This window comes from Ylistrum balloti, unplaced genomic scaffold (genome assembly GCF_031769215.1).
Source record: "Ylistrum balloti isolate Yb309-2 unplaced genomic scaffold, AGI_CSIRO_Ybal_v1 Utg369772, whole genome shotgun sequence".
NCBI classification, from domain to species: Eukaryota; Metazoa; Mollusca; class Bivalvia; order Pectinida; family Pectinidae; genus Ylistrum; species Ylistrum balloti.
Genome location: NW_026781965.1, coordinates 3,123,100 through 3,229,787, shown reverse-complemented (window position 1 = coordinate 3,229,787; position 106,688 = coordinate 3,123,100). Strand labels below are relative to the sequence as shown.

Here is a 106,688-nt window from a genome sequence, read left to right as displayed (position 1 = left end):
TATCTATAACAATGTTCTATGTATAGCATTGTTCAGAAATGCAGTGGTTTATACTTCTCTTGATGCAAACTTGTACCAGCAAAGCAAAATGGCTTCAGCGCAATAAAAAAATCTGAAGAAGTCTTACATTCTATTTTATAGACATATTTTTGATAAACAGTAGCTCTTTGGGTCAATATTTACTAAAACTAGGATTCTCCTGAAAAGATTCATAAAGATGTGTATTAAACAACATTAGATTCATGGGACCATATTTTTCTGGTAACTAGAATTTAAGTGTAATGTAAACAAACTGATATTTTTGTCTTCTTTTTTTAGCAGGATCAACTTTCCTTATAACCATATGATTAACAACAAAAGATGCACATGTAGAGTTAAATGGGTTTTTTTTCTAAATATAATTGGTGATGACTTGTAGACTTGTCAGTGTAGATTCACAAGTGTACCTTTGTAGATATCCCTGTTCTTTGGTGCTGTTAAGATTACTTATTTACACATTATCCAGACATTAAAGTGTCTAGATATATTAGTGTGACATTTTCTGTTACTTCTTTGCATCAGGATCAGAAATCGTATATATTGAGATGGGTAAGAAAACCATTATGTAGATTATGTTAAAGAGTCTAGTCAGTTTATGATTATTTTTGTTATGGGTAAAATATCCAATGTGCTTCTGGAGCTATTTTATTTCAAACATTTTCATGTAATGCCACCAAAAAACCTTTGTAATTTGGTGTCTGTTTTATATTTTACTGAGGTTTCTTATATTAACCTATCAAATCATGAACATTTCAGTCACCTGTGGTAGATCCATCTTTGTCCAAGTGTTGATGAGCACATGGTAGGCTTACTTCAAGCCTAGTACATGTATGTGTAAATAGTTATTGTGAATGCTGTTTTGAAAGTAGTGCACAGATCTTTTCCAGCTTTTGTAAACTGGTTACTTATGGATCTTTTTCTTTTACAGCACCTAATCTGTTTGTGGATAAAAAAAACAATATGGATACCATACAGCTCTTTCAGGATTTAGTCAAATTGTAGTATCACCATTTCTGAATGTGTGTAGATTTTTGTCAAAAGTCTAAAATTGTGCCAATTATAGCAGTCAATCCAAAAAACCACATGTAGTGCCATATTAAAATTTGTTTTGAATGTGTTCTATGGTATGTTAAAGGAAACTTTGGGAAAACAAGGTCAGAAATGTCCTAATTTTGTCTAAAATTATGCTGGCATAATATTCATGTTCAATATTTTATTTATGGTCAACAATACATGCTATCATTAAGCAATATTAATGTCCTGGTCAACCTCTGTATTATTCATCATGATAAAAGATCACAATTTAAAGTCTTAAATAGAATTTTTAGCTTTAAAAAAGCAGGTGATCTTTCTCTTCTATTGTTTATTCATATGCCGCCGATAGTGAGTACCAAGGCGTCGTCAAAACTTTTTCAATTTATACTCAAAATTACAGTCAGTAAAGTATGCTACAAACATTTGAAATAAAGTCAAGTATGGATGCTTGATTTCTCTGGCTGCCTAAGGAAAAAATATCTTGTTTTAGCAGATATAGCGTTTTAGAGTTCATGTGTATATATGTTAATCATAGATTTAGATAGTTCATTAACATATATGGAGTACTATCGCTGGTCTGCACTTACATTATAGTTTAATAGTAATCTTGTAAACCAGTTTTAATATATAATTTTGGTTATCTCTTTTTTTGTTTTGATAAAAGTTATTAAAAATGTTAATAGAACAATTCTTTTGTTTTTACTCTTGATTGAATACCTTGAAAATTGGGTATTGCTTACATGGATGCTACTAATCTGGTATGTATTACATGATTTTGTTAGCTGGACACGAGTACCTGGTATGTATTACATGATTTTGTTAGCTGGACACGAGTACCCTGGTATGTATTACATGATTTTGTTAGCTGGACACGAGTACCCTGGTATGTATTACATGATTTTGTTAGCTGGACACGAGTACCCTGGTATGTATTACATGATTTTGTTAGCTGGACACCAGTACCCTGGTATGTATTACATGATTTTGTTAGCTGGACACGAGTACCTGGTATGTATTACATGATTTTGTTAGCTGGACACGAGTACCCTGGTATGTATTACATGATTTTGTTAGCTGGACACCAGTACCCTGGTATGTATTACATGATTTTGTTAGCTGGACCCGAGTACCCTGGTATGTATTATTTTGTTAGCTGGATACGAGTACTCTGGTATATATTACATGATTGATCTGCTGTTGTTGAGTTAATTACAATATGGGAAGTGTCCCTCTGGATTAAGTGTTGACCTTCCCATCTCTGGACACCACACAGGTAAACTCTACTCGTTCATCTGACAGATTAAAGTTTGACTCCATTAGTACTAAAATAATTTCACTTTTGATGCAAACAACACACAATAAAGATTAAAATGGGATGTGGGCAAAATTACATGAAATGGGTCCTTTGGTCAAGACGATCCTTGAGTGAAGAGAAATCAATTTTGTATTAAGGTTTGTTCTTGTTTCCGTGAGATGGGAAGACTCGAACTTTAAATTCTTTCACAACTGAACTATGTAAATTTTCTAGAAATAAAAATCTTAAGCTGCATTTGATGTATAATAATTTACATACATTATAACATTTTGTCCAGTTTTTAGATTTTGGAAAATTAAAGACAGAAAAAATGATGGTGGCACTTGCAGTCGTCTAGGAACTATTTCAAGCTTTATACCTCTTCTTTTTAGTATGTTGTAGATGAAATATTTAGATTTTTCCAGACTTTCACCTTGCAAGAGAGTCAATGTCAACTGCTGTAACAAGACTATTATGCAAATAACTTTCCCCTCCAAACGTGAAATTGTATGCAAATAATGCATTGCAAGTGTACCTATCCCAAGCAAGAAGTTCCAGCGACTAGTTGTGTAGGACGCACTGCCTCAACAAGAATAACCGATACCTCAAATATGAAATTCCAGTAACGAGTAGTAGAAAAAATAAACACGAGGCTAAGCAGTCTTGATGGTCACCCAGGGTTAGCAATATTAAATATAAAGGTTACAGGGTAATTATCTTTCAAGTGTCATGAAAACAAAATTTCAACATAAATGACAGCAAGACATAAATGATGTTTTAAGCCTTTGGGGTTGGCTAGTGTCAATATACGCACACCATCAAAACTGTCATCCTATGCTGACAATTCTTTCAAACATATTTCCAGTGGAAAATAAATATTATTCTGAAGAATTCAATTATCCTACAGAAACAAGTAAACTTTGCCCCTCCCCAGGGGGAAATGTGAGACCTTGGGGTCTCTACTTCACAATTTTGTTCAGCACCTAAGACTTCCAACCATGTAGAGCATATGATTCTACCCTAACTGGTTGTTAAGTTTTTTGAAATGTGAGTCAATTTTAACCTTTTGGACCTACCCATCAGTCCCTGGGGGTCAGCCAGGATCAATATCTGCATACCATCAAACTCATAATTCAAACCAAGTTCGAATAATTCCCAATGGAAACTAAAATTATCCTCAAAAACATACTTTTCCTACATGCACTACTGTAAACATGGGGTAGGGACTGTATAATCAAGTTTTTAGTTCATCTTTAGCCTGCGAAGTTTTCTGCAAAATTTCCATGAAATCAGTTCGCATATTTTTGAGAAGTCAAAAATGTAAATGTTAAAAAGTTTATGGATGCACAACGTTGAACAAGTCTATCGCAAAAGGGCAAAACAAGACTTTGTCTTAGGTGATCTAAAATCTGGACAAGATGCCAGGATGAACAAAAACAATGCAAAACTATAGTTCTCCCAGCAAAGGAGGGAAAAACAAGCTTGATGGGACACTTCCTTCCAGCATGTTGTAGGTTAAATATTTAACACTTAAAGATTTTGACGTTGCAAGTAAATGAAGGTCATCTTTTGAAAAGCTTGTTGGCTTATAATATTACCCTAGCCAGTATTCTGATTAAAAGCGGATTGTCAGAATGGATGGACTACATTTTGAACAAATACATAGAATGATACTATCAAGTCAATATCCAGATGGTTATATTTACATTGGGACAATGTAGTCCACTTGCAATTTGAAATCAGACCGGGTACTTACACATATCACTCCTAGTCCTAATAGAAGTTTAATGATATTAAAGAAAATTTGTACACAATGTTAACTAGGGCCAATTACTTTAGCAGGTTTTGCCAAAATTTCAGCACATTTTGTTTAAAAGGAGCTGTCTGGCAATTTTGAAAGGACTTTGCAATATGGTGAAGAATTTTGACACTTAAACCCCTTTAAATTGTCCCTTCAAGACCTGCCACTTGTTTTAAATCTTTTTGAGAACACTGCTGGCTTGATTGATTTAGTCTTGTCAATTTATGTCAATATCATATAATGAAGGAGTTTGCTGTAGTAGACTAATGCTGATGACAAAACTGAACGATGCATCCACAGTTGTGTCTATATGTATCTTAACAATTTCTTCAATTACCATTAAAGACAACCACACATGTTATTTCCCCTTCTGTAAACTTTAATTTTGTAAGGAACAAATAAAGCACAGACAAAGGACCAGTCTTTTTTTCCCCTATCGCAATCACATTAGAAGAAGAATCCCAGCACCTTTCCTCCCAGGTGTTTTCTCCTGGCTTCTTCATGGTCCATGATTCCACCAGATGTTGTTAACACTATGTATCTGAAATATTTAAATACTTTTTTCACAATGTGTCCATTTTTTTCAATAATTTAATATCATAAGATATCAACACCTAAATAACAAGAGAGACCTACTTGTGTACTTTTCCAATAACCACCTATTCCACAAATAAAGAGAAATCTTTGACAAGCTTATTCTGGCAACTTTCATGTTCATCTCATACTTGAAACCATTTTTTCCAGAATGTAGCAGATGAAATATTCATAACCTTTGTTCTTCAGAAATTATTAATAACTTTGACATGTATGACAGCTGTGGCCTAGAAAGCAAATCAAAGTCAATGCAATTGTCCATTCTCCATGTGGCAAAGCTAAAATGCATCTGACGGCTATCTCCAATCTACATGGATATTGTTTTTGTCTTGACACCAATAATATCTTTGAAACAACGCATCACAAATACTGCAAATCTCCTCAAAGTTATTCATTGACTTATACACAATTAAGATGACGGTCTAGTTTGTTGTTTTATTAAAATTCCTAAAGATATGATGTCACTATTGCCAAGATATAGAATTTCTAAATTGATAACTCTGATTTAAGGTGACATTGACATAACAACCTATAAACAACCTATAAGGCAACCGACAGCTTTTGATACCATACATTTGTTTCTGCTCATAATGCCTTTTAGAGCACCGTTTTCCTTCCTTGGAGCAATGAAATAAATGGAAACCTTCCAATACTAAGCATGAAAAAAATTCTTCAAAGTAGATTTAATTTGTACTTACCCAAACTGTCGAGAAGGAAGAAGATTTGTGGTCCATTTTTCCATGTCACGAAGGGCTACATCAAATCTGGGACTGATCACACCGCACTGAAAACAATACAAAACCAATATATAACAGAAAAATAAAAGACACCAATGCAACTACAAATGTTTCAAGCTCTACCAGTTCAAACAGAATAGGCCATAGAAATTGTGGGCAACAGTATGAAAGTGGATCATAGATTTATATATTTAGTAGAAAATAAAGGTATCCTAAATGTAATCTTAGTTCTAACCTTTTCAAGAAAATCTTGTTCAATCATTTAAGCAAACTGAAGAAATCAGTGCTTTAGTGGGGAATGAACCAGTAGGTTTACACTTGTGAACTTCATTTTAGGGTATGGCTATGACACTTTACATCAAACTTTTGTGGATGGAAGCATTTCAAAGTAAGAAAGAATCACTGAAAAGGACATTTGTTTTATATTTGGTCACACTTGAAATATTTTATTCTAATTGCAATTGCATAGGTTTATGTTAAAAAAAAAAAGAGAGAACTCCATATTTCTCTCTTTAGTTTGGATTGAAAAGGGGACCACTTTTCTGGTGTTATTGTGATATATTGACACAATTGGCTTGATGTTGGCTTATTACGCAGATAGTACAAAATATTTACATATGTTCTTTAAAATAAATCTGGCAGACAATTGAACATGTCACATTTCCTACACTTTTCTTTTTTCAAATGAATTAACAGTCCAGCAAAAGTGATTTGAAATAGCGTGTCAATAAGAAGCTATGAAAAATGTAAACACACAGAAAAATATTATAATCCCATTATCATGAAACACTAAATATTACACATCAGTACATTTTTATTTCTATTGCAATCAGTTTGAGCATAGAGCACTGATGTAAATACCTGCATACATTCTGTCCTCTTCATTGTCACTAGAAGAAACATGTTTTCAGATATTTGTAGTTCTAGCTATCACAAGATACCACTGAATGATAAGATATACATTTTACACCTAGTCTACTTACTTTGTTCAACCTTCCTGTAAGGTTTACAACAATTTTTCCATTTCTGTGGTCATCTACTATTTCAAATTCTCCAATATAGCCTGCAAAATGAAAGTGGCTCTGTACATTGTGTCAGTGGTGTAAGAGTTCAAGATTAAAGAGTTACTCCAGATTATCATTGAACAATTCAATTTCTCACAAGCAAAATCTGGATTTCAGTTTCAATCAAATATTAGAATTCATATGTTAAAATGGCTTAACAGCCCAAAATTGTGATCCTTCTGTCAACATTGTAGTCTGTGGCATGGGTGCAGCCTAGATATGCGACATTACCTGATGGGACACAAGAAAATTATTGTGCCTATTGTGTTATGAAAGCACACTTCAACCAAAAGCATGGTATGAAAATTGGAAGGAAAAGTAAAGGTACATTTTCTTATTGAAATGAATAGAATAAAAATCAAGACAGAAAAATCAACTATAAAATTGAATGTCAACCTGAATCTTACAGTCCTTATAAGGAGTAAACATTGCTATTCATGCGTCTTACTGAAACTTTCTGATGTGCCATAATCCCAGCATGCATTTATTTGTTATCTTTTGGGTATGTGGCGATATAAATGGTATATTTCACATGAAGAACACCGAGTCCCATGATAGTGCTAAGTGTGACTATACAACTCAATCATTATCTTAATATCTTACCATGTTTCATCATCACGGTCAAAAACTTAATGATGACTTTGGAACAAGGCCGGATCAGCACCTGCCTTTTGTTACGTCGTTCAGCGGCAGCAATTGTGCGCAAGGCATCTGCTAGAACGTTCATCCGCACCATTTTCGTTCTACAATTCAAATAAAGATATGTTTCTGATCATGAAAATAAGAGAAAATATGCGATTGATCATGATGTATTGGTTGTTAATGTGCAATTTATAGGTGTTATAGGCTTCTCAAACACCCTCGAGTGAGGGAACAACCCTCAAATTTGTGAAATTCAATACTTGCACCCCACCCCCCCTCCTTCCCGGTTTTCAAGCACAAATACATTGATAGGGGTACACTCTACCCCTAGTTTCAAAAGGCAATGGGGAACATTGGTTTTAGCAAGAAATAATAAGTCTTTCTTCCTTTCCGTGTGAACTTAAATCGAATAGTCCTCTCAATTCATTAGCATTTCAGCAAATGTATGGAATTAAGTTTAGGCGATTATAGAACTTGCCTCAGCAACAATTTCATTTATATTTATGTAAACATTTTTCATTCCCCAATTGAACACACCAAAGTATACAATTGTCAGAACCAGATTCTCAAAAATAGAAGCATCGATCTGTGTTATCTGACGTTTTAACAAAACAGTGACGAAAGTTGCAATAACAGTATGAACATTATTTTCAACGTCCAGTTCTCTGACGACATGAAATTCGGATGAAGTTTTCAAAAATACTAAACCAATGTTAATTATTTAATCGTGTGCAGGTCACTAAATGACTTATTCTAATCACTTTGGTGAAGTGTTAAGGCTGAAATGTTTTAGGATTTGCTGATGGTGATCGATTTATTTATCAAGATTTTATTTCTAACATGTTTACCCTTAGGTTTAGCGGAAGTAAAAGAAAGACAGGAAGTCGAAGTTTGGCATTTTGGGTAACAATGTACTTTCTTTCGGACGGTATCAATGAAAGTAAGGCAAACCGACAAGGTAGTCCGAATTGCAATATGTTGGGTTTTCAAAAAGCTTGAACTACACAGCACTCAATACTGAAGCACTTTGGATGATGATCCGTAGACAACGACGCTTCGACATGTAAACAGAAAATTCAATGCTCGGTGGTTTTGCCATTTAAAACGGCGCTTCACGTAGAACCTCGATGCACAAATGAGTTGAAATAGTAAGCATTGAACTTTAAACTTAGCTGTCGAAAGGTCTGATAAAAATCCAAGTTCTATATCGATCTAATGGTACAAAAGTTATCGTTAGGTTACTGTGGTGTTTGTACAGAGGTGGTAATACACTATACTGCTTTACTTTTTCACGATTTGACCAATGCAAGTTCACTTATTATAATTGTCATTTATTTTTGTTATATATCTGATGGAGTCTTGATATATAACAAAAATAAAATAAATGTTCTGTCCTCAAAAACACTTTGAAAATTCGTATTGCTATTTTTCAGATGATTTGAGAACAATGCCTGAATCAGGAATATACGACCGGCCAAAGACGTTCCGTAGCGGGACAACATTACAGCCAAAGTACTCTGTTCAGCACCGTTCTGATATCCTTCTGGTGGAACAGGTTCGTTGAATTTGTCATAGAAATTGTGATTTTGATTTGACAGTTTCATTAAGGAAAAATGGCAGAAAATAACAACCAGGAACACAGAGGGATAAGAAACTAGGCGTAGTGGTGACTTCTCTGATGTCAGTTTTTGTGTTTGTTCATTGAGTCAGGAAGCCATGAAGACCCCTCTTTTAACTCCTGTTATCTAAGGTTATTTACTTGTGCCTTTAGGATGTAGTTAGTGTAGACTGATGTCTGACCAGTAAACCATAGCCATTGTGACGACCAGTGAGAAATGAAGCTCATTTTCGCACCAAAAATAATACTAATAAAGTAAAGTGATGTATCACAACAGTTACATGAGTCAGTCGGAAAAGTACTCAGCTTTTTAATGCCATCAATTTAAAAACGATTTTCTCCCATATTTCTGACAGAAAGTGGTATACAATATAGGATAGTATTTCAGTTGTAAACAGCTTAAACAGGCATATTGTTTTACAAATATTGAAATTAACAGAAATCATTTTTCACAAAAGTTAGCATAAATCAATTTGAAAATTATTAAGCTTTGTTATACTGTCTATAAAAAGATTTGTTGTGTACTTTTGGAGATAAATGGTTCTGCAGTGTTACAAGAAATATAGGCAGTTTCTCATCCCTCTATATGATACGTTCCTGTCAAAACTGACTCTACTGTAAGCTTATACTAAATACTATAATATTTAACCTGAACTCTAGATAGATATTTAAAACTCCAGATCAATATATTAAGTCAATAGATGTCAGAATGATGCAGAATTTTACATTAGGTGCATGCTGCTGCATTGGTACCCATGCAACAGAAGCCATTATTCATTTAAATACGTCCACACAAGGCATCAAACCAGGGACCTTTGGCTTGATAAGTCCAATGCTCAACAAATATAGCTAAAGAGAAGTTATTTCGCTAGCACAGTACATTGTAGCCACAGTATTTAACAAAGTTGAAAATATACCTTATGATATATTCATGATTTGTTTATCATTTAAAACATGCCTATTGATTCTATTTAAGACTGATACTGTGAGAAATGCCCAGAGCACTTTGCAGCAAATCTTAACAGACTTGGAAAATGCTAAGACTGAAGATGAAATTGAGCAGCTACGGGCAGAAGCCCAGGCAGCTCGAGACAAAGGAGATTCAGCAATTCTGGTATTACAGGTGTGTTGATGCACAGTATACTAAACAACAGATGTTCAAAAATTGGTGCTTGTTTGTGTGATTTCTGTTAATATTAAATTACTTTAAATACTTGTTCCAACTACAAATGAAATAACTCTACATGGATTTAGGACAGTTCAAATGATATACATGTACTGTACAGTTTATTTTGAATGAAAACCAAACTTTAAAAGCTTTGCAGAGAAAGCTTTAGAAACTCTTAATTTTGAAATGAATTTTATTTTTTATCAAGATATTGTAAATGTGAAATTTCCAGTATTGAAAAGTTTTAGCAATAAAAACCTCTTAATTACGGTATATATACATTTATATGTATTGAGGTCCCCCCTTTTTCTCAAAATGCACAAGATGGACCTTTTTCAAATTGCATGCTATGAATGCATTTATTCTAGGAAGAATGTAATTTCATGGCTTGAGCGTTGAAAGTGTTGTACTATGATATAATCACACTGATTTTAGTTTTTGTTTTTTATATAGCAAACATTTCGGATGCAAAAATTCATCATTTCACCAATTTAACAAAAGGTGATAATAAGCCAAAACCATTATCTGATTTCTCCAACTTGTTTAAGTATTTTTACCTTTTTCGGTACATGTAATTGGATTCTGCTTGGTTTGTATATGTCCATGTTCTTGGACAAGTTTATCTTTCAGGCCTCTTGATCAAAAGATGTAACTACAAATCAAAAATCTCTGTTAGTTGTTGGTTGTTTTGGCCCAGGCTGAAATTATACTACAGTCTTAGAACATATTACAGCCATACTAAACTATATATAAATATAATCATCAATATCAATAGTTTGACCAAATTATGGATAGATAAGCATGGTTAGAATACTACAATTGTGTACTTTACAGTGAAGGATTTACAGTAATGCTAACACAGTATTTCAAATTTGAAATGATGGTTTGAAACATACAGTATATGTAATTTTTATTACAGATTTTGTATAAGATTGACTCTGAGTTGGTTCATGCCAGAAAGGATCTAGAAAATGCCCTTGAGCATGAAAATGGGGACATCATGGAAGCCCGCAAGCGAGTCATGTGGCTCGAGGATAGGATGGGGGCTCTCTGTGGGAAAGTTAGAATCAGGGTGAGTAATTGAGGTGTGGTTCAAAGTTTAAACCTGCAGTGCAGGGTTTCATTATGGAATTATAACCAACTTCTGGGTTGCTGTAATTAGAAATCTGAATCTTTTTAGCAGTCTACTGACTTCTCATCAGTATAGGACTATATCAGACGTAATAGATGAATCTCTGAAATCCTGATATAGTTAGAGTTTCTCTGTGGTACAGTGGAAAGTTAAGAATGATTATGTAGGCCACTTATGTAAATAATATGTACAGGTGGTAGATATTGGAGGTAACTTGTGTATCTAACTATTAAGATTTTATTCTGTAGCAATTGATATTTTTGTATTGAATTCAATAGGATTGAATAAATTTTGAGATGAAGGCAAAAGTGGAGTGATTAAAATCACATTTATTGTCTTAACAAATAACACCTGTAATGATTTGCCGAAACATAAGATTTGTACTCTTTATGATCTACTTCCATATTGCATTCTACTTCTGACAAAGACATATATGTTGACAGGGTCAGCCCCCAAGACCAAACAGAAATAGAGGATCTGAAGAAAGGGGTGGAACAACATTCAGGTCTGGTATGTCAGACAATGATGACATGAGTGATGGAGAAGAGATGTATATGGGAAGGCGTATGTTACCACCGATCCAGTCTCGGCTCCCAGACTCAGAGGATGAGAGTAGAGGACATGGCTATAACTCGCCATCTATCAGTGGGTCGGAGGACTACAGAAAGTTAAGGCAGCAACGCCCAGGGTTCATGGACACACCTTCTTCAGCCTCCTCTATGACTCAAAGCAGGGCTATTTACCAACAGAGAGGCCTTGGGGCAGAGACAGAGGAAGAATCAGAGAGTGAAGCCCCACCACCAGACCAAGGTACGGCAAGTCAGAGTGAAGGAGGATCAGAGGCAAACGACCAACTGAGTGAACTTCCAACCATGTTTCAAAAAGATAAACGGGAGTTCACACCTCGCTCTGCTGATCAGTCACAACATACCTTGGCAGCAGGCGACGAAGATGAGGTGAGTATATGCAGACTAATTAATGATGTATTGTGATATTTAAGTGAATATGTTCATGGCTGAGACATGACATATCTCTCGTTATAACAATATTACTTCAGTAACAAAATTCAACACCACTGTAACTGCAAATTATTCAGTTTGGCACCTAATCATTACTGAGAAGACAAGAAAATATCTTACCTGTTAATTTCATTATGTAAGTGTTACAGTGTATCATATGAAGGAATTCCACAATGACATGTATTATGTAAGAGTGACAGGGTGTGATATGAAGGAAAGCCAGGATGACATGTATTATGTAAGGGTTACAAGGTGTGATATGAAGGAAATCCACAATGACGTGTATTATGTAAGGGTTACAAGGTGTGATATGAAGGAAATCCACAATGACGTGTATTATATAAGGGTTACAAGGTGTGATATGAAGGAAATCCACAATGACGTGTATTATGTAAGGGTTACAAGGTGTGATATGAAGGAAATCCACAATGACGTGTATTATATAAGGGTTACAAGGTGTGATATGAAGGAAATCCACAATGACGTGTTTTATGTAAGGGTTACAAGGTGTGATATGAAGGAAATTCACAATGACGTGTTTTATGTAAGGGTTACAAGGTGTGATATGAAGGAAATCCACAATGACGTGTATTATATAAGTGTTACAAGGTGTGATATGAAGGAAATCCACTATGATGTGTGTTATGTAAGAGTGACAGGGTGTGATATGAAGGAAATCCACTATGACAGGATGTTTCTAGACTTAACAGGTTATATAAATGATTGGTTTTTTAATTTCTCTATCATCTGCTTAAAAGTTGTTTATCAGTTGTCATAGGTTGTGCATTTATTGTATTGTTCATTGAACATATCTGATGATTGTTGGCCTCAAATAGCTCAAATTGTTGCTGTACAAAGTTTTTTATTGGCTGTACATAAACAATTCAACAATTATTGATCAATACATGTATGTACCCTATGTCTGTATGTAGATAGGATGTATGTTGCTGTGACTGCACATATCTTGTAAATGGGCTACACATACATCTATTGCTCTTACATTTCATTGTTATCTAATGTTTCTTTATGAATGGTATCACTTATGTTTAATGTTTGAAAGCGAGAAAGGGCCTTGATGTGTTAACTTGTCTATTGCTTGTTTAGACACATCCTATTTCTCTGATTTTCAGTTGACATCTCCTTTTAAAAGCATCCAGTTTTTTGTTGATGTTGTTAATATTTTTGCACAGAAAAAAGAAGATTTTACAGAAAATGTGGATGATACAGAAAGGAATGAAGACCAACAGACAGAGGGGACTCAAGAATCATCAACTGAATCGGAGGAGTCTTCAAGTTCAGAGGAGAGTAGTGAGGAAGAAGATGAGGTGTCTGAGGGAGAAGAAGAGGAAAAAGAAGAGGAAGGTGAGAAAATATCAGAAGAAAAGGATGAGGAGAAAGAAACACAAGAAAAAGAAACCCTGCAGGAAGAGGAGAGGGAAGCAGAGGACAAGGTAACAGGATTGGAGAGTATTGAAGATAAGAGAGGACAGACATTTATCACGGAGGTATCTGCCACTACAACCAAGAGTCGTGTCACGATTGTGTCACCCCGTAGGGAGGACACAAGAGCTGGTAAGTCCTGTGCAATCCAATCATAATTAATGTTGAGGTTAAAGGAAATTTGTATCTAATAGATGTTATCTTGGGGTTGTAGTCTATCTTTCTTGTTACAGTAGTAAAAATCTATTAATAGTGAATTCTATTCATATGTTATTATAATATATGAAACTGCATTTTTTTCTTCTTTGTAATTTATACTGTTTAAAAATTGAAAAATTACTTTGATATAGTTTGATTATTAATAAGTCTTATCTTTGTAATTATATAGCCAATTTCTTTTATGTTTCTACAATAGTTAGTAGCTATTTATTGTGTATAGGTGATAATGAGACTTAATTGCATGGATGAGTAAATTAATTTTTTTGTGTGGTTTGAAGCATGGATAAGAATTGCACGGAGTGAATTTGTTTTTCATACCTTTAACAATAAATTTCAATTAGAAAATTTGTTTAGAATGAAAATAGCATGGTGTACTGTTTCGTTTATGTGGTTTGGTGTCCTACATTTGAGTATAATCGGACTGTTATTGTAAGTTAGTAAGCTTTTCTTATTGAGAAGCTTGATACTTTCATATTTCAGAGAAACGAAAATATTTCTTTTTGTATATTCAAACATACAATATCAGCAGTAAGAAATTAGATTGACTGAGGAAAAAGTTGAATGTGACCCGTTCATCGATGTAATATTTTGAAAAATTTTATAGGTAAAGCTTTGGACTTTGCTTATGCTATATAGAAAGTAGCAAGCCTTAAAATAGAGTTATCTTTATACAGAGGTGTTCTAAATTTCTTGATGTAGAGGTGTTTTCAGATTCTGTATAGAGAGGTGCTTTGGGATTCTTTATATAGATGTAATCTGAGGTGTTTATACAAAATTGTTTTCAGATTCTTAAAACAGAAGTGCTCTCAATTTCCCTATACAGAAATACTAACAAATTCTTTATACAGCAGTGCTCTCTATATCTTTATACAGTGGTACTCTCAGTATCTTTATACAGTGGTACTCTCAATATCTTTATACAGTGGTACTCTCATTATCTTTATACAGTGGTACTCTCATTATCTTTATACAGTGGTACTCTCATTATTTTTATACAGTTGTACTCTCTATATCTTTATACAGCGGTACTCTCAGTATCTTTATACAGTGGTACTCTCATTATCTTTATACAGTGGTACTCTCAGTATCTTTATACAGCGGTACTCTCATTATCTTTATACAGTGGTACTCTCAGTATCTTTATACAGCGGTACTCTCATTATCTTTATACAGTGGTACTCTCAGTATCTTTATACAGCGGTACTCTCAGTATCTTTATACAGCGGTACTCTCAGTATCTATATACAGTGGTACTCTCAGTATCTTTATACAGTGGTACTCTCAGTATCTTTATACAGCGGTACTCTCAGTATCTATATACAGTGGTACTCTCAGTATCTTTATACAGTGGTACTCTCAGTATCTATATACAGTGGTACTCTCAGTATCTTTATACAGTGGTACTCTCAGTATCTTTATACAGTGGTACTCTCAGTATCTTTATACAGCGGTACTCTCAGTATCTTTATACAGTGGTACTCTCAGTATCTATATACAGTTGTACTCTCAGTATCTTTATACAGCGGTACTCTCAGTATCTTTATACAGCGGTACTCTCAGTATCTATATACAGTGGTACTCTCAGTATCTTTATACAGTGGTACTCTCAGTATCTTTATTCAGCGGTGCTCTCTATATCTTTATACAGCAGTACTCTCTATATCTTTATACAGTGGTACTCTCAGTATCTTTATACAGCGGTACTCTCTATATCTTTATACAGCGGTGCTCTCAATATCTTTATACAGTGGTACTCTCAATATCTTTATACAGTGGTACTCTCAGTATCTTTTTACAGTGGTACTCTCATTATCTTTATACAGTGGTACTCTCAGTATCTTTATACAGCGGTACTCTCAGTATCTTTATACAGCGGTATCTTTATACTCTCTATATCTTTATACAGCGGTGCTCTCAATATCTTTATACAGTGGTACTCTCAGTATCTTTATACAGCGGTACTCTCTATATCTTTATACAGCGGTGCTCTCAATATCTTTATACAGTGGTACTCTCAATATCTTTATACAGTGGTACTCTCAGTATCTTTATACAGCGGTACTCTCATACAGTATCTTTATACAGTGGTACTCTCAGTATCTTTATACAGCGGTACTCTCAGTATCTTTATACAGCGGTACTCTCAGTATCTATATACAGTGGTACTCTCAGTATCTTTATACAGTGGTACTCTCAGTATCTTTATACAGCGGTACTCTCAGTATCTTTATACAGCGGTACTCTCAGTATCTTTATACAGTGGTACTCTCAGTATCTTTATACAGCGGTACTCTCAGTATCTTTATACAGCGGTACTCTCAGTATCTTTATACAGTGGTACTCTCAGTATCTTTATACAGTGGTACTCTCAGTATCTTTATACAGTGGTACTCTCAGTATCTTTATACAGCGGTACTCTCAGTATCTTTATACAGCGGTACTCTCTATATCTTTATACAGTTATACAGTGGTACTCTCAGTATCTTTATACAGTGGTACTCTCAGTATCTTTATACAGTGGTACTCTCAGTATCTTTATACAGTGGTACTCTCAGTATCTTTATACAGCGGTACTCTCAGTATCTTTATACAGCGGTACTCTCAGTATCTTTATACAGCGGTACTCTCAGTATCTTTATACAGCGGTACTCTCAGTATACAGCGGTTCTCAATATCTTTATACAGTGGTACTCTCAGTATCTTTATACAGTGGTACTCTCAGTATCTTTATACAGCGGTACTCTCAGTATCTTTATACAGTGGTACTCTCAGTATCTTTATACAGCGGTACTCTCTCTCAGTATCTTACAGTGGTATACAGCGGTACTCTCAGTATCTTTATACAGCGGTACTCTCAGTATCTATATACAGTGGTACTCTCTAGTATCTTTATACAGTGGTACTCTCAGTATCTTTATACAGTGGTACTCTCAGTATCTTTATACAGCGGTACTCTCTAGTATCTTTATACAGTGGTACTCTCAGTATCTTTATACAGTGGTACTCTCATATCTTTATACAGTATATCTTTATACAGTGGTACTCTCAATATCTTTATACAGTGGTACTCTCAGTATCTTTTTACAGTGGTACTCTCATTATCTTTATACAGTGGTACTCTCAGTATCTTTATACAGCGGTACTCTCTATATCTTTATACAGCGGTGCTCTCAATATCTTTATACAGTGGTACTCTCAGTATCTTTATACAGCGGTACTCTCTATATCTTTATACAGCGGTGCTCTCAATATCTTTATACAGTGGTACTCTCAATATCTTTATACAGTGGTACTCTCAGTATCTTTATACAGCGGTACTCTCATTATCTTTATACAGTGGTACTCTCAGTATCTTTATACAGCGGTACTCTCAGTATCTTTATACAGTGGTACTCTCAGTATCTTTATACAGTGGTACTCTCAGTATCTTTATACAGCGGTACTCTCAGTATCTTTATACAGCGGTACTCTCAGTATCTATATACAGTGGTACTCTCAGTATCTTTATACAGTGGTACTCTCAGTATCTATATACAGTGGTACTCTCAGTATCTTTATACAGTGGTACTCTCAGTATCTTTATACAGTGGTACTCTCAGTATCTTTATACAGCGGTACTCTCAGTATCTTTATACAGCGGTACTCTCAGTATCTATATACAGTTGTACTCTCAGTATCTTTATACAGTGGTACTCTCAGTATCTATATACAGTGGTACTCTCAGTATCTTTATACAGTGGTACTCTCAGTATCTTTATTCAGCGGTGCTCTCTATATCTTTATACAGCAGTACTCTCTATATCTTTATACAGTGGTACTCTCAGTATCTTTATACAGCGGTACTCTCTATATCTTTATACAGCGGTGCTCTCAATATCTTTATACAGCGGTGCTCTCAATATCTTTATACAGAGGTGCTCTCAGTATTTTTATACAGCTATGCTCTCTGTATCTTTATACAGTTGTACTCTCAGTATGTTTATACAGCGGTACTCTCAGTATCTTTATACAGCGGTGCTCTCAATATCTTTATACAGAGGTGCTCTCAGTATTTTTATACAGCTATGCTCTCTGTATCTTTATACAGTTGTACTCTCAGTATGTTTATACAGCATTTCTCTTAGTATTGTTATACAGTGGTGATCTCTTTATCTGTAAACATTGGTGCTCTCAGATTCTTTGTATAGAATTAGGTACTCTCATTATCTTTATGCATAGTGTTTTTAGATTGACCTAATATGGATGGAGATGTTCATTCCCTTGTCGATGATATTGACTGAAATGCATCATTATTACTGGTTTGTCATCAGTGTGTACATTTGTTGATCCAGATCATTTCTGTGAACCTGAATGTCCATCATACAGAGTTGTCCATCATACAGAGTTGTCCATCAGACAGAGGTTTTATTTTCACAGACTTGTTCCCCAACACATATGTCCATTATACAAAGGTGTCCTATGAACAGAAGTGTTCTTTACAAAGACATGTGTCCATTATACAAAGGTGTCCTGTGTACAGAAGTGTTCATTATAAACACATGTGTTCTTTATAAACATGTGTGTCCATTATACAAAGGTGTCCTATGTACAGAAGTGTTCTTTACAAAGACATGTGTCCATTATACAAAGGTGTCCTATGTACAGAAGTGTTCTTTACAAAGACATGTGTCCATTATACAAAGGTGTCCTATGTACAGAAGTGTTCTTTACAAAGACATGTGTCCATTATACAAAGGTGTCCTATGTACAGAAGTGTTCTTTATAAACACGTGTGTCCATTAGACAAAGGTCTTCTATGTACAGAAGTGTTCTTTACAAACATGTGTGTTCATTATACAAAGGTGTCCTATGTACAGAAGTGTTCTTTATAAACACGTGTGTCCATTAGACAAAGGTGTCCTCTGTATGTAGGTAATTTAAATGTGAATGTGTATGAATTATCACTACCACTGCCATCAGAACGTCATCGGAAGAAGATGTTGAAGAAGTACCAGCCAGGTAGAGTATCATTGTGTGTAGCTTCAGGAGGTACCATGTGCATGGAAAGTTGATGTGGTTTTAGTCAGGAATGATTTTGTTGGAATTTGTTTGTTTTTGTTTTTTTACACATTAATATACAAGTAGTGGAGTAACGGTTAAGGGAATGAATTGTTTTAATAATGTGCATGACATTGGCATGGCATGATTGTATTTGCATAGCTATGTAGTTGTGTACTAACCCATACCGGCCATCACTTACTGTAGTTTTTCCTCATGTTTGTAACGTGCGTACAATGTTTATAATGCTAAATCCATCTAGTTGCTTTATACCCTCCTTAGCTTCAAACCATATTACCAATGTTTATATTGTGTACAGAAATGTATTCAACGAGATACAGAATGTATGTACTTAAATTTACATATGTGTTACAAGTTTCTATAAATACCAGGAGTAAATGGTTCATGAAAGCATGAATGCAATTTCATCTGCTCTTAAATATTTGATTGATACATTGTAATATATGTAACATTTATATGATGTTAAGCTTGACCAGTAATGATATTGGTACAGGCACTACAGAAATGTTAGTACAAATACCTAGAAATATTTCTAATGGGATTACTGATTGGTTAACAACTTGTTATCAAATGTTATGCTATTGAACTACAGTACATTTTCAATATTCATGCTGGTATAAATGCAATAGCTATATTCCTATAGATATAACTCATTGGCATTCATACCTCATGAATATTTAAAATTTCATTCGGTATGTTGTTAAATGCATGCTAGATTTTCAGTTGGTTGATTTGAGTGCATGATAAGCTTTGATGAATTAAAATAGTATCATAATGTGAGTGTTTATAGAAAACTTAACAATTTGAGCATGCCGTCAAGTGTTGGAACTAAAACCTTAATTTTGTCCATACAAACCCTGTTGTTGAGATGTAAGTTATTACACCCCCTACCTGTAGCTTAAGGATTAGCAGTCTGTTACGTCGAACCAGGATAGAAAAGGATTCCTAGATGATCCAATTCTGCAGATTCTGACGAAGATTTAAATCTCAAACGAAAGAATTAATGAATTAAATGTCATAGTGTTATATATGTATTTAGATACTTTTATTTGACAAACACAAAGTTCATATTCATTGCTGGTAGGAAAGAATAGTACTTTCGGAAGAACACTTACATATTACAATGAACTGCTCATCACTTATAAAAATTACTCTGGCCACATTGGCCTTCTCTCACCTAATTATGTCTGATATAATTGTCATTAAAGTTGATATTTAACCCATCATAGCTCAGTAGTCAGGGAAATTGTACCAACCATACTATCATACATTAGCATGCTCATGTTTCTTGTTTTGATGTTGATAAGTTTACTCATGTTAAAGTAAATCTGTTTGTCATGTTTATGAATTTCACAGAGGAAATATGAAAATAAATAAAAATCGCTGACGGTATGACTGGTGGTCTGACTATATGTATGTTCTAAAATACATTTAGTTTCATATCTGACAGTACATGATAAGTGACCACATTAATGGTAAATTATTTCTGTGTTACTAATTGGTAACAGTATAAGAAATTTACATTAAATGAAAGCAAAGAGTTGCTAACAGTGTGATTGTACACACATATAGTCCTACCAGTATTTTTAAAAAAATATTTGAGATAATGCCTTGAGATGTTTTTATATTGCTGTCTAGAATTATTTACATCGTGGAGACAAATTTCAGATTTAAAAGCCTAGGCTTAGAGTGACATTATTTATTAACCAACACACCCTGCTGTGTAACCTCTACCCATATTCCGTACATACAGTTTCAAATGTGGTTGGGTTTATTGCAAAAGTTCATATACATTTCACTTTCTGTAGACTGTTCAATTTTCCTTGGTAGTTATTAATTTTACACTGTAAGTGTGAATTTGACAATCCTCAGTTAATATGTAGGCAGTTTAAATTGAATCTTATGTCCAATTGAAAATAATGATATGCTGTTGTGGTGTTTAGCATTCCTGCGAGAGATTGCAGAAGAGGAGCGTGACTTGGTGATGGAGTACTGGCTGTCAGAGCATCACAGATTCGAGTACGGGGAATATGCGGATGTGATGTGTCAGTTAGATCCACTTTCTTACCACCAGATGGGGCTAGCTGTACCAGGATCATTTTTACCTCGCCGTACGTAATCACCATTTAACCAAAACTATAAACGCCTAGAAATCAAATAACCTGCTGTTTTATTATCAAGATATGTTTAAAATATCATTGAACTTAAACACTTCATTATTCAAACTTTCAAAATCATCAATGTATCTGTTTTATCTGAAATTTAAGAGTTTGGAATTAAATGAGAAAATTTGATTGTTATTCATACTTTTCAGTTGTACAATTGCAATGAGAATAACAATAATGATATATTGTAGCTGATAAGAAGTATGAAGCACTACCGTGGAGGGAGCCAAGTAAAGGTGGTACAGACATTATGGATATTCATGTGAGTTGAGGGAAACAATGATTTAAATTAGTCCAAAATTAGTGATAAAAACATCATGATCATTTAGGGTACTGAAATCTCATTCTTTGTTTTAAACATCAGTCATGAACAAAATTCTCATCATTGGTTCATGTTGATGTAGTTACTACTACCTCCTACCTATAAACAGAACTAGTACAGTATATCAGTAAGTCTACCAGCCCTGTTATAGGTCCCAATAAGTAACTCCATACCTTTTCATGTCGGTATTGGGCAAAAAACTCTGGTCATTTTAGTGAAAAGTGATGCACTATTTTCTGTACTACTTGGTCACCCGTTACGAGATTTAATACCCAAATGAAAACAAAAATCATTTCTTTGTTTCCTGATTCCAAATTGGTGTCAATTTTTACTTTTCTGCTGTCATTAATAAGTACTGACACAACCTAATTTGTTAGGACTTGATTTAAGAATGTATGACTCATGTCAGGGTATAAACATAGAGAATATGTATAAACCTACTTTAGTGATTTCAGATTGATATAAAATTGTACACACCTACAATAAACAACACATAAAAGATGTACACACCTACAATAAACAACACATAAAAGATGTACACACCTACAATAAACAACACATAAAAGATGTACACACCTACAATAAACAACACATAAAAGATGTACACACCTACAATAAACAACACATAAAAGATGTACACACCTACAATAAACAACACATAAAAGATGTACACACCTACAATAAACAACACATAAAAGATGTACACACCTACAATAAACAACACATAAAAGATGTACACACCTACAATAAACAACACATAAAAGATGTACACACCTACAATAAACAACACATAAAAGATGTACACACCTACAATAAACAACACATAAAAGATACACTTTGTGCTGCTTCTGTCAGGTTTATTTATCTGACTTAACATGGACCTTAAGATATCAAGTTCTGCCAAATTACTTGTTTATCATAAATAAAAAACAAAAATACAATTTGTTTTAACTCTTTAATATCTGATATACCTGGGTCAAACTACTGTCAGAAAGTGACTGAGGCTAAGGCGGATGAGTGTCTTAGACACTTTGATTGAATGACTTTTTATTTGTAAAATGACAACAACAGGTGCTTTCTGGTGTAAGAATACTTCAATAACAAAAATTATCAGCTGACCCTGTAAATTGTACTGGGATCTAAAGTGCTTGTATATTCACTTTGGTTTTCTTTAATCACAGAAAATGGATCTAGACAGACTAGCACACAGACTTCATCGCATGTATGATAAGGTTTACAAGGCGTCCATGTTGTCTGTTCGTCCTACCAGAAAGTCAAATGACAGACGAGAACACAGTTTGCTCCAGAGCAGTAGTAAGTTTTAAGTTAGAAACTCTAAATACAACAAAGCATTTGATGGAGTACATAAACTTGTGGCCTTATTTATTCACGGTCACTTCAGGATGTACTCCTCTGAGAAGTAAAAAAACTTCCAGGATTGGTGAGGACTTTTTGAATGGTCAAACATTAGGGGAGTCCATCTTAACTTGTCCCTCAGACTTATTGTAGCTCATTTGGAGTCTGATACCTGTGTTTATAAATACTGTACCTGTTTGTTTACATATTGAGTGCTGGTACCAGTGTGTTATGTAAGTGGGTTTTTTTTTATATTTTATACAAGTGGATGTGAATACTTAGAGCTATTTGTTACATTTTGTACAAGTATGTGTTAATACTGATATTTTGTACCAGTATGTGTGAATACTGATATTTTGTACCAGTAAGTGTGAATACTGATATATTGTACCAGTATGTGTGAATACTGATATATTGTACCAGTATGTGTGAATACTGATATATTGTACCAGTATGTGTGAATACTGATATATTGTACCAGTAAGTGTGAATACTGATATATTGTACCAGTATGTGTGAATACTGATATTTTGTACCGATATTTGTGGATACTGATATATTGTACCAGAAAGTGTGAATACTGATAACTATATCTGATATTTTGTACCAGTAAGTGTGAATACTGATATTTTGTACCAGTATGTGTGAATACTGATATTTTGTACTGATATGTGTGAATACTGATATATTGTACCAGTAAGTGTGAATACTGATAGCAATTTCTGATATTTTGTACCAGTAAGTGTGAATACTGATAACTATATCTGATATTTTGTACCAGTAAGTGTGAATACTGATATTTGTTACCAGTAAGTGTGAATACTGATATTTTGTACCAGTATGTGTGAATACTGATATTTTGTACTGATATGTGTGAATACTGATTTATTATACTGATATGTGTGAATACTGATATATTGTACCAGTAAGTGTGAATACTGATAGCAATTTCTGATATTTTGTACCAGTAAGTGTGAATACTGATATATTGTACCAGTAAGTGTGAATACTGATATTTTGTACCAGTAAGTGTGAATACTGATATTTTGTACTGATATGTGTGAATACTGATATATTATACTGATATGTGTGAATACTGATATATTGTACCAGTAAGTGTGAATACTGATAGCTATTTCTGATATTTTGTACCAGTAAGTGTGAATACTGATATTTTGTACTGATATGTGTGAATACTGATATATTATACTGATATGTGTGAATACTGATATATTGTACCAGTAAGTGTGAATACTGATAACTATATCTGATATTTTGTACCAGTAAGTGTGAATACTGATATTTTGTACCAGTATGTGTGAATACTGATATTTTGTACTGATATGTGTGAATACTGATATATTGTACCAGTAAGTGTGAATACTGATAGCAATTTCTGATATTTTGTACCAGTAAGTGTGAATACTGATATTGTGTACCAGTATGTGTGAATGCTGATATATTATACTGATATGTGTGAATACTGATATATTGTACCAGTAAGTGTGAATACTGATAGCTATTTCTGATATTTTGTACCAGTAAGTGTGAATACTGATATTTTGTACTGATGTGTGAATACTGATATATTATACTGATATGTGTGAATACTGATATATTGTACCAGTAAGTGTGAATACTGATATATTGTACCAGTATGTGTGAATACTGATAGCTATTTCTGATATTTTGTACCAGTAAGTGTGAATACTGATAGCTATTTCTGATATATTGTACCAGTAAGTGTGAATACTGATAGCTATTTCTGATATTTTGTACCAGTAAGTGTGAATACTGATAGCTTTTTCTGATATTTTGTACCAGTAAGTGTGAATACTGATAGCTTTTTCTGATATTTTGTACCAGTAAGAGTAAATAGCTGTTTGTTATGTTACAGTGGCCAGTAAGGAGACCACCTCAGTCTCAGCCTCTACTGTCCTCGCTCCAAAGGTATTGTACCGTCACATAGCTTCCCATTGCCATGTTGGTAGAGTATGCATGTATAATAACACGACATCATCTCGTGATAAAAAATAAAAATCATCCAGTAATGTTTAATAATTGTATCCAGCTATAAGTTTCAATCCTGGAATTAAATTAATTGTTTATAATTTGCATGATCATCAATATGAAATTAAAATCTAACCATGTAAAACCATTAATTAATTTCTGTTGGCCTTATTTTGATTCCTATATACAGACACTGTAAATGTTATCTCAGGTATTCAGAATATGGATGTCACAGTAACTGCTTCAAATATGCAGTTAATTGATTGTTTGTGTGTATAATTATAATTGGAGTGATACCTGTGTTTTACTCCTACCTAGTTATCAGAACATACTTTTTCTGAAGTATCAGATTGTGTGATCTGTATAAACAGTGGTGTAGTATATACAAATACAGCTTTACATTTTCTCAAGATGATTTCACATTTAATGTACACATATGTAACACCTGATACAAAAAGAAATACAATCTTATCACAGTAATAGTGACATCCATATTTATGTGAATTTTATCTGTAGTTAAAGATGTCAGCTCAACAGCAGCTCTCACAGCTTCTGTTCTTGTTATATATCTTAATCTACACACAGTGTGTGTGTAAAGCACGTGCATGACCTAATCACTTTATTGCAGGCGTCAACAGTAGAATCCCAAGACTTAACACGGTCCCACACATTGGACTCCATAGAGACCCCTGAATTACCAAAACTGGAGAACAGACGACTTGGCACATCAAAATCAGGGCGTCTTGTGTACTATCCAAAACCAATACCTCCCCCCGAGTTACTCCCCCTTACACGAACGGTAAGGACAGATGTCTGTAATTACACACACGTTCTAGATTTTGTCCTATTATAATTATTCATATGATTTAATATCTATAATTACATACACAATGGTTAACTCAATGTCAGCGATCTTCATCTCCATTTGAGTGACTGAACAGCGAATCTTCTGTAGAACCTAGAATTTTTTCCAAAGAGAAATCTAACAATCATGTTCACTGGCTGGATAATGTTGTCTGCTAAAAGGCTGACAGACTGAAAGGCCCTAATAGTAAACATAAAACCTGTTAAATAGATAAATAAATAAATAGCTAAATAGGTGGATAGTTGAACAATCGGACTGATGGAGGCTACAAATCAGAACAACCAAATTTCTGAGAGCAGGATACAACCACATTAATGGATTAATGTACTACTACATGACATACTTACAGCTTTTAACCCCTCCATTACAATATGAAAATAGCATTGTAACATACTGTTTATTGGTATAAATACTAATCAATATCAACATCTAATGCTAAATTCTTTAAAAATAGATGGAAAAATATTACTGGATTCTCTAATGAAGACAAACAATGTAGAATGGAAAGTTATATAACAATGAATTATTATACCCATGATTATGTATCAGGTCGGTCAATAAATCTAGATAGTTTTCCCTGGCCTTCTGTTTGTTTTTCACAAAAACAATTTCTAGCCAGTTTTAGCACCTTTTGATGTATACCAATAATATGACAGTCTGTTATTTTGAGATCTCTTGTTTGTGGTGACATTTCAGCATTTCAAATTTACCAAATTTGGAATATTTGAAATGTTACCGATGACCTGAGGAAATTTAATTCTAAACCTTCTCTCCTCACTGGTTTCTGATTATTTTTTACTATTTCTTCCATTTGACTCATACAAATAGTAAAATTGTTTTGCTTCCTCTGAATCTGAGAGTGTAATTTTGGTTTTTTCAATTTTGGTTAAGTTAAGAAGCCAAGGACACCATAACCCTTATGTATATGTTTTATGCAATATGTTATTCTTCAAGTTTTCAAATGGAAAGAAAGAAAGGGTAGAAAAGAACAGCATTGATGAAATCATCGGTATGTTTCATTTCATAATTGGATTTGAAAAATAACAGCACTTCAGGATTGAAGTGTAAATATCTACCATTGAAACCTGTCTTTGTTGCTCCTAGACGGCAGGAAAAGCATACCCTCGAATGGCTGATGCCTTTGCCAACTCAGACCCTACAGTAAGAAATCCTGCTATTCGCATTGTGAATCAAAGAAATCTGGCAAAGGAGACGAAATTGACTCTGTTTAGGGAACGAACCCGAGCCAGTCAGAAGGGGCCAAACAGCACAGAAAGAAAGTTTAGGCTTATGTTGGAACAGGAAAAGAGTGTGGTCAGCAGTCGAAAGTCTACAGCGTAAGTACAGATGTGTAGTTTATGTCACAGAGCATTAACATGTTAGTCTATGGTGTCAAAACATTTACTGAGGTACATGTGTATGCATAAATCAGTATAATCATTGTTTCCATCATCTTCCAAATAATCCAGCACATTAATATATTTTTCTGATAGTCCATAGAGGGGTTGATAGCTCAGTCTGTAGAGTGTTAGTCAATAATCCGAGGTGTGTAGTTTTATGTTCCCTACCCCTGGTGATGTGTTTCTCAGGCGAGACTCTTAAAGCCTTCTGTATGTTGTTCAGTGAGGTATACAGCTACCTGCTACTACAACGGAGGAGACACTGCTTCAAAATGACCCTAGCTGTTAAAGGGCAATAACTACAGCAAACAACCAAATTTGTCAATGCTTCAGCAGCTTCATTCATTGAGGGATCATACTACACATGTTCATAAAGAACCTTAATGGCTTGAAAAAACTTTCAAACATCTTGAATGAAGGTTTAGGGGTCAAGGAGTTGTCATTTTTACTTTAAAATCTTTGTCAGTACCCTTGTGACTTCATTCCTTGAGAAATTTTTGTCTAACTTCACGTACTTGTAGAATAACATAAATTTTCAAACATGTGTTTTAAGGTTGTAGGGTCAAGGTCACCATCACTATTTTGAGAAAATCCTTGTCAGCATTCTAGTGACATCGTTCTTTGAGGAATTTTGATTAGATTTATTAGGACAGCAACATCTTACCATCATTTTAACAGATTCATTCATTGAAAGATATTGATCAAAATGTCTTATTTGAGCTCAGCAAACAAGGTTGTAGAGTCAAGGTGAAGGTCACAATTGCTCCTTTTATAAAATCTTTGTCAAAGCTCTAAGTTAATTTCTGGAGGGATTTTGATCAAACTTGATACAGTTATGAAGACCAAAACATCTCATTTACCATGACAGTGATTGCCTCTGAATATAAACTTAGACAAAGTAAAACAGTGTTTTAGCATGGAGACCAGTGTTAATATATAGCCACCAATTGTCCACACTGAAGTATATCAGCTAGTGCAACCCGTTGATTATGATAATTTTTTTTTTACCAGATGAAAGATATAATACATTATTCTACTGTTTTGAATGTATTGCTGGAACTACAGTTTTTAAACATATGATGGATGTCATAGGTTGTAATAATGTTTCAGGCAATATTGTTACTATATATTTACAGGACCAAACCAACTTTCTCCCGAGCCGTAACTAAAGCCTCAGGAGGTAGGTCAGAGTGTTATTTTTAGAAATTGCATGTGATGACCTTCACTATTGCACTATATGTTGTTCAATACATGTTATCACATTGGAACATTTATGTGATACCTTGTAATAGATTTGTGATACCCTGTAATACATTATTGATACCCTGTAATACATTGTTGATACCCCATAATACATTATTGATACCCTGTAATACATTGTTGATACCCCATAATACATTATTGATACCCTGTAATACATTATTGATACCCCATAATACATTATTGATACCCTGTAATACATTGTTATTATCTTGTAATACACATGTTGATACCCCATAATATATTATTGTTATCTTGTAATACATATGTTGATACCCTGTAATACATTGTTGATACCCTGTAATACATTGTTGATACATTGTAATATATTGTTAAACATGTGACACTTGTATCATATGATACCTTGCACCATATAGGTATACACATTTTTCAGATACACTGATATACATTGTTTTACACTGTAAATAAGATGTAATCATTTAATGATATCCAACCTGTCCCATTATATACATTTAGTTTTTCCCCATAAAATATTGAATCCAACCTGTCCCATTATATACATTTAGCTTTACCCCATAAAATATTGATATCCAACCTGTCCCATTATATATATTTAGTTTTAACCCATAAAATATTGATATCCATCCTGTCCCATTATATACATTTAGCTTTACCCCATAAAATATTGAATCCAACCTGTCCCATTATATACATTTAGCTTTACCCCATAAAATATTGAATCCAACCTGTCCCATTATATACATTTAGCTTTACCCCATAAAATATTGATATCCAACCTGTCCCATTATATATATTTAGTTTTTCCCCATAAAATATTGAATCCAACCTGTCCCATTATATACATTTAGCTTTACCCCATAAAATATTGATATCCAACCTGTCCCATTATATATATTTAGTTTTAACCCATAAAATATTGATATCCATCCTGTCCCATTATATACATTTAGCTTTACCCCATAAAATATTGAATCCAACCTGTCCCATTATATACATTTAGCTTTACCCCATAAAATATTGATATCCAACCTGTCCCATTATATATATTTAGTTTTAACCCATAAAATATTGATATCCATCCTGTCCCATTATATACATTTAGCTTTACCCCATAAAATATTGAATCCAACCTGTCCCATTATATACATTTAGCTTTACCCCATAAAATATTGATATCCAACCTGTCCCATTATATATATTTAGTTTTAACCCATAAAATATTGATATCCATCCTGTCCCATTATATACATTTAGCTTTACCCCATAAAATATTGAATCCAACCTGTCCCATTATATACATTTAGCTTTACCCCATAAAATATTGATATCCAACCTGTCCCATTATATATATTTAGTTTTACCCCATAAAATATTGATATCCAACCTGTCCCATTATATATATTTAGTTTTTCCCCATAAAATATTGAATCCAACCTGTCCCATTATATACATTTAGCTTTACCCCATAAAATATTGATATCCAACCTGTCCCATTATATATATTTAGTTTTAACCCATAAAATATTGATATCCATCCTGTCCCATTATATACATTTAGCTTTACCCCATAAAATATTGAATCCAACCTGTCCCATTATATACATTTAGCTTTACCCCATAAAATATTGATATCCAACCTGTCCCATTATATATATTTAGTTTTAACCCATAAAATATTGATATCCATCCTGTCCCATTATATACATTTAGCTTTACCCCATAAAATATTGAATCCAACCTGTCCCATTATATACATTTAGCTTTACCCCATAAAATATTGATATCCAACCTGTCCCATTATATATATTTAGTTTTAACCCATAAAATATTGATATCCATCCTGTCCCATTATATACATTTAGCTTTACCCCATAAAATATTGAATCCAACCTGTCCCATTATATACATTTAGCTTTACCCCATAAAATATTGATATCCAACCTGTCCCATTATATATATTTAGTTTTACCCCATAAAATATTGATATCCATCCTGTCCCATTATATACATTTAGCTTTACCCCATAAAATATTGATTTCCAACCTGTCCCGTTATATACATTTAGCTTTTCCCCATAAAATATTAATATCCCATTATATAAATTTATTTCAATTGTAAAATCTCTGATAACCAGGATATTGACATCCTTGATAGTATTTGCATCACTTCTGCTACTGCATGTTTCTTTGTTCATTTGTGGTAAACTTCTTGTAGATGAATGTGTATGCATGCAAACATGTGTGAAAACCTACTAAACATCACAAATTAGTTGAGGGAGTTACTTCCCTTGGTTTGTACACACAACTAACTGGTGTGAGCACCACCTATGTTTTGGTAGATTTCGAAGATGAATTAGTGGACCTGAAGAGTGAAGACTCTGACAATGAAGGTAAACAGCTTGTTTAGGTTCTATAGCTTCCTTGGAGTCAGGGAATCACTCACATGCTTTGCTAATCGGCTCACCTGCTGTTGCTTTGAATAATTGATATTTTGTGATACTGTAATTTATTTGGTTTTGTTTATTTGTAGTTTTAAAAGTTACTGAATAACTGTTGGTTTACATTTTCAGAAATTTCATTAAATAAATTGCATTTGTTTACTTTGGCATTTATTTATTTTGTGTTTTTTTTTGTAGGAATTGATATAGAATCTTTCACAGTGATGTTATGTTATAATACATACCAAGTTAATAGAAAAAAATGAAAACATTATTGTATTTTAGTTATGCATTCAATTTATTTTGGTTTTCATCATCAACTACACATGTTCTTTCTGTCAAGACTTTTTGAGGCAGTATATTATAACTATATAACTGACCAGACATTGTATTTCTTGATAGAGACTGTCCAGTTGAATCAAATTAGAAACAACTAAGTTATATTATCTATCCTGAAAAAAACTTGTTCATCATCAGTATAGTTAAAATGATTCAGACCTTAACATAGAAATCCTAAGATGGATGTGCAGGATTTTTTTCTGCTATCAGAGCTCCTCATTTTGCCGTTTTTAAAAAAACTCTGTTGTCCAACTGTTCTTGTACTGATATTTGGTCAGAGCTAATACTTATTTAATGTGCCACACCAGTTTTTACGATTTATATTTTCATTATTCAAACATACATTTTGCAGTTTTGTCATATTTTGATACTACATAGTCTTTTTAAAGTTTTTTTTATTCATTTTCTGTGCTTTTCTATTTAATCAAATGTGCTTGATTTATTGACCAGCTTAACAACAGGTCAGGGTGGAAAGGTCAAAGGTTAATGGCTATTACATATGATCTATAAGATTTATTTCACCTTATGCAAGTTTCTCCCTTTGATGTCAAAACAGGCACATCAGATTTTAACCATATTTACATTACATCATAGAAGAGCAGGGAGTAAAATATATACCCAGTAACTGATTCTCATTATTTGTTGGTTCAGTACTTGCCATGAAATCTTTTGATAATATAGCCAGGAATTTGAAACTTTCAAAAAGGTCCTTGTCAGTGTTTTGACTTTTTTCTTTCAACAATTATCTGAGCCTGTGATGTGTATCATTGTTCTACTACTCTAATGGATTTTCAATCACTGATCCTAAAATCTTCTGATACATACTAGTATACATATTGGTCTTAATTTCTTGTGTGTGATGTATAATTACGATTAAACATTAAACACATTTGGGAAGCTAGAGTAATTAGTGTTTTCATCAAATTATTGATTACTAAATTAGAAGATATAGATTACTTAAAGATCATTTTAACATAGTCTTATCAGTATCATAGAAAATACATATCAAAAGTGAAATTAATGTCAACATATAACAATTAAACGTATATAAAAAAAATCTAGTAATACATACTTTATTACTTATTTCATACTGTTCATATAGTCAACGTCATTATATTGTTACTATATTATTTTATATTAATTCAACTTATTAAAAGTTGTATCATTTCAGCAACCTTTTTCAAATTCTTTCACATAAATATTTAACATGTTATCAAATTCCTAGTGTTTATTAGTGTAAGCATAATCACTATGATTCATATTATACCAAAATTTATAGATAAGCATCAATAAAAATCAAAGTTTTGAAATATACTCCTGATGACCATTTCAATGTACTGATGCCCATCCCTGGCATATTTTTCAGGAAGTACATGGAGCAGGATCAAACCCAAAAACAGGAACAGGGAATACTCAGGGTTGAAATGGGAGAGAGTCAAGGTGAGTACTCAGGAGAGTAGTGGAAGAGAGTGAAACTGAGTATTTGGAGTTGAAATTGGAGATAGTCAAGGTGAGTATTTGTGGCTGAAATGAGAAAGAGTCAAGTCTTGTACTCAGAACTGAAGTGTGCTGAAGGCTAAAGCAGGAGAGAGTTGACTTACATGTGGTATTAGGGAGTACTCGGGGCTTAAGTGAGAGAAAGTTATGTCACATATGTAGATAAAGAAGACTCAAGGCTGAAGCAGGAGAGAGTTGACTTACATATGGTATAAGGGAGTACTCAGGGCTGAAGTGAGAGAGAGTCAAGTCTTGTACTGAGAACTGAAGTGTACTCAGAGTTGACTTACATATGGTATTAAGGAGTACTCAGGACTGAAGTGAGAGAGAGTCATGTCACATATGTAGATAAGGAAGACTCTGGGCTGAAGTGGAAGAGAGTCAACGAACTTATATAAATAGAGAGCGTCTAGGTTTATAAAAAAATACCAGTACAAAATGTACTTTACGTCAGTATTCAGCCATGTGATAATGCTATACAGATCATTTTTCTCTGGTAGACGTTTACTTACAAGACATTTTTTGTCTGTTTGTAGACCCTGGTACATTCCAACCTGACATCTGAGCGTGCTGAGGAGCGGGTAGATGCTGCCAAGGTAAGTTTTCAAGGCAGCATTTCTTGATTCAATTTGGATATAAAATGTATCCATTAAAATCTTTAGAACTGTATAAACCTCAGGTGCACATCTAGTGAACACATTTAGCTGAATTCTGTAATTAGTAAGTGTCACTCTCAGAAATGTTATCTTACCTTTTTTAGTCAATCATAAATTTAGCCAAGCTATCACAGAGAATGAACTTTTGTTGCCTGATTTATACAGCATCTCGGCTTGCTAAGGTGTGGTGACACCATGGTGTTCTATGCTCTGAAAGACCGTATGAAGGCAGATGAAGACAAGCGAGTCCGTTATGAGGCAGCCAAATCCCTCATTCTAATAGGTATGTAATACAGACACAATCTAACACAGTAGGTATAGATAGTGTCGTGTACCATGTTAAACATAACAGATATTTTATTCCTTCATTTGAAGTTTTAAACAGACAGCAAACAGTGCAACTATTCATTTAAATATTGAAACAGACTAAACTACCACTGTTCATTTGAAATTTGATACAGGCTATACTACTATACCACAATGATCTTTTGAAGGTTAAAACAGACAATAGTACAAACTGTTCATTTAAGTTTGAAACAGACAAGAGTACATGTACAAGTGTTTTCAGCACTGTTTTATATTTCCATGTTACATACAGGCTGTTGGGAGGAGGATGTACAGATGGTGATAATCAAATACTTAGCCATAGGGAACACAGAGATCAGATTAGACTTGATCCGCACCATGATTGATGGCAGGAATGTCCAGTATGTCAACAAGGTCAGGGTTCAACATTATTGCATTCCAGGTTTATCACTGTACATTAAACACATCAAAGTTTAGGTCAAAAATGATCCAGATACTCTTGTAATTGGTAATTTCTGTTTGTTTTATGTAAGGTTTACCACTATATTATCATGGATCTCTCTTGATTCTGTAAACCTTAAACGATGGAACAAAGTCAAATACTGACCAGTGAATATCTCATAGAAATATCAAATATGGGCTTCTTGTGATTTACAGAGCTTGAGCACATTTCCTGAGCTTGCGAAGATGTTGAGTCATTTTTGTCGAAACCCAGACCCTGACGATCAAATTGCACTGGATGCTGCTATCCTGCTGGGAAAGCTTTGTGTGGCAGATAACAATGCCAAGGTCAAACTCAAACTGTCACTGGAGTACAACACCGACACACATGTCAAAGCCAAGGTTAGAATCCAAGAGGTCATAACCATGGGGTCAAAATCGAAGGGGTCAAAATACAAGGAAGGGGAAGGGAAGGGTCAGAGCCATTTGGGTTATAATCTTTGTGGAGGCATGGAGGGTTCAGAATCAGAGGAAAGGGATTCAGAACCGACCGAAGGATTGAAAGTTCAGAAGCAGGGGAAAGGAATGGATGTTTAGGACCAGAGGGAAGAGTAGGTGTTTAGAACCAGGAGGAAGGAGAGGGGTTCAGAACTAGAAAGAAGGATTGAAGATTCCGAGTCAGTGGACAGAATTGGGGCTTAGAACCAGAGAGAAGTTGAGCTCAGAACTAGAGGAAAGGAATGGATTTTTTAGACCAGGGGGAAGGAATTGGGGTTCAGAAATAGGGGGAATGAGTGGTGCTCAGAACCAGAGGGATGGATGGAGGTTCAGAGCTAGGGGAATGGGATTTGAGCTGAGAACCAGAAAAAAGGAGTGGGGCTCAGAACCAGGGAAAAGGAGTGGAGCTCAGAAGCAGGGGGAAGGAGTTGAGGTTCAGAATGAAAGAGAGAAATGGGCATCCAGAATCCAGAGGAAGGACTAGGGGTTTAGTGTCAGGGGAAGAACTAGGAGTTAAGTGACAAGGGTAGGACTGACAGTTTAGTGCCAGGGGTAGGACTGAGGGTTTAGTGCCTGGGGAAGGGCTGGGAGTTTAGTGCCAAGGGAAGGACAAGGGGTTTAGTGCTAAGGGAAAGACTAGGGGTTTAGTGCCATGGGTAGGACTGGGGGTTTAGTGCCAGGGGAAGGACTAGAGGTTTAGTGCCAGGGGAAGAACTAGGGGTTAAGTGCCAAGGGTAGGACTGACGGTTTAGTGCCAGGGGTAGGACTGAGGGTTTAGTGCAAGGGGAAACACTAAGGGTTTAGTGCCACGGGAAGGACAAGGGGTTTAGTGCTAAGGGAAGGACTAGGGGCTTAGTGCCAGGGGTAGGACTAGGGGTTTAGTGCCAGGGGAAGGACTGGGGGTTTAGTGCTAGAGGTAGGACTGGGGGTTTAGTGCCAGGGGTAGGACTGGTGGTTTAGTGCTAGAGGTAGGACTAGGGGTTTAGTGCGAGGGGAAGGACTGTGGGTTTAGTGCCAGGGGGATGAAAGGAGGTCAGATCCATGAAGTTAAAATACCTTTGGTGAAATTTTGAATCATTTAGCTGTGGTAGTCATGGAATGATTGTAAATGATGAAATATATACCATAAGATGAATGATGATAAATGTCTGACTGAAGTAAATTGTTGTCTTTGAAAATCATTATACTGTTAAGTTTGTTTTGCTTCAGCATTCTCTGTAAACTTGATTTCAGAAACTAAGTACCCGATGTAAAATGTAAATTATATTGCAAATCTTACACATTTATGATGACAGACAAACTTCATTGCAAACTTTTTATTTATTATCATAATTTATCTGCCTCCCCAGTCATTAGAGATCCTGGTGCGCCAGCTGAACTGTACAGACTCTGATGTTGTACGCAGTATCACTGACATGCTACACAAGTCCTTTGTGTGGAAACATCGTGCTTTGGCAGCAGAACTCCTGATTGTTCTAGGTATCTATCAGTAAACTGTTGTTTAGTTCAAAATACGAAGGTAATAATTCTTTTGATATCCAGTTTACATCGATTCTAAGTACGGCTAATGACACTGCATCAACACAAGGTGCATGTCACACCATTGTTTTCTACTCAAATGAATTTGTATAATTTACATGTATGTCACATAGAAAACTATATCATGAGAAAATATGCCAAATTAACACTGCAAACCACATCATTTGCTACAAATTCAGCATAGAAATATCATAAACATTGGATATGAATACAGAAATTTGAGTCACATCAATATCCCTGTTTCCTGAGGAACGACAAAGGGACGATATCAGGAAAATTCTTGTGGATTAATAATGATGGCATTTGTTTGCAGGACCCAAAAATGTACTGAAGGTTGGTGAGGTAGATAAACTGTATGAGATTTTAGAGAGAAGACTTTGGGATGAACCCATCAAGGTAAGAAAAAATATAACTAGTACAGCATCATTATAACCAAAAAAGATATTTTTCTTGTTTTATTGCGATTTAGATTTGAGACTTTCTACAGTGAATTGTTTGTTACTTTATTACTGTATGGAAGTACTCTGTCACTATAAAACTGAAGATAACAAGGTAAAACCTTCATAGGTTTTTAATAGTTTTCTCCTCATCTTACAATGAAGCATAAAATAAAAATACAGCACAGTTTTTCTGTAAAACTGAATATCAGATAAGTACAGGTTTGGCAGTATTCATCGTCGAACTGGAAAGATCTGGTATGATTCCTAGAATCATACTTCTGAGCAAGTTACACATTGTGTATCTTGCTGCAGACCTTGTGAAATCTTGATTTTTCTGTTATAATTCCAATACATTTTGTTATTTATATTTCTTTTTGTTAATAAATGTACATAAAATGATTAGAGGATAGTCTTACTGCAATATCAATAAACTTTTTCTTCTTGAATTTCAAATTTTCAGGTAAAAAATCTTGGTTTACTTAGAACTTGAGATTGTTGTACACAAATTTATTAATGTTTCATTGGTGGATTTGATATTTTGATTTAAATACTACAAGTTTATGGGAAAGGATATTTCTAAAACAAAGAACTTTCCTAAACTCGGTTGTTTTGTAATTTCTGCAAGCTGTTTAAACTAAGTACAGAGGTTTAGTATGTGAAATTGTTATAGGTAATTTTAAAAGTTTCACGTAATTTGATAAATGCTATGTTTATCACACAGGAAGTTCGTGTGGCAGCTGCCAAGGCTCTGACAGCTCTAGGTCTCTTTGGAAAAGCTTGTGAAAAAATAGAAAAGTAAGTAGTACATAATCATCACACAGTAATTATCATAGAAGCTGTATACTTAGGTAGTGTTTAGTTTGTTCTGTGATATCTTACGGACTCAATAGTGTGATTTCAGACCATGTTGGGATATCTGACTTTGTTGTGTGATATCTGACTGTGTTGTGTGATATCTGAGTGTGTTGTGTGATATCTGACTATGTTTTATGATATCTGACTACACTGTGTAATATCTGACTACACTGTGTGATATCTGCTTACACTGTGTGACATCTGACTACACTGAGTGATATCTGACTACACTGTGTGATATCCTACTACACTGAGTGATATCTGACTACACTGTGTGATATCTGACTACACTGTGTAATATCTTACTACATTGTGTAATATCTTACTACACTATGTGATATCTGACTACTCTGTGTGATATCTGACTACACTGTGTGATATCTGACTACACTGTGTGATATCTGACTACACTGTGTAATATCTGACTACATTGTGTAATATCTGACTACACTGTGTAATATCTGACTACACTGTGTGATATCCTACTACACTGAGTGATATCTGACTACACTGTGTGATATCTGACTACACTGTGTGATATCTGACTACACTGTGTAATATCTTACTACACTGTGTGATATCTGACTACATTGTGTGATATCTGACTACACTGTGTGATATCTGACTACACTGTGTAATATCTGACTACTCTGTGTGATATCCTACTACATTGTGTGATATCTGACTACTCTGTGTGATATCTGACTATGTTTTATGATATCTGACTACACTGTGTGATATCTGACTACACTGTGTAATATCTTACTACATTGTGTGATATCTGACTACATTGTGTGATATCTGACTACTCTGTGTGATATCTGACTATGTTTTATGATATCTGACTACACTGTGTGATATCTGACTACACTGTGTAATATCTTACTACACTGTGTAATATCTTACTACACTGTGTAATATCTGACTACACTATGTGATATCTGACTACACTGTGTAATATCTTACTACACTGTGTGATATCTGACTACACTATGTGATATCTGACTACTCTGTGTGATATCTGACTATGTTTTATGATATCTGACTACACTGTGTGATATCTGACTACACTGTGTAATATCTGACTACACTGTGTGATATCTGACTACTCTGTGTGATATCTGACTATGTTTTATGATATCTGACTACACTGTGTAATATCTGACTACACTATGTGATATCTGACTACTCTGTGTGATATCTGACTATGTTTTATGATATCTGACTTTATGATATCTGACTACACTGTGTGATATCTGACTACACTGTGTAATATCTTACTACACTGTGTGATATCCTACTACATTGTGTGATATCTGACTACACTATGTGATATCTGACTACTCTGTGTGATATCTGACTATGTTTTATGATATCTGACTACACTGTGTGATATCTGACTACACTGTGTAATATCTTACTACACTGTGTGATATCTGACTACACTGTGTAATATCTCACTACATTGTGTGATATCTGACTACACTGTGTGATATCTGACTACGCTGTGTGATATCTGACTACACTGTGTAATATCTTACTACACTGTGTGATATCTGACTACACTGTGTAATATCTCACTACATTGTGTGATATCTGACTACACTATGTGATATCTGACTACACTGTGTAATATCTTACTACATTGTGTGATATCTGACTACATTGTGTGATATCTGACTACACTGTGTGATATCTGACTACATTGTGTGATATCTGACTACACTGTGTGATATCTGACTACTCTGTGTGATATCTGACTACACTGTGTGATATCTGACTATGTTTTATGATATCTGACTACACTGTGTGATATCTGACTACACTGTGTAATATCTTACTACACTGTGTGATATCTGACTACACTATGTGATATCTGACTACTCTGTGTGATATCTGACTATGTTTTATGATATCTGACTACACTGTGTGATATCTGACTACACTGTGTAATATCTTACTACACTGTGTGATATCTGACTACACTGTGTAATATCTCACTACATTGTGTGATATCTGACTACACTGTGTGATATCTGACTACTCTGTGTGATATCTGACTATGTTTTATGATATCTGACTACACTGTGTGATATCTGACTACACTGTGTAATATCTTACTACACTGTGTAATATCTTACTACACTGTGTAATATCTGACTACACTATGTGATATCTGACTACACTGTGTAATATCTTACTACACTGTGTGATATCTGACTACACTATGTGATATCTGACTACTCTGTGTGATATCTGACTATGTTTTATGATATCTGACTACACTGTGTGATATCTGACTACACTGTGTAATATCTTACTACACTGTGTAATATCTTACTACACTGTGTAATATCTGACTACACTATGTGATATCTGACTACACTGTGTAATATCTTACTACACTGTGTGATATCTGACTACACTATGTGATATCTGACTACTCTGTGTAATATCTGACTACACTGTGTGATATCTGACTACATTGTGTGATATCTGACCATGTTGTGTGATATCTGACTACACTGTGTAATATCTGACTACATTATGTGATATCTGACTACACTGTGTGATATCTGACTACACTGTGTGATATCTGACTACATTGTGTGATATCTGACTACTCTGTGTAATATCTGACTACACTGTGTGATATCTGACTACATTGTGTGATATCTGACCATGTTGTGTGATATCTGACTACACTGTGTAATATCTGACTACATTATGTGATATCTGACTACACTGTGTAATATCTGACTACATTATGTGATATCTGACTACACTGTGTGATATCTGACTACACTGTGTAATATCTGACTACACTGTGTGATATCTGACCATGTTGTGTGATATCTGACTACACTGTGTAATATCTTACTACATTGTGTGATATCTGACTACACTGTGTAATATCTTACTACACTGTGTGATATCTGACTACACTGTGTGATATCTGACTACATTGTGTGATATCTGACTACACTGTGTAATATCTTACTACACTATGGGATATCTGACTACTCTGTGTAATATCTCACTACATTGTGTGATATCTGACTACACTGTGTGATATCTGACTACACTGTGTGATATCTGACTACACTGTGTGATATCTGACTACACTGTGTGATATCTGACTACACTGTGTGATATCTGACTACACTGTGTGATATGATATCTGACTACACTGTGTGATATCTGACTACACTGTGTGATATCTGACTACACTGTGTGATATCTGACTACACTGTGTGATATCTGACTACACTGTGTGATATCTGACTACACTGTGTGATATCTGACTACACTGTGTGATATCTGACTACACTGTGTGATATCTGACTACACTGTGTGATATCTGACTACACTGTGTGATATCTGACTACACTGTGTGATATCTGACTACACTGTGTGATATCTGACTACACTGTGTGATATCTGACTACACTGTGTGATATCTGACTACACTGTGTAATATCTGACTACACTGTGTAATATCTTACTACATTGTGTGATATCTGACTACATTGTGTGATATCTGACTACACTGTGTGATATCTGACTACACTGTGTAATATCTGACTACACTGTGTGATATCTGACAACATTGTGTGATATCTGACTACACTGTGTGATATCTGACTACTCTGTGTAATATCTGACTACACTGTGTGATATCTGACCATGTTGTGTGATATCTGACTACACTGTGTGATATCTGACTACACTGTGTGATATCTGACTACATTGTGTGATATCTGACTACACTGTGTGATATCTGACTACACTGTGTGATATCTGACTACATTGTGTGATATCTGACTACACTGTGTGATATCTGACTACACTGTGTGATATCTGACTACACTGTGTAATATCTTACTACATTGTGTGATATCTGACTACATTGTGTGATATCTGACTACACTGTGTGATATCTGACTACACTGTGTAATATCTGACTACACTGTGTGATATCTGACAACATTGTGTGATATCTGACTACACTGTGTGATATCTGACTACTCTGTGTAATATCTGACTACACTGTGTGATATCTGACCATGTTGTGTGATATCTGACTACACTGTGTGATATCTGACTACACTGTGTGATATCTGACTACACTGTGTGATATCTGACTACACTGTGTGATATCTGGCTGTATCATGTGATATCTGAATATATTGTGTGATATCTATGTTGTGTACAACAGGAGGTTAGAGAACCCTGAGGAGGATGTGAGGGCCCAGGCTGTCATAGCTGTGGTTTGTACTGACAAATCTTAATACATTAAAAATTTTGAACATTCCTAAAAAAAAAGTAGTAAGTTAGAAAGGAAACAAATGAGAATTTATTTGAAATGGTTTTAGAATTCTAAAGGTTTTTTAGGGGACAATTTATCATGATGATAACAAATTGTTTCATGAAAGTGGAGAAATTTACCAAATTTTGCATTTTGAATATGTAACAAAATTTTAATGCAGATGGATTATTTCATGAAAGTTCTCAGGAAACATAATGAAAAATAAATTAATTTTATACATGATTGATATAAGTTAAATCAAATATAATATATAACACTACAGTATTTTAAATCTTCACCATACAGCAGGTGAGCAATACAGGTCCTACTGGCCTTTTGTTTGTCTGATACATTGACAATGATGTACTTGTTTTCTTGTGTGTAGGGCACTCTGGGAATGAAGAATGAGAAGACAACGAGAATGTTACTCGAGATGTTTGAACTAGATGCCAGTGATTATGTTCGTTTAATGGTAAATATAAACTTTTCTGTCTCATATAAGAATCTAAATTATTTGCAAAAGCATTTGATCAATTAGATAGATAGAGGATATTTAATGATTTTCCATTCAATGTCATGAAAATATAAATGCTGTTATCTAGTAAGAATTTATCACAAGACTGTCTTTGTATTTTATATAAAAATTATGTATCAGATTAGAAAAATTGGCAAATTTCAATGCAAAGAAAAAGTAGAAAGCACTGATCTGATTGGTCAAAACTACAAATGTTATATTCTCCCTGGAAAAAATATCATCACTTATTAAGTTTTTAACAAATCAATAAATTTCTATCTCTCATTGGCAAAAACGTAATTAATTTTTTTTCACTATAATGTTGAATGTTCTACAGAACATTTCATGACATATCACAGACTTTTATTGATCATGTTTATGATAGTTTCATTTTAATATACAAATAAACTTTGGACTGTTCTTTATTTTTCTTTCCTTTAACATATTGTATTTTTGAAAGTAAAGACATTTGTGCTTTCATAGAATGTGAAATGCTTTTGAAATAACATGATAGTTCAGTTTTTATTACAAAATATTACCACACACATTTATGTTTTTTAGATTGTACGGACATTTGTGGTATTGAAGAGTACTGATAAGAGAGTGCTGAGAGCCCTGAAGGAGAAGGAGAAGATAGATGGACCACTTGCCAGGTATATATATTGTTTTTCGTTGTCGCCCGATATCCAATATGGCGGTTGCGGCCGCCATCTTGAATTTGCATTCCGCTCATTATCTCAAGAACGACATCACCGGCGATCACCATTTTCACTGGGCATGTTGGGTCTATGGACCTTCACAACCCTATTGTTTTTCGTCGTCGCCCGATATCCAATATGGCAGTTACGGCCGCCATCTTGAATTTGCATTCCGCTCATTATCTCAAGAACGACATCACCAGCGATCAACATTTTCACTGGGCATGTTGGGCCTATGGACCTACACAGCCTATTGAGGTTCTTCACAATCTCAGCCCTGCACCCAACTTTATAATAAGGCTGTGGGGTATTGCCTGCGTTTGTGGAGCTATTTTTTTAACATATTTACACAATCATGGTTTCCCTGAACATCCACCTTTAAAAACTTCTCAATTTCAATCAGTGGCATTGTGCTGAGACTTCCCTGAAATAATCCTGAGATGGTCCTTATCAAGAATTGTTAGTTAATAGTCTTTTTTTTTTTCTTTTTTTTTTTAAATGTGATTTAATCTGTAATATACTGACAGAGAATGTTTTATTGAAAATTTTACAGAGAAGCCAAAAAAGCCTTAAAGACACTGGAAGTTTTAAGAGAGCTAGGCACACCATTGGGTAGACGAACCATGACACCAAATCACAAAGCGGTCACACCAGCGATTAGCAACGTCATACGACCTTTGACACAAAGCATTTAGGAGCGATCGTTGAGTTCTACAAACTTTGTCAAATGACAAATGGTACTTTATCAAAGCCAGGCTGTGAATCTCTTGAGAACTAATGAAATTAGAAACAAAAATATCTCTACATTCATGTTGGCATTGATGTTTCCAGTTGAGAAAACTATTTATGTAACATATCACCTATTATTTTTCACATGTTAATTAAACAGAATATTCTTGGAGCTAAATACCTGGGTAATAGCTACCTGGTAATTTTTATAAGAGGTTTAAACATGTAGATAGAAGTCATGGTGGCATAGCACAAAGTATGAATAGTATTGCACCCACCAATTTATTCTCTGGTTTGTTTAAAGCTGCAACTTCCTGTGAACAAAACAAAAGTGCCTTCATCACAAAAATTAAAAAGATATCAAAGTGGTTGCCACTAGTTGAATTAAAGTATAGTATTTTTAAGACGAGAGAAAATTTTATATTCTTTACACCAATAGAAGTGCCAACAATAGTGTATAGATGTGATTTTATTATATTATAAAATTAAGTTATTAAAGATAATACATTGTTATTTTATTTATGGTGACATTTCAAGACGTATTATTTTTGAAATTTTAATTTTACAAAATGGCTCCCCAATTTTCTGTGATCTATGTCTATATTTGATTTTATACCATAGTTACATGGTTAATCGTAATGTGATAGGCATTTTTAGCCAAACTGCCCTTTGGCGTCCTTGTCCAAACTGTTAAGGTATATTAACATTATACTAAGTGTGTGTGATTGTAGATATATATGTACTGTTGATATGTTGTTTGTTTATTTTGTTACTATGTACTTTACTGTTGCTTTGTCAGATACATTGTTTAACATAATGAGCTTCAATTTCCCACATTCTGAGATAAATGAAATATCAAGAAAATTTTAACTATATTATCTATAAAAAAAAATCCCATATGAGCCAGCTGTTGTTATTTTACTGGTGCCAAACTTCAATCTTCTGTCCTTACAAGCAAAGGGAAGAGTTACCAACAACACTGGGTTGACATGGTTACAGAAATCAGTGTTTGCGAGAAATAAAAAAAGACCAGCTGCTATTTGGTCTAAATTCTAGAGAAAAAATGTGCTGTTTGTGATTTTTCTATGTCAGAGTAACAAATATTAAATGGTAACTTGTTTTATTTTTCTTGTGTTATTTGTTAGCTCACATGCTGGAAGGTGTGCTGCATCCTCTTGCATCAGCTTTTTCTTCTTAACATCTTCTTCTTGATAACCAAAAGGCCAAGAGTCAAGTTATTTAATAGCATTCTAAGGTGAATAGCTTTCACAATTTTCATGCTTTCAAGGTCATAGGAGTCAAATGTATCTAAAAGTTCATATGACTTATTACGTATTAAAAAAAGGCACAGGGTCATGATATTGTGCTAGTTGTGTGAATAGATGAAAGGCTTTTAAGATTGCTCTCTATACAGCAGTAAAGTGTGTTAAAAATTTAAAAAGACTTTTTCATAACAAAGAGGTCGAAAGTCATGATATTTGACAAGTAGCATGCTGGAATGAATGACATTGATCCACTTTCTAGGTCGCCATGTTTTGATGTCTTTAAATCTTCAAATGACAATCTCCTGATTAATCAAATTAAGGTTCTGTATTTTATTTTGTTTTAGTAAGATGTGTCTATTGGTTACATTTAGAAAGTAAAGGTTAGCACTTAACATAGAGAACTCTGTAGGTGGCCTTGATTGTAAGTTATTGAGGATATCACCACAATCAGTAAACCTGTTGACGTCATCATCAATATAAGAGTGGAGTTACCTATTCTGATAACATCGAATCTAACCCGGTATTAAGGACAAAAATGACCTCCAAGATATGGACAGAGAGTTCCTATGGATTGCCAAAAGACACACAATTTATGGACCACAGTCAGCAAAGTAACATGTACTATTTTATGTGTCCTAAGCCATAGCTATGTCCTAAGCCATAGCTGTAGTGTTTCACTGTCCAGATTTCTGTCTTAAGCCATAGCTGTAGTGTTTCACCATTCAGATTTCTATGTCTTAAGCCATAGCTGTAGTGTTTCACCGTTCAGATTTCTATGTCTTAAGCCATAGCTGTAGTGTTTCACCGTTCAGATTTCTATGTCTTAAGCCATAGCTGTAGTGTTTTACCGTTCAGATTTCTATGTCTTAAGCCATAGCTGTAGTGTTTTACCGTTCAGATTTCAATGTCTTAAGTCATATCTGTAGTGTTTCACCATTCAGATTTATATGTCTTAAGCCATAGCTGTAGTGTTTCATCATCCAGATCTCTATGTCTTAAGCCATAGCTGTTGTGTTTCATCTTTCTGGTTTATATGCCTTAAGCCATAGCTGTAGTGTTTCACCGTTCAGATTTCTATGTCTTAAGCCATAGCTGTAGTGTTTCACCGTTCAGATTTCTATACCTTAAGCCATAGCTGTAATATTTCACCGTTCAGATTTCTGCCTTAAGCCATAGCTGTAATATTTCACCGTTCAGATTTCTATGTCTTAAGCCATAGCTGTAGTGTTTCACCGTTCAGATTTCTATACCTTAAGCCATAGCTGTAATATTTCACCGTTCAGATTTCTGCCTTAAGCCATAGCTGTAATATTTCACCGTTCAGATTTCTATGTCTTAAGCCATAGCTGTAGTGTTTCACCGTTCAGATTTCTATACCTTAAGCCATAGCTGTAGTGTTTCACCGTTCAGATTTCTATGCCTTAAGCCATAGCTGTAATATTTCACCGTTCAGATTTCTGCCTTAAGCCATAGCTGTAATGTTTCACTGTTCAGTTTTCTATGCCTTAAGCCATAGCTGTAATGTTTCACCGTTCAGATTTCTATACCTTAAGCCATAGCTGTAGTATTTTACCGTTCAGATTTCTATACCTTAAGCCATAGCTGTAGTATTTTACCGTTCAGATTTCTATACCTTAAGCCATAGCTGTAGTATTTTACCAGTCGGATTTCTTTGTCTTAAGTCATATCTGTAGTGTTTCACCGTCCAGATTTCTATACCTTAAGCCATAGCTGTAATATTTCACCGTTCAGATTTCTGCCTTAAGCCATAGCTGTAGTGTTTTCCCAGTCAGATTTCTTTGTCTTAAGTCATATCTGTAGTGTTTCACCGTCCAGATTTCTATACCGTAAGCCATAGCTGTAATATTTCACCGTTCAGATTTCTGCCTTAAGCCATAGCTGTAATATTTCACCGTTCAGATTTCTGCCTTAAGCCATAGCTGTAGTGTTTTACCAAAGGAACAGAAAACTGAATCTGAAAGGGTTCATTGGAATAGGGTTATAAACAGTGTGGACAAAATATTTTTTTCAAAAGAAGAGAATGTTTTAAAATATACCTCTGGATACCCATGATTGTAACTAAAGAAAAAACATCATGAGCGAAAGAGAAGTCAGAAATACTGTGGAGACCCATGATTGTTACTGTAGGTAAATATCAGACACGGGTCTAAAGAGAAGTCAGAAATACTCTGGAGACCCATGATTGTTACTGTAGGTAAATATCAGACACGGATCTGAAGAGAAGTCAGAAATACTGTGGAGACCCATGATTGTTACTGTAGGTAAATATCAGACACAGATCTGAAGAGAAGTCAGAACTGTAGGTAAATATCAGACACGGATCTAAAGAGAAGTCAGAACTGTAGGTAAATATCAGACACGGATCTGAAGAGAAGTCAGAACTGTAGGTAAATATCAGACACGGATCTGAAGAGAAGTCAGAACTGTAGGTAAATATCAGACACGGATCTGAAGAGAAGTCAGAACTGTAGGTAAATATCAGACACGGATCTAAAGAGAAGTCAGAACTGTAGGTAAATATCAGACACGGATCTGAAGAGAAGTCAGAACTGTAGGTAAATATCAGACACGGATCTAAAGAGAAGTCAGAACTGTAGGTAAATATCAGACACGGATCTGAAGAGAAGTCAGAACTGTAGGTAAATATCAGACACGGATCTGAAGAGAAGTCAGAACTGTAGGTAAATATCAGACACGGATCTGAAGAGAAGTCAGAACTGTAGGTAAATATCAGACACGGATCTAAAGAGAAGTCAGAACTGTAGGTAAATATCAGACACGGATCTGAAGAGAAGTCAGAACTGTAGGTAAATATCAGACACGGATCTGAAGAGAAGTCAGAACTGTAGGTAAATATCAGACACGGATCTGAAGAGAAGTCAGAACTGTAGGTAAATATCAGACACGGATCTAAAGAGAAGTCAGAACTGTAGGTAAATATCAGACACGGGTCTAAAGAGAAGTCAGAACTGTAGGTAAATATCAGACACGGATCTAAAGAGAAGTCAGAACTGTAGGTAAATATCAGACACGGATCTAAAGAGAAGTCTGATGTCACTGAGTAATGATCTGTATGTGAAAATGAAGAAAGGACAGCTATGTTTTTTGTCCACAAACACAGCTTCACACAAGTACGGAACATAAAGACACAGCATTTGTTTTAACAGGAGATTTTTATGCATCATTAATATCTAATAGCTATATATACCGTTTTATCAGGTTGATTTCCTTGTTGTAATGATGTTCTGTTTTCACATGTTAAATGTTTAAATGAAATATTAAATGAAAGCAGTCTTCAGATATGCTATCACAGTAGAGTATATACAGTGTTTCTGTAGTCGGATATTCATCGCTTCTATTTACCTATTTTTAGATATATTGAAATGTGTTGTAACATAATTGCTCTGAGACTGAAAGCCATCTTTCGAACATTTATGATGGTATGAAGTACAATTCCTTTGAACATGTTTTTATGATGAAACATGAAGCTTGATATCATGCATTTTATACGAATTTAATGGAAATGGTAGGGCCTGATTCCAGATTGATGTGACCAAAAATGAATTAAAAAATCATATTTGACCTTTCGACAAATTTTGAACCCAACGTTAATTCTGCGTATACCAATCTTCATCATTATGGAAAAATCAATATTTCTATAAATGTTCATGCTTTCAAAGTTACTACTCTGAATAATGCAAAATGCACTGAAACTTCAAGGGTTTACCGTCTAGTTAAACGGAAATAATCGTGACGTTCCGTCATAATCTGAAGCACCCGAATCTTTCAGCTTTTTTTAGGAATTTACAACAAAAATTACCACTTAGGTTTCAATAGAGTCTCGTCTTAATGCACAAACGGCAAACCAACGCCATTTTAGATACGGCACTTGTCAAAGTTTTTTTGTTTATGATCAACTGATAGATTCAAGTAAGCACTAACTGTATATTATCGGTACAGGTAATATCTTTTTAATACAGACCGATAAATGTATGAAATCCTGCCCCGTACCATGAGTGAATACTAAATTTGAATACATCGGCATTATTTTATGCAGTTTTGATATCCGTTTCCCAGCTTTATTTTTTCCATATTTATGTTTGCATATCAGAGTCCATGGTAATAAGGAATTGATTCATATTTATCTCGATTTTGTGGTTTTATATTTAACTACTATAACACAATTGGTGGTACTGATTTCAAAACATTTTTTTCATAATAGAACTACTTTATTATTTTCAGCAGCAAATACAATCAGCATCAGCTCATTCTCGCTTTCACTCTGTACACTTCCTCACTATTTACACTTCTTCAAGTATGATGCTATATACATGTATTATAGTATATCACAGACATTTTGTAAGACTTTTGGCAAGTATGTGTAGAGGCAGATCTATCTACGTTTTTTCACAGCGTTCTGTAAGCGTGCCTTGTGAATCTGACTGTACCCTGCCCGTCTGTACGTCATTTGTCCAGTGCTATTTGCGTATATGGATGGTAAGGTTGGAGTTGATGATTCCGTCGTTTTATCATCAACATTTACCTCAACATCGTCTAAACTTCTCGCCTTTATGTTCTGAGTAGACAATTTCGAGGGATTTTGAACCTGTAGGCCTTGCACAGTTTTTGAATTTTGTTTGTTTTTGTATTTGTTCCGTCCCTTTTCACTACGTTCTGTGTCTATATACAGATCTCCGACCCAGCCTTCCAGCTGTTTCACACGCGTGTCAGAGTCAGTCTGCCGTCGTTCGAGGAACTCTATCCGATAAGAAATGTCATCAGGTCCTTTTCCCTTCTCTTCCAACATTTTTTTCATCGCAATACTTTCTTCTGTCAGTCTTTTATTGCTGGCTTCGATTTCATCAAATCGCTCCTTTTTCACTCTCCATTCACGTTCATCTTTTTCCATGAGTTTCATTTTCACGCTCATCTGTTCCACGCGCATGCTCATTTCAAATGCTCGTTCTTCCGTGTTTTTCTTCTGCTCCAAGTCTGTAACTACCTCCGAATATTTATTGTGCACTGTCTTCAGTTCTTGTTTTAACTCTTTATTTTCTCTTTCCGTTGCTTTTGCCTTTTCTACAATTTCTCCGTCAACTACTAATGCATCTATTTGTTCTTTTAATTTTTTGATTTCCATATTTTTCGTAGATTCCATCGATAACATCTTTTTGGTAAGTTTTTCAATAATTTCATTTTTTCTTTCCGTGACATTTTCCAATTCTTTTCGTAGCTTACTCTCCTCCTTCCTTTTTTCATCACTCATTTTGTCAACTTCAAGACGATGTTGTTCTTTTGTTCTCATCAATTCCTTTTCTTGTAGGTCACATTTTTTCCTTAACTCATCTAGTTCCCATTCTTTTTCCCCTAGTAACGTCATTTTGGACTTTTCATCGTCCAAAGCGCGAGACATTTCATCCTGCGATGATTTTAATTTATCTATTTCTACGTTCAAATTCTTGTTTGTTTTCACAGTTTCCGCTAATTCTTCTTTGACGTGTTTCTTTTCTGTTTCTAATGCGTCCTTTTGAATTTTCACCTCTGTAAGGGATTTCTCCATGTTTGTTTCTCGTCTTTTACATTCTTCCAACTGCTTTTGTAACTTTTCTTTGTCAGATTTCAGTTCATGAATTGTCACCATGGATTCTGCAGATTCTAAAACACGTTTTTCGTTTTCATCTAGCTGTTTTTGTAATTTTTCCTTTTCTGATTTTAATTCATTAATCTCATCATTCCTATCATTGCTTTCCACTATTTTCTTTTCACTGATTTCCAGCTTTTGTTGCAAACTTACTTTTTCGGTTTTAATCTCTTCTAGCTCTTTTACTACCTTTTCGGAAATTTCCACTTTCCGTTGACTTTCCTCAAGTTCTTTCTGTAACTGTTCTTTTTCAGCCTTGACCTTTTGCACCTCATCTTCGATTCTATCTCCGTTGAGAGCATGCATCAGCTCATCCAATTCCATCTTCTTCTGGGACAAAGCCTCTGAGAGAGCTTTATTTTCCGCTTGTAATTTTTCGGTGTTTCCACCAGGAACGCCTCCCTTTTTTTCCTGAAACTTTTTTATTTCCCTCTTTAGCTCTTCGTTTTCATTTTTCCATTTCTCTACTTCAGTCTTTTCTGCCTTTTCCAGTTCATGTATCTTTTTAACCTGATCAAGACATTCGGCTTTTAGTTTCATATTTTCCTCATTCAAATTTTGATTGTCTGTTTGTAAGCTCACTACATGGGATTTTAATTCCATCTTATCCCTTGCTGTCGTTGCGCCATCTGTGGAAACTTCAGCATCCTCTTTCGCAGCATCCTTGAATTTTTCCAATTCGTATTCAAGTTTGTTTTTATCTGATAGTAATTGTTCTGTTTCCTTCTTTCGACGTTCCTCTGCTGCTTTAAGAACACTGATTTCTGCCCTCAGAGATTCACTGGAACTAACATTACTCTTCTCCTTCCGTTCACCAGAGGGTCTTTCTAAATCACGAAGTCTATTGCGCAACACTGTGATTTCATCGTCGAGTTTTTGATTGTCTGTTTTCAGTTCTTCAGTCGTTTTATTTAACTCGTGAACTTTGTCATCTAATGTTTTATTTTCTTTCTTCAGATACTTGATCTGTCGTTTCAAGTCGTAATTTTCCGCATCGAAGTCTTTACTTTGAAGACTTGGCGACTTGTTAGTCGTGTCCTCATCTGCGACGATGACCACGGTGTTTTTACTTTGATGACTCCCACTTTTCTTCTTATCCTCTTCCATATGTTCCATGGTTGTTCTAATAGTCTTATTTTCGGCTCGTAAATCCTCGATATTCTTAACGAACTGGTTCATTTCATTTTCAAGCTGTGTTATTCTCTTCTTGTATGTGACTTCAGCCTCTAGCAGAGTTTTTCTTTCAGCGTAAACAGAATCATATGATTCTTTTACACCTTCTGAACCGGAATCGTCCGGCTCCATTTTTGAGGAAGATTCTAAATTTTTCGATTGATGTGTGACTGGTTCAACAGGCCTTCTTTCTGAAATATGAGTATATGAATCAGTCCGGACACTATCATCAATAGAATCTTTGTTTCTACTGACGGTAGTATCTCCACGTCTTGTCTCTAATGATGTACTTTGGGGTGGTTTGTTCACGACCCCGCCTAATGCTACTGAAGGATCCAGATTGTTAGTTTGGTTTTTATCGGTATTTGGTTGTGGGGATTCCCCAATTCTCGCGTGCGTCACTGCTGTATCCTCGACTACGTCCGAAGCTTTGGTAAAACGTTTTTTCGTTGGTTTGACGTTTTGCCGTTTCGAAAAACTATCCTCCGATTCCTGGAGACCAGTCTTGTTTTCTCGGTAGTTCACCTTTATGTCAGCACTTTCGTGTGAGTTACTGTCAATATACTTAGTTCCTTCGACGGGACTTTTCGTAAAGTCTTTAGATTGATTTTTACTTCCTTTTAGGGGGTCCTTGGTATCACCTTTTTCTGATTTCACAGGAGATCTATCGTTCTGAACGACCTCTTTCGGAGACGCTGTTGTAAGTCCTTTCTTACTTTCCGATGATCGGCTGTCCTTCTGAGCTTCTATATGTCCAATTATCCTGATGTTGGTTTCTTCTGTTTGTGGTGACGTGTTGGATCTTTTATCAGATTTACTTTTCCTTTTAGAGTCACCATTTTCCACAGGATTATTTTTGTCTAAAGACACAATATTTCTTGATGTTCGACTTTTGTCTGGTATAGCAGAATCGCGTTTAAAGTGGGGCGATTGTCCGTTTTGTTCACCTGTGCTGTGATTCTCTACCGGCTCTTTTACTTTAGAATTTGGTTTAGACACAACACTGCTTCGCTCTATATCGCTACTTTTATCGTTGTTTTGAACATTTTTGTTTTGAGGTTTCTTATATTTCTCTCTTTCTGCTGTATCACTAACTTCAGCTGTAACAGAGTTAGATTGTTTTAATGACTTTTTTGAAGATGTCTTTAATTGTTTCTCTCTATTTTCGGTGTGTGTAATGTTGTCATCAACACTCTGGTGCTCGTTTTCGTGCTTTGTCTGTTCCCGGACTTTGGATTTGCCAATCGTCCCACGAGGCGAATTTATCTCCCTTTTATATTCACCTTGATGGGGATCTCTTGTCTTTACATTTGACTTCTCGGAAGTCTTTTTTCGCTTTTTCACTAACTCAACAGATTCTCCTTTATATTCTACTTGTGATATTCCAATAGATTTATCATCTATTACCGGAAGAGAAATCGAACCCTTCTTTATAGCCCCACTTTTGGAGCGAAGGGTTTTAGACGAGTCTGTGTCAAACGTACCCTGGCGTACGATATGTGACCTGCTTACAACAACAGACTGTTCCATTACATCGGCGTCCTCGACGCCATTTCCGACGCCATCTTGCTGGAGTACGTTGTGTTTTCTTGACTACGCCATGTTGATTGTTCACTCGAGATTGAAAGTAGACAATTTAGGTTCCGACACCAGCCGGTCTCCGGGTCCTGAAAATACAAAACATAAAATAATTTTACTTGTGATGAATATGGGTGGCAATTTTAAAATAAAACAAATACAATTTCACAACTATGTCGTCATCTTTATAGTTGCTCCTTGAAATATTGAATAGACTGAATATGAAAGTTTATCAAAACGGAATGTTGTATACATTATCTATGACATATAACGTATATTACTCATTTTAAGATCTGCACCAATAGAAATTTAACTATGTCCACGTACAACAAATATTGTTAGAATAGTAGCGAGACGGCAAGTCAGACTCAATCGACTTCCGATGAAGGGTCAAAGTTGAAAAAGTTTTTATGTCAGTTGATTAAGTTGTGTAATTTGGTGATAGTATTAAAAGAAGATGCAATCAACACCGCAATATGACAATACGTTGACGACATTGTTCCAACATATAAACACCAATACATGTTAAAGAGATTTTTTACTTATTATCTGTACTCTGATGTTGGAGAGCTCTGTCAATATTTGAACATCAGACTATGTATATAAACATACATTATATAGCAAGATTTTAGAACCACTTGAAGGTCTATCAACGTTTTATATTAAAACACAACGACTGTCGGTGACGTTGTTCAGAACTACACCCCAGTACTTGTTTGACAGAAGTGTACAAACAATCAAAAACTTGCGCCTATAATTCTGGGGGCAAAGTTCATATCTATAACATATCCCTGTTGTCTATATGTGAATATATCGTTACAGAATCAGGCATACCGTTATTCTCTTATTATTTCATCCAGTATTACTTTAACAAGATAATGTTAAGGTAAAACTTGACATACGAATCCACCTACAATAATTCTGTGACACAAAGTTACCACATGTATAATACAACTCTACTAAATCGAGAGGTGATTACTACAACAAAACATACAATGGACAGGTATCTTAAGATGTCTGTGTAGTTACTACTATCACAATGACAACACTGTCACTAATTTCACACTGACCGGGCACCTTGTGTTTGGGTTTCTTTGTTAAAAGGACTTTGTGTTATTTAGAGATATTTGTTTTGTTGTGAGTTGAGAACTTTATGAGACGTGACGATCAATACATCGATAATATTGTCACAAACTCTGTTATCATGGTAGTTCCCAAATGTTGCAACAAGCATTTGACATTGGTCTGAAGATGTTATCCTAACTTACTCCAGATATACGGTGGTATCTGACTATCACTGACATTCCTCAGTACTATAGGATATATCTATCAAAATAAAAAATAGGCCTGAAATTTGATACCGAACAATTGACAATAATTATTTACTTCCAATTCCTTGTGTGTGTGCGTGTGTGTGTATGTACAAGTTGCGATTTTTTCACAATTACTGAACAAAAAAGAAATGCATTTTTGAAGTTAACCCTGTCTATTTTATATAAGTTATCGATTTTGTACACCCTTGTCTGCACCAGTTGTGTATTTGTATTTCACTTTTGGAAATAAAAAATAAAGACTCCAGAAGACAAACAGAGTATTTTAAATGTGCTGAATGTTAAATTCAAGATGAAGAGTTTCACACTATGAATGTTCTCGGCGTACATAATTATTGATATAACACCATATTCTATTTGTTTTACACTCTATTAATTCATATTAAAAAATCAATGTATTTCTGACATCAGAACTTTACAAATGTATTATCAGCTTCACAATTTTTAAAAAAAATCCCTATATGTCAGAAAAATCACAGATCAACATTTCCTATTTGTCACATGTTTATAAATCAGCGACTGCTTGCCATTTAAACACAATAAGCTATTTTCCTTACCTCAAAATTACTGACAAAGGTATGTTACACTGAGATGTACAAGACCGCGCGGAGAGGAGTGATCTAGACGGGATACTTTGCTTCAGCTTTTGTAAATACGTAAATGTATCATGATGTCTGGTACAATGACATGATTGGATCCTAACTCACGTCACAAAATATAGATTTTACGGTCAAACATGTCAACATCGAAAACAATGACCATTCATACTGGGATTTAAACATGTTACCGACATATTTATACCGTGTCATTCAACAGTAACTTTTCTGATACTTATCTAAATATAAGATTGCGGAACATTTATCAAAATTATCAAACTAAATCTGATATCATTTCTTCATTAATTGATACAACATCTATTTCGTGTAAATCGTCAGAAATGAAATTAATTTCTTTGTATTACATAAATACCCAGCTACCAGTGGAATAAATTCTATAAATATTTCTTATTTCACATGTATCATATGAATTAGCGATCGGCTGAAGGTTCCACCCTTTTTCATTGTGACATCATCACTTCGTGGTGTCATATGCATTGTGACGTCACATTGGAGATGTTGTGAGAATATCGCCAGTTTAGATTTTGTATCAATCTAATAAAGGGGGGAATGTTACAAAAGCGAATATTTTTTATCGTATAAGTAAACTACTTTTGTGAACATTTGTGAAAACTCGATTTTGAAAGGTTGATACCAAATTCGTATTTGGAATATTCTGACTAGTTTTCTTTTGTGACACAACAATGCATGTGACGTCATGGATTTATGACATTACAAAGGAAACAACTGGAATCTTCCGCAATCCGCGGTTCTACTACGTCATATTACACATGTGAAATAACAAAAATGCGTAATATGTGATAGGCGTTATTACACTGATAACTGAGTACTCAAGTGATAAAATGCAGTTTTCATTAACGTTTGTAAAATTATCTAAGCGAAATGATAAACATATTAACAGAATCTTACATTTGTTTCCTTTTATAGAGATGTTCTCAACTCGCAACGAATTTTAAATTTAACACCGCCTGTGACTCGACAAAATAAAATAAAAAAGACATATTAAAGTAGACCCGTCTGAGATCCTATTTATCACTGACATCCTGAACGAACTGCTTTGCTTAGGAGTTTAAAATCCTTAACCGAAATACAACACTGCCTCACAGAACTGATAAAACAATAGGTTATATCAAGCTAGCTCTGACATACTGCTACCTAAATGTGACAATATAGAGGTAGGTCAAAAGAACAACCACTAGAATAACTTGATATTAATATCTATGATTTAAAAAAAATTCAAATCAGGTTCAAAATTCACAACATCATTTTGAACGCGTGTTGTGATAACTTTATAAAGAGTATCGATGTTAGGAGAAACGGTGCGGCACTCCAGCTGTATTGACACAACTGTTTTCCAGATAATGGATGTAAATAGCACACAGATATAGGTATTGACCTTTTAGTAATCGTTATAATTGACAATAGAACAAAACGGTTCTGTGTAATATGACGTGATATTATTGGTCGAACACACAACGCTTATCATTTTACATTCTGACACAATGTCATAACACGACTTTGTACCGCAACACGTGAATGCCGCTTGTGAAATATCAATCATTTCATAAAACGTCTTGATATTTGGCAAACTATTGGTATATCATTAATATGAATTTTGCTTATTCCCTCTGTCTGTTGTACGAGTCTTACAGAGTAGCCAATAGAACTCGACATCAATATGTAGCAATCTATTCCACATAAATTTCCCAAGGTTCTCGTTACAGCACCATGTATAACAACATATACATATCTGCCTATCGTTCCTTGAATGAAACATCCCCACAGAAAGACAAGGGTCCTTTATAGAACAGGCAAATTTCGTCGTTGTTGGTATAATACGACATTATTATAGAAGCCTCACACACCAATAAACAGTTTATAAATGTTGGTTAAAAACTTGCTGGGATCATTTGGGTATATACTTTTATATGAATGTTCTCTGTTTGAATGCCAAGACATAGTCTCCTTTGGAAATCTTTCCTGCGTAATGACTAATTTACCACTACAGTATGACATTATGAATTCAACAGAAAATACTTCACAAACTCTGACTGGCTGTTTTCCCCCAGATTACCCCCATAATGTTATACACAGAGAAGCCAAAATCATAACGAGCATTTCTTACATCACCAGAAGTGTGACTTCAACAATTATAACGACACCAAGCATTTCTGTACTCACCACAAATGTGACTTCAACAATTATAACGACACCAAGCATTTCTGTACTCACCACAAATGTGACTTCAACAATTATAATGGTACCAAACATTCTGTGCATCACCAGAAATGTGACTTCAACAATTATAACGACACCAAGCATTTCTGTACTCACCACAAATGTGACTTCAAAAATTATAATGGTACCAAACATTTCTGTACATCACCAGAAATGTGACTTCAACAATTATAACGACACCAAGCATTTCTGTACTCACCACAAATGTGACTTCAACAATTATAATGGTACCAAACATTTCTGTACATCACCAGAAGTGTGACTTCAACAATTATAATGGTACCAAACATTTCTGTACATCACCAGAAGTGTGACTTCAACAATTATAATGGTACCAAGCATTCCTGTACATCACCAGAAATGTGACTTCAACAATCATAATGGTACCAAACATTCTGTGCATCACCAGAAATGTGACTTCAACAATTATAATGGTACCAAGCATTCCTGTACATCACCAGAAGTGTGACTTCAACAATTATAATGGTACCAAGCATTTCTGTACATCACCAGAAGTGTGACTTTGACAATTATAATGGTACCAAGCATTCCTGTACATCACCAGAAGTGTGACTTCAACAATTATAATGGTACCAAGCATTTCTGTACATCACCAGAAGTGTGACTTTGACAATTATAATGGTACCAAGCATTCCTGTACATCACCAGAAGTGTGACTTCAACAATTATAATGGTACCAAGCATTTCTGTACATCACCAGAAGTGTGACTTTGACAATTATAATGGTACCAAACATTCTGTACATCACCAGAAGTGTGACTTTGACAAAGATGGATTAAGGTAAGATGAATGGGCTTGTACATTTTTATATATACAATGTGTGACAGTATTTTACGGGGTTTAAAGTTTTTATGATAGTACTTTCTGTGTTAAATTATCCGATACCTGCTTGTGTTATACCGAATATACTATAAGATAGACAGGGTGATTCCTGTATAGAAAACGTTCTATACAGATATTCAACATATCGACCTTTGCATTAGAGTCCTATAGTACACATATTCATAACGCAATTACCATAAACATTCCCTGTAGTTTGCCGAAGGCTTCGCATTGAAATACAGTAATACATACCTTCCAACTCACATTCAAAGAATCTGCTACATATCCGACATTTACAATCAGTAGTTGTCTGTGCCTTACTGAGTGTAAGATGTAGTTAGAACATCAACCGGTGTGTTACTAACCAATTTAGTTCACGACAAATCTTTATTGATTCTAGTGACTTGTTAAAGGTGGGCGATCGATATTTGATAAAACTGCACCCACTCAATTTGTCGAGAAAAATTAATTATGTATATGTTGAAATAGAAGGTGAAACACTTGACTTACTATATGTATCAATATCTAAGGGCGTATATATATGTGTACACGTTATATAGCGATTACCTTGTCTCACACGCAGGCAAGTAAACAGTCGGCAAGGTGACTGTTTACTATGCGGATAACACTATCCAACACCAGGCAAACCACACACAGTTCCTCCAAAATGCTCAATGTATCTGATTTTATGGCTGTTCGATATAAAACAAATACACCACAAGTGTCTGTATTGAGGAATTCTTCCCAGGTAATATTTACACCTGACAGGTAGTCCCAGGTATACTCACACGATAAACTCGTATATCACCGTGCAGGGGCTCCAGACCTGTTATTATGAACTAATTAATCCTGATCCGATCGTTCACTGATTAAGTGAAAGTAAATCAAGTTCAGAAATTTAATATTCCACCCGCACGTGAGTGTTAAGATGCGAACGTTCTAGACGGCTGTAGAGAGCTAGTGTTTTCTTGATGGCTACACATGGATACCTGTACACACCTGTACTACGGGTCACCGTTACACGGAACGCCTCACTAGATAGTACGTATGCAATACATTGGGACGGACCAATGCCTTTGAATCGTAGGAATACAAAGGAAGTCCGCGATAAGAAATGTTCTGCCCTCAGAATAATTCCTTGAATAAATCTGTCACACAATTAGAGTCCATTAATGTCAATGTTTTATAAGACGTTCATGACCACACGCTGTAAACATATATTTCCAGTGGTGGGATTGGCACAGCTAATTAATCATTTCACAGGACAAGTTCGTCGACATAAGAGTCCGTGTTGCAAAATGCACATTTTTATTTAATATGATCTATACAGTAACAATTACCCCGTGTACAATGGGACTAGGTCAACTCCTCATTAATCCCCGTAATCTTCTCTGGGAATTATCTAAAGCGGGTTAAGTTACAATGTCTACTGTGATGGTGTTTATACCATACCATGACAGGTATATATTTATTGAAAACATTTCATCTGAAAATAACGTCACAACAGATAGGTATCGCTAACCGAATTTCAAGATGTGACAAAAAATTATAAAGTATTTCCGAAATTCACATTTATCACCGATCCAGCATCACCAATATATTTGTCTTTGCGGAAAGGAATGTAATGAAAGTAACGAAAGGGGAAGCCCCATCACCTTACCGAAAAGAGTAGTGAAAGGGGAAAGTCTCCATCACCTTACCGGAAAGAGCAATGAAAAGGGAAAAGTCTTCATCACCTTACCGGAAAGAGTAATGAAAAGGGAAAAGTCTTCACCACCTTACCGGAAAGAGTAATGAAAGGGAAAAGTCTCCATCACCTTACCGGAAAGAGTAATGAAAAGGGAAAAGTCTTCATCACCTTATCGGAAAGAGCAATGAAAAGGGTAAAGTCTCCATCACCTTACCGGAAAGAGTAATGAAGGGTAAAGTCTCCATCACCTTATCGGAAAGAGCAATGAAAAGGGAAAAGTCTTCATCACCTTACCGGAAAGAGTAATGAAGGGTAAAGTCTCCATCACCTTATCGGAAAGAGCAATGAAAAGGGAAAAGTCTTCATCACCTTACCGGAAAGAGCAATGAAAAGGGTAAAGTCTCCATCACCTTACCGGAAAGAGTAATGAAGGGTAAAGTCTCCATCACCTTATCGGAAAGAGCAATGAAAAGGGAAAAGTCTTCATCACCTTACCGGAAAGAGTAATGAAGGGTAAAGTCTCCATCACCTTATCGGAAAGAGCAATGAAAAGGGAAAAGTCTTTATCACCTTACCGGAAAGAGTAATGAAGGGTAAAGTCTCCATCACCTTACCGGAAAGAGTAATGAAAGGGTAAAGTCTCCATCACCTTATCGGAAAGAGCAATGAAAGGGAAAAGTCTTCATCACCTAATCGGAAAGAGTAATGAAAGGGAAAAGTCTTCATCACCTTACCGGAAAGAGTAATGAAAGGGAAAAGTCTTCATCACCTTACCGGAAAGAGTAGTGAAAGGGGAAAGTCTTCATCACCTTACCGGAAAGAGCAATGAAAAGGGAAAAGTCCCCATCACCTTACCGGAAAGAGTAATGAAAGGGAAAAGTCTTCATCACCTTATCGGAAAGAGCAATGAAAAGGGAAAAGTCTTCATCACCTTACCGGAAAGAGTAATGAAAGGGAAAAGTCTTCATCACCTTACCGGAAAGAGTAATGAAAGGGAAAAGTCTCCATCACCTTACCGGAAAGAGCAATGAAAAGGGAAAAGTCTTCATCACCTTACCGGAAAGAGTAATGAAAGGGAAAAGTCTTCATCACCTTACCGGAAAGAGTAATGAAAGGGAAAAGTCTCCATCACCTTACCGGAAAGAGCAATGAAAAGGGAAAAGTCTTCATCACCTTACCGGAAAGAGTAATGAAAAGGGAAAAGTCTTCATCACCTTACCGGAAAGAGTAATGAAAGGGAAAAGTCTTCATCACCTCACAGGAAAGAGTAATGAAAAACATCACAAATAATGAAATGTGACCTGAAGGACATTATCCAATAGTCTGGCACAAGGTGGATGTTGGGAAACGTACTAATGTAATATAAGACAAGCTAAAAGATGGTAAAGTAAGTGAACGAAATATATATATATATATAAAACACAACAAAAACAAACAGTCGTATCTTAATGAATACCAAGATTTCAAGATAAATGACAGATCACAGATTGTTCTGTAAACAGAGTAAGTTGTACATTTTGTATACGGAATGCTTCTCTTTGGAAACATTTTACCAATTATATACAAGAAAATCTAGTAATTATAGATTGTAGGTAACGATAACTGTAACAAAAGATGACGAACACTTAAAGGATATTCCCAAATAGATCAATAAAGACAGATAAACAAATGACAGTATATGCTCTAAAACTCATGCGGTATCTTGTAGTCCACTCTCACCTACCATATCAAGAATTAAGAAAATATATAGTATTTGACCAGATGTATATATGACATATCCACACTCACAAATTTCAACAATTATATCGTAAGACTCTTTCTATACCTCTTATTCGTGACAAAACCTAAACCATCATCATAGAATTATGTAAAACCTTTAATCTAGTGTATTTATACACAACTATAACATAAAACATGAGATTAGTATACAATCATATTGTACAAAGGAATGGCTTAATATCTAACTAGCTCACTGATTTGCTGTCACTATTTGGTAAAACATCTTCCACCTCGAAACTTGTCAACTCTGAGATTTATTTACATGTTGATGTATTGTAACTTATAAGTCAGTCTCTCATTGAAATTAACTACTAGGATAAAAGTAACTTTTTATTAAGAGGAAGTAATAACGAAATAAAACTATGCTTATTGATAGAGTGGCCCAGTTGCATGAGATTCAAAACACCTTGTTGTTAACGATATCTACTCTCACCTTGAATACATGCTGTTATATCACAACAAGTAAGAAAAACACGTGTGACCCTCCATGACTACACTGTCACCTTCGTCAGACAAATGACCAGTGTGAAGGGTATTTGCATTTTCCTAAAATGTCCACATATGTGTTATATAGCCTTAATTTTGCTCCATACAGTTTCTACGTCTGTTTTATAACACAGTGAATTACAGAATTCTGTCCAATGTTCTTGGTTACATTTCTTCATTCTTCTGTTTAATCTATGACATTTCAATCAACTCCAGGTGAATCTTTCTTGCACTTAGCTTCCACCTATGTTAGATGCGTTGTGTAATGGTACAAGCTTCATTCCACAGGGGTTGTTATATATTTTTGGGTTTACTGAGGATTTTGGATTGCTCTTTGATGCAATAAAGACAAGTGTCTGTGTGATATTTTGTGTATGCTTGTCTTTGTCCCTGTCGTGTATGTTGTCAGTGGTCACTGGTACTAAACAGGGACACGGGATAGCATAGAAAGATTCTCGCAAAAAAAGGTTTTAAATAAAGAATAGATAAGTCAATCTTCAAGAGACACTATGTTGTTACCTCCTAACGTACGTACGGAAAATTGCCGATTCGACCTGTTTTCAATGTAATCTTATCGTCATCTCGTCGCAATATTCTACACCTTAGTGTATATAAGATAATACTACTGCCGAAAAGTCCTTTGATCTTATTACCACTTCGGACAATATATACCTCAATACAATACACTTGGCACTTGTCATAGGTCTGTTTCGAGAACTCTCACCTTACCGAGTGAGGAAACAAGTGAACAATTAAATGATGCACATTCAGAGTTAGATATAACATATAGTCTAATAACTAAAGTAAAACCTTGGAATTATACCAATACTCCAGCCAGTAACCTTTATAATATACAAATCTACATCACCATTACTGCTCTCGTTAACGACAGATCTCTAAGTGTTCTAAGAAAATCATTAATTATTAGGTCGTTTCGGCAAACTTCAAAGGAACAACTGAAGAAAAAAAGTAAAATAAACTGAAGACTTGCATGTTATGTGATAATTGGGGTAAAAAGAACGGCCTAACAAAATTATAATATTGAAGAAGCAGTCCATTTTTTAAAAATAAATTTGAATATTTTAGAAAGAAATATAGTATATAAATAATCAGGGCCTTTATGAGAGGTCTAATGAAATGATTTATGGAATGTTACCACATACATGTGTATGTTTTATTTACACTTTAGAATAATCAATAGTAATACCTGCTGGCTATTTCAATATAGTATATCGACAAGATAATAAGCGGAAATCAATGAGACAAAAATAACCTTTGTGAACTAAGACGTGTATATGTTTAGCCTATGTTGATATACCTTGCTAAAATAAAGTAATATCAATATTAATCCAGCACAGATGAAATCGAAACAATAAAGGAGAAAATGTTATGATATAGAAATTCATGAACTCCTTCCATAAAAAAAATACTTTGTCACAATCTACCACTGAAGGATATCAACCCCTTCCTTCCGGTCAACATAAATCTCAAATACCTGTGTACACCACATTTCCAGCATCGTCCTACCTCGTTGCCATGTCCTAGGACCGGAACACCGCGGGGTATATACATTATGGATTCAACATATTATCCTGGACGGGACTCAATCATCTTCGGTCACTAGCCAGTCCTACCTTCAAACGATCTTTCCTCCCGAAGAAAATGAGCTCAAATAACTATGGCCCGTCCGTGTATATATAAGAGGTAATTATTTTGTGAAAGGAGTTTGTCGTTTGTTCTATCTATGGGGTTTTCAGAATTATTCAGTCAGTTAAAAGTCTGTTTCAGAACACTTCATTATATATATCTGTCAGACACACGCAACAGTGGCCTATGAAAGAAAGTTGGATCTCTCAACAACAGTAAACAGTGCACACACACTTCATATTAATAGTGAATCTATGATAATCTTGATGACATAGGTAACACTATATAGCGGACAAAACCGGCGTGAATAAAGCGCAGTAAAACGTGTTCGGTATATACAAAGAGGTCTTGTACTTGTTGGCAAGGTTTTACTATCGATAAAGTAAAACTCTTAAGTTTGTTGTAAGTTTAACAGATTTAGCCGGGTAGCCTACTATTATTACGGATACATGCATATTCTGTCAGTAACCGGTTAAAATCCTTGGTAAATCCTAATGATTCAAAATACATAGGGACTTGATGGTATTTAGCAACACTGAAAGCAAACGATTGCATGCCCAGCTGAAAATTACCAATAATGTCTTAAAAATCCTTTCCCTTGACCATATTTCTCTATCTTAAAATTTTACTTAGAAATGAATATCATGCTGCAGTTTTTTTAATGATAAATGTACAATATAACATTAGTTTTCAAACACGTGATATTATGAGGTCAGTAATTTGATCGGCAATAGATTTAGTATAACATATAGAATGCCATGATATCTGTTATCAATTTTATAATATTTACCTATTGTAATTAGAATTCCAAAGCATTCACTTTTATTTATAACACGTGTATTTTGGAGTGTACTATAAAATACTAAATATATGTACATCTTAAATTGATTCCATTTCATGTTTACTTTGTGTCAGTATATCTAGTTTCATCTTACGATACAGCATTACTGCAATACTCTAAAACGTTAACGTTATCAGCATTTTTTTTTTATTTCTATATAAAAATGATTTTATCTCGATCAAGTACAAAGTTGTACTAGATCTACCTTGTCAACACACAAAGATAAAACTCCAGTCTAACCCCAGCAAATAGAAAAAAAAACAAACAAAATAGGAGAACCCAAAACCATTACGAAACAAGAGGAAAGATAACAATATTATTACATCCAGACCCCAGACTAGTAACTCGGAGTCAAACATCGACCAATAAATGGGAAATCAAAACATCTTTCTACAAGAACCTTATCTCGTCTCATTAATAAAATATGATTGAGTATAAATAGCACAGACTGTTGAAAGGTTAGTTCACCACAGATATAAAGGTTTGGCGGTCAATAGGCTACATTATATACTATATATATATATTTGTTCTCACTCGCAAAACGATTCTTCCTCTATGACCTTCTGTAGGGAATTCTCGTCAGAAAAACACCGGATTTGTATTTGGAGAAGTAAATATCGATGTATTCTGACAACCCTGATCGCAGAATAGGTGCTTGAGGTCATGATCAATAGAAAGAAAAGAGGATGATAATTTAGGTAGAACAACACCACTGACCATCTGATAAGAGTATACCCTTCGTGACGACTTGTAGATCTCTGACGTAGGTCCGACGAATCCATGGTCCAGTTTATCATGAACGGACTTCCAGCATCGTTAAGGTAAAAATATGCATATTCTAAATTCGAGTTTCAAAAATACATCTAGATGAATTCAAACAAAGAAGCTGAAGATCTCCATTCATCGTCTACAAATAATATTGCCCTTTCTGTATGGGCTCGCGAATATGTATAATTCAACAGAATCTACTCCCCAGTACAGAAAGAAACCTCTCCAGAGCATTAAGGTAAATCGTTCCTACTACACAAAGGCAAGCGGACTGTAAATCCGATATATAATGACGGATGGACAGTTACAAATAGGATTACAACGAGTCATTTCAGAGCTGTTTTTTCGGACGTCCTAGATAGATGCTACCAATGTATGAATTTCGATTGAGAGAGGGGGCGTGAGTGCATCAGCGATTTTTAAAAAGGGGTGGCCGATTGTCACCATTTGTCTGATCTGTAAATGTTCTCGCTAAGTATCTACTTCTATATAACATCTGTATTTATCTTACTTCTTAATAACAGCTCTATTTACCTGTTTATACTTGATCTTTTCTCTATAAAAACCCTGTATTTATGTTCTCTCTTTAAAATATCGGTATTTACCTTTCCTCTGTATGATATCTGTACTTATCTAACGTCATTATAACATCTGTAGTTATGTCACCAATAATAATATCTGTTTCATCTCTTTAAACATCATCTGTATTTATCTTACCACTTTATAACATCTGTATTTATCTTACCTCTTTATGACATCTGTATCTATCTTACCTCTTTATGACATCCGTATTTATCTTACCTCTTTATGACAACTGTATTTATCTTACCTCTTTATAACATCTGTATTTATCTTACCTCTTTACAACATCTGTATTTATCTTACCTCTTTATAACATCTGTATTTATCTTACCTCTTTATAACATCTGTATTTATCTTACCTCTTTATAACATCTGTATTTATCTTACCTCTTTATAACCTCTGTATTTATCTTACCTCTTTATAACATCTGTATTTATTTTACCTCTTTACACCATCTGTATTTATCTTACCTCTTTATAACATCTGTATTTATCTTACCTCTTTATAACATCTGTATTATCTTACCTCTTAGGTTTCATCTCTTTAAAACATATTTATTTATCTTAACCCTTTAAAACATCTGTATTTATCTTTCCTATATCTGTATTTATCTTGCCTATATCTGTATTTATCTTCCATCTTTATAAAACTTGTATTTATCTTCTCTACAGTTGTGTTTATCCTACCTCTTTACAAAATCCGTATTTATTTTACATCTTTATAACACCTCGTTGTAAATTCCGTATCTATCTTCTTTCTTTATAACATCTGTATTTATCTTACCTCTTTATAACATCCGTGTTTTTCTTACCTCTTTATAACATCTGTTTCTACCTCTTTACAACATCTGCATTTATCTTACCTCTTTATAACATCTGTATTTATCTTACCTCTTTACAACATCTGTATTTATCTTACCTCTTTATAACATCTGTATTTATCTTACCTCTTTATAACATCTGTATTTATCTTACCTCTTTATGACATCCGTATTTTTCTTACCTCTTTAAAACATCTGTATTTATCTTACCTCTTTACAACATCTGTATTTATCTTACCTCTTTATAACATCTGTATTTATCTTACCTTTTATAACATCTGTATTTATCTTACCTCTTTATAACATCTGTATTTATCTTACCTCTGTATGACAACTGTATTTATCTTACCTCTTTACAACATCTGTATTTATTTTCACTATATCTGTATTTATCCTTTCTATATCTGTATTTATCTTCCCTTTATCTGTATTTATCTTCCCTATATCTATATTTATCTTCCCTATACCTGTATTTACCTTTCCTATATCTGTATTTATCTTCCCTTTATCTGTATTTATCTTCCCTATATCTGTATTTATCTTCCCTATATCTATATTTATTTTCACTATATCTGTATTTATCTTCCCTATACCTGTATTTACCTTCCCTATATCTGTATTTATCTTCCCTATACCTGTATTTACCTTTCCTATATCTGTATTTATCTTCCCTATATCTGTATTTATCTTCCCATTATCTGTATTTATCTTCCCTATATCTGTATTTATCTTCCCTTTATCTGTATTTATCTTCCCTATATCTGTATTTATCTTCCCTTTATCTATATTTATTTTCACTATATCGTATTTATCCTTTCTATATCTGTATTTATCTTCCCTATATCTGTGTTTATCTTCCCTATATCTGTGTTTATCTTCCCTTATCTTCCCTATATCTGTGTTTATCTTCCCTATATCTGTGTTTATCTTCCCTATATCTGTGTTTATCTTCCCTATATCTGTATTTATCTCCCCTATATCTATATTTATCTCCCCTATATCTGTGTTTATCTTCCCTATATCTGTATTTATCTCCCCTATATCTGTATTACTCTTTACAGCATCTACATTTGTAAAACCTTTCCTTTACCTTTCTCTATTAGATATCATTATAACACCTGTATTTATCGTTCCTGTATATAATTTACCATTGTTATATTTTCGTGTCTGTGTCATTAATTCTTTCTACAGGTTTGCATTTGAAGCTACGTAATCACCAGCAGTTTGATACCTGTATAGTCTCTACTGAGATTGTACAATAGACAAACAAATGATAAGTACCTTTCTATTCAATTAAGTATTATAAAGGCATATAACCAAATAATGAATTAACTTCATCATACAGCTAGTGTAACCCCGTCCGATCCGTACTATTTAGCTTTCTGATGTCGGATTATAATGACAAATATTTTTTCCTGCTGTGCTCGTGTTTTAATATGTTGAGACGCCCGATTGATCAGACAGAAAACCCCATTGAAATCATTTCTCATGCTTTTATTAAATTTCCTATAAAAGCAATCGAGAATTTAAGGATATTTTCAGCTCGATTTAAGTTTTCAACTATTTCATTTTCAATTGCCTACCAGAATTGATCGTTGTATAATTATAACAGAAACGATTACAAAGCAGTTCACGCCGTGAAAATTCAACACGGAACATATTGTTGACATTGTTATGAAATACTCTATAGAAATTATCCGACGGATAAGGATTGATTCCACACATTATACCTCATCCTCGCATTAATAACTGGATTACAGGGTGTATACGGTGTTTAGGGTATATTCAATATCACGTCCGGGCCACACGACACCCCGACCATTCTATATAATCGTTCTTAGTCCATTGTAAAGACTGACCCGACAAACCTATTGTAAATTGTATATGTGGTTTAATCATTGATTATAAATCAAACGACAGGGAATTGGGCACTGGGTTGGTAAGCTACCCTCTCTCCTTCCGATTGAACTTACGTTATACGCATATCTTTCATGAACAAGATGATTTAAAAACAACATCAATTCCATAGCTATCAATCTGTTTAACATGAAATGATCGTAATTTTACCACAGCAAATTTGATTAAAACACCCGAGTCTAACAGAACTTTAACCTGACAAACACACAAGAACTATCTCCATATGACATGTACAGATCTATCGTTTGATCTATTAATTATAAACTTATCTGATTGGATTCGTGGCACTTGTAAAACATGTACCTTACTAAATCTCGGATCACCTTTGTTGGTGTTTACCACAGCGTAATGTCGCGTATTATATCTTGTTTTGTGTATAAGCCAGTATACATTTAATCTGAAGTAATATGTGTTATTGATTCTCGAGACTACCAATTTTAAAATTAATGTAAAAAAGTGAAATATGAAATACGAAATATAGAAACTCTCAATAACATGTTATTTGAAGATAAATTTCCAATTAAATGTTGTATAGGCTGGTTTAAACATGTAATCATACCTCTCTTTCCATTGTCAATATTGTTCCGTAGACTGTCCTCCTGGTATTGTAGTCAACGTATTAATTCCGAAACATTAAGTTTAGCAGTAAGATGTTCCACACATCTACATCCAATAAATCCAATTTATTTCTGAACCCTGTTTCCGTTATGAATCACTGCAGTCTATGTATACACTAAATATGAAACATGTTTGAAAGTCTTAATCTATGATCCACTGTCGCCTAATATTTGAAATATAAAGCTATAAAACACAATCTGAAATTCATAAATGTTTGCTGGCCGAATGGCTGAAGTCCTCTGGTCATCTATAAACAAACCACTCTCCTGGACAGTGACCAGTACACGACATGTTCTGTTGTTAGGTCTAGTATAGCACCGGTTGCCACCGCCGTGTGACAGATAGGATTACTATTGATGTCAATTGCACCCCGTACACAATCGATTCTTCGATATAGCACCCAGGTTACTGAACTAAGAACGCTTAACCTCTTCCTCCGGAGTGCTCCGAACTGATCCGGTGTCCAGCGATTATATCCGAAATCTGTGACTTCACCAAGATTGAGTTAGAGAGTTACGAGTTAGGGATTAGTCGCGTTCTCTAAACATGGCCAAACAAACAGGGACATAATCTGTATGTGGCTTGATAAAGGGAGGTTTAAACGTGTAGTTGTGTGACAGAGAATCGGGATCAATGTAGATGTGTCGGTTAGCTACAGTACCTCCACTGTATACCGACCGTACCGAAAAACCTCCATTACTTATACACTCAGTTAAAAAACACATTTCAATAATTCAGCTTCAGGTGTTTACAGGAAACAATAGTCGATAAATAATATAGGTTTTATATATTTCAAAGACATCAGTTTGTTATAGAAATGAAACACAATGCTTCCTGAATAATCACACTGCAAAATTTTAGAGGCTTTCAACATGCATCAAACACCAATATATATGTAGCTACCCTTAGATCGATATATCAGTCTTTCTTACAGAATATATCTCAGAGAACAATTGTATGGCGCCAACAGATAATACTAAGGTTCATTCACAGAAAAAATCAACCATTTATACACCATTGGCTGTTATATTGTAAGAGTGACTTTTTATTTTGACCTATGACAGGTGTTTACATACAAGTGTTCTAACATCTTGAGATTGAATATATAAGGGTATCTACCACACACTATGCTGTCGCCTTTGTCATCCTTTATTGTCGAGGTAATTAATATTTTTTTGATAGAATATAACTTCGTAATATAAACGACGTTTGTTTGTTAGGTGTATCGCCCCATGAACAACCAGGGTCATTTACAGGCGATTTCTCCTTGTAGTAGCTTCCTGAGAAACACAAAGTTATGAGTAGGGTACGTCGAACCACCCACCTCGAGATCTATACCTGAGGCTAGATATTAAAGAAACCCAAGAAAAAAGACTGAAAATGGCATACGGAAACAGGACAACAATTGTGGGGCACCCATTGACTTAGAAAAGCACACGTAACCAGGGCAACAATAGTGGAGCACCCATTGACTTAGAATAGCACACGTAACCACACGTAACCAGGGCAACAATAGTGGAGCACCCATTGACTCAGAATAGCACACGTAACCAGGGCAACAATAGTGGGGCACCCATTGACTCAGAATAGCACACGTAACAAGGGCAACGATAGTGGGGCACCCATTGACTCAGAATAGCACACGTAACCAGGGCAACAATAGAAAATTAAACAAAACAACAGTGAGTAACATTCTATTCGCTTTTAATAGTACTCGTAACCAGGGCAACAAATGTGGGGCACATGTTGGCTTTAATGGCACACGCAACCAGGGCAACAGTAGTGGAGTTCCTTTTGACTAAAGATAGCACGTACATCATTAACTTAATATAGCACTTTAATTGCTTTACATGGTAAGGATATAAACTAATGAAGAGAAAAACAGAACATTTAATTCATATCTGAATAATTTATTGTATACAGTTGAATTTAGAATGGTAAATGACATCACCTCAGCTGGCACGTTGGAAAGATCTGGTTATGGCAGATCGGCCTGAACCCACATTGCTTGTACGATCTGGTGGGCGGTTGATTGTAGGTCGGACAGACGCAGACCGGAAGGAATGGAAGTAAGTATCATCTGACCTTGGACTGACATTGTGGCAAAAGCGGAAGCGAAGGAGACACCATCCGAAGTTTGGATCGTTTTTGGGTCGAACTGAACCTGTAGTGAGTATTACGCTATTCACAACAAATATAAACCAAGCTTTTGCAACTTATATTAAATACTGATACTTACACACAAACACACATACAATCTCCACTCATCCGTGTCTTATCACACCGTCTACCCATACAACATACTTTGTGTCTTATCACACCGACTACCGTACAATATTCTTTGTGTCTTATCACACCGACTACCGTACAATATTCTTTGTGTCTTATCACACCGACTACCCATACAACATACTTTGTGTCTTATCACACCGACTACCCATACAACATACTTTGTGTCTTATCACACCAACTACCCATACAATATTTTTGTGTCTTATTACACCGACTACCCGTACAACATACTTTGTGTCTTCTCACATCAACTACCTATACAATATTATTTGTGTCTTATTACACCGACTACCGTTACAACATACTTTTGTGTCTTATCACACCGACTACCCGTACAATATTTTTGTGTCTTATTACACCGACTACCCGTACAACATACTTTGTGTCTTTTCACACCGACTACCCATACAATTTACTTTGTGTCTTATCACACCGACTACCCATACAACATACTTTGTCTCTTATCACACCGACTACACGTACAACATACTTTGTGTCTTATCACACCGACTAGCCATGTAATATACCTTGTGTCTTATCACACCGACTTCCCATACAACATATCTTGTGTCTTATCACACCGACTACCTATACAACATACTTTGTGTCTTATCACACCGACTACCCATACAACATACTTTGTGTCTTATCACACCGACTACCCATACATCATATTTTGTGTCTTATCACACCGATTACCCATACAATATACCTTGTGTCTTATCACATTGACCACCCATACAATATACTTTGTGTCTTATCACACCGACTACCCATACAACATACTTTGTCTCTTAACACACCGACTACCTATACAACATACTTTGTCTCTTATCACACCGACTACCTATACAACATACTTTGTGTCTTATCACATTGACCACCCATACAATATTCTTTGTGTCTTATCACACCGACTACCCATACAACACACTTTGTGTCTTATCACACCGACTACTTATACAATATTCTTTGTGTCTTATCACACCAACTACCCATACAATATTTTTTTGTCTTATTACACCGACTACCCGTACAACATACTTTGTGTCTTATCACATCAACTACCTATACAATATTCTTTGTGTCTTATCACACCGATTACCCGTTCAACATATCTTGTGTCTTATTACACCGACTACCGTTACAACATATTTTTGTGTCTTATCACACCGACTACCGGTACAATATTTTTGTGTCTTATTACACCGACTACCCGTACATCATATTTTGTGTCTTATCACATTGATTACCTGTACAACTGTGGTGATAAACGCCTGCCTGCCATTGATTACTTACATGTTTTATGTTGAAACATGTTATTATATGGATTGTTTTTATTTACGCTAAGTTAACAATGCTGTCTTTTATGTACATGTAATATGTTACTTAAACAGAAGACATTTGTGATTGTTTATAAGACGATCTACTTGTTTTTTTACACGAAAGCACAATATATCAAAATTACCTTGTCGATAATAGATGACGTCATTGTGACGTTATATAACTCCTCCAGGCGTGCGGTGTTTGCCAGAGACACCTCCTGGTTCGCCACCATATCGACCCCACACACTACATCAACAAACACGATATACAACACTCTGTCAGTCAGCGGGACGAATACGCCTCTAATGTACATACAAAAAGTGTTTACATGTCTAAAAACGAAATCCCCCCTCATTTGCATTAAATCGCCCCTAAAAATGTTACATCTAGATGTCATAATTGATTAACATAAGTAATTGATGTATTTAAATGCAGGTGTGGAAACGTGCAGGTATCAATTCTTACATGATATAAGTTATTGTTTAATAGATAATTAATCTACTAAATCACTAAAAAAATTACTATACCTGCTGCTATGATGTCGTGATCAGTATGTCTGGAAATGTCCACTCTGTCACACACAGGACATTCATTTCCACATGCAGGAAAGACTGTGGCCACCCTTCGGCCAAAGACATCTAAAAAGAATTAAGCCGGCAAATTGTTTGGGCTAAATGATAAGAAATCGCACACAAATTAAGTCTGAAGAACATGAGAAATCAGACTTGCATTCAAGACAGAAACGTCTTTAAGACACCAAAACTAAGGAATCACAGGAAATATTAGCTACGTATCGATAACTATTACTCTGTATCCCAGATTACACTTACTATATATCCCAGACAATACTAACCATGTATCCCAGACAATAATAACTATATATCCCAGACAATACTAACTATATATCCCAGACAATACTAACTATATATCCCAGACAATACTAACTATATATCCCAGACAATACTAATTATATATCCCAGACAATACTAACCATGTATCCCAGACAATAATAACTATATATCCCAGACAATACTAACCATGTATCCCAGACAATACTAACTATATATCCCAGACAATACTAACTATATATCCCAGACAATACTAACTATATATCCCAGACAATACTAACTATATATCCCAGACAATACTAACCATGTATCCCAGACAATAATAACTATATATCCCAGACAATACTAACTATATATCCCAGACAATACTAACCATGTATCCCAGACAATAATAACTATATATCCCAGACAATACTAACCATGTATCCCAGACAATACTAACTATATATCCCAGACAATACTAACCATGTATCCTAGTCAATACTAACCATGAATCCCACACAAAAATAAGCATGTATCCCAGACAAACACACACAAACCCCGTGTCAACAAACACTATATCGCCTCCATTGTTGGAATGCTTTCCTCAACAACATCTGACTTGAGATCACTGTTCTAGGATTTTATCATTAAATAGGAAATTTATTAATAACTAACTTCTCCTTGATACAAAACTTGTTGTTCGGATCCCTTGAAATCCTGGTAGTTGTCAAGAATCAGAGACTGAAGCACAAGGACATTACGTAAACATTTTTGTTGAAATTACCCAAATGAAGGCTAAGCTTTAATTTAGAAACATAATTGTTATACTGTACATCAGAATTATAATGTAATATATTGAGGTATCAAAACATTATATAATACACGGGTTTCAACAGATGTTCGGATTTATTTTTAACTGTTATCACCAATCTTAAATAATATCTATTTTCTATTTCAGAGTTTTAATATAAAAGAATATTAATAAAAAAATCCAGCTTTTGATGTTCGGTACGGAACTTGACGAAAGTCTAGTTGCTTTGAAATTGTACCTTATCCGGCAGTAAAACAGATATGGATCTTTTTTTAAGGATAATACTCCAGGGATTATTATATGGTTGTAAAGCGGAAGTTACATCTTGTTGATATCAATATCAAAGGCTTCCAAAGAAAACCTTTTTAAAAATTATGATTATTCGTTTTTGCCATTCTTGAGGTAGGGAGTGTTTATATTTATTTCCATAGGAAGAAAACTGTTTTTTAAGGGGAGGCTATGATACCAGACTTATTACGATTTATGCAGAAGACAGAAATAAATGGTCCCAATACAATATAGAAACTGATTCTTTAACCGGGAAAATCTGATTACTTCTACGGGTTTGGAACTTTGTTTGTGATTATAACAAAATAAAGAAAAAACTCACGTGAGAGTAAATCTGTTGCCCCGGATGTTAAATGTCCAAATCCACTCAGAAAGCCCGACCCGAGAGAACCGACTCCACTTGCTAGCCCAGATAAAGATGACGAAGCTCCTTGTCCGAGTTGGTGTAAGGTACTTCCGGCGCCCTGTCCAAGTTGAGTTAAGGCACTTCCTGCTGTCTGGCCCAGTTGGTTTATGGCGCTTCCGGCTCCCTGTACGAGTTGATCTAATGTACTTCCGGCTTCCTGTCCAAGTTGGTTAAGAGTGTTTCCGATACCTTGACCGAAAGTGTTTAGCAAGTTTCCTGTACCGGTACCAACAGTATCGAGAACTGAACCCGCGCCCTGTAACAAATCTGAAGCAGCAGATCCAAAGCCCTTTCCTAAAGAAAGAAGACCGTTTGCGAGAATGTCAAATTTCGCCAGGGGTACCTGGAGAAGAGAGTTCCCGACCAATCCAGCTAGGTTACCAACATCATTGAGAAAGTTTCCTCCCAGATTCCCTAAGAGAGATACAGTCCCCCCAATCGTACCCGTGATGCCGTCGATCATGTCACAAATAGCAAGAATGGGACGGTAAACGAAGGGAAGGAGCTTTTCTGATGTGAGACCAACATTTACTTGACTGAAAAAAAGGAAAATAAAATCTAAATAATAATGACAACTAAAAATTAATAATATCAATGCCTTTTCAAGAAATTTTATCCAAGTCGGTCAGAGTGAGTTAAACAACACGATCTAATGTTTTCGAAGTATGTTGCTGGGTTAGGTTATGCTATCACGGTTCTTATTCCAAGAACATGACATGGGATCCACTAAGATTTACGTGGCTGATACCATCAATGAAGCAGAAGACAAAACACCTTATCCTTGTATGTGTTCAAGGGGTCTCCTTGTTCATCCTTCTTTCGTTCGTTATTCACTGCAGTCTTGCGTTGCTGACTAGTGGTGTTCAAAGGGGAACAACTCATTGTGTTCGACTCTGAAAGATGCTAGCTAGGTATACTTCTAGCAAAGCAATCTTAATGCATTAAGTTATGTCAGTTCTACAACAATGATAAACACCTTTGTAAGACATGGTCACCGTTCACCTAATAAGACATAGTCGAAATTTCAATTTTCCACATAAATAGTCATTATCAACTTTTATTAAAAAGCTACATCAGCGAAACAAAGGGGCGTTAAAATGAGATTATTGACAGGGTGAGTTCCAATTTATAATGGGAGGGACAGTGCTTTTATATAGCGAAACTGAATCATAATTATCTCCATGTTTTTGTAGACACTGCCATTGTATAAGATTCTCAGCTGACATCAGTGCATACCAAGAATCGAGCACAAATTTCCTTCCTAAGTTATGTAATTAAGTATTTTTTGGAACTCTGTGGAACATTTTCAATAAGGAGTACATACAAGTTGAAACGTTTTTAGTTTTATCGAAAAGTTGTCATTTTCTTAAGTGTTGGCCACATTTAAATTGTTATACCAGAAGGAATAACGAAAAACACATTACCCCCTCAGGTTCGACAGGTTCGAACTAGCGACCATGTGGTCTCTAGCCATACACTCTACCGTTCAAATAGCGCTGAGGCTAGTCACGTGACTGTTATTCTCAACTTTTCTCTTAACCTGGATAGGTATATCCACACTTTTTCCTGGTCTAAGATTTTATCTTGTCTCACCCTAGGATTGAGAAAAGCTCCACGTGCATTTGGCACGTTCTGAAAACAATTAAGGTGACGTCACTTGTGTCAATGTTTTATTCTTTTGTCAACTGTGACCATTTTATCAACCTATATTATTCAATCGTTACCTTTGTGAACCTACCTGGTACATTTGTGGGAGGCTGCGCACGCGTAGCAGGAGTTTATAGTCTGGTTCAGCTGTGTTTGGCACAGGAAGGACTGTCTGTTCTGCTCTCTGATGCTGTCATTGAGCTTAGATAGTATTCTGAATGCCAAGTCCTGCCTAACATAATGGTCCAAAGCTGGGGACAAAGTATATCGTGGGCAGTTAAACTCGTCTCTTTGTAGCTCAAGAGAACTTTAAACATAACTAATGAAATTTAAAAAAAAAAATGATAATACGTATTGCCAATCTATTACAGCAGTAAACTCAAACACGTCGGTACAAAACGTACAAGGGATCCTTGTTCACATCAAAAGGTTCGTTATAGAGTCCGACCTAATATCTCACAAAGTGCATTGTGATGCCCTAAGGAACGACGAGAAGAGATTGAGTCCTACTATTAAGCGGCAATCAATGTTAATCTGTACTCCAATTATCCGACAACAATAGTCACGCCTTATACCGCAGTCCGGACAAACCAGTAATCACTGTTAATACGTACTCCAATAATATGACTACAGTAGTCACACCTTATACTGAAGTCCGGACAAACTAGGATCACTGTTAATCCGTACCTCAATTATCTGACTACAGTAGTCACACCTTATACTGAAGTCCGGACAAACCAGCTATCACTGTTAATCCGTACCTCGATTATCTGACTACAGTAGTCACACCTTATACTGAAGTCCGGACAAACTAGAATCACTGTTAATCCGTACCTCAATTATCTGACTACAGTAGTCACACCTTATACTGAAGTCCGGACAAACTAGAATCACTGTTAATCCGTACCTCAATTATCTGACTACAGTAGTCACACCTTATACTGAAGTTCGGACAAACTAGAATCACTGTTAATCCGTACCTCAATTATCTGACTACAGTAGTCACACCTTATACTGAAGTCCGGACAAACTAGAATCACTGTTAATCCGTACCTCAATTATCTGACTACAGTAGTCACACCTTATACTGAAGTCCGGACAAACTAGAATCACTGTTAATCCGTACCTCAATTATCTGACTACAGTAGTCACACCTTATACTGAAGTCCGGACAAACTAGAATCACTGTTAATCTGTACCTCAATTATCTGACTACAGTAGTTACACCTTATACTGAAGTCCGGACAAACTAGCAATCACTGTTAATCCGTACCTCAATTATCTGACTGTAGTAGTCACACCTTATACTGAAGTCCGGACAAACTAGAATCACTGTTAATCAGTACTCCAATAATATGACTACAGTAGTCACACCTTATACTGAAGTCCGGACATACAAGCATCATCTGACTACAGTAGTCACACCTTATACTGAAGTCCGGACATACCAGCATCATCTGACTACAGTAGTCACACCTTATACTGAAGCCCGGACAAACTAGAATCACTGTTAATCCGTACCTCAATTATCTGACTACAGTAGTCACACCTTATACTGAAGTCCGGACAAACCAGCTATCACTGTTAATCCGTACCTCGATTATCTGACTACAGTAGTCACACCTTATACTGAAGTCCGGACATACCAGCATCATCTGACTACAGTAGCCACACCTTATACTGAAGCCCGGACAAACTAGAATCACTGTTAATCCGTACCTCAATTATCTGACTACAGTAGTCACACCTTATACTGAAGTCCGGACAAACCAGCTATCACTGTTAATCCGTACCTCGATTATCTGACTACAGTAGTCACACCTTATACTGAAGTCCGGACATACCAGCATCATCTGACTACAGTAGTCACACCTTATACTGAAGCCCGGACAAACTAGAATCACTGTTAATCCGTACCTCAATTATCTGACTACGGTAGTCACACCTTATACTGAAGTCCGGACATACCAGCATCATCTGACTACAGTAGTCACACCTTATACTGAAGTCCGGACAAACCAGCTATCACTGTTAATCCGTACCTCGATTATCTGACTACAGTAGTCACACCTTATACTGAAGTCCGGTCACTGTTAATCCGTACGTTAGTCTTTTGTCACAAAACTAAACAAACGAGATATCACAGTAATACTTTACAATGACACATTCGATTTATATCGACTTTTAAAAACGAAAACTTGATGATTGGCTTCAAGATTGAGTGTCGGTATAACCAGATTAACTACCAAAAAGGTCATACCTCTAGTGTACAGATTAATTGTAGCATTCGGTTAGTCCGGACACAGTTTAATTTTACAACAGATGATAGCTAGTGTACGGATTAACAGTGGCGTCTGGTTAATCCGGACTACTGTTTAGTTTTAGAACAGATACTTATGTACAGTGACACACGGTGTATGAGAACTCCCTGGTAATATGCGTCCGGGTGATAGAGAGATTCACTTTAAGTTGTTACGGAAACCTTAAGTGATATATTACTGTGGAGGGTGCCTTCGTCCAGGTCGGAGAAAGAGGTGGAACACGAATAGGACCAGCACAGCACGACGAATGTAAATGCTCTCAATAGCCCCGCCATCTTGGCAGTAAATTGTTCCTGTACGATCTTATCTTTCTGGGTTGTCTCGATCTTTTAATGATAAGCCAAGGAATCGTAAAAAAAACCAACAAAAAAAATTAAAAAAATCAAAAAAAAATCAAATAAAGCCAAAGATAAACACACACACATATCGGAAGGCCGAAACAACCTGAACCATAATTGGCGAAAGTTAATTATCCTAAAACGAACTTTTCAAAGAGGAGAATGAAGAACAGCATGAAGTCATCTTTACCAAGTTTGGGAAAAAAAACAAGAGTTATCTCCCGTCGACCGATTAGTAGATTTCTTACTAGAACGTTTTAGACTATGTATCTATGTCATTTGTTGTGTTAAGATAAGTATCTGATTCAATAATTCAACAATATTACAAATACACATATTAATTATTAGAACAAATACTGTAACGTTTTAGATACCATGTATACACCAAAGGTAATTATAAAACACAAACTAAAAACGTACGTAAATTCAGGAGAGGATTAAGAAAAGGTAAACATCTCCTTACCAAATTTCAGTGTTGATTAAAACAAGACTTCCTTGGTGATTAATTCCAACAACCTATAAATCATCTCAGGCTACATACATGTTAAGATTTTTCTACTAATTTTTATGATTGCTTTATTGAACCCCATAAAAACGCAAGTACATTTTTACGTGATTTTTTTTGTAGTTGTGATCGTTTGTATATTACTGTTGATATCAATCATATATATTTGTTAATGCAAATGATGAAGTGGTGTGCCTTTTGTTCACTTCCGACACTGTTCATACCGACACATGCGCAATGCGTAAAATCGTGAATTCTGCACGTGCAATCACATGTGTTGCCAAGGGAACTGAGTTTTTATCTAGACGTGTCCTTTATAAAGTGGTCCGTCCCAAATACATTCATTCAGTGAAGGTAGCGCGAATAATGCTCATGAAACAACACGATGACACGATTAACACAAATGCAAAGAGGAATGGCTTTTAGAAGCTTGCAGCCGGGTTCCTGTACCATTATTGTAGCCAAGCGCTTGGAATGTCATGCTAGCTCTATTACCAGACTTGCTGGACGCTTCCAACATACGGGTTCTGTTTCTGATAGTTCTGGACGAGGAGACCAAGGGTGACAACTCAGGCCCAAGATCGCTACCTCCCTGTAACTCACTTTTGTAACCGGACCCAGCCTGCAACTGCCGACGTCCTTACGTAGGGCCTATTACTCAGCGCCATCGACAGCAATGTTTTCAATGGGCAAGGTATCATCAACGATGGCGTCTTGTTGACTGGCGTCGATTTCTCTTCTCAGACGAGTCCCGATACCATCTTTCCCATGCTGGTGGCCGATGTGTTGCGTCGATATAACGAACGCTACGCCGATTGTTGTGCGTTGCAGGCTAACAGCTGGGTTGGCGGCAGCGTGATGTTATGAGGAGCCTTCAGTTACCACCATCTGACACCTCTTTACGTCTTCCGTCAGCGTGTAACAGGAGTAGCGTACAGGGATGACGTTCTCAGACCTTACGTCGTTCCTTGTAGGCTGCACAGCCGCAACTACAGTTATACCGGCAGGGCAACGCTCGTACCCACACTGCTCGAGTATCGGTGGGTTTACTTGCACAGAATAATGTGAATGTCCTCCCTTGGCCGTCTTTCACTGGATATGGCACTGATAGAACATGTGTGGGATGAAAGTGGGAGAAGAGTCGCTGTTGCTAGAGTACCGTTGGAACAGAGATTCCTCCAGAAATGGAACAATGGCCCCAGGCATTCTTCCAGACTCTCGGCAATTCCATGAGACGACGTTGCACAACCTGTATCAATGTCCAAGGCGGACACGCGCATTATTGACTGATTTGTGATTTTTCTTTCATTGGGGTACCTTCATCAAACAGACAATAGAAATTGTAAATTTTATGAAATGAAATCTAGTAACATTTTGTTTAATTGCAATTTTGAAAAACTATTGAATAATTCAGTAAAAATTCAGATCCTGTTTTTTATTTCTTACAAAAACGTATCTTAAGTCGGACTTGCGTTTCTTTTGGGGCTCAGTATATTGCAAACAAAAGAACTTTTTTTGAAATTCAAATTTCTCTTTCCTCTATTCGTCTCTATTGAAACAGTTTATTGAAACTGTACAACTGACTGATAACCAAGGACCAAGGGCGCTTTGAACTGATCGACCACGGTCGAGGACAAAATGAACTTAGCTATGATTCGGGGTCAAGGGCACTGTCAACTGATCAACTTTTGTCAAGAACAAAATGAGTTTATCTATCAATCATGATCAAGGGAACTTTGGAATGGTCGACCTCGGTCAAGGACAACAATCAAGGTCAAGAGGACTGTGGAATGGTCGACCTCGGTCAAGGACAACAATCAAGGTCAAGGAAACTGTGGAATGGCCGACCTCAGTCAAGGACAACAATCAAGGTAAAGAGGACTGTGGAATGGTCGACCTCGGTCAAGGACAACAATCAAGGTCAAGGAAACTGTGGAATGGCCGACCTAGGTCAAGGACAACAATCAAGGTCAAGGGAACTGCGGAATGGTCGACCTCGGTCAAGGTAACAATCCAGGTCAAGAGTACTGTGGAATGATCGGGCTCGGTCAAGGACAACAATCCAGGACAAGAGTACCGTGGAATTGCCGACCTCGGTCAAGGACAACAATCAAGGTCAATGGAACTGTTGAATGGTCGACCTCGGTCAAGGTAACAATCCAAGTCAAGAGTAATGTGGAATGATCGGGCTCGGTTAAGGACAACAATCCAGGTCAAGAGTACTGTGGAATGGCCGACCTCGGTCAAGGACAACAATCCAGGTCAAGAGTACTGTGAACTGATTTACCTTGGTCAAAGACGCCGCGAACTTATGTATGAACTAGGGGCAAGTTCAATTAACATATTTATCAGTCAAAGTCAAAGCCACTTTAAACCAATCGTTCATGTCAAGCAGAAAAAGGGTTTAGAATTATTAATTAACACTTTCAGAGAAATGTGACACTAGTTAGGACATTTTTGTTTCCCTATCGTTTGGGTTTTTTACTGGGAGCAGGACACAATTTTGCCGAACGAATCGAAACGGAAGAAAATGTTTTTGATATTTAATATAATTCCTTTAGGGAAGAAATCCTAACTATTTCATGTTTTATTTCTCTGTCTAGCTCGGAGTGAATAAACCTTTATCGTTATGTCTACCATTTACTCCCCGATATTCTCATGGAAATTATTTACCTCAATTACCAGTGATCTTTATTTCCTCAGAAATTACCCTACCTGTGCGGTCTTTAATTGGACGTTTCCCGGCGTATTTAAGATTGTAACTATTATATTGATATATAAGAAGAAAGATGTCATAAATTTCATATCCTGCCAATTAGAATCTATTTTGAGTAAACGATTCTTTTAAACTCATTCTTAAGGATGGAAGCAGAACTTTTGTTTGTTTGTTAGTTTGTATTGAAATGTCTTCCTCAGAAGTCGTGTTAGTTAAAGACATGACGAACTCACCGACTATTGTTGTCATAATGCTTTGAGCTGGGTGACTAGTAAAGTTTGTAGAAACGATTCTTTGAAGGAGCCACAACTCTCAAAATTGATATTTTTGTATATTGTAATATCTGTGTCATTCAGTGTGTTTTAGACCTGGATAAAACATGTAATCTCTGTCCATATATCTGTGGAACAAAAGCTACAATACTCCCCAAGTCTTTCATCTTGTTTAATAGGTTTTGTGAAGTTTGGCGTCTCCGTGTGAAGGTATACAAACTGTTCTGTACCTATGGTAGAGGTCGTTTTGTGACGAAATAAATTTAGAGTTACATTGTCGTATCATACACATCTCCGCCTATCTTTTTCATATTCGTAGATTTTCGGAGGTTCAAAGCACACATGGAAGCCATAAAATGTGTAATTACACTGGAGAAGATAATCGTGAGTGATTGTCATCCTATTAAGTTCGTCACCAGATAATAACAGGTAGCTTTTCCTTACAACATCAGGGGCACTCTCTAATCCTACACAGCGACGGAACAGTCGCACTTTCTATTACAATATGACAGAATCATGATTTACGAGAGGAATTATCATTTCAAATGTTTATCATTAACTTTAATCACCTGTACTAGGAATAGTTTTTAATCTCATCCCGTCGAAGCCACAGTTACAAACTGTTGCAACAAATGTTTACAGTATTTGTTAGTTTTTTCATATTGTAGCTGTTTATGTGAAGTCCTATCACGTTTTCAATCTGTATGTGGATACACATGTTTTAACGTGTTTGCTATTGGATTTTCTAAGGCATTATTATAACAATTTTCATACACTTTACGACTTACAAGTTTTTTAACATTAGTTTGGTTTTTCATTACACGACAGTCTGATCAGTAAATAATAAAGTGTAAGAACTGACTTTAAAACTGGTACTTTTGAGTTTATGATATAGTTATGACAGAGTTATGAGGATTGCTTTCAAACACGAGGATATGCTGCTTAAATGGGCGGAAATCGTCATGTTTGAAGTTTGATGCTATCGCCCTCTTAACAGTGGTCACATGATTCACCACAGAACATCTTTATACTATGATTATCGTTTATCTAAAACCTACCGAATATTCCCATGATGTATTACAGAGTGCCATTAAAGTTCAACAATTCATTAAAGGTTAGTTTGTATTCTGTTACAGTTTTTCATTGTTATGTTTTTGACATTATGCCAGTTTTGGAATCACTCCCACAAATGATGTTTAACCGCGCACTTTTTGTCGATTAGTTAACACAATTGTATTTCAGAGTTGTCTCCCTTCCTCCATATTGCCGTTAATACAGTGGTACAAGTGTACCTGACTGAGGTAGTTGATATTTTCGTATGTGTAGCCTCTCTACCTTATTCGAGCTCTCTGCTCCCTACGTTGATTTCAAGAGAAAAAGAAAAGTAATTTGGAGATGTCCAAAGTGAACATCCATTGCACGTTTGTATGGCAAATGAACGATGACATGAATACAAATTGCTAGAAAATATATATCATTTCTTTTACAAAATTTTCTGAAGTTTTGTCTGACAAATTTAGATTTAATATTCCTTTCTTTCTTCTGTCCCATTATGACAGTTATCATTTCATAAATGCATTCCTTCTTACATATCATCGGCTCCGCAGTTTAAAACTGTAAAACTGATACTGGTCTATAGTTTTAATAAAGACATTATTCAGTTCTAGAGAGGGAACACCTCTATGGATGATCATTTCCTACGCTTTTGTATAGATGTTTCTGTTTTCTGCAATTATACAGCTGCCTTGTGTATATACTGTCACCTAGTTTTAAATCAATATTATTGGGACGAATGAACAAAGGTTTTCTCTATATTCATGGCTTCTTCACACTGGCTAAATCTAGTAGATATTAAAAAATCACACTAGATAAACAAAAAAAAAAAAAAAAACCATCAACGGTAATGTAGAAAAGGTAAAGTAAAAAGTATAGAAGAAAGTCAAACATGAAAGTGTTGGTATGTTTTATGTGACAAAAGCAGTACATCTGAGTAATGTAAAAAGAATTCACCGGAATGACTTAAAGTACTGATAAAGTTTCCTAATACACTGGAATCGTAAATAACCAAAGAGGACATACATTTCAGTATCACAGGACGGAGACCCTCTGTTAACTGTCGACTACTGGGATGTATGACAAGAAAGTACTAGATTTAATCATCTGGGGAAATATTTCAGTTTTGTAAAGTTACAGTTAAAGTTCATCTCATTTTAAAGGTTAAACTTTAAAAGGCATATTTTTATAACTGATATTGTTTACAAATCGTTAGGTTGATGAGGAGACATTAGATAATATATCAAAGGACATAGAAAATGATGTAGCAAAATATTCTAAGTGACAATTAGTTTTAAATCAGATAATGAACAAGCTGAAATGGTAGCTAGTAGTCTCAAAATAACGCATTTCACAGTGTCTATGTTTCTAAGATAATGAAACAACTTTAAATAAACCAGACTGAAATTGGGTAAGAAGATAGAAATGTTATTGTTTATTAGTACTAAAGTGACAACAGAAAGCAATAGTGAAGTACCTTACTCAGTTGTCAACCAAAAACAAATCACCATTAGACAAGTACAGAGGAACTTCCCACTGAATGTTTAGATAACAACAAGTAGTAAAGGACCATTCTATAAATCTTCTTCTTAAAAAACAAAACAAAAAAAAAAAACAAAAACAAAAACAAACAAAAAACAAAAACAAAAAAAAAAAACAGCAGCATGGAGTTTTGAACCAAATTCATATCATGTACGGATATGTTTGAAAATACAAGGAATATGTGGAAACTCCAGGAGACCAATTATTTGATTGTTTGTTTGCTTGCTTGCTTGCTTGCTGGGTTTATTTCGCAATCAACAGCTAAGGTCATTTGGGGTAGGTATCACATTGTAGTAGCTGATATCTTCATCACTAAATGACATACAGAAGGTCTGTCGCATGCCATTCAGGACAATTAAGGTAAAATGTCCTACCCATGGACACGTCAGCATAAAAACCGACCCGTTTCTCTGCTTCCCGAATCATCATGTGTGTAAATAACAACAGTAGACTACACACACATATATCACTTTGCAAGTGTGTTTGGCAGATTTTTATTACAGAATATTTTTATTCATTTAACATTATGGTCAAATACGTAAAATACACAATCTTAACCTGATGACTAGCAGTCATAGATTCAACAACTGCTTTACAAACAACAAAGCGAGTTATTTATACAAAATAAAACAAACAAAAACTGAGCTGAAAAAAGACTGAATAAAAACTCGTTTTCTTCGGTACTAGTGACTGATTAATATACAAGGTCTGGTGTATCAGCTCAATCAAAAATTAAACATTCTACTAGTAACAATTGATTCTAGAACGATAGTCGGGAGAACAATGAGAAAAAAGTGTAATTTACATCAATTAACCTTAGAGTTAATTAGAGGTCTACCAAAGTAATAGCATCTCCTGGTACAGTCTTTAAACTATCAATAAGCTACTGGATTTCAGTAAAATACATTGTACAGAAGAGTAATGAAAAGGTAGTTTAGAAAGATTTTCTAGTGAAAGTAGTAAACGGGGATTCTCTACTGAATGGTAGAGCAGGGTTTTCAAGTAAAGCTATATAAGAGGATTCTCTAGTGCAATAATAAATAGGAGGATTCTTTCACGAAATAGAATAAAGGAGGATTCTTTAACATATCGGCGGATCATCTAGTGAATGGTATATAGGAGGTTTCTCTAGTGAAACAAGATAAGATAATTCTCCAGTGAAATAGTATAGAATGACTCTGTAGTGAAATAGTATAGGATGACTCTGTAGTGAAATAGTATAGGACGACTCTGTAGTGAAATAGTATAGGATGATTCTCTAGTGAAATAGTATAGGATGACTCTCTAGTGAAATAGTATAGAATGACTCTGGTGAAATAGTATAGAATGATTCTCTCGTGAAATAGTATAGGATGACTCTGTAGTGAAATAGTATAGGATGATTTCTCTAGTGAAATAGTATAGGATGACTCTGTAGTGAAATAGTATAGGATGATTCTCTAGTGAAATAGTATAGGATGACTCTCTAGTGAAATAGTATAGAATGACTCTGGTGAAATAGTATAGAATGATTCTCTAGTGAAATAGTATAGGATGACTCTGTAGTGAAATAGTATAGGATGACTCTGTAGTGAAATAGTATAGAATGACTCTGTAGTGAAATAGTATAGGATGACTCTGTAGTGAAATAGTATAGAATGACTCTGTAGTGAAATAGTATAGGGTGACTCTGTAGTGAAATAGTATAGGATGACTCTGTAGTGAAATAGTATAGATTGACTCTGTAATGAAATAGTATAGGATGACTCTGTAGTGAAATAGTATAGGGTGACTCTGTAGTGAAATAGTATAGGATGACTCTGTAGTGAAATGGTATAGGATGACTGCAATGAAATAGTATAGGATGACTCTGTAGTGAAATAGTATAGGATTACTCTGTAGTGAAATAGTATAGGATGATTCTCTAGTGAAATAGTATAGGATGACTCTCTAGTGAAATAGTATAGAATGACTCTGTAGTGAAATAGTATAGATTGACTCTGTAATGAAATAGTATAGGATGACTCTGTAGTGAAATAGTATAGGGTGACTCTGTAGTGAAATAGTATAGGATGACTCTGTAGTGAAATGGTATAGGATGACTGCAATGAAATAGTATAGGATGACTCTGTAGTGAAATAGTATAGGATGACTCTGTAGTGAAATAGTATAGGATGACTCTGTAGTGAAAAAGTATAGGGTGACTCTGTAGTGAAATAGTATAGGATGACTCTGTAGTGAAATAGTATAGGATGACTCTGTAGTGAAAAAGTATAGGGTTACTCTGTAGTGAAATAGTATAGGGTGACTCTGTAGTGAAATAGTATAGAATGACTCTATAGTGAAATAGTATAGGATGACTCTGCAGTGAAATAGTATAGGGTGACTCTGTAGTGAAATAGTATAGAATGACTCTGTAGTGAAATAGTATAGGGTGACTCTGTAGTGAAATAGTATAGGGTGACTCTGTAGTGAAATAGTATAGAATGACTCTGTAGTGAAATAGTATAGGGTGACTCTGTAGTGAAATAGCATAGGATGACTCTGTAGTGAAATAGTATAGGATGACTCTGTAGTGAAATAGTATAGGATGACTCTGTAGTGAAATAGTATAGAATGACTCTGTAGTGAAATAGTATAGGATGACTCTGTAGTGAAATAGTATAGATTGACTCTGTAGTGAAATAGTATAGGATGACTCTGTAGTGAAATAGTATAGAATGACTCTCTAGTGAAATAGTATAAGATGACTGCAGTGAAATAGTATAGGGTGACTCTGTAGTGAAATAGTACAGGATGACTCTGTAGTGAAATAGTATATAATGACTCTGTAGTGAAATAGTATAGAATGATTCTCTAGTGAAATAGTATAGGATGACTCTGTAGTGAAATAATATAGGATGACTGTAGTGAAATAATATAGGATGACTCTGTAGTGAAATAGTATAGAATGACTCTCTAGTGAAATAGTATAGGATGACTCTCTAGTGAAATAGTATAGAATGATTCTCTAGTGAAATACTATAGCATGACTCTGTAGTGAAAAAGTATAGGATGACTCTCTAGTGAAATAGTATAGGATGACTCTCTAGTGAAATATGATAGGATGACTATATTAAAATACTATAGGATGACTCTGTAGTGAAAAAGTATAGGATGACTGTAGTGAAATAGTATAGATTGACTCTGTAGTGAAATAGTATAGGATGACTCTGTAGTGAAATAGTATAGAATGACTCTGTAGTGAAATAGTATAGGATGACTCTGTAGTGAAATAGGATAGGATGACTCTCTAGTGAAATAGTGTAGAATGACTCTCTAGAGAAATAGTATAGAATGACTCTGTAGTGAAAAAGTATAGGATGACTCTCTAGTGAAATAGTATAGAATGACTCTTTAGGAGGACTGTCAGAGAAATAGTGTAGGAAGATTTTGTACTGAAATGCTATAGGATTATTCTCCATTTAAGTAAGATAGGAGATTACATCTTAAGCTACTTACATATCCTACTTACTTTTCTAACCTAGTTACTACCAACATATCTTACTTACATTTCTAACCTAATTACCAACATATCTTACTTACATTTCTAACCTAGCTACCAACATATCTTACTTACATTTCTAACCTAGTTACCAACATATCGTACTGACTTCTCTAACCTAGTTACCAACATATCTTACTTACATTTCTAACCTAGTTACCAACATATCTTACTTACATTTCTAACCTAGCTACCAACATATCCTACTTACTTTTCTAACCTAGTTACTACCAACATATCTTACTTACTTTTCTAACCTAGTTACTACCAACATATCTTACTTACATTTCTAACCTAGTTACCAACATATCATACTGACTTATCTTACCTAGTAACCAATGTGCGTCCTATTTACTTTTCTAACCTATTTACTACCAACATATCTTACTTACATTTATAACCTAGTTACCAACATATCTTACTTACATTTATAACCTAGTTACCAACATATCTTACTTACATTTATAACCTAGTTACCAACATATCTTACTTACATTTATAACCTAGTTACCAACATATCTTACTTACATTTATAACCTAGTTACCAACATATCTTACTTACATTTATAACCTAGTTACCAACATATCTTACTTACATTTATAACCTAGTTACCAACATATCTTACTTACATTTATAACCTAGTTACCAACATATCTTACTTACATTTATAACCTAGTTACCAACATATCCTACTTACTTTTCTAACTTAGTTACCAACATATCCTTCTTACTTTTCTAACTTATTTACCAACATATCGTACTGACTTCTCTTATCTAGTGTTATATAAGTAAAAAAAAAGAACTTGTTTGAAAATTACTGTTTACTCTTGATGTTGTCGTTTCGGGATAACATAGGGAATTAATAAAGAAATACATATGTACTTGCGTAACCTAACATACAATTAAATAAAAAGGTTGATATAAAAATAGACATGTGCTGGTTGTTTTAGCCAGGGATGGTTTTACTGACAGATAATGTACACTGTTGTCCTATAAAAAAACCCCATTAATTCATCACGTGATCTCGACCAACCCTGTTTTAACACAGCGTTATTACTGATTCCTTTTACATTTTCATAGTTAATTTTCTCGCTTCATTGTTTTCATGGTTAATGATTGTGACAGTGTTAATAATATCGTGACTATTGCTATTAATGATGTCATTTAAAAAATGATTTCACGTTTGATAAAACAAATGCTTCCTAGTTTTTTCTACCACGTAACTAATAATAGAAGATTTGTTTTATTACTCACACATTGTTACATGATATCAACTGTATAATATGGAATTAGTTTTGCTCTTATAATAAAAACAGGGAATTTTTGCTTATTGGTGCATTTTAATAGGAAATATACCAGCTGATTTGCTTTCATAGTACACGTATGGGTTGTCGCTATGCAACATAAGGACATGTAAGATATTACTGGTTGTACTATCACAAGCAGGGCGTTTGGTAATGTAATCTGCTTAGTAGTAGTACTTAAAAGTCTTCTGTTACACGTTCATTTCAAAGTTTGCTACATTTATATCATATTGTATTAAGATTTCGTTTTGAATAGTAGATCGTACTCAAATGTTCAATGATATACTGTTTTTAGTCAATGTTTTAAACTATCACGCATGAAGAAAATGCTTTACGGAAAATGTATTTCATAATTATGTACTAAGCGAATACTTAATACTTGAGCTAGGGAATGATACATATTGTAATACAATAACCAAATATTTTATATTGTGACCAATAAGCGAATGTTTTATATTGTGACCAATAAGCGAATGTTTTCATATTGTGATCAATCAGTGAATGTTTTATATTGTGATCAATCAGTGAATGCTTCATACTATGATATGTAAACAGCGTACACTATGTACTAAGAACTGGCTGTGTAGCATTTAAAACACAAGTAGGAACTTCAACAAACAAAACACACCCTACGATGGAAAAAAGGGCAAAGGAATATTATGTTCATTGCCTTATAAGCATTGTCTAAATCATCGACTAAAATGTATTTTTTCACACAACTTAGATTTAAGATTTACAATTGTTACTCGAACAAGACACTGTAAGCGCTGATTGTGTAATGGATGTGAACTTGAAAAGTAAGGTTTTAATCTAGATAAAAGCTTTCTGTAATAGTTACATATTTATAATTTCTTTATGTTCTCTTTTCACCTGGGACATTGGATATGACACCCTGTTAATAGAAATGATGACTTTGATACATGACATAAGTGATCTAGAGGAAGAGGGTGACTTGGTTTATAAAACAACAATGTTCGAAAGGCGACTTGATAACTAGGACTTATTGAGCTTGTGAGACAGGTGACTTAGAAATGTGCCATCCATGGTGTTAGTGAGCTACACTTGTAGTGCTAAAGATGAGTTTACGATCGACATCGTTAGTGAGCTAGGGTTGAAAATCAATAATATAAAAGTAATTGGGATCAAAAATCAACTTAATTAGTCAAAGATTTCGTTATCAAAAAGTCTCACTCAAATAGGAATTCACGAACCTAAGTACGCTCTTTTCATTTCTCGTGTAATGGTTACATCGAGGTTATGTAGTTTATAAAAATGTTTTTGAAAGAGTGTACCTCTTTCACAAGGTAGAAGCAAAGAGAAATGAAATAGTGCAATCTTATACAATTGGACAGATTAATAATTACATTTGACATATATAAAGAGAATAATACATCCTGATTTCAAGGAATTCGATTATCATATTCATAGTCACACATACTGGCATACATTAGGTTAGGTTTCGCCTCCATGCACACTATTGGTTTTTAAGCGAACCTATTTGACGCCAAATTTAGCTTTTGTGTAATAGCATGTATGTTTTTCCTTCGTGAATTTCTTCTTCGTGGTCGTACAGGTAAAAGTAAGCGTAGAAGGAACCTTAAATAATCAAGGACACGGCAGACTCTTCTGTATCAGAGACTTATCTCAATCTTTTCTTACAACGAAATCAGCAGGAACAGCTTTCCACTATACTGTATGATAAGCTTGATATTTGCTATTTCGCCTTTTCGTGAATTTTCAATCTCTGGAAAACATCCTCAGCCTATGGTCGAAGTTGATTCGATATTCTAGAGTGTGTTCCCAGAATACATGATTTTCGTGCAGGACGTCGGTAAATGGCAGACAAATTTACAACAGGAGTTTTCGAGAGAAACAGTTGATGTAGATTATGGGGAAGTCTTTAATGGTCGCTTTAAGAAGTATTCTGTTGGTTTGTTCCATATGGAACTGGACGTGTTTGATGCTCGATCGTATGGCTACTGACTCTGCTCTTGTTTACCTCATCTTGGAACGTGGCTGTACTAACTTGGATTGACCAAGGTTCAATTGTTTGTTGTTGTCGAATGAAGTAGAAGACGCATACCCTTTCAGAACACCTGGTGTTATTCTCCTGGTACTTCTTCACACATTTTTTTATTATTTACATTTTGCCCAATTTATCGAATTTGTGTTTGAATTACGCTTCCGTTAGCATGTTGGTATCATCTTTGTCTTCATGACATAATTTTGAGAATGAAAAGGGCATGTAGTAGGCATTACTCAAACTGTGTCGGCTTTCAGTCGGGCGATGCATTAGTATGTAAAATGTAAAACTTCTTAATACTTTTTGTTCGTTCTATTTCCGATGAAGTGTCAGGGTGTAAATGGCATTGATTTTTTTCATATGCGAGCAAATTGCATCAAAACTTTTTTTCTTCTCTTTGCAATTGAATAATTATTTCTCATCTGGTACATTCAATACAAATCCAACTACATGTATATTTAATATCGCTCGGTTTGGCTTCACTACCCATATTGAAACAAACTGTTTTTCCCTTTTATCATATAATTCGCTAGTGAATTCGTCTATAAATTATTTTTGTGTATATGCAAATAATGAAATATATACCATGAAACTTTGGTCATTTGCTGTGTCGCTCAGAAATCGATTGTGATGTCATAATATAGACAATGATGTTACGTCATGAATTGAAAATGACGGTACGTAATGCTTGCCTCCGTTGGAATGTTCTTCACATTTTTACTTAAAAACCTTTCAATTATGATTTTTTTAAAATGTATTTTCTTTACTTTATCCGTTTTATTTAACTCGTCTCTAAATGTTAACATTCTCCCCAGTGCTCACACCACTTAAGAAATTTTAAGTTTTGTTTATTAGGGAATGAAAAACTTTTTAAAGATTCTTTATCTATCTAATGAATTATCAGTAATATTCTTGTTATAATGTGGGAGGGTTTATATATAAAACGAGCCAGAAAAAGTATTGTGGTATTTTAAGATAATGATGTTTAAATCTAACATCATGGAAGCATTCTGATGCTACATATACACAGGTCTTTTTTTATTAGAACAATGAGGTTAACCTTTGAAACACATACTTTGTGATACACTGATATAAGGAACAAGCTCTGAAATATCGTTTGATAAGGACCATCATGAACTCGTATTCTTTATGAGACAATTTTTCATAATTACTTCACCATTGTTTATTTTTAATTTAATTGTTAATTCCTAGTTTTTCATATTTTGTCATCATTTCATCAATTTTAAGTTTGAAATTTGTCCAACTCATCTATATTTTTGTTCTTCAGGAGAACAAGCGTTCTTTCGTGGTAGCACTAACACATACATATAGGTCTACATGTTACACGAGATTGGAAAATGGTCGTCAAACCTAATTCGAAATGATAAATAATAGACTGACACTTTCAAAGTGTTATCGTAACACCTTGCGTAATTCTGTATCGTATGTAATAGGCTAAGTGATTATTTCCCAGTGTGTTGTTGGCTAGGAACATTTCAATTTTATTTAGAATTGCCAAGAAATCGACTAAGCATGAGATGTTATTTGAATTAGCAAGTCACTCAACTGACAACCTCTGGGATCGTTTCCATCTAGGATTGCATGCATAATATATATAAATACACTTTATTTTAATTTGTTTTCCATTTTGTCATTCACTGGTTCTCTGTTATCTTTTCTCTATCTTAACCTCGATCACCACGATCACAACCTTTTTATTATTTCTGTGTGCCCTCGATGTTTTTTTAATTAGTCTGGATAGCATTTGTTGTATCAACCTCAAAATGCTTTTTAACACGCGGTTAAATTTATTATCTTGAACATTTTTTTTTTTACCAGACTAAAAATGTAATAATTCTGAATCAAAATTTATATCCGTTTATTGAATCAGTTCTCCATAAGATGGTATTTTTATGTTTCAGGTCATTGGTCACTCCTGTGATTCCCTGACCAGTAGTCATAAAGCTGTCCTTAGAATTTCTATGGAACTTCATTGTTCTCTCGGTTATGGTCCCCTTTATTGCCCACAGAACGGCAACAACTTGTACAAATTAACCAGTAAAAAACCCAGCATATTAAATATAGATATCTCCCTTAATCTTCCTTATGAATAATTAGCGATCGTGCAGAGTACGTATGGTTTTGAAAGGTCTGTTGTGGAAAAGGAACAACAATGAACATGGTTTGATCTTCTAATTCTGAACGTCTCCATCTTTTAATATTCATGATGATGTAGAATTTATCTTTCGCTATTAACCCTCGTACTTGATGACGAATCTGATAAGAGAACTACCGTGTATCGGAATTTGTAGACGATTTAATTTTTTGTTATGATAATATCTACTTTGATGTGTTCCGTTCACGAATCTAATATATCTTAAAACGTCATTTGTTGAATTCAAAAATACAAATACATCAATATATTACTTTTTATTACTTTTACTTGACGTTCCCTTGCGGATTCCGTCACTTTGATGTCTACGAGAGCTGTCTCAAAGGTAGTGTGTTTTGATGTTTTATCAAACTGTTCATGGAAGGTCTCGTTGATATATCAATTCTCACACAGAGCAGCTTGCCCCATACTCAACGCGACTTGTAATTGTGTTGGAAATAAGTCTTATTTGATTCTTGATATCACATACAAAGCTAATTAAAACACTTTAAATAACATATCAGTAGTATTGCAAATACATGTATAGGGGTAATGAAACTTAATATATTTAATATTCCTCAGTACGCATAATACTTGACGCGCTTTTGTGGCTAACAATAACAAATAATTAATTTTCTTACAAATTTCTTTAAAAAAAAACGTTCGTTGCTTTGTGAATGTCACACAATAAATATATATTTTGATTTTTGATTTTTGTATTCTTTGTCGGGACCATGACACACGCTCTATAAATAAGTTATAATGTAGATGACATCTTGTTGCAAATTAAATATTGCTGCAGTCCCACGACGTCAAGGCGACATCCAAACCCACTACATAATACATAATGTCATTGTGTCTATAAAAATGAATTCCAATTATTACGAAATAATCGATGAGAAATTCTCAGTTTTTATATAATGACATGTAGATTCATAATCATACAACCAGAAACGTATTTCTTAACATTTTTACACAAGGGAAATTAATTTGAAATGAATGTTGCTTGAATGTTCTTTATTAGCCATCTTTAGGAATTATTAAAGTTAATGATGCCGGTCAGGACGCTGAAGTTATCTACTCAGTATAGAAAAGAAACAGGTTATGCGTTATGTCATAATAAATATAAGTCATTAGAAACTTTGATCCCTGAAGATGCACTATTCACGCGCAAGCAGCTGATAAGTGTCAACAATGTTTATAAAATATCATATATAATGGAAAGTATTTAAGCCAGAAGATTGTCAGCATAAACAACACAAACAGTACTGTAAAGATAATGTTATAAACTTATTTAGAATTCCTGAAAGTGGTGCATTATTATTATGAAAATATACATGCTGCTCTGTGGGTGTTTAGCGCATACCGAATCAAGAGGTCAGAACTTTTCTGTTCGCGAAATAAAGATAGACAAATGTCCGCGAGTATAACCTTGGTTTCAAGTGAGTTAAAGTGAGACCTGGCGTAAATTACGTCATTCTATATTGGAACACTCGAATGACTTACACGTACACACCGAGTCAGTTCAATGGTGAAAAGATAAATAAAATAAACCAGTATATAAGTAGAAATAATAAATATGAATAAACAATAATAAGTTAAAACGACATATCAACAACCGCTTGATCCACACTTAAACTATCAAACAATTCTTTTTAGAACAGTTGCAAACATACAGGTTACATGTAACTTTGTGTATGGAAGTCAGAAAAACACATTAACATAGCTAACAAGCAAACCGCTTGAGGAGTTCCAGTGTTCACATGAATTAGATCTCTTATCTACTGATAACCTATATATATACATTTGGACATTTTTTTGAGGTATTCAAATAAAAGCAATATGTTTTTTTATTTCAAAATGCGTCATGAAGATTTATCTTGTTTTTTGAGACACATTTAAGCAATTCTCATTTCATTAACATTTTCTAGTCACAACTTTTAGCAGCTTAATTAAGCATCTACAATAGTGGAATAAATATTTCCAACGCAACGAATAGATCATGGAATCAGTGGAGAGGAGAAAAACATCTAATCGATACAATATCTGTAATGATAAGTAAAGCGATTAAAAGAACTAACATTATATTATTACCATACATCTGGTAAATACGAATAGGATTTCTGGAATATGCTGGGACGTCTTTAGATGTTGCCATTGATGGCATGAACACCGTAGTAGGAACTAGGAAATCGATATCAAAACATATATATAGTAAATCTGAAGATAGTGTGTATATCTATATATATATTTCACCACTTAGTCGGATGCTTTCGTCCAGATCATTTCCAGCAAGTGTTTTCAAAATGACTAACCTAAACGTCTAAACTATATCACAGTAGATATAAAATTCTTGAGAGGAAAAAACAACTGACTTGCCGAATATGTGTGTGAAGTTACAATCGATCGGGGTGTATACCGGAGCTTGACTTGTGGGACTGGGCTGGTGGAAGGGTATTGATAAACTAGCACAGATAATGATATCTTTATTTCCCGGTGGCGAGTTCGTCTCTCGCATCAGTTCTAGGCCGCTGATTCCAATTTCATTCAACTATCTAAGGCATTAATACGCACCGTCCACAAACTGTAAGCAGAAAAAACGCCAAGAGTTTGACCAGAGAAAAAATCCAAGGTCAAGATAAGAATAAGACTTAAATAACGACTTCTTCTTAACAGACTGCAGTGACTGTTATTTAACAACAGAGAATCAGCGCGACGTTAAACAACATGATTATTAATGATATAATTTAACGGCGGTACAGAAATATACTTGAGAGCCTAGTTTGGGAATAATAAGTAATTAACACGGCGTAAAACACAATATGATTAATTCTATTGTTTTTGTAATTAAAATTCGTACAGAAATACTTTATTTATGAGTTCTATGAATACATAGCATTGTATCTTTCGGATATGAAGTTCTTTTTGTTCACAATTCTGGAACCGAAACAACGGGGTACACTGTTGACCATTATACAGCGTAGTCAGGGATTTCTACAAGAACGATATCTATTTACTAAGATGACTCATCATGGTCAGCCTGTGGTAAGATATTTCACATCTCTACGATTCCTAAAAGCTGATTAAAACATATGAGATTTAGGAAACAAAACCGAAAAAATCTTTATGATGCAAACTAAAATAAAAAATTGGTATCGAGTTTCATGAATCACAACAAAAATGAATCAAAATCACTAAAACATGAACTGTTACAAAAGTCGGCAAAACATTATTCCTTTAGTCTGAGTCCAATAAGAAATAAACATATTTACAATCCTTTGACTCCATGCATGTCAGCATTGAAATAGTGGTAATCTACATCCTCTCTATGGACTATCTAACCAAGATGTGTTCTCGCTTGTTGGGAACGTGATAATCTCTTAATAAGATGTTATAACCATGTGTTTATTCCAGTATGTTTTGTTTGAGAACGTATGGAAGGTGGTAAGTTGTAATGCCTTTGTTTGGCGTCTGGTCATTCCTTGATTGTTTTTTATCCTAAGTGCTGCCACAGCGGTACATATTTTGCATTTCTATTAGTGGTGTTACAGTCAGACCTGTTGTCTGTTATATATTACTTCTCTCATCATTTTGATGCATACATTTGTTGGGAGAGATTTTTGATTGCTTTGAAATATGTGAGAGAAATCGTATCATTTATTATCATAGAAAATACCAATTGCAAGCAATTCTCATCAGACGGATAAGATCAGAAATATAGTAAATTTTCATTTTAAAGACAAAGTAAAATAGAAAGTAATATTTGAAGAATTCATATTGAATAAGAATACATTTTGACAATCAATGAAAACAATAGTAAATTTCTATGTCATAATCGTTTGTGATATTTGATACTATGTGAAGTAACACTTTTCCTCGCATCGATTTTACCAACTGGAATAGACAATGAAAACTAATTAGTGAAACAGCTACTGTATATTTAATCAGGTCTGTCGTCGGTAATTGTTATGTTGCTTTATGCCTAATTATCTTTACTACTTTGAAACCTTTGTTTACAGGGCACAACTCCTCAAACTTCATAACCTGTTTTTCATAATTTAGTACCGCTTATTATAAATACTCTTTAAAAGCACATGTACAGAAGTAGTCAAACACAATTTATTTTGATACTGACTATTCAATCGCGGACAATAGTGTTGGCTACTAATTTATTGAATCGGCTGACATACTTTTGTATTTCTACAAAGATGATATAATAAAAATTATAAGGATTGTTATGTATGAACAGAGTCAACACTGCATCTGTTTATATGAAGGATGGTTCATGATATGTTAGGAGTTTGACTTTGATGTTATCATATTACATTCTTGACGAATGTTTTAGATCAATGATATCACAATTTCTAAATTTACATCACGTCGTCGCTCTAGTAAATACTATGGCAATATGCTCCATCATTTATCTAAGGTTGACTCAGTGATATCAAGAGCCAAAATGACACAAAAAGACAACGTATATCGTTATACATAAATGTGAAACTGCCACCAAAACAAAATACAAACAAGGGAGACAATCACGTAAATAGAAGAATCATTGTTGGACAACTGAATCAGTAAAAGTTCGGTTGCGATCAGCAATAATCCAGCATGTAAATGATATTTAGTTAAACACTCATTGTTTCCTGACATAAATCCTCGATATTTCACTGTGATCCGTTTGTCACTAGAATTCGTAGATAAAGTAAATTTACCTTTTTTCACACTTAATTCCCTTCGGAGTTCTGTATCTGATTGGTTTACGACCAAACTAAATCTGTCTTTGTTAACACTTATCGGAACGTATTGTAATATCGGCCCACTGGGATCTTAGTAATCATAATAACCAGCTTTTCTCTATCTGTTATGAATTGTCTTAAAATCCATCTAACTGACAGTCTCGTCTTACAAGTGATTAAACACCATTTATCATGTACTTTTAGCAAAAATATCGAATGTATTAATTCATGAAACCTATGTCAAACTTTTTAATTCTGTATATTGGGACTTAAACAATTTCAATTAGTATACATACACATGTAGCGGGAAACATAAACAGCTGATTGACTTTCTCTCTCGTGTGTTTAAAACGTCATCTAACACAGCTACTGGTGAAGATACTGCCTGAAAATCCATCTTATGCACTTACTCTTGTATCTAGTGTCCTAAAACGCATTTAACATAATACTCGTATAATTGGATTTTGGACTTAATCTGACATATTTGTTAGTCTTAAATCTCGTGTAACTGCAGTAAAACACTAATTATACAGCAGACATATTGATTTAACAATTAGTAGGAAGGAAAGTTGAGTTCGTGGCAAAAATGCTCATTAACATATATTGTTGTGTAGTGTTTATAAAAAAGAAGCCACCGACATACGAATGCTTGTTTGATATAAATTCATTTTCCTACTAACTTGTGATAAACTTCACCTTATCTATCTGCTCATAAACTAAACGTGATAAACTCAAACGTATCCATTTTCTCATAACACAAGCGTGCTAAACTCCACCACACCTTCTTCCTCATGACACAAGCGTGCTTAGCTGAACCTAAACTACTTTCTCATGACACACGTGTGCTTAACTGAACATAAACTACTTCCTCATGACACACGTATGCGTAACTGAACCTAAAATACTTTCTCATGACACACGTATGCGTAACTGAACCTAAACTACTTCCTCATGACACACGTGTGCTTAACTGAATCTAAACTACTTCCTCATGACACAAGCGTGCTTAACTGAACCTAAACTATTTCATCATGACACAAGTGTGCTTAACTGAACCTAAACTACTTCCTCATAACACACGTGTGCTTAACTGAACCCAAACTACTTCCTAATGGCATGCGCGTGCTAAACTCCAACTAACTTACTTCCTCATGACACACGTGTGCTTAACTGAACCCAAACTACTTCCTAATAGCATAAGCTTGCTAAACTCCAACTGGCCAACATTCTTTCAAAACAACCGTGCTAAACTCCACCTCACATACTTCCTCATGATACAAGCGTGCTTAACTGAACCTAACCTACTTCCTCATGACACGCGCGTGCTTAACTGAACCTAAACTACTTCCTAACAGCATAAGCTTGTTAAACTCCACCTAACGTACTTCCTCATGACACGCGCGTGCTTAACTGAACCTAAACTACTTCCTAACAGCATAAGCTTGTTAAACTCCACCTAACGTACTTCCTCATGACACCAGCGTGCTTAACTGAACCTAAAATACTTCCTAACGGCATAAGCGTGCTAAACTCCACCTCAACAACATGCTCTCGAAACTAGCGTGCTAAACTCCCCACCTAAACTGCTTGATCGTGTTACTGATGTTTTAAACCTCATCGAACAAACTTGCTCGTGTAAATTGTGATTTCGAATTAAATCAGATATATTGGGTTATGTGTCTACTTTCTTAATTTTAGTCTTTCATGTTTATATAACAGACATCTTAAACTCCCCATCATTGACATGCTTGTGTACCGAGTGCCTTAAACCCCATTCAGCGTAAGGTGTCGTGTTGTCAGAATCTTCTTACTATGAATGATTTTATTCTTAAGCATGAATATCTTTGTTGACTACTACGTATTTACTGAAGTAGCATGTTGTTCTAATCCTTAATAAACATTGACGGCTGTAATGTTTTTTAAAAGGATTGATCAGGGAAACCCTATAATTGTATATATTTGTTTTACTATCAGTACAGAAATATATTTTGGTTACATACATACATATATGTATATTATAAGTGTTGTGTACCTGCCTAAGCATTCACCTCAGTTTACGATTAATCATAAAAGATAAAGTTAGCACTCGCCATGTATTAGTCATAGGTAAAAGAATTTTAATAAGAAGTTCCTAATGAGAAGTTTGATAATGTCTGTATCCTCCCCCTTGATCTCCATACTAATACAGTACACTTAGTGATGTCTATTCACCGTGTACCTAATAAACCTATACCCTCATTAAGTATTACTATCATTGGCGTCAACTGTTTGGCATCAGCAAGGTAAATGTCTGAAAATATGCGATTTTATTTTATTACTGAATTTAAATCATCAGAAAATATTTGCTTATTTGGAAAAGTTGCATTATCATGATTACTTAATACATATTCTTAGATGTTATTTATCTTGATGATATTATAACGATCGACATCATTTCACTTGAATAATTATGGATAAAATAAAGAACACATTAATATAACAAGTGTGGATATATCTGTACAATAATGGAGAAACATCAGTGTCTGAATTGCCTATCAAAACTTATCTATAAAATAGTGTAAGGTATCCTTCATGTAGCGACTCGTCAGTGGTAAAGATGTGTTGTTTAAAACCAATATCAACAGTAATCACAGATCTTCTCAAAGTAATAGGCAGTACTTCAATGAATTTATATCTATATTTAAAGATGTTAGAATGCATTGGTGTTTTATCTTATTAAGTAATTTGAACTTCAATTATCGATATGGGAAAAAGATCAAACGATTGTCCTTTAAAAAAAGCCCACCGATAACATATGTTTACAGGCAGATATTATCATTGACAACGCATGAGCAAGTTGGTAAACTTCGTACTAATGAAACAGATAGCAACTCATAAAAGTGTTAAGTGATATAGACATAAGTGTATAGGATTTGTTAAAACATCAATAGCAATAGAGGTCTCGTCTCCATTTCTTCATTGAGAAATTAATTGAATCAGATGTAAAAATGACTGTTGCAATCATAAATGGACGGACGGACGGACTGACAGACAGGCACTTGGAGGATTATGTGAAATTGAAAAACCGTGTATTTATTCTGGAGTGTAATAAACGGACGATAGCGAGGACGTCATATCGCAAAATTCAGAAAATAAACCCAGAACAAAACAAAACAAAAAAAGTATAAAATTCTCATCAGTATTGTGATTACCCTTAACGTCTTTCGGGACCAATTAGAAATATGAATGCCATGAAAATGCCCAGGACAATAAGTACACTATTTGAGGAAAGCTTTCTACCGATATCAAAGTGTTTAGAATGGATGTTTCGTGAAAAATGAGATGACAATGGAACTATATTTGAGCTGTATTACACGCCAGAGATTCGGATGGCTTGTGAACACCAATCGGAAAGGCTATATTTAGTTTCTCTAAGCAATAGTCATTTTCTCTATTCTTTAATCACACGATTATTGTTGTTGGTTGTGTAAGGTGTCATACAAAATAACTAAATCAGACTATGTTCAGCAATTCTATATCTCTTACGATTATACATCTACTGCTGGTTTTATTTCACTTTAAGCTGAAACAGTTTCTTGATAAAGTATCCTTTGACATAGGATTGAAGTATATTTGATGAGAGATTATATGTCATGTCGTCATTACGCGAACCTGACGTCCGTACGAACTTTGATGTCAATCTACATTAATGTGTTTCTTTATCTTCTCGCAATTTTTGCATATCTGTTGAAAGTAAAGAAATGGGTTTTACTGAAAAACCAATGTCTCCTTAAATGTAATTATTTGTAAAAGTTTGTGTCACCTACCAGCTATTCCAGTGTCGGATTTGTTATCCCAACTACCGGGAATGGTTGAAGTTCTGTTGATTATTAACTGATTAAATGAAATCAATTATACTTACAGATTAAACCTTTCATTGCATCATCTCTGATCGAATTGTTCGTGTTTACATCAAACGTTAGTATATATATATATATATATATGTGTGTGTGTGTTATTTAGAAATCTTTTTGTGAGCTGAGTGACATAATTAAACTACTCTTTCGTCACAAGTTTATATTAGAGACAGGCCATCATCGAGCGCTGCTTATTCTTGGTGATGTATACGTGTCGGTCTGTTGGAAAAACGGTATGTTATCATTTACTTTGTAAGTACTCTCTATTGTCTAATTTATCAACTTGGATTTCCGATTTTAATCTTTCGTTTTTTTGATGATATATTTTATCACTTATATGTCATATATATATGCGGACGGATTGAATATAGATGGAAACAATGTGTATGTTTTCCATGAACGGATTAATATCTATTTTGATGTGTATTAGATTGGGGACCGTGCAGCGGCCGACTACATCATCGATTGTGTTGTCTATGGTTGACAATTCATTACATCGGAAATCTTATTGCTATCGTTTCCTCCGATTTCTTCCACACTAAATCTCTTTTATAGACAATATAGACATTCAATTCCAGCCGTTCGTTGTAGACATGTTATGATGTAGACAAAAATATATTTACACTTGATTTTCTCCCTAATTTATAGCGGTTGACTTCCTTATAAGGCAGAACCGCATGCAGTGGTAGCATGACAGGCTTAAGACGTAAAATGACTACTCTATATAAGTTACAAATTGATATCGAGTTAGGTACATAGCACAATTTTGCCATTTGGGTCGTTATTGATCAACACTAAACATGTTATAAAAAGTTAAAAGCAATATAAATCAGATTATATCTCTTACCGTGAATTCGACCGTTTGTCTCTTTTTAAAGTCACAAGACACATACCCTAGAACCACAGGAACATTTATAATTTTCATCCCTTATTTGGTAAAAAAAAGTAAAAATTTGCTTCAAAAATAAAATGCTCACGCTTTTCGTAACCAGTTGCTTTACATAAACTTGAAAATAAAGTAAGAAAATTTTAAACGTTGTAATATGATTGATAATCTAATACACTGGATTTTCAAAATAAATAAATAAGACAAAACATCCAAGTTTTATTTAGTCATTCTGTGTCAAGTAATTTTCGTTTAAGACCTAAATCAATTTTTAATATAACAATATCAACTTAGGATAATTACTGCGTAAACTTCTGACCACTTCTCCCCCGAGTTTAAGCACTTTTATATTTCACCAAATCTACTGGTAATCGTTCCTTATTAATGATATCTATATCTATGTGTGTACCCATCTGTGTTTTATCACCTGATCAACATTGTTTAATTCTCCGTTCATTTCCTCGACAACCTGATTAAATCAGGAACCTTAAATGTTGCCAAGGAAACGTTTACAGCAATGACTAAAACTTCACTATAGGTAAAATGTATATAAATAAAACTGTCTTATTCTAAAATATAATATTAACAACGGATACTTCAAAGACTTTTTTTTACTGTTGACTTTAAAAGTAAAACAACTTTACCAGCTTAGCCAATGTAGATTTGTTAATGTTAAGACTGATAGGAAATTATGAAAACCAAGTACAAAACGTTATATAAACTGACCACTGTCTTTATCATTTAATTTCTGATAACTCTTTCATGATTGTTTTTCACAAACAACAAATCCGTCAAATCTTGTTCATATACAAAAGGCAAACATACTTTTTATTTTTTTCCATCTTCCGAGTGATCGAGCCCTGAAATAACAATTACATAAAATAAATAAGATATAAGTTGTAACGATTCCATATCTTCATAACTTTCATAAATGACATTGATAAAGGGATTTCAGAGGGAACATTAAGAGGTATGCTGGTTTTTAGATATTTACAAATTACTTTAAAAACTATTAATTACTGTTTTACACTTTTTCAACTCCAGTATGAGTGCTGGACTTACATAAGACGCCACTAAATCTCGCCTTAAATAATGACCACAAGCCAGTGCCAAAGAGGTTTCTTCACTATTTCTATCAAGAGCATTCCTATTTCTGAAAGGTCAACATGGAAAACATTAATTTTGACTGGTTGAATATAAATTATTGTGGGTATCGTGAAACGAATATATCTATATATATATATATAAATAATTTATGTTTTTCGACAGATAAAACATATCCCCTGTTTTCTTTTGGGATTGAAAGGTTTAAAGGTCAAAGGATGACTGGAAGACCAGGCGGAATCAGTGTATTGTTCCCACCTCCCCATCCTACTCTACAGATAATTACTATCAGGACAGAACAGAGAATAATTGTGATGTGATTATCTAAAGCACCAGTATCGTTAGAGATATTTATTTACCAATATTTGTCTCTGTTGTAAAAGACCAGCGAAGAAGATACGATTTTAATAAATATATAGAAAATATGAAAAATGAAATGTCAAAAATGATTAAACAATTGGTTTATCCAATAGCATTGATTGTTCTTCTGTTTAACAAATAAATTTCGTGAGCTGAACTACTACCACAATCACTATCTACATTTGGGAAAGGGGAAAAACATTGATTTGTATCAAAATTAAGGTGTAGGTCGTTGACTTCAACTATCGTGTACTTTTGAAAGTACTGAGTGCTGAATTTTGCAGGGTGTTTCTCGGTAACAGCACTTACGGTCTGTTTGTGTTGGAGTCAATAACATTAAGGTGTATATATGTGATGTATTTCCCGACTTGATAGTTCCACTATAGCTACACTTCACCAGCTTCTGTTTTTATACGAATTTTAAACTCTTTCGGCAACTCGTCTACTTTACGAACCAGAACATCTCACTGCCCGTTACTAGATGTTATCACTGGTCAGTGTAGAAAAAAACCTCCGTTATGTATACAAAAAAACATTCCTGTTGATGAAGTCTACGATAAAATATCTATTATAGTAATTTATTGAACTTTTTGACCAAATAATCTCGTACTTCAAATTTACAATGATGTGTATCTCTGTTTTTGGCTTTGCTTTTGTTTGGAATTCTGCTGCAGTTAAATACGTCCAGACAAGTTCTGCTGTTTATAATATGTATCATTTCAAAAAATGAAGCATTTTAGTCATAGGTTCAAGATATACACTTATACCATACATTTACAAAAAAATATAATACAGTATAAGTTGATTAATTTATGGATTAATTGTACATATCTTTGCATATTATAACATATTCTCATATAAGGTCATACCATTAATGACGAGTCCCGGAAGAAAGAAACAGCCGTATGATGCAGTTTATTTTATCACACAAGTGTCTTGTTACCAGGGTAATAATCCATTAAATGAATTTTGCTAACACATAACGGCGCCGTGTTTGGCTGTATGTTCCAATTTTTCAATAT

At 34.8% G+C, this 106,688-nt stretch overlaps 4 protein-coding genes and 1 pseudogene across 4 annotated transcripts; 1 reads left to right on the top strand and 4 right to left on the bottom strand.

Moving 5' to 3' along the window:
* Nucleotides 1-4,527: 4,527 nt before the first annotated feature.
* LOC132543873 (small ribosomal subunit protein uS8A) lies at nucleotides 4,528-7,326 on the bottom strand. Its single transcript, XM_060207404.1, has 4 exons — nucleotides 7,168-7,326; nucleotides 6,484-6,563; nucleotides 5,462-5,547; nucleotides 4,528-4,710 (listed from the first exon to the last, which is right to left on the bottom strand). The coding sequence occupies exons 1-4, from the start codon at nucleotides 7,298-7,300 to the stop codon at nucleotides 4,617-4,619; spliced, it is 393 nt and encodes a 130-aa protein (XP_060063387.1). The 5' UTR covers nucleotides 7,301-7,326; the 3' UTR covers nucleotides 4,528-4,616.
* A 1,327-nt stretch (nucleotides 7,327-8,653) lies between these two features.
* Nucleotides 8,654-43,933, top strand: LOC132543909 (nestin-like). Its single transcript, XM_060207459.1, has 25 exons — nucleotides 8,654-8,761; nucleotides 9,801-9,947; nucleotides 10,912-11,064; nucleotides 11,568-12,080; nucleotides 13,334-13,715; nucleotides 20,804-20,971; nucleotides 21,217-21,287; nucleotides 22,529-22,661; nucleotides 24,601-24,653; nucleotides 25,342-25,512; nucleotides 26,683-26,915; nucleotides 28,115-28,158; nucleotides 30,559-30,609; nucleotides 32,363-32,436; nucleotides 33,030-33,089; nucleotides 33,315-33,432; nucleotides 33,748-33,869; nucleotides 34,113-34,298; nucleotides 35,744-35,873; nucleotides 36,247-36,329; nucleotides 37,095-37,168; nucleotides 41,448-41,499; nucleotides 41,923-42,009; nucleotides 42,613-42,704; nucleotides 43,303-43,933. The coding sequence occupies exons 1-25, from the start codon at nucleotides 8,654-8,656 to the stop codon at nucleotides 43,442-43,444; spliced, it is 3,447 nt and encodes a 1,148-aa protein (XP_060063442.1). The 3' UTR covers nucleotides 43,445-43,933.
* Nucleotides 43,934-49,157: 5,224 nt separating this feature from the next.
* Nucleotides 49,158-51,719, bottom strand: LOC132543911 (rootletin-like). The gene has a single exon (XM_060207461.1). The coding sequence runs from the start codon at nucleotides 51,708-51,710 to the stop codon at nucleotides 49,158-49,160; it is 2,553 nt and encodes an 850-aa protein (XP_060063444.1). The 5' UTR covers nucleotides 51,711-51,719.
* Nucleotides 51,720-51,724: 5 nt separating this feature from the next.
* LOC132543995 (uncharacterized) lies at nucleotides 51,725-53,108 on the bottom strand. The gene is made up of 2 exons (XM_060207553.1): nucleotides 51,834-53,108; nucleotides 51,725-51,769 (listed from the first exon to the last, which is right to left on the bottom strand). The coding sequence occupies exons 1-2, from the start codon at nucleotides 53,106-53,108 to the stop codon at nucleotides 51,725-51,727; spliced, it is 1,320 nt and encodes a 439-aa protein (XP_060063536.1).
* Nucleotides 53,109-73,541: 20,433 nt separating this feature from the next.
* On the bottom strand, nucleotides 73,542-81,378 carry LOC132543994 (uncharacterized; annotated as a pseudogene).
* Nucleotides 81,379-106,688: the final 25,310 nt, after the last annotated feature.

Coding starts and splice junctions, on each gene's coding strand:
- LOC132543995 (XM_060207553.1), bottom strand. CDS start 53,108: ATGGAACAGTCTGTTGTTGTAAGCAGGTCACATATCGTACGCCAGGGT. Junction 51,770..51,833: donor CAAGACGTGGAGATACTACC/GTCAGTAGAAAC, acceptor CTCATATTTCAG/AAAGAAGGCCTGTTGAACCA.
- LOC132543911 (XM_060207461.1), bottom strand. CDS start 51,710: ATGGAGCCGGACGATTCCGGTTCAGAAGGTGTAAAAGAATCATATGAT.
- LOC132543873 (XM_060207404.1), bottom strand. CDS start 7,300: ATGGTGCGGATGAACGTTCTAGCAGATGCCTTGCGCACAATTGCTGCC. Junction 5,548..6,483: donor TTACAGGAAGGTTGAACAAA/GTAAGTAGACTA, acceptor TATTGTTTTCAG/TGCGGTGTGATCAGTCCCAG. Junction 4,711..5,461: donor CTTCCTTCTCGACAGTTTGG/GTAAGTACAAAT, acceptor TAAATATTTCAG/ATACATAGTGTTAACAACAT.
- LOC132543909 (XM_060207459.1), top strand. CDS start 8,654: ATGCCTGAATCAGGAATATACGACCGGCCAAAGACGTTCCGTAGCGGG. Junction 20,972..21,216: donor AGGATCATTTTTACCTCGCC/GTACGTAATCAC, acceptor GATATATTGTAG/CTGATAAGAAGTATGAAGCA. Junction 32,437..33,029: donor TGAAATGGGAGAGAGTCAAG/GTGAGTACTCAG, acceptor GTCTGTTTGTAG/ACCCTGGTACATTCCAACCT.